This window comes from Castor canadensis, chromosome 1 (assembly GCF_047511655.1).
Source record: "Castor canadensis chromosome 1, mCasCan1.hap1v2, whole genome shotgun sequence".
Classification (NCBI taxonomy): Eukaryota; Metazoa; Chordata; class Mammalia; order Rodentia; family Castoridae; genus Castor; species Castor canadensis.
This window is the reverse complement of record NC_133386.1, coordinates 181,632,338-181,754,233: the sequence shown is the minus strand read 5'-3', so window position 1 is coordinate 181,754,233 and position 121,896 is coordinate 181,632,338. Positions and strand designations below refer to the sequence as shown.

Below are 121,896 nucleotides of genomic sequence, written 5' to 3'. Positions count from 1 at the left end.
GTCAGCTGGGTGGCATACAGAATGCAGTCTGCCCCAAGCCTCCATTCCTGGCTCAAATTCCACAGCCACTGCTTTACTATAAAGAAACAGCCCTGGTCACCCCATCTGCTTTCCCCAAGTCCTGCAGAGATAAGAGCTCCTCCTTGTCCCCCCTAGATCTGTGGGTATCTGTGACCACCTAAGACACATACTCCAAACACCACCCCTCTGAGGTGCCTCCACTTCCTCCTTCCTCTATCCTCTGCCCGGTTTTGCTGTTTTGATGGCCACATTTGTGAGACCAGCTGGCGCTGCAGTTACTTCAGAGGGTCCTGGATCAGGAGTCCCTTTGTCAGTCCTGATCAGGGATATATAGGGCCACCAGAAGCAGTGAGGTCATCAGCTTTCATCCCCACCCTTTGCATTCTTGAACCTCCAGGGCCTGTTTCTTTCTGTGAGCCTGCTGGGTCTTGTCTCACTCCACTGAACTCATCCTCTCTCATTTCTTCCTTCCTTGCCAGGCCCTTGGGGCAAGCCTGCTGGTAAGACCTGACCAGGAAGACACAGGGACAGTCCCTGGCGGGCCTGACCTGTGTGGGGCCTGTCTCTAGCACCTGCAATGTGGCCTGGGCAACTGCCAGCTGGTCCCATCTCAGTGCCCAGTTTCCCTGCATGGCCACCTCTCTGTCCCCTATGCTTCTTGGCTCAGGCCCAACAGGTGGTGAGAAGGGTGCACATGTGTCCAGCCCTGCCCCAGGGTGGTCATGTTTCCAGGTCTCCCATTTCTGTACATGGCAACAGCCTCTCTGTCACTCTGATCCTTTCTTGGGGCTACCCAAGCCTCCTTGTCTCATCACCAGCCCCAGCTCACACTTTAAGTGGTCTTTCCCTTCAGCTCCTTCTCGGGTGTGGTCCTTCTTAACTTACCTAAAGGGCTGAATTTAGGAGACTTTCACCCCAGGGGCAGAAGGCTCCTAGGGGAGTAGGATTGATGGTGGCCCAGAAAAACTGTCTAGGCCCTGTGCCCTCCAGATCTCGTGGCTTCTGTTGAAGGCAGGCAGCTTTGCTCTTTGTAAATGACTGGACCTCACCCCACCCCTCAGCTGGGCACCCTTGGCAGGAAACAAGAGTCCCATTCTCATCTGACTTAACAATCTGTCCTGTCAGCGCCTCTCCTAGGCTAGGGTCACCCCTGCAAAAAGCCAGGATGGGACTCTCAAAAGTAGCTCTCTAGAGGGAGGCCCGCTCACAAATCACACTTGGCAACCCTCTCCCAAGCTCTTCCTGAGGACCCCACCAACCCCCATGGCAGCCTTGGCCCCTGCACCTCTCTCCATGTCCTCGGCTCTCAGCCCAGGTGAGCTGCAGTCAGGCGGCAGGACGGGCAGGTAGAGGTCAGCGGGCTCCAAGCAGAGGAGAGTCAGCCAGACCCCAGTCCTGTCTCTTGTCCATGCCCTTCTGTGATTTCAGTCTTGGTAGAACTTGTATTTGGAGTTTTGTGCTTCAAAGTTTTTGTTTTTGTTTGTTTGGTTTTTGTTTTGAGGGGGTGGGGGGAATACAGAGCAGCTGATCAATTTGTATTTATTTATTTTAACATTTTACTAAATAAAGCCAAATAAAGTCTCTCAGCCTCATGGTGTTGGGATGGGAACAGGGGAAGGTGGGCAAGACACTCTGGTTCAAGCCTCTGCCGTCCCAGATTCCCAGTCTTTGGGAGGGAACCAGCTGAACTATACCGAGGTCATCCTGCAACTCCAGCCAGAGGAGCACCTCTGGTGTCCACTGACATCCTCGGGCCCTAGAAAGCCCTGGATTCCCAAAGCAGGAGGAACACAAAGAGAGCTTTAAAAAAAATTTATGAAAAAGGGATGGATAGTTGAGGATGGGGAACCAGCCCCAAGCCAGCTGGGGCAAACGGAGGCTAGACCCCAGCTGTGGAACAGCAGTGGGGGCAGGGGAGTGGGGAAGGACCCAGGGTCCTCTAGTGCACCATCCAGCCCTTTCCAGAGACTTTAAATAATTTAAATAGCAATGTGGGAGGGTAGTGGGCTGCAAGGGTGCTCCAGGGTCTGCTGGGAGTGTGTGTGAGAGCCAAGGCCGAAGTCCAGGGAGTCCACGCAGGTCCAACCTGGGAGGCTCAGGCTGGACTCTGGGGCTGCTGCAGGGCAGTGAGGTATTTAAGGGCAGCAGCCCCGTAATGGCGGGACAGGTCCTGGTGGAACTCCTCCTTGAGAGCCTGGAGGCAGTCTCGGTAGGCAGGACTGGCACGGAAACGGGAGAGGTCGAGGCTTGGAGCGTGGGGCAGGTGGATGGTGAAGGCTTCAGGCAGTACCAGCAGCTCATATTCCTGCAAGGGTTAGCAGAGGGCCAGGCTGGGCTGGCTGGGACAGGCCAAAGCTGTGGGGAGGTCTGCTCAGCAACCCTCTAAGAGACTAGGTGACACCAAAGGGCACACTTAGTACTGCCTCACGATGTGGCCCAGTGGCAAATGCAGATCTGACCTGCGGGGATTCGTTCAAAGCTGGTGCACACAGGCACCTTTCTCACCTGCGCATCCAGCTCCACGATGTGTGCCACCTTGTTCCAGCCAAAGCCCACAAAGCGAGGGTCGTAGCGGGGACAGTCACGAGGCACCACCACGTAGGGCTCATAGTCAGCTGCCCATTGCACGCGGTATGGCACCCGAGCCTCCCGCCAGCGGGCGTAGTCGGTGGGTACATGACCCCGGGGCCACTCGTGGTGCCTGTGCAGCAGGAGCAGGCGGGAGCTGGGCTGAGACTGGTAACTCATGGGGCTGGGGGCTGATGCGGGAACAATGGGCAGAGCAGTGGCCTCTCCTACCTGAAGGTGTAGAGCAAGCCGGCGTCCAGCAGGGCCAGCAGCTCGGCCTTGGAGCTGGGAAAGCTGAAGCGGTAGTGCAGGGTCTCGAACGCGGGCACCACCAGAGCCGCCTTCTGCCGGCTGCCCGGCTCCAGCTGCTCGATGGAGGCCCTGAGAAGGAGCACTGTGAACCACAGGGAAGAGTGCACTCTGCCTATAGGGCTGGGCCCAGGGGTCTCCTGGCTCGGTCACAGGCCTGCTTTTCAAAGGACAGCTAACCCTGGGGCCCCAAGTGAATGCCAGACACACATGCAGCTGCTGTTTGAAGCAGGTCTCCTGCCTCAATGGCAGCCCGGAGAAACAGCCCATTTTGCAGAGGACACAGAGTTCCCGAAAGGAGCAGGGACATGGCAGCCTAAGGTCCTCTAGGTGCACCAATCCTGACAGCATCCACCCCGAGCATTGCTCCTCTCACACCTTCTGGGCCCACCTGAGGTAGTCGTAGAGGGAGTAGGCAGGCAGGAAGTCAATGTCACTGAGAAAGACATAGGGCGTGAGGGCCTGGGCCAAGGCTACATTGCGGAGCTGGTTGACAGGGTAGAGGGGACCCTCACGGTACACCACGTGGTAGGCCACGTCCTGCCGGGCAGAAAGCACCGGCGAGGCCTCGACGAAATGCAGGAACTGCTGGGCCTCTGCGTCTGTCAGGTACAAGGCCAGGCTCATGGGACCTGGCCAGTGCCTGCACAGGACCTCCAGCATCTGCAGCCTGGGGTGAGGGGGGTGGTCAGCCCAGCTCAGGGCCCCTCTTGCACAGGAGCCCAAAGAGGGTTGGAAAACCTTCCCAAAGTTAGCCATGATGGCAAACTCCAACCCGCTCCCCCCACTGTCCACCTCCCACCAAGTGACTGAACTCTTTCTAAGCACTTTTGAGTCAGTCTCAATGTTCACAACCAGCCATCAGGCAGGAGCTTCCTCTTCTGACAGATGGGGGGGACACTGGGGCCTGAGGTATTAGGACCTGTCCCCAGTTCCACGGCTACTTGGGCAGTTCTAGGCAGCTGGATAACTGCAAAGCCCACACTTCTTTCCACAATATCCAGAGTCTCCAACTTCCGGAACTCTCCAGGACAGGCAGCTCACTGCCCCAGCATCAGACTATCACATGAAACACTCAGCGCCAAAATCCCCAGTCTCAGCCCACGCCATGCTCCCTGGGACTGCCCTTGGCTCCCTCACCGGTCCATGGAGAGCTGGGCCACCAGGGTGACATCGTGAGGCCGGGGAGGTGGCGGCTCATGGGGCAGGAAAGTAATGTGCACTCGGTGCACAGTGAGTTGCTGCTGCCGGAACTCAAAGCAGGGGTCTTCCTCATCAAGGTGTGCCAGGGCCCCTTGCAGCTGAGTGGGATCCAGGAGAGAAATACCAGGGCTGGCACAGGACATGTTCCCCAACCAAGGCTGGCTCCCACCAGAGCAGAGAGAAGCAGGGCCACCCAGACACAAGAGAAGGTGGCCTTCCTCACCTGCTCAGCCCCAGGTGGCAGCTGGCTGGGGCACCCAAAGAGCTCTCTGCGTAGCAGCTTCCCATCGTACCCCAGGAAGGTCAAGTACAAGTTGCGGAAGAATTCGGCATGCTTATTCTTCACCCGCAGCTTCTTTGGTGAGTTCCAGTGGATCACCTGGGACGCAGAAGGCTGTCAATAGAAGGGTGGGAACAAGGAGCAAGAGTCCCCATCCTTGCCCTTCCCCCCCACCACTTTGTCCCCTCTCAGCCCCTGCCCCACTTACCTTAAAGTCAGCAGTCTCAGAGTAGCAGCGCTCAGCCAGCGTGTGGTCCGAAAGCTGCACGTTCCAGACACAGGGCAGGGGCTGCACCAGCCCTGGGTGCTCCTTGATGACGGCATTGAAGATATCCTGGGCAGAGACAGCCATCACGCTCAGTACCCAGCCTGCCACCCCCATCCCCACAAAGGTTCCCCCAGACCTGGTCAGCCAGGGAGGTGGCAGGCAGGGTGAGGAGCACCCGTCTTGCTATTGGCTTCCACATCTGCTCCCAGCCAGCCTGTCGGAGCCGGTCCAGTCGCAGCAGGATCACACCTGCCCAATGGGGAGAGGATGCCGAGCTCACCAGGGACAATGCTCCTGGAGCTAGGGGCGGTCATGAACCGATCGTCTGAATGATGATTTGCTTTTTTTCAGTACTAGGGTTTGAACTCAGGGCTTCACACTTGCTAGGCAGTGTGAGCCATGCCTCCTAAAAGTTTCTTGAGACAGAGACAGGGTCTCACTAAGTTGCCCAGGCTGGCCTTGAACATGTGATCCTCCTGCCTCAGCCTCCGGAGTAGCTGGGATAATAGGCGTGCACCACCATGCCAGGCTGAATGTTTAGTTCTTGATCGTGTTCCACATGGTGATATTTTTGATCAGTGATAGATGACTGCATATACAATAGAGGTCTCAAAGTCCTGTCACCTAGTGTTTTTACTGCACCTTTCCCGTGTCTGGATACATAAACACTACAGTTGTGTTACAATTGCCTACAGTGTTCTGTGCAGAACACAGGCTGTACCACGTAGCCCAGATGTGTAACAGGTATGTATAAATACACTCTGTGTTCTCTGTGCAACAAAACTTTCTAATGATGTATTTCTGCCTAATGGTGCACTTCTGAGAATCTGTCCCCATTGTTAACACAAGATTGCATTTTCTGATAGTTCAGATGTAACCAAGGTCTACTTCTGTCATCCCTCAAGGCTCCTGGGTAGAGGGGAGGAGCTGCACACTGTGCAGCTTACAGAGTCCTCCACAGCCCCCTGCTTGGACCATGTTAGCTCTCCCCATTTAATGGATGAGAAAACGGGCTCAGAAGGACAAAGCCCAGTTATCCGGCACGTACAGCCAAAGTTGACCTGCTTTCAGGCTCTTCATCCAGTGTTCTGTCACGGCACCATTCTTCCTGGGAGCTTCCTAGCATCCTGTGCCTTACCCAGCCCTGGGGCCCAGCGGCCCACCCTCCTGCCTCCCCCACCACTGTCCCCACCTGTGTTAAATCCCCGGCCCAAGGCAGGCCAGGGCCTGTGGTTCTTCCAAAGGTTGCCCAGGTACCAGTCGCTCTGGTTCTCCACGAGACCGATCACCTGCTTGTCTGGGAGGGGAGGGTATGAGGGAGGTGCCGAGGCTGCCCTGGGATCTGAGCGTGAGGCTACAGCATAGGGGGTCCTGAGTGAGCAGGGAAGGAGGGGATGATTAGGGCAGGGTCCCAGACCTCTCACCAGAGAAGTGAGCAAAGAGTGCCCAGAGCTCTGCGATGTCTGAGGCGAAGGTGACGTCTGTGTCCAGGACAATGACTTGGGTCAGGCTGGAAGGCAGGATGCCGGGTAGCACTAACTTCATCAGCCCATAGAGGCCAGAGTAGTGCTTGTTGGGGATCCAGGAGATTTGGGGCTGTGGGCGGGAAAGGCAGGTGTGAGCTGGTGGAGTAGGGACTCGGAGTGCAGGAACACAGAGTGACAAAGTGAGAAGCGGGGTTGAACCCCAAAAGAGTGTTTCAGTTAAGTATGAGACTCTCCTCCCTCCCTCCCTAACTACGGGGGTAAGGAAAGGGGTGGGTGCAGCTGGGCAGGAGTGCAGAGGTGGAGGCTCCTGCCTTGAGCTCCTCAGCATCATAGAAGCTGACCACCACAGCAGGCACCATCCACGTGCGGAAGAGTGTCCCCAGAATGTTTCTGGCCATGGCATCAGTCACCAGGTGGAGGTGCAGTGGATTTTTCCTTTTGGGTGGACAAAAAGGAATGAGAGACCCCAGCAGGAACAAGGTGAGGCAACCCCCACCCCTAGGGACTCGGAGGTGGATGCTCTCCATCTTCTGCCACCTTTCAAGGGAGGAGGAGACACTGAAGCTCTGAGGTGATTTGCTGGAGGCTTTGTTTCCCTCCTGGCACCTGACCCTCCCTCCACCGCCACCTGGCTGTACCTGTAGAAGAGCATGGACTTCACCAGGGTAACGACCTCTCGGCTGGAATTATATCCTGCACACACGATGGCCACGTGCAACAGCTGGGGAGGGGACATCCAGGTTGGCATCAGATCCCTCCCTCCATTAGACAGCTGGCCTAGAGCAGACCTGGCCTAGACCAGTGTAGCCCCATCTGGTATTAGAACTAGGGAAGACTGTACAGAGATGCAGCCTCTGCATTTCACAAGTGGGGAAACTGAGGCCGAGAGCAAAGGAAGCCTGCACTCCAGGCGTCCCCAGCTGGCCGATCAGCGCCCGGCCAGATGCTAGGTGCTGTGATTCCCACAGCTGTCCAGGTGGCCGGGGATGGTAGTCGTTAGGGGTTGTGCGCACCTACCTCGCACTTGGGCGGCAGCGGCGGCTGTGGGGCGCAGGCGGAACGGTTGTGGCCCCCGTGGCCCGCCGGCGGGTCTCCATCGTAGGCAGCGGCCTCCCGCAGCTGCCCGTCTAAGGGGACACGTGGCGTGAGCGGGCAGCGGGCGCACCCCGGGACCCCCGCTCGCCCGCCCGGCTCGCGGCGCTCACACTCCGGGTACCCCCCGAGCAGGAAGAACCCGGTCAGAAGCAGCAGCAGCAGCAGCAGCAGCCCGGCGGCCCCCAGTGCCCGGGGACGCCCTCGGGGCAGCATGGCCGTCTGCGGGGCGCTCAGGGCGGGGCGCGACCCGGGGCCGAGGGCTCCATCGCGGACCCTGCGGACCAAGGAGGAGAACTGGAGGGTCAGCCCTGGGCGGCGGGACCCGACGGCCGCCCGGTCACTTCTCCCGCGCGGAGTCGCCGCCCTCACCTGCTCCAGCGGCTCCCGGCCCAGCCCTGCAGATCCAGCCGCCCCGGCCCAGGCGGGGACACGGGGAGGGGGGGCGGTCGGGGAGCGGCGCGGGCCAGCCCCGCCCCCAACCTGGGCTCAGGTTTCACCTCCGCTTGGCTGAGCTCGAAGGGGCGGGAGACCCCCGGGCCTGGCCCCGCCCCTGCCCCGCATCCGACGGCCCTGCAGCGGGCGAGGAACCCGGAGCCCCCTTTCTGGGTAGAGTTTTCCACCAAGACGCGGGGAGAGCTGGCGGGAGCGGAGGGAGCCACCTAGGAAGGACCTGTCCCCGCTACCTGCGCCTGAGCCCATCCCCCTCCTCCCGGCTTTGGGATCCCCCATCTCCTTCCCCTAAGGGGAGGGGCCGGTGACCCCGGGCTCGGGATCTGAAGAAGAGCCGACGTAGGAAAAGAGGAAAGGGGACCGGAATGTCTGGCCGCAGGGGTCGGGGACACCAGCTCTGAGGACAGGAGGTGGGGCCTGCTGAGACCTGCCCGAGTCGCAGAGCACCTGGAGCCTCCTTCCTTCCCCCACCCTCAATCCTGGTTGCCTGGCCGCCTTTCGGAGGCCTGGTTCAGCCTACACAAAGCGTCCTTTTGAAGGCCACCTCTCGTCCATGCGCTAGCGAGGGGCCTCACTGCTGCCTGCGCAGGACCGGGCCTCTCCCACTCCTGTTTAGAGTGTGGTGGTTGTGCCTGGCACCACAACCTGAATCTTCCTCTCTCCCTTTCTCTCCTCCATCCCACAGCAGGCCCCAGCCAGGCCTCTGGCCTAGTGGGGTGCTGGGCTTTCTGGAGTGGGAACTAGAACAGCCACGGTTGGTTGGGCACACACTGTGGGGCCAGGGCCTGTGCTCAGGGTTTGACAAGCGTCATCTCCCTTAATCCTCACATCAATCCGGGGACACAGGCATGATTCTCCGTGGACAGTTTAAGAAGCTTGTTAGACAAGAACACCCTGTGGCCCCTTCCCGTGTCAGACAGCCCCTTCCCCAGGCTCGCCGGTGCAGAAGCAGCTTTCTCACTTTTCTGCTCCAGGACTTGCCCCTCACCTTCCTTTTCTCTATGCAGGGCCTCACTCCACATCCCTTTATTTTCTTCCTAGTACTACTGGGAGGTTGAAGTGTTCGCTTCTTTATTTTGCCTATCTCTCTCCTAGTGTGTAGGCTGCTCAAGGGCCCTGTGGAACATGGGTGGGCACACAGTGCCTCACCAAGACCTGGGAAGGTGCTCAGGCTGGGTCTTAAAAGACACAGCTGCCTTATGTCCAGCAGCTGTGCAGAAAAAGTAGCCTGAGGCTGACTCCTTCTAGGCCTTTCAGGGGAATAGGGGAGGGGGCTAAGCCTTTGGGCTTTTGGAGGCCAGGGGTAATGGGGGCTGTGGAGACTGATGATGGCTTCTTGTACATCTGGAAATTGAGAGATGTAGGGGGTGCAGGGGCCACCCTGGTGTCCAGAACTTTTGAGTTCTAGCCCTTCCTTTCCTCAACTCTAGGCTGCAGTGAGGCCATTTGTGGGTTACATGTGAGAGAGTCTGTTGGGCACACAGCCAGGACTTGGCCCAAGGTAAATCTTTCATGCAGGGGCAGCAGTTAGTGGGGACACTGAATCTGCAGATGTGACTGCAGTGTGGGTATATGGAAGAGTGCTGGTCCTCTGGCCTAACTCTACCCAGGACTTTGCTGAGTGACCTTGGACCAGTTAGGCCTCTTCTCTGGGCCTCCAGTGTTTTCATCTGTACCTGTTAAACTGGTCTTTCTCTCTTCTGTGACTTGGGACAGACTGAAGGAGTGAGGATCCAGCCCAACTTGCCCAGAGGCCTTTCCAGCCCAGTCCAGTCCAGCAGGGAGGGGGTGCCCTGCATGTCTCCTGCACATACTGGCCACTCTTTGTTTCTGGGGCCTAATCAGGCTCAGATCTAGAGAGGAAACTCAGGCAGCCATGCCCCTACCAACCTGGCTGGGCCCATGCCCACCTTCCTAATGGCAAGGAGGGAAACAGGTTGCAACTCCAGGATCCTTCACAGTCTGTCCCAGGGAAGGTACTCCTCTGTCCTCCAGACCTCTCCCTCCTCCCCAGAGCAAGGACCACCCTATCTGTGAGTGCTGATGAAATGAGCATGTGCACTCCCCACACCCACTCCTCCTGTCCCTCTCTCCATAGCTGCAGGAGTGGCCAAAGTTCATTGAGACCTTGAGATGGAAGAAGACAAACCCACACACTGCCCAGTGCCCAGGTCCTAATCCCAGTTGCTAACTTGCCTCATGACCAAGGAACCTCAACATGTCTGTGTTCTTGCTGGGCTCTGCAGTAAGCTAGAAGGCACTGCCATGGATCATTTTGGTTCATGCCACCTGGGACAAGTCCTTGCCTCCATGGGCCTCTAATTTCCCATGTGTGAGCAGAACTTCCTACCAATCTGGCAAAGTTGCAAGGAAGATGAGTGAGTGTGGCATCCAGGTAAGGAGAAATTATTTCCTGGATGCTCAAACTGTCGACTCTTCTGAGGTCATAGGACACCTCTCCCTGAGTCTTCACTCACTGGCATGAATAGGGTGGGAGGCTCCAATTCCCCACCGAATATAGAGGAAAACTAGGGAGGAGGAGGAGTGGAAATACTGTGGCTTCCAGGTGAATGTGATGCTTTAAGATGCTAGGCTAGACCAGAATTCGAATCAAGACAGGTCATGCTTTTTAAAAACACAAGCATTTCAAAAATTAGATTATATAATGGTTTCATTATGACATTTGCAGACATGTATATGTCATTTGCAGACATGTATGTAACAACCGACTAGGCATACCTTTTTTTTTTTCCTTTTGGTGGGTTTGAACTCAGGGCCTCACGCCTACTAAACCGATGTGCTACCAATTGTGCCGCTCAGCCAGCCCTGTTTTTGTGTTGGTTTTTTCCTGAGATTAGGCCTTGGGAATCAGCTAACCACCTGAAGGAGCTGGCTTCGAACCGCAATCCTCCTGATCTCTGTCTCCTGGTAGCTAGGATTACAGGCGTGAACCACCAGCGCCCGGGTCTGAGCATTCTTTAGCAGACTCCTTCTTTTTCACTTGCAGATAATATGTGATGGGAGGGGATTAGGTAAAGTAATGTATTACTAGTCCCAGGGTACCGTAAATTCGCGGGCCTGGTCCCCAATGGCATAGACATGCCACGCCCCTTTCCCCACAGCCAATCAGCTGCCTTTTCGGAGAGCCCTTCTCTGCCTGCGCGCGCGCTGAGGCTCTCCGCCGCCACTTCGGGCTGCGAGGGTTGGGAAGGGGTTCCCAGAAGTTGCCCTGTCCCTTGGGGAGCACCTGAAGGTGCACCCGAAGGTCAGAAAACGAGTTCAAAGACCAAGTCTGTCCTCAAACCACATTGCAGACGGGCAATCCGGGGCTCAGAGAAGGGAAGCTCCCGCCCAAGGTCACCCCTAGCCGAGATCAGAACCCTGGGGCAGGGTTTTTCTCGGCAGGGATGGACGTCCCGGTGTGCGTTCAGGGGGAACGCAGTCGTTGAGGAAGCCGGGGCACTAAATCTGTTGGCTTAGGGGAACGAGACGGCGCTGGGAGTCTTGCTTCCTTCGCTGTCTCAGTTTCAGCAGCACCACCTTTTATGGGGGACTGAAGACCGACAACTGGCCAAACGTGCACCTGCTGAGACACACCCCGTCTTTAGACTCTGCGTGCCGATCGCAGCTCCTTTCCGCGAGCTACCTCCCCAACACTTTAAAATCCGGGATTCCCGTTCGAGCCTCTCGGCGCTCTACTGGAAAGACTCAGGATTCGCACTCCCTTCTATGGAATGAACTACTGGGGCTGCGGAATTGCAGCTGCGCCTTTCGCAGCTCGAACTGCGCATGCGCAGGGACAGCCAACCAAGAAGGCGGAAGAGCAGGTCCCTGAGACTTGGGGCGAGTCGAAGGCGGAGAGTATTTTAACCAATGACTTGAAGGGGTACGGTGGGCGGGTGCAACCCGCAGTTGCTCAACGCTGCCCGAGCGGGAGGAGATTTAAGAGATGGGATGGAGGATGGTTCAAAGGTTCTTTACGTCACCATTCTTCTGACCCACGGAAGTTAACCAATCGTGAGGCGGGCCTAGGACCGGAAGCAGGAAGGAGGGCGCAGGAAACAGGGCGCCGTAGCCAGTCGTATTGTGGAGGTGTGGGTTTGTCGGTGCCGAGGGAGGCATGGAGAAGCTGCGGCTCCTGGGCCTCCGCTACCAGGAGTATGTGACTCGTCACCCGGCCGCCACGGCCCAACTGGAGACGGCAGTGCGGGGCCTCAGTTACCTGCTCGCAGGTGCCACTCTGACCTTTGACCCATCCCTTCGGGGTCCTGACCTATGACCCCAATGGCCCCTTACCCGCGGACTCCGGATAGTGATCGCTATGCTTGAGAAGTTCCGTCTAGGTTCCAGCAGGGCGTTGGGAGGGGACGTCCGGGGACCCCGAGCTGCAGCTCCCCGACACCTCCTGTCCCTTCTCCCCAGGTCGCTTCTCCGATTCGCACGAGCTGTCAGAGCTGGGTGAGCCGGGCACTGGGCTGGGGTGGGGCGGCCTGGGCCTGGGAGGGCTTCCAGAGGGCGTGAGGATCTGGGTTGCCCATTCTGTCACTGTGTTGTCCACGCCCCGGGGCCCTTCTGGCCCCGTACTTGGGAGACACGTCTCATCACCTTGATGGGGTTCACTGTGCCTTGCTCTTCCCAGTCAGTCCTCTCCACAATAAGGTGGGCACGGTTGTCTTCACTGTTCAGTTGAGGGAACAGAGTTCAGTGAGGCTAGGGACAGTCACTGAGGACTCCAAAACCAAGATCCAAATCCAGATGGCCCAGATTCCGGGATCCTGCACTGTAAGTTTCTTAGCAGTAGTAGTTTGGCTGGTGAGTGCCAGAGGTGACAGTTCTGAAAGAATGAGTTGGGTTTGGAAAGCTAAACATGGTTTTGGGGACAGGTGTAGAGAAGGGAAAGTTGAGGATGTGGGACCATATACCTGTGACTGTTTGGAGCACAAGGGGCAGTTCTGAGCAGCGGGGTGACCAGGGGCAGGGACTGGTTTGCCACTGAGATGGACGCACCCCTTACTGGCCCAACTGCCCACACAAGGTCATACTGAGGAGTGTGGGGCTCTGAGGAAGTGGGCAGAGGAGCAGGTTGGTTGCCACATATCCTGTGGGTGGCTGAGCACTACACTTGACAGGTGATGCCTGCTCCTGGGAGAAGAAAGGAGGGGTGGAGGCCCCAGAGCCAGCCTCTCAAGGCCACACTCTACTCCTCAGTGTACTCTGCCTCTAACCTGCTCGTGCTGCTCAATGATGGGATCCTACGGAAGGAGCTTCGGAAAAAGTTGCCTGTGGTGAGAACTCTGCCAGAGCTGAGGGTGGGGAGCACAGGGACTCAGGAATGAAATACCCCTGGCCAGCATGTGTGCGACATGTCATCACTGAGTATAAGACGCGTCTACATCCACCTGAGCCTCAAACCAGTGTTAGTATTCCCGTCCTAGATGGAGTTTCAGAGAGGTGGAAGAGCCCGCCCCAGGCCACCAGCCTGTTAGTGGTGGAGTTCATGTTCCAACTTGCAAAGGGAAAAGTGAAAATCCACATCTCGTCAGAAGTGCCCTCTCCCTATGGGGGTTAGCGCTTGAGACTGGGGACGCTCCCTGACCTCTTGGTCTGGGCTTCTTGCAGTCACTGTCCCAGCAGAAGCTGCTGACATGGCTGAGCGTGCTGGAGTGCGTGGAGGTCTTCGTGGAGATGGGGGCCACCAAGGTGTGGGGCGAAATGGGCCGTTGGCTTGTCATTGCCCTCATTCAATTGGCCAAGTAGGTTGGGCTGTGGAGGGCAGGACTTGGGTGGGGTGGCCCAGGCCAGCTGTAAGGATGGTGCTCAGCAGAGCAGCCCTGCTACCTGCTTACTAGCCACGTTCCCCTGTCCTACCATACTCCCCAATCCAGGGCTGTCCTGCGGATGTTCCTGCTGATCTGGTTCAAGGCTGGCCTCCAGACCTCACCCCCCATTGTTCCGCTGGACAGGGAGACCCAGGCACAACTCCCAGGTAAGCTGCTTCCCCAAGAGCACATCTTTCCATCAGCTCAGTGTGGTCTCAACATATATTCTGTAGGAAAGAAAAAGAAACTCGGAACCTCATTTTTTTTGTGGTGTTGGTATTTTTTGTGGCAAGCGATCTGCTACTTAGCTACACCCCGGGCTTGAACTTGGACTTGTGATATAAGAGTCCTCTTCCTCTTGTGGCTGCGGAAGAGGATCAGAGCATGAGCAGGAGGGGACCTGTGGGCCTGTCAACCTGGTCTCTGGGCCTGCTTCTGTGACAAGCCACTGCCTCAAAAGACAGGGCACCTGGCATCTCTGTCCTTTTAGGGCTTTGGGCCCATCACCAATCAGTCTCTGGCCTCCCCTTGAGTCTGGGCAGTGCTTTGCCCAGAGGTGGCCTCTGTGTGCTGTGGTTCCCATGCATGTGACTGTGCTAGGTCCTCCCTGCCTTGCTGTAGTCCCTGGGAAGCCTGGGTCCTTGGCTGGCTATGGCCACAGGTGCTGCTGACTTTTCCCCAGGACAGGGAGGGATCTAGAATGCTTTCCCCCGTGACAGGTCCCATGTTGGACCCCTCAACTTAGCTGCAGCTTTAGTACAAGCTCACACATTCTCCCCGTAACTCCTGACCTTTCATCATACACATGTCCTTTGCAGGCTCTACTGGACACGTGTCCTCCTAACAGTGTGCCCTTCTGTCTGTCCCTGCTAGACGGGGACCACAGCCCAGGCAGCCAAGTGCAGTCCTATGTGGGGAAGCGGTCAAACCGAGTGCTGCGAACCCTCCAGAACAGTAAGTGGAAGATGCATTGGACCGGGCACCTCGGTGCTGAGGTTAGTGTGGGCCTGAAGGACTGGCTTCATTGGCACCCACCTTCCCCAGCCTGTCTCACTCATCCGTGTTCTAGCTCCGTCCCTACACTCAAGGCACTGGGGAGCCCCCCAGCAGCAGCAGGAGGAGGAGGAACTGAACACCCCTGCAACACCCCTGGGCCTACAGGAGACCATTGCGGAGTCTTTGTATATCACCCGGCCCCTGCTGCACCGTATCCTTCCTTAGCCCAGGCTGGGGCTGGCTCTGTGGGCTGGGGGTCGGGGCAGATTGGAGAGTGCTGAGCCCAGCCCTGTGCTAGAGACATCCTTGACACCTTGGCCGGCAGTGCTTAGTCTGGGCCTCTGGGGTCAGCGGTCATGGACACCCTGGCTGCTGTCAGGTGTTGTAGATGTGACTAGGTGAGCCTGGGCCTGCCTGGGGACTCCACATCCTTCATAGGGCTCCATATTGGCGTCACCTGGATGGGCAGTGGCCCCTGCTGGTCCTGTGGCTGCCCCCGTGGACTCCTGGTCTGCGGGTCTTCTCTCATGGGCACAGATCGTGCCTGCCCCTGATGGTGCTCCTCCCCCCAGCCTGAGCCTCCTGAGCGACAGGAAGGGCCTGACCCGGAGGGAGCGGCTGGAACTGCGCCGCCGGACCATCCTGCTGCTGTACTACCTGCTGCGCTCCCCGTTCTACGACCGCTTCTCTGAGTAAGGGCTGCCACCGGGTGGGTGGGGCTGGCCACCGCAGGAAGAGACCAGAGGCAGCCACATGGTCAGCAGTGGCAGCCACCCTGTCTTTAGAGCCCTTGCTCGTCACCTTGGGCCTGCATGAGCTTGCGCACGTTGGCAGGAGAACAACAAGGGTGAAGGCACTGCAGGGAGGCCAGGCAGTCAGTGGCAGGTGCCAGCTCTCTGCCCTCCGTCTCATTTCCGCCTCTTCTGGCCAAGTAGTGTGCGTTATACCACTTCTCACAGCAAGGAGGTGGGCAGCAAAGAGGCTGAGCAACGGAAACAGAGATGGCCAGCTAGCCAGTGGCAGCGTGAGTCCCAAGTCCATGTTTTCTCCAGAAGCAGAGGGGGCTCCAGGACTGCATGCCCTGCGCTTTGGCTCACTCTCCTGCTAACCTGGCCAGCCTTGTGGCCCAAATTGAGAATGGTCTAGAAATCTGGTACAGACATTCCTCATTTCCCCAAAGGACAGGGAGCCAGGTCTGGAGGGCTCTGTGGCACAGTCTTCAAGGAGCAGGCTCCTCTCCCCACCCTCTTCCCCCACAGTAGTCTCCAGCCTTCCTGCCTTCCTGTTCCCTGGCCTTGGGCCAACTACATGAGCTCTCTGTGCCCCATCCCCTGCCTCATCTGTGACATGGGGGTGGTGATGGTGTCTATCTCGGGGTTGTTGTAGGGCTAAATGACTGAATTTATATGGTTGTGCCCAGTATATAGTAAGCACTTCATAAATATTAGGTCTTTTTGGGTATTTTTGGCCTTGCTGGGGGAATCAGACCCAGCACCTCACACACGCTAGGCAAACATTATACCACTGAGCTAAATCCTCAACCCTTAACTGTTGTGTCTTTTAGTTTTTCTTTTAAAGTCATCATCATTTGACCACCCCAAGCTTCCCTACGGGAAACACCCGTCTCTTAAAAATTAGGCCCTCGCCCCTTCCTCTGAGGCAGTGTGACTTCAGCACTGTGTCCTCTCCTGGACCCTTGCGGCTCTCAGCATTGGCATGTGAGATTTCTGTGTGGTTCAGCTCTTCTGCAGATGGGGCTTCTTGGGGGCAGGGCAGGCTTTTCCTCCCCTCAGAACCTTCTGGCACTCTGCCCTGGCACTGAGTCCATGGCACAGTAGTGAAAGGGAGGAAAAGGAAGAGAGGAAAGAGGGAAAGGAGAATGGGAGGAGGGTGTCTTCAGGGCACACAAACTGCCAACAGGACATGGAGCCTTGAGCACTCAGGATGTGACTGGGGGAAGGCAGAGACCAGAGCCAATCCAGAGGTCTCATCCTTTTGTATTGGGGTCTGCTCTGGTCTGGGTGCACTCCTTAAAATCTGGTGATCAGTGAAGGCTTTTAGCTCCTCATTTGCAGAGAACCACATCCACATCCCTGCTCAGCCTGCTCCCTAATTCTCACCTTCATCCAGGGCCAAAATCCTCCTTTTGCTCCAGCTGCTGGCAGATCATATCCCCGGTGTGGGTCTAGTGGCGAGTAAGTATGGGCGGGGGCATGTGGTTATGGAGTGTCACCAGTGGCAGATGGCATGTGGCCCCACCTCACTGTTTGCTCTCTGTATCACAGTCAGGAGGGAGCCAACCCTCAGTGTTGGGCAGGTGATGGCTTTGAGTCCTGAGCCAGGGTGGCCTGTGGAGCTGGGGTTGTGGGGGAAAGAGAGTGTCCTGTGGTGGGGAGTTGTTAGGCCATGTCAGCCTGGAAGCCTTTGTCCTGCCTCAGTGTCCTGAGGTAATAGAAGACCATCTCATCTGGTGGAGGCTCCTAGAACAGGGAAGGAACTTGCCAATCTGTTTGGATGTCCTACCCCAGCAGAGGGTGACTAGTTGGACAAGTCTTGGCTTCTCTGAGCCTGAGGATCCTTGTCTTCTAGTTAGGGAAGAGGGTGAGGAGACCCAGTGGCCACCTGCAGTGCACAAGTATGAGCAGCTAGACTGGGCCATAGGGGCTGTGGTGGGGACAGAGCAGGACTGGCCTTGGCCCTGACTTGTTCCTCGCTCTCATTGCAGGGCCACTCATGGATTACTTGCCCACCTGGCAGAAAATTTATTTCTACAGTTGGGGCTGACAGACATCCTGGGAGTGGGGTGCTGGGAGGGGCAGGGTGGCATGCTATGCTGCTGTGGGCAGCCCTGTAGTCCTCAGGGCCCCTCATCCTTAATAAAAGTGACTCTGGCAGTGTCCACGTATACAGTCTCTCCATGCCCTCCACCCAGCACCTCTCCTGCCCTAGCCAGGCCCTGCACATGTGCTGGTCACCACCAGTGTTCTTCCTAATACCCTTTTCACTTTAGCTACACCATCCTGCAGCCTGCTCCTTGTCACTGGGCCAGGAAGCCTCCACCAGGCCAGGATCCATGGTCATCTTGCTGCGGAAGGCTGTGACTTGGCCATGTCAAGTGTGAGCAGCTGTTTGCTTTGGCAGCTGTGGTAGCAAATGCTTCTCTAATGGCCCTGGTGAAGACAAGTTGAACCAGAGAATGGATGACCAACCACCCAGTGTGCCTTTTGACCAGGGCCTCTGCCCTTCTCCTGCAGGGCCAGGCCTCAAGCCTCCTGTGACAGAGCTGGCAAGTAGCCAGCCCACCTGTGCGTGGACTCGGGAGTAAAGCCGTTCTGTGGGAGAGGACAGCAGGCACCAGTAGCACTGGAGCTGGGACAGAAAGGAGGAACCCAAGGCTCTGAGGGAAAGCCAGGAAAATGTGGGGAAAGCTTGGGTGGCAAGCCTGGTTGCGGGCTGCTGCGGAGGGGAGAGGGCCTGGGCTGTGTGGGCCTAAACTTTCCTGTCTTTGATGTTGTCCCTGTCCCTTTGTCCTGTCGAAGGCCCAGCCTCTCCTGCTGGAGTTTCTGGGTAGCCATGGCCCCTTAGGTTCTGGAGGGGTGTCTGCACCTGTGTCCTCTAAGCCCTGCCTTCTCCAAGGTGAACAGCTAGAGAGCTGCTCTGAGATAGACCAGCTTCGTCTGAATATGCTTTCCCAAGTGCCTCTGAGAAGTGCCACCTGGGCACTGAGGCTGAGGCAGGAGAACTGAGATTCAAGGTCAGCCTGGGCTGCAGTAATGAGACCGTCTCAAAAAAAAAAAAAAAAAAAAATGCCAGCTGGTGCTGCACTGTGGAGCGACTTTATAGTCTCAAGGAAGGGGAAAAGGCGGTCAGTAGTCTGACCTTTGACCCAGTTTAACAAGTGTCTTGGTACTTGCTCTGTATTAGGCTCTGGCCTGTGGTTAGAAACGCAGGGCCTGGCTCCCTGCCTTCCGGCTCCCACACTAGTGAGATGCCTACATGTACACACTGCATTGAGGTCCTGGTGACAGATGGATGCATAGTCCAGCTGGGATCACATGGCAGAAGCAAGAGCCACCCACAGGGGATGATGGAGACAGCGAAGTGTTCCAGCAGGCTGTGAAACTCAGTACTGTGAGTCGTTTTGTTGTTTCAGTACTGGGGATCAAACCCGGGGCCTCATGTATGCCATGCATAGGTTCTACCACAGAGCCCTGTGTTCACAAGGTTTTTCGTAGCAGAGGCGGCTGAGTGCAGTGGAAGAGTAGAGCACTGTTGTTGGGGCTGGAGCAGATATCATAAGGCTGAGGGAGGTCAGGGCCAGGTCTGATGAGGCATCCCATTTCCAGGCAAGGAACTAGGCCCTGGTCTGTGGCAGGCAGCAGGGAAGGGGCTGTTTTTAAACATTAATCACTCCAGCAGCTCGTGGAGAATGGGCTGGTGGGCAGAGATCAAAGGGTGGAAGCTGTGAAACTGGGACAAAGACCTACCTGTTCCATGGGACAGGCTGAGTCAAGCCAGTGGCAGTGTGGAAGGGGAGATCAAGGGTAACCCAAGCAGGCCTCCCCCCTTGATAAGGAAGGCAAGATGACATCCAGGAGGCAAGGAGCATAAAAAGTGGGGGCTTTGGAGTTAGAGCGTACAAATTCCAGTTCCTGAGACTCAGGGCACTCTGACAGAGTCATAGGATGTTTGTTAGCATCCCAAATATTCTGTGGGAGAGGAGGCACCTCCAGGAGGGAAAGGGAAATGGTCCTAGAGAAGTTAGCGGGTGGCCCGGAGCACAGGGAAGGGGGAGGGGCATTTCCAGCACTTGTCCTCCTCATGGGGAAACGTGGAACCAGAAGCCAGGGTTGGAAAACAGGGCATCTCTCTTGAGCCCTGAAGACCACAACAACAGGTAATGCACAGGGTTGGAGCAACTGCCAGATTACTGTCGCAGAAGCAACTAAGCTACCAAGGATAAATCCAAAGCTTAGTTCTCAGATCTTGATGAGACTGATGGAGAGCGGGACTTGGGTTTTGTTTCAGTTTCCATGGCCAGAAGTGAGCCAGGTTAGCATGGCATTAGTAAATGGGCCAGGCTGGGCTGTGGCATCACAGTGCTGGAACCCAACAGAGAAGAGCCTTCACAGTGGCAGCATAGCTTTGCCTCAGGCCCACAGAGGGACCACGCCCAACGTCTTCTCACACTGCACTCATTCCACACCTGAGCTTTCAGGTGTTAGGATCCTGCAGTGCCAAAATGCACTGACCTCCTGCACTCACCATAAGGAGCAGCTCCAAAGCTGTGCTCCTCTTGGAATCCCTTTATCCAGCCCTAGGGGCTATGGCAGAGCCTGTGGAGCCCTTGGATCCACTGTTCCTAGCTATAGGGAGCCACGTGGGAAAGGCCCCCAGACAGAGACACAAGGAGCCCAGTGGACTCTGGGTGATCCAGGCTAAGAGACGTACTCTGGCTTCTGTAGCTTCAGAACCTTCCAGGGTGAGATGCTAGCAGGTGGGGGCCGTGTGGCAATGTCGGGGCTCTGAGTGGTGAGGAGTCTAATCTCTGTTGAGGGCCTACGTGTGCCAGACCTCGGGTACTTCATGTATGTTACCTCACAGATAAGGAAACTGACGTAGAGATTAAACAGGGTAGCAAGCAGCAAGGGCAGGGTCTGAACAGATCTGACCCCAACATCTGTGCCCTCAGCCCTGGGGCAGTGACAATGGAACAAGATTTGGTTTGACACCTGCTGGCCACAGTGTCAGTAAAATAAGACAAAACACAAACCTCAGAGTGGAGGTTTCTGGCCTCACCCTAAAGTAGGTGGTTGCTGAGCCTTGGAACTAAAGTGCTTTGTGAGGTGGCCTGGGAGCTGGCAGCAGGTTCTGTCCTGCTGGGGGGAGGGGCAGGCAGAAGTCAGAGCAGGGACCGTGTAGGAGATGGTTCTTGCCATGCTGGGGGCTCTGTACCCCAGGGCCGGGCTCAGTGTCTTCCTCTTTTACCTCATCCTAGCAGTCACACTCCTTCGCCCCCAGCCCCTAAGGTAAGGGTGGGGCTTAAGGGCCTGGAAGGCAGTGGTGCAGCCCTGCCCTCCCTGGAGGAAGCTGGCCACTACTCTGGGGTCAAGGGCTTGCCAGGTCCCTCACCCTGGGCCATCCCGTTTACAGGGAGGTGGCAGTGGCCTCTGGGGCCATAGCTGAATACTCCATCTCCTGCAGGTCCCAGCGGTCTATTCCTGAGGAATTTTCAGCCCCTCTGGAACTCTCGCAGCCACTTTCTGGCCTGGTGGATGGTAGTATTTTTCCTCTCCCCATTGACCCCAGCCCACACAGCGGCAGTGCCCCAGAGGGTCCCTAGGACCAGCCCTGTCTCTCACCCCAGGCACCCTCTTTAAGGCTGACCAGTCTTGTCCCAAACCAGCAGCTCCTCCTTCCACCTTACCTTCTTCTCTTTTTAGACTATGGGGTCCTACCGAAGCACCCATGGCCGAGAGGACCTCGACCCCTCCTCTCCCAGGCCCAACAGCGCAAGCGGGACGGGCCAGACATGGCTGAGTATTACTATGATGCACACCTGTGACGGGCACCCCACATAAAGCTGTTCTGTGCGGCAGAGCCTTGGCTTTCCTGGGTGTAACAAGACGCCATGGGAGGGGTCCGCGTAGATATGCCCATTGTGGTCCAGACAGGAAACGGCACTTTAATAGTTGAGGCCAGGTGACAAGACCATGGTAGGGCTGGCTGGAGCCAGTCTGGAGGCCTCCTCTCCCTGCTGGGCAGGGCCTGCTGCAGCCTTCTCCTACAGAGGAGTGCTGGGGCCAGTGTGCCGGTGCAGCTGGAGGTGGGAGTCATCTAGAGGCCCCATGGATGGCAGCTGAGGACAGGGACTTTCACCGCCACCTGTTGCCATTTCCTTGCTGGAAAGTCCTTGGGAGGTGGCTGGGCTCAGAGCTCTTGGTGGGAGCCAGGGATGGGGGTAAGGTGGGCACTTGCAGGTGGCATGGGCATTGTCAAGGCAGGAGCCAAGAGCCAGGGCCCTTGGCAGGGGAAATAAGGCCCAGAACTGGATAAAGCCTCTGTTCCCAGAACGGCTTCCTTCACGGCCAGAGGCCTGGCACCCTGCCCCCTCCCAATCCCTGGGCAGCCCACTCTGTCCTCCATAGATGAGTCTAATCCTGTACATTACAATAAACTGTATCTGCCTCTCCCCATAACCCATCCCCCCACCCTGGGCCAATAGCCCCCCTTTCCTGTCCTCTGGTGGTGACAGTGTCACATCCCATCAGTAGCAGCTGTTCGGGCACTAGCCTGGGGGATGCAGAGGGCGGCAGCACTGCTACTCCAGGTAGATGTCTTCAGTGGGGCAGGTGTACTCCACAAACTGCTTGTAGAACTGCTGAAACGCCCGCCTGGAAGGCAGGGGGTACACGGGTGAAGGGGACGGTATCTCAACCTGTCCTGGGGTTTTCAAGTGGGAGCCTCAGGACCCCAAAGGGCTCTGGTTCCTAAGTTGCCCTTGCTCAGCTCTGCTCTTCTGCCACCTTGAGGGGAAGGTGGCAGCTAAAGGAAGGGCCAGCAGCTAGGCCAGGGCCTGGGCTCCTTAGGCCCTCCCGGCTCCCTTCAGGCACTGCACTGGGGGAGATGGGCTTCCAGCTGGGGGAGGACTGAGGGGTTATACTGAGCGTGAGAAAGCAGCTTAGGGGCCTGAGACTGGGGTAAGCTCCCCAGGCACACATACGTACCCCACAGACTCTGCCAGGGCTTTGGTGGAGTCTTCAGACACAAAGACATGGCAGGCAAACCGGTGGTCAGCAGGGTGCTTGGTGATAAACCCAAAGTACCTGTCGGAAGGCAGATGTCTGTGGGACAGGGGTTCGGACCTTCAGCCCATCCATGATGGCTGACCACCACCTAATGTCCCCCCAACCTCTGTCTCTCCCACTTACTTGTTGTTCTTTGGATGGTATCCACAGAAAGAGATGTTTTTTAGCTGGAAAAAGTGGCTACACTTATTCCCCTACAGGAAGGAGAAGCAGAGGGTCATGCGGTGTGCGGGGTGGGGCAGGAAATCCTCGCATATCATTGCAAATGCATGGCATGGCAGGGAAGGGGCCAGTCAGCGGGAAGTCACCTTGGCCTCCTGGGCATCATCAGCCTTGACACCTATCTTCACGCCCCGCACGCTGATCTCAAGGATGCAACTGGAGGGCGGGTTAAAGTGCACGGTAAGCCGGCGGGTCGTGGCAATCTGGGTGAGGGACAGGGCCACGTCAGGCTCCATCTGCTCCTCTACTCAACCCGCCTATCCCCGGGCTGGGCATAAGGCTTTTACCGCCTCTAGACCCTTGTGTCCATTTCCCCAATAAACAATGTCGGTAATGGGCCCAGGTACCTTTTGCATAGCGGCACAGAGGACATCATTGCCCTTGTGATAGGGAACCTGGACAGAACCCAGGAACTTCACCCGGAACTGGTCCACCCAGTCACTGTTCTTGGCCAGGGCTGGAAAGAAGTGTGAAGCGAAGTGTGGCAGAGCCAGCAGGAGTGGGTCAGAGCCAACCCAAGGAGGGAGGGTGAGGCATGTGGAGTGACTCAGCCAGCAGAGGGTGCCATGATCCTCAGATGTCTCTGCGTGGCTGGGCCTCACTTTTCTCAACTATGAAATGAACCTGAAATCACCTCTACTTGCCACCTGCTACCCCCACACCAACTGGTGGAGATCTGGGGCATATGCTCACCTGGCAGCTAGTTGGGTTTTGACAGCAGGAGGGAGAAGGACATTACCTGCCATGTGCTCGGGCTCCTTGGTGACCTCGATGGCATAGTAGGCGGGAAAGACACCTCGGGCGCCAGTGCGCATGTTGTAGGCCTCGTACCAATAGTCTTCAGCCTGCAGCTCCACCAGCAGAGGGTCGTCCACTTCTAGCTCAAGTTCATCTTCATGCCGAGGCACGAACCTGTCCCCAACAAGGGCACGTGAGGAATTCTTCACCAGGGCCTGTCCAGCTAGGCCCTCCTGGGGCTGGGTAGCCACAGTGGCACCATTAATTCAATAAACATTTGCAAAGCACTGTGTGTGCCTAGCACCACGCCGGCTCCTAGGTCAGATTCTTGTCACTCAGACACAGTACATCTTCCACCCAGGAACCAAGAGCCCTGGGAGGAAGTGAGGCCATGGGAAGCAAGCACCCCACCTGGAGGAGAGGTGGGGTGCGAGTTGGATGTGTAGGCAGGGCCCCAGAGCACCTGGCTTCCTCATGGCATCTAAGTACTTCATCACCGTGCTCTGACACTTGCCCCTGCTCATGGCAGGGGTTCAGTTTGGTCACCCACGGCGATGGCAGAGGCAGGGAGGGGTGGCCTCACCTGAATACGGCTCGATGGGTTTGCTCCTGCTCCTCGCCGTTGATGACACAGGAGAACAGCCCGAAGGACTCTGCACCTGCAGGTGAGGGCAGGCTGGAGGAGTGGCCTCAGCTTGGACTGAGGTGTGGGGCGGGCAGAGTGCCGCCCTGACTCCCAGGCAGAGCAGAAGGGGCCTGAGGCCGCCTCCCAGGAACCCCTCATGGGCTCTCTCTGTGCTTTTTGCCCCCCTCCCCTTGCTGACTCACTGGAGGAGCGAGAACGGCCACTCATGAAAACGTTCAGGAACTTCTTGGAGAAGTGGACGTCAGGCTCATCGGGTGTGGAGTCCTCCGACAGGCAGGTGGAGGGCCGGGGCCTGGGGGCCTCCTCGTACTCCTCTCCAATGGCCGACTCGTAGGGTGAGGAGGCAGAGGCACAGTTGTCGTAGACAGTGGCTGAGTCGCTCTCATCACTGTAGTCTCCGAAGCATGGCCGCAGGCTCACCAGCTCCAGCTGCGCATGCTCGTCCACCACCAGCGTGTACTTGACTGAGTCGTAGGACAGGGCACTGGTGTCTGAGCTCAGGGAGGCTCGAGGAGGTGGCGGTGGCTCTCCCAGACTGCCCCGCCATCCCCCACCTGGTGGGTCAGCACGTTCTGGGGACGACAAGCAGTCGAAGCCCTCGTCTTCCTCACTGATGGAGGGGTGCGGCCGCCCTGTAGTTGAGGGGTAGGCGGCAGGGTCAGGGTCAGAACTGACTGACATCCGGCTCTCAGCTGGTGGCAAGAAGGCGGGGGTGGGCTCTGCAGGATCTGGGGGCCTCTGCACTGGGGTCAGGTAAATCTCTTCAGTGGCCTCCAGCCTCACGTCTGCCTGGTAGTGGATTCGGTCTCGGTGTGCATGGCCCCGGCCACCAGGTGCAGCAGCAGGGGGGCCACCTGGAGGTGCCATCTGGGTGGCAGTGCTGCGGCGACAAGGGCTGTCAGTCGAGGTGCCTCGATCCTTGGTGGGGGCAGGGCTGCTCTGGGGTGGCAACTCATCACTCAGGCAGATATGCTCGCGTGGAGGCGTCTGCTCCCCTACAGGACAGGCAGATCGGGGCTAAGGGCAGAGGCCCCATTCAAAACCCCTGGCTCCCCATCCCTCCACTCCCAGCTGTCCACACAGAAGCCAGAACAGTTTCCCTTGGTGGGCTCTGGGGCCAGTCAACTGGCTCTCATCACAGCTAACCTCAGCCCCAGCTACAGGGTGCAGTGGGCCAAGTAGAGACTGCTAGATCTGCTCTTGGCAATGAGGTCGGTCGGGTCAGGAAAAGGATCTTGACTCACCTGTCTTCAGGGGTGAGGATGATCGAGACACCCGATCCTGCCAACTGTGCTTTTTGCCTAGAGAATTATTATTCAGTGTGTCCTGTGCAGGGAACAAAAGACCCTTGTGAAGAAGCGGTCAGCAGTGCCCGGCACAGGGAGGCCCTGGCCCTGCCCCCATCAGGCCATCCCTAGGCTGTGTGCTGTACCCACTCCATCTCCCTTTGCCAAGGGCCTCACTCAACCCTCCTCAGGCAGTAAGACGGATGGCAAGTCACAGCCCTCTCCCAGGCTTGCTCGCTCAAGGCAGTTGGGCCAGTGCTCAGGGAGCTACTCTTATCAGCCTGCGCCCAGGTTGCCATGGCCAGCCTGAGGGGAGGAGGCAGAGGGCAGAAGTGGGAACTCTTTAGAGCACTCAGACCTGCAGCCACATACACTCAAGGTATATATGACAGATGCTCAAATCGAGCCTGAGTGGAAAACAGGTTGCCTCCCTGCCATGGAGCTCGGGAAGCTACAGCCTAGCCTGAAAAAAAGCACCAGAAGGGTCTCCCCAGCTGCTGGCCTGGGGGCCTGGGATGAATCACCCACAGGATGACTCCATAACCCTCACCGCCCCTCCCCACCCCAGTTGCACGTGACTGAGGAATGACAGATGTAGTTGTCAGCAGCCCTTCCTGGATTTCTGGAACTGCCCAGCCCACATTCTCAGCCCCCTGGGGCTCATGCACAGGGCTCTCCCTACTGCTTGGGCTTCCTCCCCTGGAAACACCCTTAAAAGCCCTCACATTCATGAGTTGAGCCGCCAGGGGATCCTGGGAAAAGGGAACAACCCCTTCCCTGCAGCCCCTGCACGATCCACCAGCGGCACCACCTCCCTGAGCTATTGCCTGTACCTCTCCAGACTGGGCCTGGAAGACAAAGGGCCACTCCATTCAATTCTCCTTGGCATCCAGCCACCCAACAGGGGCCCTAGGCCCCCAACTCGGCCAAGCAGCTCCATCCCCTATCACTCCCCCTACCTTCTGGAATTCCCAGCTGCTGGGATTTCAAAGGCTGCTGCCCCCCACCCCCATCTCTCCCTCACAAGTTCCCATTTCGGATGCCCTTTTCTCCAGGCCACCTTTACCAGGAGTCCCATAACTACAGAGGAACCCTACCACAGCCCCAGGCGCCCACCTCCTTCCAATTCCCCCAAAGCCCTGTTCTCCCAATCCCCTGCCTCTCCAATCCTTCTATGGTCCCTGACAACCCCTTCACTCCTTCCACCCTTCTCAAGGCTCCACACCCAGATAGGTGGACTCGGCCCCTCTCAGAACAGATCTACCAGCCCCCGGAGCCCCCCGCCCCAGGAGCGAACCTCTCTTCCTGCCCTCCCGGGCGCAAGACCTGTCGTCCCTGGCGCGGAGGCCTGCAAGTCCCTCCCCGCGCAGCAGCCCACCGTGCGCCGGCCCAGGCCCGCGAGGCGCTGCGTACTCCCTCCACCTTCCCGGCCCCCTCAGCTCCGACCCCGCCGCTCGAGCCTCACCTGAGACCGGGGCACCTGCGGGAAAAGGTTGAGCGTGGTGGGCCGCTTGGGCCGGTACGTGTCCCCGCTGCCAGTGCCCTGGCCCTGGCCGCGAGGCGCCGGCTCCTGACCAGACTCGGCCTGGGGCGGCCCCGCTCCCAGCCGCCGCGCCGCACGCTCCTCATCGTCCTCCTCCTCGTCGTCCTCGGCTCCAGGAGTGTCCCCCGCTGCGTCGATCAGGTCCATCTGCAGCATTTCCGCCTGCAGCCGGCTCCCGGCGCCGCCACCACCGCCCGCAGACAGCAGCCCGGCTCGCGGGGGCTGCGCGGCGCGGACGGAGGGGCGTCAGGGGGCGGGGTCGCGCCGGGAGGGGCGGGGCCAAGGCCGCCGCGCACCGCCCCACGTTGGGCGAGTCTATTCCGCCGCGGTGGCGAGGGGGGATAAGAGGGAGCCGGGCAGGGGCTGGGGACAGAGGGCTCTTTCCCCGCGCCCCCTGCCACGCCATGCGAGGCCGCCTCCCTCCACTCCCGTCGGCGTCTTTGACGGTCCACAACTCTCCTCTCCCACGGTTCCCCACCCTCCCGCCTCCTTGCACCTTCCCGTTCCCTTGGCAACGGCCGGTGACCTCACCCGGGTTGTAAGCGGAGCCCAGAGTGAAATCACCGCTGTTACCATGGGGACACAGGGGTAGCCAAGGAGTTCGGGCCCCACAGGGAATGGAGGGACAATTAGTATTTGAAGAGGCCACTGAGGAAAACTGAGTCTCAGACACGTGAGGGAGCTAGCCGGAGGGCCGCAGTGCAGACAGGGGGTTCTGACGGCGGCCAGAAGAGGGATGCTGAAGGGGAGGGGCAAGCGGGCGGCACCGGGGGCCTAGGGCTGGCATCGCCCGCCCTCCCTGCCTGTTCTTCTCAGCTCACTGTCCCAAGCCCCTCCATCTGGGATCTTACCTCAGCTAACCTGCCTGACAGTCCCGAGCTCCTTGCTAGTTCCTGCTCTGCCACTAACTCCCTGGCGCCTTGGACAGATCTCCCGACCCATCTCTCACTGGTTGATTGGGCCAATACTGCCTCCCAGCTGCCCAGGGAGTTAAGGTCACTGCCAAGTGTGTGTGGTAGCCCCCCGGAGCTTGACTACAGCCCCCTGTGTACACCCCTAGCTGGTACTGCATCAGGGCCCTGGCTAGTTGCAGGAGACCTTCCTGCAGACTTTGGTTGGGGGAGGGAGTAGTGTCAGAGTCCAAAATAAGTGGCTTCTGCTTCCATCTCTTCCTGGCCTAGCCAGAGAGTTGGGGTGTGGGAACTGGAGCGTTATCCTCTCCCCTCGGCTTCCTTCTGCCTGGCTGAGCTTTCAGAAGCTTGGAGTAGCAAGAGGTCAACCTAGAGACAAGCACCCCCTCTCCATCTCACACTGTGGTTTCCCTAACACCAAATCTAGCTACCTACCCCCTGAGGCTGAGAGAAGCTTTGGGCTCTAAAACCTGACCCTGTGCACTGTTGTCCATGCCCCAGCCAGGTGGCCCTTTCTTCCTGTTCTGAAGGCAGAGTGGAGCTGCCCAGCCAGTCCAGGTGCCCAGCTGCTGAGAATCTCCTGACAGCATTCAGTTCTTTAGGGACAGGAGAGCACCATCTTCCTACGGCAAAGACGGGGCCCAAAGCAACAGCGATGCTGGGCCAAACCCTCAGTATAAGGCAGAGAGGGACTGGGAGGCCCATGTGGTGCGGCTGGTGTGGTGCAGTGGCAATCGGCAGCCATGGGAGCTATTCCAAAAGTGCCCTGGCTCCTATTTCCTTCCCCAAAGAACTGCAGATTCCACCAGATTTGTGCTGCCTCAGGCCCTCTGCCAGACTGCTCCTGAAAAGGCCTTAACTCTGGCCCTCACTGCCACTGTCCTACATCTCACGACCTCCTGCCCTCTCTCCTTGTGGGAACTTCAAAGAACTGCTTCCTGCCTCTGCCCTGACAAAATGATACATTAGGCAAAATAAAGTAATAATGCTGATTGAGCACCTAAGCATTGTACCGGATGTTTCCTGCATGTTACTTCACTTCCTGAGGGTGGGGATGCCCTCACTTCTGTTCCTACCCATCCTGCCACCCTACTCAGGGGCTCCCCCAAGCCAGCCCTTACCCGGAGGGACAGGCTGTCTTTGCATTGCAGGCTGATGCCACATTCATCGGTGATCTCAGAAAGGTCTTCATCCTCAAACTCTTCCAGGCTGATGTCATGGGTGAGCCTGGTGGGGACAGGAAAGCTGAAGTTATAACCCAGTGGGGCTGCTAAGGGATCTCTTCCAAGGGACAGCCTCTGGAAGACAGGTGACAGCCCCAGAGGGCAAGACTGGGCTCATCTGCACCAATGGAGGGGGTGGCCAACAGGAAGTGAAAGAATTTGGAGCTTGTGCCAAAAGGCAGTCCTCCTAGGGTGGCAGAGGAGGTGGAGGCCCTGGGTTCCTCCAGCCCCTCCTGGCTAGGAGTCTTATCCTGTTGCCAATCAAAAGGCCAGAGAAATGCCTTCCAGGGCCAAAGCAGATGCTAGGGCCAGTTTGCCCACAGAGAATCAGAGGTGAGAAAAGACTCCAAGGTGCGCCAGGAGGAGAGGGGCCTGTTCAGTCCGCAGTAACAAGGCCCAAGGTGCTGGCAGAGGAGCCCAGCAGCCTCAGAGGGGTGCCCCATGCCCCCACCCAGAAAGATGTACCCATTGGGTCCTGGGAACAAACAAGGGGAAAATCTAGGCTGGGCCCATTCCAAAACTATGCCCTCATGCTATGTTCTAGGTCTCATCCCTCCAGCCACACAATCTTTTGTTTAGTGTAAAGACCCTGAACAGATGTAAGGCCCAGGCTGGGGCTGGAGGCCCCAGGAGACTGACTACACAGAGCACTGGAACACTAACAAACTAACTGGCACCTCTGGAGCCCCAGTATTGTACCTCATCTCAGAGTGCAGGTCTGGCCCAGTCACTGCAGTGCCTGCCTGTCCCCTGCACCTGTCCCCCGCCTCCCCCCATCACTCCACTTGGTTTGGTGTGGATGGGACAAATAGAAAGTCAGGGAGAATGCCTGGGCCTTTCTCCAAAAAACTGACCTGAAGATTAGGCACAGAGCAAGGGACCCTGCTCATCCAAGGTCACTCAGGAGGTGGGGGGACCAAGCTCCCAGGGGAACCTAGGAGGCCCACATCTTTGCCTTTCACCTCAAGTGGAACAAGGACCCTTGAGTTCATTGGAGTGCCATCACTCACTGCCCCTCCCCCACCAGTGCCCGGTCCCCAATCAGCCCCCAGGTCCCCTACCAGCGCTCCCACTGATCCTCCAACCAGCTGTCATTGTCTGGGCTGGAATCCATCTTCAGTACCAGCTGCATGGAGAGCCCTGCCCAGCCAGGGGGCTGCAGGGCCCCAGGGCTGCCCTCTCATGCCCAGAAGGGTGGGGGGGCCAGGGCTCAAAGCAGAGCTGGGGCCTCCAGCCTCCACAGCCTGGGCCTGTCTTTCTGCGTCCTGCCCGCTGCAGAAGCCCGGGGAGCTCATTAAAAATAGATGGGCCAAAGAGGAGGCAGCAGCTGCCGACCTGAACCCCAGCCCCAGCTCCAGCCCCAGCCCCAGCCCCAGCCCCAGCTCTTCCCGGCCCAGCCCTCAGCTGCAGACAGCTTCCTCCTGCAGCCTGGTTGCGCTGTGAAGATGCCGCCTCCCCCGTGGGATCAGGTTACTGCAATCAATGCCACCCGCTCCACCTGCCCTTCCAATGCCCCTAACTGGGGGCTGGGTGATTCCCTTCCCTGGCCCAGGCTTGTGAGCAGATGGCAGAATCTGAGATGTTCCCCCCCAAAGCCAGCCCCTGATCTGCTTTAAAGGGCCAGTGCCACACTCAAGATGCCAGGTGGAAGATGAAGGGTCTCCCAAAGCTTCCCAAGAATGGACACCTCATCCACACAGCTGCAGACTCAGACCCTACACATCACTGGGGAGTCTTCTATGGGCCCAGGACTGGGCTGCTCCCTCCCCAGAATCAAGAGCCTGTGGGTCAGAAGGAGCCCCAGGTAAGGCCAGGTCAGTGTTTGGGCCCCTTGGCACAGGGCTGAAATGGAGCTGGGTGGTAACAGACTGACTTTCACAGAGCCTGAGGCCCCTAAAGAGAAAAGAGTCCAGTGGATTCTGGTAAGGGAAAAGTGCTCCTTCAGCCTTTTCTGACTTACAGCCCAAAGGTGATAGGTCCCCAGGGCCATGGGAGGGTGTGACCACCAGCTGGTGTGCAAGGACACCCATGGCCAGTGGGGGGAGGCCAGTCTAGAAGCCAGAAGTGGGTGGCATCTCAGCCCTAGGACAGGAACCCTGAGGCCAGCACAAACTAAGTGCTCCCTGGAAGGTCACCAAGGCCCATGGTGCAAAAGGAGTCCTTGGGATTCAGCCGGCCTCAGGGAGCCTGGAGACCATTGGGCATCTTTTGACAAACATCTGACAGGTGTCCTCTGATGTTCCTGCTCTACTGGTGAGCCTGGGCATATCTGTGCCTCCTCACTGCCCAACCCTGCTGGACCACTGCCCACCTGCCTCAGTCTCCTCACGTCCGCACTATCAGCACTATGAAGATTCCTATGTGTGGCATTCAAGGCCCCAGCTCCACGTGTAACCATGTGTTACTGCTTCGTGTCCTCGAGGGAAGGCACAGGCTACAGTACATGGTAAGCCCTCAAAATGCCAGAGAAATACTCCATGGAGCCCATTCCTCCAGAAAGCCCTCCTGGCCCTCCCTTTCATGTGGTTGGAGTCACCTTCTGCCTGGATGTGAGTCAGTAATGGTGAAGCCAACAAGACCAAGTCTCCATCAGACACCTTACCCCGTTCAATATGTGTCCTCTTCCTACAAGCTCCTGGCTAGACCAGATAGTTCCCTGGAGGGCAGAGCTGGTGAGGGTATCCTGCAAACACTGGATGCTCAATACATGCTGACCAGGTGTTTGTTAAAGGATGTCTTCAGCCTCCAGAGGGGTGGGAGGAAGGCCCACAGGGTCTAGTGTGGCCTGGAGCAGGAGGTGTACATCTGCAGTGCAGGACATGCCAGTCTCTTGAACAACAGGACTGGCTGGAGCAGGGCCAGGGGAATTGTCCTTTGTAGACAAGGGAATTGGGCTCACTGGACAGTGATGGGAAGAGCTCTAGGCTGGGGGCCAGGTAGACTGCGCTTGATTCCTGGCTCCTCTGGGGTGAGGAAGGTGCTCTCCCTTGCCCCTTTCCCAAGGGACAGCAGCCACCTGGGGTGAAAACCTGTTGAATCTGTTAATCACCTTGCTGCCAGTGCCCTTATCTTAGTTTGGGGTGCCTTCCTAAGCAGGGCTAGACAGCAGGAAGACCCCACGTCAAGCCTGGAAGCAGGTGGCCTGAGAGCAAATCCTGGCTCTTACTTCCACACTGCTGCTGGGCATCTCCTCTCAACCTTGGGAGAGGGTTCTGGGCCTCCCATTTCACACTTGGAGGCACGAAGGCTCAGGTGCTTGGGCCTGCATTGCCCAAAATGAAGCCATGCGCTGTCTTCCACCTTGACACTGTGCGGATGAACAGAATGCAGTAAACTCTGAGATGCGGAGTGCTGGCAGGTCACTACCAAGGACTAGGGGGAAGGACCAGCCAAGGAGTCCCCTTCACAAGTCACCCTCACCCAGAACCCTGCCCTCTCCCCCCTCTTCTCTTGGCACCACATGGTCTGGATCTCCAGCCAGACCCTGCAAGACCCTTCATGGAGCAAAGACCCTTGGCCCCTCTGGGCTCACAGGCCAACAGTAGGGACTGAAAGATGGAGGCAGGAAAAGATAGAGGGAAGGGAGGAAAAAGAAGGGAAGGAGCTTCCCTCCTGACCTTGCTTAATACACTCTCTTCTCAGAAACGAGTCCTGAGCACAGAGGGCCACCTGGCTCAATCACAGAGCTCTGGGAGGCTGCAGCCCTCGCCCTGGGCCTAGGGACTTCTGCAGCCCCCCTTGGAGCACTGCTGTCAATCAGTCAGACATTCTGGTGGACAACTGCCGTATTAACACTTGGTGACTCTGAGTTTGGTCTCTATCTTCACATCCACAGCCTCTCCTCCTGCATTGACCTTCCCCCCTCTCTCTGTCCCCAGCAGGGGGCAAGCTATACCTCAACCCCTGCACCCCACCCTAGGCCTGGGCCTCTTGCATATTCTCATGTGGTTTTCATGCCTCATGCTGTCACATTTCCCTGTCGTCTTTGCTTCCCTGACAACAGTCCCAGTCCTTCCTAATTACTATTTCAAGCCAAGAATAGGCCGAGTTTAAAGTACATGTGGCTGCGCTTTCGCTGAGCAAGGCCAGCAGGAGGCAGGAGTGTGGCACCCAGAGCCTTTGAGTCCTGGCTGTGCTTTACGTGGTAAGGACGCCAGCTGAGAGACCATAGGTCCCAGCCATGATGCAGACGGCCCCTATGGTCCAGCGATCCAGGGCGCTCTGCAGCCCTGAGTTCTGAACGGAGCTGCCTTCCAACTGGCAGCCTATGACTAATTTTTCCTTTGGGTCATGTGACCAGTGGTAGGCTGGTGGTGGTCTCCCGGGGAAGCAGTTGGACTGCACGAGTGGGATTGTGTCTTTCTCCATCAATGAGTGCAGTGTCTAATAAGTACCTAGTAAATGTTGAGTGAATGAACCATGAGTGTTCTGCACCTTTCTAGATTTTTGCCTCACAAATCTCTAAGTCGGTCTCCACGGGACTCAATTTCCTGTGTCTTCACCCATACCTGAGAGTCTGGGATCGGTTGGTTGGGCCTCTGGAAAGCTGGCTGAAATGGTGGGGTGAAGTGAGCCAGGCCTGGCCTCACCTTCAGGACCCTCTTTTCCCCACTGCCAGTCAGGCTGGATTTATTCCTGACACCATCTTTAGTGAAAACTGAATGCAGACCAAGAAACGAGTCCCAAGGGACACCCTCGCTTGATGCTAAGATGTGTTTGGTTTGTCCAAACATCTTGGTGCACTAGGTGGCAAGATGGGTCAGCAGCCATTGGACTTTGGAAAACCACTCTGAGGGCACGGTCCTCTACACACAGGCTGTGTGACCCCCCTGAGTGGGGATGGCAGTGGTGACCCACATGGGCCAGAACAGGGCTACGGCCCATTCCCAGTGGATGGAATGCCATGCATCTTCTGGAAGGAAAATTACAGAATCTGTGTCTTAATGTGGAAATGGCAATGAACAGAACGAGCAGAACGGCAGAACACGTGGCCTATGTCTTCCCACAGGAAGACACATAAACGTGGACACGTGGTTGTGTGATGTGATGGAATCTGGGAGGACCTTTCTCCTTTGCTGTCCTGGGCAGACTTCTGGTATTGGCCCCCACCAACCCAGCACCAGGCTCTCAGTCCCTAGCTGGGGCCTCCTGCCCTCTCCTGGGGCTGCCTGTTTCCTGAGGGCAGGGCCAGACCTTGGAGCTGACTCTCTACGTTCACTCCAAAACAGGCACTAAGCCAGCATGTCACAGATACTTGGTAAGAGCAGCAGTCATGCACTCCTTACTTGTGTCTCCAGTGACAGGACAGGACCAGCACCCAGTAGACACGCCCGCAGACTTCTGAATAAATACAAGCCGGCCAGGGAACAGAGGTGGTATTCTAGAATGGGTAAGGCCCCTTGAGTAGGAATGGTGCGGACCCCTAATTTGTGGGAACCTTTGGGGCTCAGGTCAAAATTCGGTTGTGGCCCATCCCAAGAATCCAGAGACGTCAGAGAACTGGGGTTGAAATCCTGCCCCGACTACATGTGAGGCAAATCAGCCTCCTCTGCCAGGAGCCAGGCCAGGAGCAGCCCTGGCTATTTTGCCTCCCACCTCCATCAAAGCATGGGGGGCTGGTGGTCTCAGCTTGGCTACAGGCCTCCCTTCTCCCTCTGCTCCCTCTCCTAGGAGGGGAGGTTCTCTCTGAAGTGACAGCAGCCATCTCTATGTGCCAATACTCCCAGGGATTAGACTGGCTGCAGCCCAGTCTTGCCTGCCTCCCAGAGTGCCAGACCTCAAATAACTGCCTGCTTGACTCCTCCAACTCGGTCCCAAAGACCCCTGGTCAAAATCCAGCAAGTGTCCATGTGATCTGACCACTCTGCCTGTCCACCCTCTATCTCCTACCCCCAGGGAGTCCCAGCACCTACGTGATCACTGCTGCCTCTCCTCCACCCTGCAGACCAGACCCAATCCCCTAGACCATTCTTAGTTCCTGTCCACAGCCCTCATTGTCGCCCGAAGGATGGCCAGCTGATCACCCTGTCTCCTTGTCCACACTCTGCCCACCAACCACAGTGATCTTACAGAATATCCTCGCAATGCACTTGTTTCCTGCCTGACCCCACTGCTTGTCAGTGAAGAGGCCAGCGTCCTAACACGTCCTACAAGTTTCTGTGTGACTTTGCTCTCCACACACTGTTGATCAGGGTGTCATCAGCCCGCCCTCCTGCTCCCCAGCCCTTCCGGCATGCTGTGGCCTCCTCTGGTGATTCCTCCTGTCCACCAGGCCACAAGGCCTGTCCCTTCCTCTGGTGAGTCTTTCCTGGTCCTCTTTGGTAGCCCTGGACCTGCATTACCTTCATACTCAGTCTATCTGGTAGGCTCTGTTCTGCCTGTCTCCCCTCTATACTGTCATCTACGTAAAGATCGCACTACCCTAGGACCTCTGCATACCCCCCTGGTGAGCCTGGCAAAGTATAAATATTTGTGAGTGAAGGAAGGAGCAACCACGTGTGTCCAGTGCCGCAAAGAGATAAACACAGAAACCGTCCAGGGAGTCTGGGCGTGAGCGCTGTCCTAGCTTTGCCACTAACTTACTGTGTGCTCTTGGGAAAATTACTGGCTCTCTCTTGTTTCTGAGTAAAAGGTGGTTAGTTGGATGAATTGAGTTCTTCTTTTCATTTTTTGCAGTGCTGGGGATGGAATCCAGAGCCTCACACATGCTAGACAAAGGCTCTATCACTGAGCTGCACCCCTAGCTCCTATGAGCTGGTTTCTAAGTTCTCTGGAATCCATGACTCCCACACACCCAAGTCAGGGAGCTCATTTTACTTCCCATGAACACTCCTTTGTCCTGCTGGTATTCCCACATGGGATGACTGTCCCCTGTCCCTGCCACCCACCTGTGCCAGTGTATCTATCATTGTATAAATCCTCTTTGATAGTTTTCTTTGTCATGAACATGTATCACTTTGATTTCAAATTTCCTTTTATTATTTTGTAAGTTACACAAGTAACCTATATACATGCTCACCATAAATTTACAAAGTCAAATATTACAGAGTATGTAAAAATAAAAGTGAAAATCTCTCATCCCACCCCATACCCAGCTGTGACCACTAGTAACCACATGGAACCTTTCTATCATCAGAAAAAAGAAATCACATATTTACATAACCCCACAACCAACAAACAGACGCTCTGTCCTGTCCATGCCATGCTAGCCCCTCCACAAAGCTCCTCCAATATTCCAGGGTTCTGTCTTTTGGAGGTAGCTCTGACATCAGACTGCCTGGTTCAAATCCCAGCTCCGCCACTTAACCTAAGCTCTGAAAGACTCAGTTTCTTCCCCTGAAAAGCATGAGTGATAACATTCTGTTCACATGCTGGGTGGGGAGGGGGAAGCTCTTGCACACAGAAAGCTCTTAACTGGGTACCTGCAGATCGAGCACCTCCCACAGGTCAGTGACAGCTACCATTCCTCTGTGTTCTCTAGCAGGTCAGCACCCAATTTATCCTTAATTAAATAATAAACAAGTAAGGCATAATTGAGCACCTAGTCTAGGCTGAGCAGCGCAGATACCAAGGTTCTAGCATGGACCCCATACCTTCTTGGAGCTGACAGTGGTAGTCAGGGCCTGGGTGCGTGCATCTGCACACACACACACACACACACACACACAACCCTAGAAACACTCAACATGTGATGTCTCGTTTGAGTCTTCATCAGGGGCTAACGCTGGCACACTGAAGAAGAAATGAAGATTCAGAAAGGTTAAGTGCCCAGGCTGGGGCACAGAGCTAAACATGGCGGGTTTCCAGGCCAGTTGTGTCCACAACCCTACCAAAGAGCCCCAAGAGAGCACAATTGCTCAGGGTTAAATGGAGCTGGGCCAGGGGCTGCAGGAGGCAGAACAAGAGAAAAGGCAGTGGGGGCTGCTGCGGGAGGCAGGGCAGGCCATGCAGGGCTGTAGACACTGTCCCTTATTATTGCCACAGTGTCCTGGAGTTGGCCTACGCCTCAGCCTTCTAGACTATTGCCTTTTAGCCTATTGCAGCCCTCGTCCTGCCTGAGCCAGACTGGCCCATACATTCCTTGGTTGGTGTGCCTATCTCGGCTCAGTTCCTCTCAGTAACCCTGTATGATAATGGCCTGCTAGAGGGCAGGGGGGAAGGAGGTGTGCCCAGGGCCAGAGGCTGGGCCTAGAGGGACAGTGGACTGAGCAGGCACAGGCCTAGGTCCATTCCAGACCCAGCCTTGGTCTTTCTCAGGGTCCTCAGGCAAGTCCCCTGCCTTCCCCAACCTTCTTTGCCTCACCTCTACAGAGGGGAGATCCATATGCACCTTCAGGGTGGCTGTGAGGGTTAAGTGAGGCAGCATGGAAATGCTGTGACAGCCCTGAGCTGTACAGACACGCGCCAGCACAGAGGGCTGAACAGTTACTTAGGCACTGTCTCCTTTCCAGACAGGAATCAATATTAATAAGCCCATTTAACAAATGAGACCAGAGAGGACAAAAAGCTGCCTGGATCACTCAGTGAGGAAGTGGTAGTGCTAGAATTTGAACCCAGGTCCCTCACCTTGATGCTCTTTCCCTGCAGAGGCCGCTGGGCAAGAAGACACACACAGCGTGTGCCCTGCTGGGGGCATCTAAAGCACTATTGGGAGGCTGAGACTGTCCAGTCTTCAGGCTTGAAGCCTACCTCTGACCCTCTTCTCTGGGCCTAGGGCTGGCCTGGGGGAGGTTTCCTGGGCCTGATGGTGCCATTAGAGATTCCCAGGGGTCCCGGCCCACCTGAGGGCCTGCGAGTAAGCCACTGGACTCCTTGATCAGAGGAGGGGCTGGCGCCAGAGCCCAGCTGGGGCCTGGCTGGGGAAGGGGCCCCAGGAGAGGGAAAGGCGCCAGCTCCTGAGATGGGGGAACAATGGGGTATGTCTCAGCTTCCTTCTAGGCTCTGGAACAGTGACACCTCCACTCTTCTCCTCACCAATTGGGGGGGGGGTGGATTATGGAAGAGGACAGTCATTCCTCCCCTATCCAGGCTCTGAAATCCACCTAGCCAAACACCACATTGAGGGTGGGGTGGAAGGGGCACTAAAGTCAGGGTCTTGAGTACTTACCCCAGCAGGGGACCCCACCCCCATATGTCACTGGCCACTCCTCGGTAGACGCCCCCTCTCACAGCTCGGCTTCGGATCCCTTGCTTGAGGCTAACCCTTCTGCATCTACCCTGAGAGACACCCGACCAGGTGTGCTCTGCCCAAATCCAGAGAATCCTGGCCATGCCGGCCTAGCAACTGGTCCCATCTGGCCAGGCACGGCTGGGGGAGGGGCCCACGACTCGACTCCCTCCTTCCAGCACCAAGGTTGTCGGTTACCTCACGAAACTGGGACCCGAGAGCCACCCCAGCTCCCATCTCTAGCCAGAAACCTTGTGAGGGGGCAGGGCAAAGCCCGGGCGAGCTTGCCTGCTCGCCTGCCTCCCCCGGGGACCTCTACCAGACCCCAGACCTGGCCGGAGAAGGGGAGAAGGCAGCCTTGCACCCCCTCCTCCAGTTCCAGCTCAGAGCCTCGCACCCGGGACGTGGAATGGCGGAGGGAGCTGCATCAGGACCATGCGGCGGCAGTGTGGACGGGAGGCTGCGCGCGGCGGGGAGGACTCTGTCCTGGGAAGAGACCCCACCCCACGCCCCCGGCTCGGGCCCGGGATCCCGAGGCTCTGGGGGCGGAGGGCAGCACGGGCAGCTGTCCGGGCCGAAGGGTGGGGCGCTCGCGGCCAGGGATTCTCACCTGAAATTGGGAGGCGACGCGATGTGCAGCCCCAGGAACGGGGAGGCGGCGGGCGGGGACGCGGCCCCCCCGCCCAGGCCGCCGCTCTCTCGCTCCGCCATTCCCGGGCACAGCCCTGGCCATCCGGGCGGAGCGCGGCGCGGCGGCGGCGAGGGAGGCGGAGGCGCGGCGAGGAGGCCGCCGCCGCCGCCGCGGGGCTTGGGCTGGGGCGGGCGCGGCTCCGGTCCGCGCACCGCTCGCGAGCCCGCCGAGAGCGCCCCGCGCGCGCCCCCGGGCCCGGCCGGGGTCTCGTGGCCCCGCCCCTGGCCCCGCCCCCGCAGTGGTGCTCTCCAAGGTGCTGAAGCCTCGGCCCCCGCGACCCTGGGTTTGCCCCGCCCCGCCCTAAACCTCACAAGGACTCTGCCCTACCCCGCAAAGCCCCCAGTTGCAAGCGTGGGCTTCTCTCCTAGAGGTGGACCTAGCACCAGAGTATCAGGTTAACTAATGGCCAGACCCTGTTCTCCAAGTCCATATTTGGTCCCCCACAGCCGAGACAAAGGCGGCGTGGTGGGAAAGGAGGGTTGGGAAGGAAAAGGAGAAAGGAGAGAGGGTGTGAGTGGATTCCAAGAGCAGACAGGTTTGGAGGGCAGGTGGTGTGAAGTCACAGCCTGGCTCTACAAGTGGATAGGCAGTGGGTCTTGTGTTAGTGACTTGACAGCTCTGAGGTTCGATTTTACCACCTGTGAAACGGGGACAGTAATGTAATGATGCCTCCCATGGTTGTGACGAGGATGAAATGTAATAGCAATATGTTGTCACCAGTAGCTGGGAACATCCCGCTTCCCACACTGGGATTCCTGTCCCTTTTGGGAGCCCCCATCCCCACCCAGGACCCTCTCTAGAGGGTGATCCAAGCTTCCCTTCAGTTCTGAACAGCTACAGTTCCTAGTTAACTGGGTCCTGCCCTTGGCTTCTAGGTCCCCTAGTGTCTCCTTCATTCCAGGACTTTTCCAGTACTCCCCTCACTCAACACCTCAGTTGCATTTTCAGCAGAGCACCCCTTTTTTGCATCCAGACACTCCCAAGTTAGCCTCTCACATTCTAAGACTTGGGACCTTCCCGTGGTTGACACCTTCAGATTCCTTTGGTTGCTTTTGTTCCCTCCACCCCTGCAAAGTTTGGCTCTGGTTTCCTTGTGGTATTCTCTCCCCATCAGAGGGTTAAGCCTGGATCTTCCATGGCATGTTTTTCATATTAGGTTCTCTCACAGCATGGTCTGCCAAGGCCAGGGCCTCAGCCTTGCTGGGTCATAGAGCCTCTGCCCAAATGTCACTGCTTCTCTGGCCACTTGAGAATTGCAGGACAGGGCAAAAAGGCCAAGCGAACTTTTAGTTTGTAGTCCTACCTGCAAATCTCCACTGCCAATTGGTCACACTGACCCCTTTTGCTTCCACGTAGTAACCAGCAAGGAGCTGCAAGCACCTGCTTTAGAATAAGCAATTCCCCTGTTCCAGTCCCAAGAACATCCCAGAACTTAGCGCCAAAGTCTTTAGCTACCTCTCTCCTCCCTGCCATTGGAGCTCAGAGGGTCATTTTACGTTTCTGTCACTTTGGCTCAGGCCTCTCACACTAAGCTTTTCCAAAAATCACCTGCTGCGATGGCACCAGCCTTCTCTTCCCAGGAAAAGTCTTATCTAATCATGGCTAATGAAAATGGCTGCTTGTTTCAGCTAGGAAGCATCCTCAGGTCAGGAGTGTGTGTACACGAACAGCTCCTGCTTCTAGAACCTTTTGATCAAGAACAAAGGTATTCTAGCTCCTAGGGGGCAAAGTCATATGAAAAGCAAAGAGAAGGGAGGAGAAAGAACAGCAGGAATTTCATGGCAGAGCCAAGAAGGAGCTGAGTCAAGCTCCTCCCCTTTCTCCCTCTGTGCAGGGCAGACTGATTTTCTTTGGCTTTGCCTGGGCTCCTTCCCCAGCAGGAAAACCCATGCAACATGGCCCTCTGGCCAAATGGCATGGGACAGAGCCAGCACCCAGGCCTCACTCAGGCTTGGCTGCGGCAGATCTCAACCATGTTGTTCAGAGGATCCACACGCCCCTCACCACAGCTGCGCTTCAGTGGCTGCATTGAGGTAAATAAAGGAATAAAGGATGGCTGAGGGCCTGGCTATGAACTGGCCCGAGACGGGGCTGTGAGGCTGGGTCACTGTGGATAGCACTCAGGAACTCATCCTGGGTCCAGGGTGCTCTGCACTGTTCTGGCTGACTGACTCCAACTCTGGTCTTCTCCATGGGGAGCTCACACACAACCTCCTGTCTTCAAGGAGGAATAAGAGGCTCTTGACCCCCGCAGAACTAAGGTGTTCTGGCATGAAGCCTCACTCAGGTTCAGCTTTACCAATCCCTGGTCCCCGCACCTCCCACAAGATTGACAACACAGTTTTACTCAGACAGGATCAGACATTTATAAAACAAGTGAATATTCACAAACTGTGGGAGAAACATACCTTCGCAGCAATAGAAAATCTCTATAAAGTGCATTTTACCTGCAACCATCTCTTCTCCATGCTGCCCTTGGAGCAGGATTTGGGGCCCTGCTGTGGCAGCTCCAGAGCCACCTGGGCTAGAAGGGAGGCACAAAGCCATCATAGAGCTCCAGGCCATTGCACCCACCCCCCATAACTCTGGGAGTGGCCTGCTCTGTTCTACTGGAAGGCTGTCCTGGGAATGGGTCAGCATGCTAGGAATGGTGGTAGTAGGGGAGGTGGTTTTGTCAATTTGTGCCTTAGGGAAGAGAGTCATCATCAAATAGGCAGGAATCATCCTGGTAGTTGAAGGTGCTACTAAATAAATACTGAATCCACCTCTCAGCCGTTGCCTTTCAGGCTCACTCCACTCCCCATGGCAAGTAACCCCAATCCCTCTCCCTTTGGCTGGGGCTGAGGGAAGAGGGACGCCTACTCCAATGCTCTGGATCCACACCATCACCTGTGCCCTGTTTCCCCACAGGACTATGGGACATATTAGTGAGGGTGACAAACATACAACAGTTGGACTCTAAAGGTAGCTCTCTGCTGAGAAAACCTGAGGACATCTCAGGAAGAAGCCTGTCAATGTGCTGGACAGCTGTAGGAGACAGGAGCCTGACCCCCAGGTTCTAGTCCGAGGACAGTGAGGGCCAGGGCCAAGAGAGTGAAGAGCTCTGAGGCTAGGAAAGGTCACAGGGGAGGTAGAAAGGAAAAGGCCCAGAGGCCAGCTTAATGTTACATGTGAGAACAATCCAAACAGGAATTACCCTCTCAGCTGTGTACATACATACACATACACACACACATACACACACACACACACACACACACACACACACACACACACACACACACACACACACACACAAAACCTGTGGCTCACACACACAACCTGTGGCTCAAGTGCAGGCCACGGGGTGAAGGAAGACTTGCTCTAGTTACAACAATCCTTTTCATGACTTCTTTTCAACATGGGCCTCTGACAGTGGGAGGGAAGTGGGAGGACAGGCCCTCTGGATTGCAAGGCTCAGCTTTTCTGGGCCAAACCTCCCACTGCTGCTTGGGGAAGGGGTGGTGTGCTGGGTGTGATCTCTCCTTGGACTTCTGACAACTGCCCTCTGGCAGTGCCCCCTCCCCAAGTCCCTCTGCCTGAGTCCTTACAGCCCAGCTACTAGATAGCTGACATGCAGCTTAGATGCTGACGAGTTCAGGGCAGGTCTTGGAAGCCCACAGAACAAAGACTGGCCAGCTTTCCTGGCAGGGTGTCAGCTGTCCTCACTGGAGCACTAAGGTGCCTTGGAGTGTGGCCAGAGGAGCCAGGGGGCCTTAAGCCATCAGGCTTAGACTGGTAGAGGGACCAACTCTGACCTTGGCCCCTCCACAGGTCTTGGGTAGGCGGAGAGTGGCTCTCAGCTTCTGGGAAAGGAACAGTGAGAGCTCGAAGCCTGACAAGGCAGATGTGCTGTCTTAGGCTGCTATCTACAGATCTGGTACACACCACACCATTTAGGTATCTGGGTGTACTTCTATACAATGGCAGAAACTTTGCAGCTTTCCACAGACTTATGCTGGGTTCCAGATGCCCAAGGAAGTGGCAGGAAATTTTAGAATAAGACAGGCCAGGAGGCTAAGTCTAGACAGCATCCATACACTACTACCTGCCCAGCCTCTAGCATCAGAAAGGGGGAACCTGGTAGGATTCTGGATTCCTTTAGAATCCCATACTTTGGACAAGAGCCAAAGATGTGATCCTCTTGCTCTTCAGTGAGGAGGGAAGAAGGACTAGGGAGGCTGGTGCCAGAACTCCAACTAGGGTCCTAACCACTATGTTCTATTCAGTCAAGAAGGGGCTCCCAGAGAAAGGTCCTGGCTGAAGGTTATCGCCTTGACTTCTGGCCTCATATATGGAGGCCGAGAAGTAGCACTTGTGGTGAGGTGTGCTTCAGGTACTCCTCCAGCCCAGGCAGCATTCAGGACCAAGAGAGCGTAAACAGATGCATGCACACGCACACAGCACACCACTCCTTCCTCTGCACACACGCACACACACGCTCGGGCTATCTCAGTCAGTGATCGGCTTCTCGGTAGGTTGTACTCTGTGGCCATGGTGGCTGCTTGGGCACCCAGGCTTTGATCACGGAGCAATGGCTCTGCAGCTGGAAGACAAAAACAAGTGCAAAGGAGCATTCAGGAGGCTGCTCAGTTGCCCAGAGACACGAAGTCCTCCAGTTACTTCTCTGGGGACACGCACACTGGGAGCTGGGGAGAGCTGGAAGAGTGTACTGCATGGGCCACAGTCCCTGGGGATGGGTTGTTGCTGGGAAACTGTGGGAGTGACTGAATACTGTACCTCTGAAGCATGAGCACAGCACAAACTCTCCCTACAGACCTTCCACTAGGGCTGAGGGCAGCAAAGGAGTAGTACAGGGCTATGTGACAATCACTTGAAGCCTTGGGTGACTCTTGCTCACATATGCCAAGAACACAGCAGCAGTTCCAAAGATAGAGAATAAGAAAAAAGTGACTAGAAGAGAAGTCAGTTGGGACCAGTACTTTAGAAGAGTAAGGCAATGACTAAGTTTAGAATCAGCAGGTGAGCAAATGTCTACATATAGATACAAGAACCCTGGAACAGGGCCAGAAGATTTGGGGAGAGGGCAGAAAGGGGAGGAGAGACACAAGGATGAGTCATTTTAAAGATTCCTAACATCCTGAATCTGGGGCAGAGGGAAGAAACAGACTATTCTCTGATAACGGAGGACAGGGTAAGCCTGCTGTAATGCTGGGTTGCCTGTTTAAATAGGCTTAGTATGCCTGAGAGTCTACAGACATGCAGTATTCCACTGAAAGTCTGTACAGCCTAAACACTGGTGAGGCAGATAAACACTAAGCAGATTTACTAAGCCTTCTGTGGGTCAGGCATTACACACTTGTGCTGTGACTGATCTATACCCCCTCCCCCAATCATACATTGAAGTCCTAACTCCAGTACTCCAGAATGTGACTGTATGGACCTCGATCCTCTTTAAAGACAAAGGTGATTAAGTGAAAATAAGGAGTGCAGAAAAATCTAGTATGGAAGAGGAAATTTAGGGCCAGACAGTACAGAGGAAAGAGCATGTGAAGATACAGGGAGAAGAGAGCTGTCGACAGGCCAAAGAGAGACACGATCTTGAACTCTGGCCTCCAGACCGTGACAGTAAGTTTCTTTTGTTGAAGACACCTGGTCTGGGGTAGTTTGTTATGGCAACCCTCACAGACTAATACAACTTGTGATCCTATTAACCCTGAAGATACAGCCTCCATTTTATAGATATCCTAATAAAAATTTGTAGTAAAGAAAAGACTTTTAGAGGAAGTAAAAAGAAAATCAACATGGCAGCATAAAGACTTTTAATATTTAAGCAACACAAGTTGAAGTTAAAATGTTATTTAGAAAAGGGAAAATGCTCTTAAAAGTCAAGGACATGGGAGGCCTAGATCCAAAATCAGCCCTCTAGCACATGTGATCCTTTTAAGTCCATATGTTAGATCTGCAGCAGACAGTATCTAGATGATGATAATTTACCTAGAAGGGCAAAATGAACAGCCAAAGCAGGGTAGGCATCTGTATGGTTCAGTTCTAAGTGCCTCATTGTTTAAACTCAGTTATTATTTTCAACAATTTTTCCCTTAAGTATTTACTGTAATATCCTAGCCATACTTTGTCATTACAAATAAATGTATTTGTTAGTGAGGCATATTGAAACACACTGACTATGAGAATACACTCCATATACAGAGAGCTGGCCCTGTTAAACCAAAGAGACAAGTATTCTTTTGAAATGGAACCATTCCAGGACTGGAGGCATACGACAATAGATCCTCCAGTTTTTGTTTTCTGCAGCTTCAGAGCTAGGGGAATGCAAAGAATGCTTGCAGATTATTCAGGCCTTGTTCTCAGGGGTCCCTTGGACCCTTCTGGATCCTTCGAGCCTAAGGGGCAGTCCATGAAGACTCTTGGAGTTAGGGGCATGTTAAAATTTTTTAAAATTCGTTTTAACTGATGTATAAAAACATAAAAATTGTATATAATTGTATATTATGGGGTACCATGTGACGTTATGACCCATGTATACATCGAATATTGCTTAGATCAATTTAAACATGTATGTATCACCTCAAACATTTATCATTTCTTTTTGGTGAAAACATTAAACTCCATTCTTCTAGCTTTTTGAAATATGCAGCACATACTGTTATTTACAGGCACTCTGTTAACAGTCCACCAGAACCTCTTACCCTAACTATAATCTAGTACTTCTTCCCAGTCCACCCTCCTCCCCAACTCTCCCAGCTGCCAGTAACCACCATTTTGCTTTTAGCTTCCAATAGGTCAACTTTTTCTTAACATCCCTGATGTTGCAAATAACAGGATTTCATTCTTTTTTTATGGCCTAATAGTGCTTTATTGTGCATATGTGTCATTATCTGATGAGTGTGAATGTGTGCAGTATTCTAGGAGGAGGCTCCATCTTCCATCAGTCTCTCCAAAGGTGGGGAAGCCACAAAGGGTTTAGGAACCAAAGTCTCAACTGAGAAGGGGTTGAGGTGCAGCTAGGTAAATATAATTATCACTCAGACCTGTGTTGTTTCAGGCATGATTTCTTTTGGGACAGGCTCAAGACAGGAGGTGATAAGCCCCGGTCACCTAAGCTCCTCTACAATTGGTTCAAAGCCATCAAGGTTAAGAAGAACCAGTTTGTCCTTGCCTACAATGCAAGTTAAAGACTCATTCAACTAGTTGCTCTAGCTGCTTGAATATTCTCCTCCTCTCAAGTCTGTAGAAAAAGGGGGCTGGGGAAATCAAATGAGCCTTGCAGGAAAATGATGACAGCAGCACAAAAAGAAAGGGAAGGTCAGCAAGTGGAAAGGGAAATCAACTCACAAAACAGGCCCTGAAAAATCAGCCTCTTGGTTGTCTATCTCTTTCAACCTGTCACAAATACAAGGACCGCAGAGGGAGCTAGAACAGCAAGGAAGCTAATGACTGCTTCCTTCTGTCCCCATTGTTGGTTAGGATGGTCTCACAGCCTTTCCTATACATTAGATGCTACCAAGAAATCTGTCACTGCCCTTCCCTTCCCTACGACCCTAGCTTGAGGGGCAAGTGCACAGCATGCATACATGAGCTGTACTCACAGAGAGGGCTGTAGGAGACTTTCTTGAGCTATCTCTGAGACTCAATGCTCTCCTCTTCTCACCACGTGGGGAAGGCACGGGGCTCCCAAGTTAGGACCTGGGAAGTCCAGAGATGAGCTGGGCCTGGCTGGGGCACAATTTGCTGATGCGCTCAGTCTCATTCCCCTTCCAATCACATCCTTTCTCTTCCTACGCCACACAAAGCAGGGAAGGGCCATCAGCCAGTCAACAACTACTTAAATGCCAGGGAAAGTGCTAGGGGACACCAAGCTCTTTCTTTTCATTTGCAGGTCAGAAACTGGGAATCAGAGATTCCCAGTGAGACAATTTATATGAAGTCTGGTAGCCAGTGAGCCAGCAAGACTGGGATGCAGACACAGGTCTATGTGTAGAGCTGGGGCACTTCTGTAGGCCAGGCTGCCTTGACCTCCATATTTTGAAGATTGTCAGTGTGTGACACATACCAGGAGGGAGTATACAACTAAGCAAGTGTCAAAGTGACAATGAGGAGATTTCAGAGGTCAGGCTTTACTCAATGAAGTAACAATGCACAGGCCAGGGAGGGAAAAAGCTGCTCCTTGGCCATGAACCTTTGGTATGCAATGGGACTTAGTGCTGTGGATCACTATGTACCAGCAGAGGGGCAAATAGAACATGTGAGCTGTTCCCCACATAGTAAGATAATTGGACCAATGAGGGAAATCTGTGCACAATTTGAGGCTAATGGAATCCCAAGCAGTCAGCAGCTCTGGGGATTATGGGGAAGCAGCTGACATAATAGCTATTTGGAGGCTAGCTTGTTTTTCAGTTTAGTGAACATTGTAGAATAAAACTAAATGCAGAGCATTCAGTAGGTGTGGATTTGAGGTAAGCATGGAACCTACTGATACCAGACATGTTCTCCTACAATATCAAACTGTAAATGACTGTCCATCCTGTGCACTGTCGCAAACTGGAGGCCTTAGAAATACCAGAGTCACAAATCTAGAGAGCTCAGAACTAAGAGACCTCAAAAGGCCCAGGATGGAGTCCTCAGGTTGGAAAAGAATGATAATTCACACCTTATCCTTACAGCATCTCAGAAGAGTTACGTATCCAGCCCAAAGTCACATAACTAAAAAGGACACAGTGGAGGGGAGGAAGGGACAAGCCTCTCCCCCCAATATATAATACTTGTCAACCTTGGGCCCCATAGCCTCAGCTGTGTGGTCCATTCAGTGCAGGCTCTGACTGAACACAACACAGTTAAAGTTACTCTGAGAAGCACATGAAGGTGATACTGATTTCACGTGCATGGTGCACCTTACTTGTGCAAAGACTTTTCACGTCAAGTTTTTCATTTTTACCCCAATGTGAGTATACCACGGGGAGGGCAGGTGACAAGGAAAGAGCACACTGTGAAGTGATTCACAGAGGATGATGCTGGGCATCTTTAGGAATCGATGTCCCAGCCAGCGCTCGGATTCCAAAGAGCATGGGTGTTCTTCTATGTTGGAGGAAAGTCTGCTCCAGCCCACAAACTCTGACCTCTTGGCTCCACTCCTACCTTCAAGAGCCTCACCTGGCCCAACAATATCTAACACAAAAAGAACTATAGTTTAGTGAGTAAATGTAAAAGAAATAAGAAAAAAAAAAAAAAGAAGAAGAAGAAAGAAAGAAAGAAAGAAAATATATCCCAGAATATTTTCTGGAGTATTGTGAATAATTAGAAATAAAGTTGTCAAAACAAATATTAAAAAAAAAAGAACTGCAGCTTACTGAGGACTTAGGAGCTTGGCACGGGAGTGGGGCCCTACATATTAAGTAGACACTGTAGTTATATACCAGGGTTCACCCTTCCTAGATAACAGAATCTAGATTTTGGTCAGGGGACCCTGGGCCTGGTCCAGAGAAAATTCAAGTCTTTTTGAGCATCATGTTGGTGTTCAAAAAGTGTTGGATATCAGAGCATTTCAAATTTTGGAGTTTTGGTTTAGGGATGCTCAGCCTGTACTAGAGGTCCCTCATACTCCTGACAGATACAAATTTAATCATTTAATCTTTGCAGCAATGACTATTTTATAGGTGAGGAAACCAACTCTCATAGAGATTAAGTAATTTGTACAAGATCATATAAACTTTAAACTGTTTGTCTTATCCAAAACATCCTCCTCACTGCCTGAAGTCAATTCATCCTTCTGGTCCACATGTGCGTTCCTGGATCTCTACAGCCCACCAACAGCTCTGTTCTGGTTAAGTTTAGAGTCTGTATCATTTGTCTAGGAATTACAGATTATCTGTCTTCCTTTTCTGAGCAGACTGTTACATATCTGTAACATACTTTGTCTTACACTTCCCCTTCCTCACACCTCTTCTGGCAACAATTTTGAGCTGAACTAGATGCTATCTGCTTACTGAGAAATCTTGACCCAGACATTTAACCTTTCTGTTCTTTGATCTTGCCTGAAAATCAGAACACTGGCCTGGCAAGTTCCAATTAGAATACAGAACCAATTCTGCTTAGTGTCACAAAGCTAGGAGATAACTGAGAGAGTAGTAGCTACGGTTGTAGTGCTGTCTACAGTACCAGCTCCTGGGGACAAGGTAGCATGATCTGTCCATCAGCAATGTCGATATTAAAGAGCCCTGTAAAGGAGGAAGATGCAAGCAACAAATGCTCACTGTCTCACTGAGAGAGCAAACCCAGACACTCAAACTGGATGGCCCCAGTGTGGCCCTGAAGTGAGAGGGATCTAAAAAAAAAAAAATCAAACAGCTCCATTGAGGAAAGCACCCTCCTATCTTCTGACACAGACGTGGCATGAAAGGAACAGCCTGACACGATGACTCAGGGAAGACAGCAATCTAAATTTCCCCAAGAAAAGCATAAAAGGCCTTTCCTGCTTTGGGGAGAAGGAAGAGACAGTTGTTGTTTATGACATTTGGGCTTCCAGAAAAGGAGCACTGACAAGGAAGTGCAAAGCTGCAGCCTCAGTGGAGGAAAAGGTGAGAATAGAGACGGGTGCAAGTGGCTTGCACCTATAATCCGAGCTAATTGGGAGGATCACGGTTTGAGGCCAGCCTAGGCAAATAAATAGTTCATGAGACCCCACCTCCAAAAAAAAAAAAAAAAAAAACTAGAACAAAAATGAACTGGAGGCATGAGCTCAAGAGAGAGAGAGCACCTGCTTTGCAGGTGCAAAGCCTTGAGTTCAAACCCCAGTCCCACCCTTCCCTCCCCACTAAAAAAATACAAGAAAGGTGAGAATGGAGGGGTGGCTGTAAAAGGCATACACATAGGAGGCTAGGCCACTGGTCTTTTGTGGGGTTGGGCTGAGCCAGCTATGCACAGCTACTGCCCAACTTCTGAAGCTCAGTGCCGCCCTCCACTGGCCTGCCTATAGAACAGTCTGTTGGGAAATGCAGGGCTGGAGCAGCCTCTCATTCTGTCACAGGGTCACTTCTCCACAGCTTCTTAACTAGGCCTATGATTTCTCTGTGTTGGATTTGATTCATTTTAACAGGTAGAAAGCATCAATACAAACAAACAAACAACAAAAACTTTTAACTTCTCGTTAGCTGGCAAACAAAGCAAAGGGCTTTGACTTTGAAATTTCTTTTAAAGTTTTAGAAAAAGTAGGGCTGGGCATGTGACTCAAGGGGTAGAGTGCCTGTCTAGCAAATGTGAGGCCCTGAGTTCAAACCCCAGTACCACAAAAAAAAAAAAAAAAAACCAAGTTTAGGAAAAGTCACAATGGTGGATTTTTTTGGTGGTACCCAGGGCTTCATACTCTACCACTAAGCTACACCTCAGTCCTTTTTACTTGTTTTTATTTTGAGACAGGGTCTCCTTAAGTTGCCTTGGTTGGCTTTGAACTTATGATCCTCCTGCCTCAGCCTCCTTAGCAATTGGGATTAGAGGTGTACACCACCATGCCCAGCAGGATGACGGGATTTTTAGCTGAAATCCTAAATCATGCTGTCCCCTACCAGATTTTAATCTAGTTTATTGATTTAGCCCTCAGCTAGCAAGCAGTTTTCCAAACCAAGCCCCAGCACTCTCCCACCATTCTTCTTCAGGTCTCTAAGCTGCCATCACTCACTCAGGAGTCCTTGCTTGGCAGCTCTGGAGCAGGCAACTCTGCCACCCTGGCCCGTTTGTTGAGCTCTTCACCAGGTGGCTCCTCAGCTGCTTCCAGCTTGCGTTTGGGGGATGCTGGGCCACTGGGTAGTGGTCTGGGGCCTGCAGAGAAGCATGTTAAAGGGTCATAGAGGCTATGTAAGCCAAGAAGATTCCATACTATGCAGATGCTTCCTGTCCTGAGGCTGCTCCTCAACCTGCCCTGGACTTCCTTTCAGTACTGAGCTTGCCTGGTGGTGTTCAGGGAGAGCATGGTCAGGCCTGCTGGCAGGAGGGACAGCTTCTGTCCCCTAGACTCCACAGGCTCCAAGAAAGACATGATTTTGCCTATCTGCTGTCCTCACTTTGAAGGTAAGGCATTCGCTCTGCAACCCTGGAGCAGCCCAGGGAGAGGCAATGACAGGGCCCAGCAACGGAGCCAGCCTGGCTGGGCAGACTGAAAAGACCTTGGAGCCGACTTAGGCCAGGCCTGACCCCTTGCAGCTACCTTCTTCCTCGCCTCCCGATCCTCACACCTGTCCCACACCCTCCGCTGTTCATGCAGTAGGCAGGGGCTTTTAAAACGTGCCTGCTAGAGAAACTAAAGCAGATACCTTAAAAGCAACTGAGGCCAATAGGAGAAGGGGACCAGGAACTAGAGAAAAGGTTAGATCAAAAAGAATTAACCTAGAAGGTAACACACATGCACAGGAAATCAATGCGAATCAACTCCCTGTATAGCTATCCTTATCTCAACCAGCAAAAACCCTTGTTCCTTCCTATTATTGCTTATACTCTCTCTTCAACAAAATTAGAAATAAGGGCAAAATAGTTTCTGCTGGGTACTGAGGGGGTGGGGGGGAGAGGGAGGGGGCGGAGTGGGTGGTAAGGGAGGGAGTGGGGGCAGGGGGGAGAAATGAGCATTGTATGCACATATGAATAAAAAAAAAAAAAAACTGCCTGCTGTAAGTGGGGCTATACACTGCCCTGTCACCCTCTACAAGGCATGGAAGCAGACTGTTGTGGAGCCGCCAGCGCTGCTTCACTTGTGCCTTGTCCCCGCTCATTCTTTCTCCTCTCACATGACACAGAACACTGGCTTCCTTCTGTCTCATAAGTGCACTCTGCTTGATTGTGTTTCAGGCCTTACTATTCTCTTTTCCTAGAATGTTCCTTTCCCACTTCTTGGAATGGTGGTTCCTGCTCATTATGTAAGTAATCAGCCACTGCTTAGAGAGGTGTTCCATGACTGCTCCCACCTAAAGTGACCCAAAGGAACCCCTCCCTCCAGCCTCTCTCCATCAAGCCACTCAATTTTATTTCCCCTGAGGCACTTGTTATCTGAAGTAATCTTCCTTGGTTCCCTTACTATCTGCTTGCTTCAGATGAAACATAAACCTCATCAGTCCTGAATGACTCAAGTGGTAGCACAGGCCACAGAAGGCCACAGGAGATGGGAGGCCACAGGCCAGTGGCTGCTACTCACCCATGCTGCTGATGCTCCCAGCCTGGTTCGATCCAGGCTCTGCCACAGGGTGGCTGAGGTCTTCCACACAGGAAGGGACAGATGCCAGTAGACCTGGGGACAGAGGTGTGTGTGGGGAAACAATCAGAATGTAGCCCCACAGCATTACAGAGGACTGCAGAGTATGAGAAACAAAGGGGTGGAGAGGGCAGGGCCAGGACACACAGGTTCTCTCCTTCCATTACCCCATGACTATTCAGGTAGGCTTAATCCAGCCCAAACTGCAATGTCCTATGCCCCAGGAAGTCTTCCTCTGCAAACATCTGGAAAGCCCCACCTATCCCTCTGCCTGCATGTGCTGGCCTCCCTGGGTGAGCTAGGAGATGGTGACGCTGCTTACAGAGTCCCCGGTAGCGTGAGAGCTGCTGGTAGATTTGCTTCATCCGCTCGATGTTGAGTCTGCTGGTCTCTGCATGGTTGACAATGGGCCGTGGGTAGTCCACGCCTATGATGCACTTGGCTGCCTTCTGAATCGACTCTGGGGCATTCCAGGGCTCATAGATGTATCGAGAGGGGAAACCTTTCAATTTGGGCAGGTATCGCCTGAAACACACCAGACAACCCATTCAGACTACTGGTCAGCACGTTTTGACCCTTCTTCAAAGGGCCCAGGAGAATGCCACAGTGGCCAGGAGTCAGAAAGCCTGGCCTGAGTCCTTACCTGATGTAGTCCCCACTGGGGTCTGTGCGGCGGCCAAAACCCACAGGGCAATAGCAGTGGAAGAACTGTTGGAAGAAAGCACTGCAGGACAGCCACATCCAGCTGCCTGCATTCACACTGAAATCTGCATCCAGGAGCAGCTCATCAAATACCTAGACAGGTGGGATGAACAACCAGTTTCCTTGGGGACCTGCTGCTATGGCTCTTTTCAAGTCACCACAGCACCCCAAGGAGCCACATCCCTTCTGCCAAGGGCAGGCCACAGAGGATGTGGAGGAGATCTCCTGGACCCAGGGATCCCACCCCATCCCCCAGCCGGAAGGGGGTTGCCCTTTACTTCTGCTGAGAGAGCACTCACCCGGACCCCGCTCTCCCAGCTGACCCAGAGGTCCCCGCGGGTGAGGAAGCAGGCCACTGCATGTCGGGCCAGATGGTGGATCCAGCCCTCCTGCCTCAGTTGGGTCATGATGGCATCAATCCAAGGGAAGCCTGTCTTGCCCTCGGCCCACTTGGCCAGGGCCTCGGGGTTGCGGTCCCAGGGGATCTGGATGCAGATGGGGTTCCCCTCCATGCGGTCAAACCTGGGGTTGTTGGTGGCTGCTGTGTAGAAGAACTCTCGCCACAGGAGCTGCCCAAACAGGGATAGTGGGGGGGTGCTGTTCCGCTTCACCTGAGGAGTAGGGGTAGCACAAGGAAATAAATACCTGCCCAGCTCTTAGCATTGTGTCAGTTAGTTCTCTCCCAAAAAGGAATCTGGAGCCCCGCCCCCAAGTGTGGTAGTGCCAAACCCAAGACATGCAGAGTAACTACCCCTAAAAGTGACAGGGTGTGCTTATAGACTCAACACCATATCCTGCCTGTGCTGAGCCACTGCTATGAGCAACAAGAATGGCTTTAGACAGGCACAAGGGAAAAGGATACTGCTGTATGACTCTGTCATAGGAATCAAACTCCCTAAGACTGGTCATGATCCTTGTCCTCAGGATTCCCTGTTCAGCACCACTTTTTAGAAAGTCTAAGGGAGTTTATGCATCAGTACACATTAAAAAGATAATCAATTCTAGATTTTGGCTAAATAAACTACATAAAGCAGTCTGCATCAGCGCTCATGAAGGAATCAGGAAATCAGACCTTCATGCAAATAATGATTTTTTCACAATCACAAGAGCACATCCACCAAACTGGCAAAGCTACCCCATGCCACAAAATCCTGATATTGGCAAGGTGGGGAAATAACATTAAAAAATGTAGACAAAGGATGATCTGAGGAACTGCATGCTTTCCTCTCTTCTTCAAGGAATGCCTTAACACAGGGTTATTTGCCTTGTCTACATGGCACAGCCCTGCATGCAGCCCCTCCAGGCCATTCCTCCATCCCCTCATGATGGCACAACTGTGCCCATGACCTCTTTAAACATTCCCCACACAGCCCCAGAGACAGCAGCTGTGCAATTTTGCTTAGGACTGGCCACTTTCCGGACTCTCCACCCCAATGACCTTGGCCCCAACCACCTGCTACCAGCAGATCTGCCACCCCCAGGGTTACACCCTGAGGCCTGCTTTTCTGCCTGTCCTTTTGTGCTACAGGAAAATCTGGGTTTATTTAGATCAGAGATTCAGTATGTGCTTGGCTCTGCCACCTCTTGGAAATCAATTCTTCTTTAACTCCTTTGGACCAAGCATATCCAGGACCCATAGGCCAGGTGCTTACCCAGGGCCAGAGGGAAGGACCCTTTTGGGGGTGACTGGCAGTTATTGCAGGTCCTGGTGCCTGTGACTGCATCTAAGTGAGGGTGGCTGTGTCAAACTCACTGCATCTCACCTTTTTATACAGGTCCCACAGGCGGTAGTAGAAGAGGCGGCAGGAAAGGCAGCCGAAGCGCAGGTAAGGACTGAGGCCTGTGGGGCTGGCCAGCAGGGAGTTGGCATTCATCCGTGGTCTCTCATAGTTGGCAACCCAGGCCTGAAGTGGAGAGGAAAGGTGACAAAAGTAAAGGCCTAGCTGTTGCAGAGGAAAAACTGAGAACCTGAGGACGTAAGGGTTTTCCTAAGGTTAAAACCCAGAAAGCCACAAAGCCAGGTCTACAGCACTGTGCTCACCCAGTGCTCTTTATGCCAGCAGATTCTGAGATGGAGCCACCACGAAGCCAAACAAGGAGGCCCATGTTCTTGCCCTGAGCTTGGGATGGCAAGGTCATTTATCTTAGTTACTTATCTATTAAATAAGTACAAACTTCCCATCTCCAGGGATTAAATGAGATATGAAAGAATCTGAAAGCATTAACAAACTCTTTCTCTCTCTACTCTATAGAAAAAAATATATTCCTAGCTCAGTCTCTGCTGTCATCACCAGGGGCCTGAGACTGCTGGTGTGTCACAAATACCCAGTGACTTTTCCCCACTGTTCCAAAAGCGACCAGGGAAGGCGGGAACTTCCAATCCATTTCTGGGAACCAACAGAGCCATTCACTTCTGGGGCCACTTGTCATATAATACTATTGGTCTTATTTTTTATTTTTATGAATAGCAACTGGCATAACACTTTACTTTCCTAACTCGCAGTTCCACATGCTCTTCCATTCAATCTTAACAGTTCTCTGGACAGCACTTATCGTTATCTCCTTCTGGAAATGAGGAAACCAAGCTCAAAAGGCTTCTGTGACTCTCTTGGGGTTATGGAGATGGTAAGAGACATGGTGTGGGGAATTTGGGCTTCTGACACATTACAGTCTCTTCCAACTACAGCTAATAACTGCTTTCTCTTCCTCCACTCCTGACCCCTCTTTCTCTGCACGAGACCTTTCGCAAACTTCACACCGTCCTGAGGCCTCCTGCTCCACACTTCCCTGACACCCTTCAAATGACCTTTCTTCCTTATTATGGTAAGGAAACAGAAGGCACAAAACACCTCAACTTTCAGCCACCCAACCTATACGCTCTCCTGCATCCTCTTCCCCCCCCCCTTCCCTCTGGACACCCTACCCAAGGTTAAGGCCTCCACTTGGCTCTGAAGCCCTCCCCCTTCCTTCTCTTACAATAATCACCCTCTCATTCTCAACAGTCTGCTCCAAGAACATTAGAAAAATGATCTTATTTCTCCTCTTTGTAAACCAACCAAACCAACCAACCAACCAAAAAACAAAACAAAGGACTTGTGGTACCCTGTGGGCCTCTTTCCTCCTTCACAGCTAACCTATCTCCATTGCCCAATCAAGTCCCCTCCTTTCCAACCCACCTGGCTGGCTTCCATCTTCACCACCCTAGCTTAATGGTGCCCACTGGCCTCCTGTGACTGCCATGCCACTGCATCCTGAAGGCATTTTCTGTCCTTATATTTTTGGACTTCAGCAGCACTGAACCCTGCTGCCCACTCCCCCATCTCATCCCTCCATTCTTTCGGCCTCAGTGATCCATGCACTCCAGGTTACCTCCTATCTGGCTAGCCACTCTCTTGGTCTTTCACAGGCTCCACTCTCTCTACCTCTCCCTTAAACGTTAGCACCTCTGGACTCAGGTCCTTTAGGCCTATGGCTCCAATGTCATTTCTTAATAATCACCATGTTTGTAGCTCTAGCTCAGATGGCTCCATCTAGCTGCCTTCTGTATAACATGCTCTTCTTCAAACCCACCCTTCCAATGGCCTCCCCTTCTCAGAAATGCACCGCCATCCACCTAGTTGCCTAAGACACAAGCTTGGCCATCACCTTTGACTGCCCCCTCTCCAAGCCCTGTCAATTCTGCTGCCCAAATATTGCTCAACTCTGTCCTTTTCTTTCCACTCTCTACTGTGACCAACCTGGTTCAGACTAAGATCTTATCTAGATGACTGAACAACACAGACAGCCCCTGACTGGCCCTTCTGCATTACTCTGAGCCCCCTCTAGTCCACTCTCCATACTGGCAACACAGTGCTCGTGCTATTTTTAGGACTGAGTCCTGAATCTTAAACAGGGTTTATATGGCTTACAAGCACCCCACACTTCTCCAGCTTCACCTCTTGTAACTATCCTTCAAGGACAATGTCCTCACTAGCCTTTGCATATGCAGCCCCTCCCCCTCTTCACTTCTTTTGCTGACTGCCCTTCAAGTCTCAACCTAAGCACTTTTAACAGACACTGGGTACTTCTGCCTGTTTCCCCCACCCCCGCCCCAGCCTGTACCAGCTCAATCTTTTTATTTTAAATGAAGCACAGAAACCCACACAAGAGCTGAGGGCATGCATGGCTCAAGTGGCAGAGCACCTGCCTAGCAAGCGTGAGGTCCTGAGTTCCCAGTACTGCCCCCGACTGCAAAGAAATCCACACAAATGTGTGGCTTAATCATAATTCTAAGGCAAACATCCAGGCAACCACCACCAAAGTTCAAAAAATAGGATTCTGCCAGCACTGGCAGCTCATGCCTATAATCCTAGTTACTCAGGAGGCCTCGATCAGGAGGATTGCAGTTTAAAGCCAGCCTGAGCAAATAGTTAAAAAGACCCTATTTTGAAAATACCCAACACACAAAAAAAGAGGGATGGTGGAGTGGTTCAAGTGTCAGAGCGCCTGTCTAGCAAGCGTGAGGCCCTGAGTTCAAACCCCAGTACCACCTCCTACCTTGCAACAACAACAAAAAAAAGACTTCGCTAGCTACCCTGGAGTGGCCTACGTACTCATTTCAGAACAGTCCCCTCCTTTCCTCCTTCCCCCCAGAAAGTGACCCCTGGACCCCTGCTCCAACTTTCATAATAATCACTTCCTGCATTTTTTAGATGTTTACATTTTTCTACTTTTGCAAAACATGTTTGGAAGTAACAACTTTATTTTGTTATTCCTTTTTTTTTTTTTACCCAAATGTACATCCTGAGATGCTACAGTTTAGTCTTTGCCATTTAAAAAATTTCATGTCATTTAAGTTTCTTCTAATTTATACACTTCCTGCCATTTCTTTCTTTTCCTTTCCATTTTTCTGTGGCAGAACTCAGGCTACTGGACTGATTCTCAAGCAGGACTTTGTTGACTACATACTCATGGTGCTCAAGAGAAGCCTGCCTGAAAATGAACTAACACAGAGGAAAGTAGAGCTGAGAGATGGAGAATGTCTTCCTCCTAGCATTCTTTGGACACCCAGATCCAGCTATGCCTTAAAGCTAAGACTTAGACTCCTGGTTATGTAAGTTAAAGTTTCCTTTTTCAAAAGGCAGTTGCAAACAAGAATTGATCCATATAATCCTCGTGCTCTTTGCTCCCGTAACCTCTGAACTCATTTTCCTAATCCTTAGGACACCTATAATTCCTCTTTAATGTGCATCATCTCCAGCAGACCATGCTTCTGGAGATGCTTCCATGTCTGTCTTGCTCAGCAGTCTTTTTATCTAGAGTACATTAGCATGAGTAGCTGTTCATTTAAGATTTAGAGAAATGAAAGAATTAAAATAAACCTGGACAGGCTCAATTCCCCTTCAGCTCTCTCAGGTACATAGCACACAGTATTAATCCTCTGGTCACCACTGATTCTTAATGGGTCCACTATGGAAGGGGCTGCCCAGGGGTGTATGGAAAAGGGGTTCCTAACTTGGTGGCCTGAGGGGCAGTCCTCTATAAAATGCTTTTAAGGTGATAAACATTATAATCCATGGGGCCATAGGTCAGCTCTTTATATTAAGCCCTCTTCTGTTCTTGTCATCCCACTTGTCATCTCCATCCTCTGCAGCATTGGCCCAACTTTTGTCTCCAAACTGAGCCCAAGAATCTTTGGGTACAATTTCATTTATTTGTTTGTCTGTGTTGCTGGGGATCAAATTCAGGGCCTTGAGCTGTACTCTTAGCCCTGGATAAAGCTCTATCTAGACAGAGAAAGCTGGTCCCCTGGTAGTCCTTGGATGTTACATGGACCTCACCTTTCAAGTCTGGGAGGCTTGCTTTTGGCCCCAGCTGATAGGAACACCTAGATGGGAACACCAAGGCTGCGGGCTCAGGAAGACTGAGGCCATCAGCGTCACTTCCAGTGCTGGCTAGGCTCCTCTAAGACTAGGAAAACATTCTTCCCAAGTACGCCTGCCTTGGCTTCCTTGTTCCATTGTTATCATCTGGATGCTGGGCAAAATGCTTTGCTATTTGAACAGGAATAGAAAGTATTGTGTCTTTAAGGGCCCAGTCTCCAAACAGGCTGAAGGGGCAGGGAACTAGGGGCTGACAGTTCTCAGCCAGGAGAACCTTCTTTGCTGCTCTAGTCACAGGGTGGTGAGGGCTGTATGACGCTGTTGGGTATCTCTGTGCCCTCAGTCTTTTTCTTTCCTCTCGCCAGAGTCTTTTGCTTTGGGTCCAAGCAAAAGGAAATCAAAGCCTTGGAGGAGATCCAGCATGAGGCCCTTTGCTTTGGGTCCCTGCCCACAGCCAAAATGGGGGGCATATCAACACAAAATGATTAATTATATGGACTTTGCTGACCAGATACTCTTTTAGTAAGGGGACCCTGCCCAGAACTGCAAGCTTTAAAATAATATAGAACTATGTTTCGGTCCACTACTTACCAAAGTGTGTGACCTCAAGCAATTTACTAAGCCTCAATTTTGTAATCTATAAAACAGAGGTCTAATTCTTGCTTTGTAGGGCTGCTGGAGAGATGAAAAGAGACAATGCAAGCAGGCCCTTAACCCAGAAACAGACTAGTGACCAGCACGAGGTAAGAACTCTCTAAATAGCAGCTGCTGTGGTTATTTTTGCAATCAGGAGTATTTTTCATTTTTCATCAGTTGGAGCTAAGAGGCACCAAGAGACATGAACCTGACCTGCATCCCCTGCTGCATGGGTGCCAGCATCCACAGTTCTGCACTCAGAAACAGGGCCATACCTTCCGTTCCAAGTGTTTATCCAGGCGGGCCAGAGCTTCTGTCTCTCCTCCTTGCCAGACAGCTGGGCCAAGTCCTTCAGTTGGGAAACCTGCAAAAGGAGCAGCAGGTCATAGGACTGGAGGTCAGGCTATCTCAAGATAGCTCGGCAAGTTCTGATACATTGGTCTGCTTTTTTACATTCTATAAGAACTAAACCACAGTTCTTATTCTTGGAACTGAAAAAAATCCTTCAAGTTTTAGTGTTTTCTAGGTCATCATGATTCTCTCCCCACTGCTGCTATTTATTTTCTCTTTTTTCCCTTGCCTTCCCCCAGCCCCTCCCCTCATCATTCAAGGCGGGTGAGAACAATCCTGGACTTCTCCTTCCACATTAGCTGGGAATGATTGTGGTTTTCAAGCAGGAAAAGCTAACTCTGCTTAGGTCAAAAGATGGGGTAGGAAGTGAGATGTGGAGGAAGGGTGGAGTTGGTACCTAGAGAAAATACTAGTATATCTGGTATTGAGAAGCCTACTGGTAATAGCACCAGATAGCACCTCTATTGTCTGAGAGAGGATGTACACAAATAGAGGTATGAACTAGACACAGATTGCAAGAATATGAGCAGCAAAAAGACTGGAAGGACATATTCCAAAATTAATAGTGGTTATCTGGGAGGGTGGGTTAATAGCAATGGTTATTTCCACCTTTGCTGTTCTGTATTTTCTAAGCTTTCTATAATCATACACAGGACTGTGATAAAGAAGAAAACACCCAGCAAATTACTTTCCACCACAAAAAGCAGCGGCATAAGAGACTTGGGGCAGGACACACGCACCCAGCTCCTCCAGGGAGGGCACACCATAGGTGTCATCATGGTTCTCCTGGATGTCAGCCCTGCAGCTCTCCATCTGCTGGCTGGTCACTGAGCCCACTGGCTTCTTGGGCAGTTCCATACGACTGATGATGGCCTGAAACCGCTTATAGGTAAGGGGTGGCTTCTGTCCATTCAGTTCAATGATCCTGGGAAGCCCAAAGCACACTGGTGTCACTCATGAAGCCCTTTGTTTTGGTTCCCTGCACACCCAAAACAGAGCTCAGACTCTGAAGCTTTGAGGGTAGCTTTCCTCATCCACTCACAGGTCCCACCCCTGAGTGGAAAGGAGGGGGCACGGAAGGCTGCATCTCCATTTTACCAAGAGGGAAAATGAAGCCCACAGAGCTGGAGCAGGTGCCTCAGGTAATGGAGCAAGGGAGGGCCAAAGCTGGGACTCAATTCCAGGTTCCCTGGTGTCCACGTAGAGCTGCCTAAAGACAGAGACTGACCATATCTCTGTAATCACAGAGAAATCCCCACTGGCCTTCTTGGTACCGGGCCCATTTGACCACACCACAGGCCAATCTCTACATCAAGCACGAGCCTTGGAGGAAGTTCTTTAACAGCTCCAAACATATTCCTTTTTTGGAAGATCATCCTACTGCTAGCCCCACTTAGAACAGAGAGATTGGGCTAGAGTAAACAGCAACAACTAATACTTAAAGGGTTATGTAGTATACAAAGTATTTCTCATGAGCAGGGAATTAAAAGTGCACTTGTGCAAGAAGGAAAGTATATACAAGGGGTGAAGAAAAGAATGGAGCTGTTTATGTACGGATAAACTGTAATGGTTTGCAGCCAGATTCCTGGGGCTCTTTTTGGCCAAGAAGTAGCTTATGCAAGGCCCGCTGCTGGACAAGTTCAATTCCCAGTTTGTTCTCTTTGCTCTCCCTCCATTAGAAGAGACTGGCTGCTGCCTCTGCAGTCCCTCCCCTCCTCTGGCACGTGGCAGGAGGAAAAGCTATAGACCCAGCCTCTCCTCCTGAGGGCCCAGCTCACATGCATAGCTGTGTGACCCAGTCTCCTGGCAGTCAGCCCTCAGTAGGGAGAGGGGGGCAGGGAGCAGTGGTGGCTGCTGGCTTGGCAGCAGGAAGGTGACACTTCCAACAGGAAAGAGGAGGAGAAGATTCCCCCTGGGCTCTCTGAAAGCACAGAGGTTGTCACCAGTGAAAGAGGCTCTATTGTGGTTACCAGCTCCCCACAAGAGTCTCTAGAGCCTCCGAGCAGCATCAGAGTACATGGCCTGGAAACCATCCTAGGTATGGGAACTGAGGCCATGAGGGCAGAGACCTGCTGGGAGGGGTAACAGATGGGGTACATCAAGGTAAGAGAGCAGCCACTGAGGAACATGACAGAAGTGGGGAGCACAACAGAACAGCAGCAGATCTACAAAGATCCTGAGTGGAAATTCTGTTTCCAAGCCTTGGGTCTAACTAGCTTCTTTGCCACTTAAATCAGGCAAAACTCTTTGTGACCTGTTCTTCAGGCCCCAACTCTGGCCTATTCTCCTTCAACTTCTAGAAAACGCCACTCCTCATGAACCAGGTAACCCTATCACTGAACCTGCCTGGTTCTGCTCAGCAGGTGTCCAAATCACCAGCCTCATGATAGGCAGCCTGACCCTGGGCCCTGTCTCTTACCTGTCCAGGTCATAGAGGGTATGAGAGTTCTCAGTCACCACCTCTACACCAGCTTCCTTGGCCATCTTCATAATGGCTGCATCCCGTTCTTTCCCAAAGGGTTCAGAATCATATTCAAAGGTCAAGCGGGTCACCCCCCATTCCTGTGGGAAGAGAATCTGTTACTGTCAGCCCTGTTTGGAGAGGGGAGCTGGGCACTCAGAGCCAGTCTCCTTCCCTATCAGAATGGCTGTAGAACAAACTAAGGACAATGATTTGAACTGGAAAGCAAGTAACCTGAGGCTTAGAAAGCGTGAGGAGGGCAGCCATTAGGGTGAGGTCAAACTCGTGGCGGTGAGGAGGGCAGCCATTAGGGTGAGGTCAAACTCGTGGCCGTGGCCAGGAGGGACTGTGTGTACGCACTGTGTACCTGAAGTAGGAGAATGCAGCGCAAAGCTATAAATACAACTCTACCAGGGGAGCTCCAGGCCCAAAAAGAGGCACTGACTCACAGTAGAGATAGCAGAGAACAGGACTGCCACCTCCTGCCTGCTGTGCAAGCCTTTCCCAGGGTTCCTCACAGCCTGCAAACCTGTGGCCTAGTTTTTTTTTTTGGCAGACTTGTGCTATGTAAAGTGTCTTAATGGTTTCCATAGCAACAATCCCGGGGCCAGAGGCAAACAGAGCTAATAGGCTCCAGCTCTCTGAGTCGGGGAAGGAGGAGTGATTCTTAGTCCAGAGGTCAGGAAAAAAAAAAAGAGCAGAGGGACTGCAGCAGGTTGAAAAGAGAATTCTTTTCTAAGTCTTAAGTTACTTATGGAAGGAATTTCTCAGTCACCTAGCAACACCGAGACAAAGCTGGCCCAGAGAAAGGCTGTATAGAAACCCACAGAAAGCTCTATAGCATGTAACTAGCAAGAATAAAAACACATTCTCACCAAAGTCTGTGGTCACAGTCCCTCAAGCTGTGAACCCAGGAGGGGGCAAATATCCTGGCCATGCACAGGCTGGTCTGATTCTAACTCAGCCCTGCTGGGGGGACAAGGGATACCTCCCTTGTCCAAGGGTAAACATTTGTTGAGCACTTACTGTAAGCCAGGCACAGTGTTTAGTGGTTCATACAGTCAACATCATTAAATGCTCACACAATCCCATGAATAATGATATTATTATTAGATGATTCTCCTATGGTTCTCTTAAGCCTTGTCCTATTCCCAGCACAACATTTATCATATGGCATTGAAGTTATTTCCCTACTGGAGTGTGAGCTCTCAGAGCAGAACCATGCTATCTCGTTCATCGTTTCTACCCTACAGCCTGATATGAGGTCCAGTACATAGTAGAAGTTCATGAAGTATAAAATGAGTGATTGAATGAATGATCAATCTGTATTTTTGTGTTATAACTGGGTTGGCCTCTAAGTTGCTAGAGGAGACAGGAGGAATGTGTAGGGATAAGAAAGGCAATTTTGTCGTTGTTGTTTTGGTGGTGCTGGGGATAAAACTCAAGGACTTATGCATGCTAGGGAAGCGCTTTACTGCCAAGTTACATCCCTGGCCTGCCAAATGTACTTACGTGGTATGACGGGTAAGCTGCAGAAGCCCAAGACCACCACTTACTGGCTTCCTGACCACAGGCACCTGTTTCCTCACCTGTAAACTGGGATAGCAGTGCCTGCCTCTTAGGGCTGCTGTGAGGGTGAGTTAATGCATATTAACACTTGGAACAGTGCTTGACTCACGGTCAGCCCCCAGTCAACGCTAGCAAACCACAGGATTGAATGATTTGTATGTATGTGTATAATTATGTGGGGGTGGGGAAGTGAAGTGAATAATGACGTACTTATGAAGCTGGTTGCCTTGACATCAGACTTCTCTTCGTGTCATGGAGGTGGGGTGGAGGGGACACAAAAACCACTGTGCGCTGTTGAGGATAGAACCCTTTGTGCATGAATACTTTTGCCTCTCCTTGGGCCTTAAAACATGCATTTTAAAGGGATTGGGGGCAAGTGAGCTGGCTCCCAAACTGCACCCAAGAGATTTCTATCAATAGCTCATCCCAGGGAAACACGATGCTCCCTCAGAAAGGCTGACTTTTTTTCCCCAATAAGCAGAGCAAAGCAAGGTAGGAAACACCCCTTGCTAGACAGGAAACTCCACCCTCCAGGTCCTGGCTAGAAGGAGCTCTAATAAATCTTAATGGTTTGAGCCAAGAAATATCTAAGGAAGCCAGTGGCAGCCAGGATGGAATGACTTACCACATCGCATGTCTGGACTGAGTTGGGAACTTTCCAACAAGGCACTGGTTTCACAGAATTTTTTTTCCTTAACATGATTTCCATTCTATTGGCAAGCTGACCAGCTGCCTTTGCTTCCGACTTCCCTAGCAGCCATTTAGTGGCCAGACCAGAGCCGACATTTCCATTTCCTTGGTCAGAATAGCATCTCACTAAGTCTGGGGGCAGCCCTAGGGAGCAGAATCTCCCTACGAACTCACCTTGAACAGCCTTGGGAACACATCAGTTGGCTGTCCCCGGACTACAAACAGGCGTGAGTTGAGTTTCCTTAAACTTGTATCCAGATCTTCCAGAGACTGCAATAGGAATCTGCAGAGTCCACACAGGCCTCGTTAGTGGTAACATAACAAAGAGGAACTCTTTCCTAGCACAGCAGGGAGAAACCAGACCACTGTTGATAGCAAACTAGTGGCACGGTGACCCCAGGAGGCTCCAGCTCAGGAGCGAAAGGTAGAGTGGGTCAGCACTATCTGGATGCAAATCCTGCCTTGCCCCTCCTAGCTGCCTTTCAGCTGTGACTTCACCTCTTTCATCTGTTTTCTCTTCTGTAATGTGGACTTAATGTTAGTGCCTACAGAATTGCTAAGATGTTAGTACTTAAGTGTGAAAAAAGGAAATCTGAAGTAAAAGAACACTTGGCACAGAGCCTGGCACATACAAATGGTGGGCTGAACGTGAGCTGCTTCTGCCGCTATGTTTCTCTGTGATCAGAGACAAGTCCCTCATTCCCTGGAGTCTCCAGATAGTATATAACAATCTGCCCAGTGGGAGGTGGTTGTGAGAATCACCAGGGACAAAGGATGAGAAAGCCAACTCTGTACAGATAGTCATAGCCCTGGCAAATGCTACCTATCCTGATGTAATGCTTTTCTGCATTCATGCTTTGGGCTACTTTGGGATACAAATATATCTAATGTGAAAGCCACCCCTGCCCTTAGCCTGGGGTGAGTTCCCTGTCCCTGGGGCTTTGTTTGGCAGGTGGCTCACTCTTCAGGCCTCTCCATGGCTCTGGCCACCTAGTTCTCATCTAAAGAGGGTCTGGATAGATATACCCAGGGTGTGTGGGGAGAGACAAATACTTGAGACCCCCTGCAAGAAGCTGGGTCTCGAGGGGAAAGGAAATTAACCTTTCCTGAGTGCCTTTGGTGTTAACATTTTAACCAGATAGTTATTTGTGTGTCTCAAAATCCCAGTGATAAAAGGGTACAGAGTAAAATGTCCTCTCCTGCTTCCCTCTCCAGAGGCAAGCAGATTCATAATCAATTTGATTATGAATCTGTCATGCTTTTAAAGTGCATTTCCTCAAACCCTGTAGCATCCCCATTTTATTTTATTTTATTTTATTTTTAGCATCCCCATTTTATAGACAAGGAAACTGAGGCAGAAAGAAGTCAATTTCCCTAAGATCATAGCTATGAAGTGACACAGCTGGCAGAGGAACCCAGGTGGATCAGACTCTGAAACCCTTGTTTTCTTCTCAGTGCCCCATTTCTAAAGACTTTAGGGGTACACCAGCAGTGCTCCAGGTTGAGACTGCAGAACTCCTGGTAGACATGGCCTCATATAGGTAATTCACTGGCATTCTCATCTTCTTCCTCAGGACCCCTCCAAGGAAGCCTGCTGTTGACCCCGTGGCCTCTCTCACTTGTCCCCAGCATCTTTTCTCTCTATCCACAACAGAAGTCACCAGTTTTATTTTGGGAACAGTGAAGCCCTCTGTCTCCCCTGCAGCACATTGCATCTCCAAATACTGGAAGTTTACAAAGCAGATACTGTTCACATGCACCAATTAGCACCAGCCCCCACTACTGCCTCTGACGCACACAACATGACACAATGCCACTGGTCCACATTCCAGCAGAAGCCAAGCCCTGAGCCCAGCCCAGCGCATCACAGCATTACACTGTTAGCTAAAGAGCATGCAGGGGGCTTGTGAGGGTTGGGATGGGGGACTCTGACAGACGGAAAGCTGCTGTATGCAAAGCAAAAGTTCTGCCTCTGTGAATTTGTTTTGGAAAAACTGACACCCTCTGAGTGCTAAGTGATCTGCAAGTGACGGTGACATAATTGCACTGGCCTTCCCTATGTGCCTCACTCCTCCCAGGAGGAAAATGAGAGACTTACAAGAATATTCTCAGTCATCTGAAACCAGGACCCTGCTGGGTAGAGTGCCTAGAGATAAGTATAATTTAAGTTCCACAACCCCAGGACAGAGGATCCTCCATCAGAGGCTCCCAGGAATGGTCCCTGCACTTTGGTGGTCTTCCCCGTCACAGTCCATCAGGCTGCATAAGGACTTTGATCTGAAGCTATAAAAAAGGCGGAAACACACATGAAATCTAGGTTCCAGAACATGTTGCAATTTGCCTTCTATAGAATTTTATTTTTAGGCCTCATTTACTAAAAGAAGAGCTTCCTGCAGCATCTCAAAAGTACAGACATGAGAACCCTTTTTTTCTTTGACAAGAAACATCTAAATCCGAGGCAGGAAGAAGGCCCAACTGTGAACCTAGCAACAAAATAATGGTAATGATAATAGAGGGCATCAGCTAACATTCAATGAGCATTTATAGAGAAGCAGGCACTATTCTACTTGTTACATTCATTACTTCACCTAATCTTCAAATAGCCCTAGGAAGTAGGCGCTGTTATCATCCCTGTTTTGTAGATGAGGAAACTGAGCCTTAGAGATTAAGTAACTTCCCCAATATCACATACATAGTAAGTGGCCAGGATTTAAAAGCAGGCATCTGCCAGGCTCACTGTGTTCATTCTTAGCTGCCAGGATCCACTGCCTCTGAGCAGAAAGCAATGAGGTTGAGCTGCCCAGGGCTCAGCCATGAGGGAGCACCACAGCCCAGTGCAAAGGCCAACACCTCTGCTGCCAGATCTTCGCTTCTGAGTGTGGTCTGAGGCACAGCAGCATTTGCTGTGTATTGCCTAGAAGTTCACAAGAATGCACAATCTCAGTGCGTCCGTGCCAGTCCATGTCAGACCTCCACAATCGGTTCTGCATTTTATTAAGATCATCTGGCAATTCATCTGTACATTAAAGTTTCAGAAGCATGCCTGGGTTCAAACCCCAATACCTGCACAAAAGTTGCAAAAAAGTTTCAGAAGCACTAGTGACTCTGGAAAACAAACTTTACTTTTCACTTTTGTTTCCAAGTTGCCTTTTTTTTTTTGGGGGGGGGGGGCGGTGCTTCAAATTTGTTTCTTCTGAGCTCTCTCCTTCTCCCCTCCTGTCTTGGAGATCTTGGTTTCTGCCTCTTCTTTGGCCCCTGAGAAATGCTCAGTTCCTTCCAATTTCTCTCCTGAGTCAAGTCCTGCAGGGCTCCTCTGGTCAGAGAGGGCTCAGGACAGCCTCAGAGAAGGCAATAGACAGGAGACGTGAGGAGACCCCTGGGTAGCACCTGCCAGAGAAAGGGAGGCCACCACCATGACATCACCTATCAGGCCTGCCAAGTAACAGCTTTGCATAACACCAAAGGAACTAAAGCACCTCTGCTATTGGCAAATGCTTACTGGGTAGGTACAGGCATTCTGTCACCAAAGAGAACCCTGGGCCTTCCTTCTGTGCTCTCTGAGGGTCTCCTCTGCATTAGCCAGCTTCTCTTTACTCCATTGCAGGGTGGGGGACTCCAGAGGAAAATGGCCTGGGCATTGGAGGTAATGGTGCTAGAAGCTGGCACCTCACCCTTGGCAGCTCCAAGTTGAGTCACATGGGCAAAATTCAATGGTCCTGGGTAGCAGTTAAAGCTCACCCTTTGGATTAGACAACATGTGTGTTACATTATGTAAGTCCCCTGGAGCCAGAGGCAGACAGAAATGGAGAAAAACAAACTGGGATTTCCAACAATTTGGAGACTCTGCAAGTCAGAGATTCCACCAGGCTAGCCCCTTAGAATAAAACAGGCAGATCCTTTGGTTGCCTGTGATCATTAAGGAACACCTTCTCTAGGGACTACAGATTCTGTGTAGAGAAATATTTTGTTTATTTTGTTGCTAATACAAAGAGGGAGGATAGCGAATTCTTCTTCTGGGTCCAGACTGTCCTTGACCAAGTTCCTCTGCTTCAAGCCAAGGTTATCTAACCATAATGATGATACCATTGGCTGGTACAGACTGGCAACATAGGCTATTAATAGAAATCAACTTCTTTTAAGTAATTAAAGAGACCTTAAGCTCTGTGGAAAAGTATAACTTACACCCATAATGTATGGCAGGGATTGCTTTCTATAGCTCATTCAGATAAAATATATTTATTCTTTTCTAATTTCAAAGAGAAAGATGAAGGTTTTCATCCCTTTTGGGCAATGGAAACATGTTGGCTGCAGACCAGTAAAATGCTTTGCTTGAGGGGCTGGAAATATAGCTCAGTGGTAGACTGCTTGCCTGGCATGCACGAGGCCCTGACTTCAACTCCCAGCACCACCAAAAAAAAAAAAAAAGAGAGAGAAAAAAAAAAATGCTTTGCTTGAGTACCAGTGTGAATAGCTCAGAGAAATGCAAATTTCCCTACCAGCAGACAATAGTCCTCTACCTGCTTCTAGCTGACCAAGTTCCAGGGAAGAACCACCCACTTCACAGTCTAGCAGTATTGAGCTCCCAGCATTTGGGAAGAGACACTCATTCTCACCAGGCATCTGAGGGGATCCCAGTTTACCTCATTTACTAATTCTGAGAGCAATGGCTGAGAAAAAACATGTTTCATTCCTACCAATTCCCTCTGTCCCGGAAGCTCCTGAAAGAGGTATAGCACAGAGCCAGGAACAAAATAATTTCAATAAAGCACAAAGAGAATCACTGCCAACATTTATCTAAGTTGCAACTGGGAGAGAAAGGTAATTAAAAAACTGTCAGGACCTATTGTGAGAACCCATTGTAAAATCTAGAAGCTGCTCACATCTTTTTGTGTTGGTTCTTGCTGTGGTACCTCCTTCTAGATGCCGCAAATTTGGGAAAAGAGAAGGTAGGGAAAATGGCACAGGCTTAGCCAATTGGTGCATGTAAAATAAATCTTGGGGTTCATGTAGCTGCAATTAGCCCACAGACTTCCCACTATCCCCAAGGGAAGGAGTACGCTAGCCTCCGCCTATGCCAATAAATACACATATTTCTTGGCTGCCTTCCTCCTTTCTCTTTTACTATTAGGGAGTGCCATTCATGGTATTTGTGATTCCATCTTCAGGAAAATGCTATTTATGCAGGATCCAGTCTAGGATGTTCAGGAGGGTAACAGAGGTGACAGATTTTGATTCCCCCCACTTCTGGTAGATGGACTCTCACCATTCCTAGAGAGGCTTTTTAGAATAGAAACTCAAGAGAGTTGAGAGCCGGGACGTTACCATGCCACCCAATTCTCCCAGACCACTTCTAGGGTCCAGAACAGCCACTGGAAGGCTGCATATACTGCAGTTATGTAGCGGAGCAGCTGGTCGCTGCCCCCACTCCCCCCACCTCCAACCCTGTGCACAAACAGCATGAAGCTCTGCCCTCCATCCATCCATCCAGTAGGAGTAGTAGGGAGAATGGCAGCTGGCAGGCATGTTTGTTGCCAGGCTCAGAAGCAGTTACCGTATTCGATCTGTTTTGCGCTGTTTCACCACTTTCTCCTGAATGCCAAAGCTAATTAGACTTCCTGCCAATGTGCTATAGCAACACACTTCCCAGGTTGTTCGGCTCAGCTCTGTGGTTCTCCAGTGCTTCCCGAGCTTGGCTGCAAGGAGCACTTTGAAAACCTTAATGCCCAGGCCAGAACGATTCAATCCCAAGTGGGGGAGGGGACCTAGGCAGCTTTTAAAGATCCTTAGGCGATTCCAATGTGCAGCCAAGCTTGAGAAACACTGCTCTAGTTTGACCTCCATCTTGTTTTCTCACGTCATAAACATACTAACTTATGGTTGTTTACATTCCTTTCTTCACTAAAATGTAGGCTCCAGGAGATTGGGGAGCACAGACACACATCTGCTTGATCAGTGCTGTACCCAGCAGCTTCTATAGCAGTGCCTGGCAGTGTTAGGCATTTGCTAAATAATCACCCATGTAATATCTGCCTTTCTACATGGCCTCTGACTTGGGGATTTAACCCAGTCATCTGCACTGCCACCATTCCTTTTTCCCCTCACTCTATTGAAAGCACAATCACGAAAGGGTGACCCACAAAAAATCCATAAACACCTAGTTTTACAAACTGGAGTGTCATCAGCAACAGAGTTTTTCTGTTGATATTTCATCTCACTACCACAAAGGACTGGACAATCACATATATCGATCCCCAAAACCCTGTGAAAAAAGAAGCACTTTCACGACAATGCAATAAGCAGGTGGCCAGATCGTATTTACTCTGCTCAGACTGGCACACTGCCACGAGGACAGGGACAAAGTCTGAGGCTTCGCTTAATGTCCACACTGGGGATGGTCATTTGAGGATGTTTGTCAAACCCAACCTCCTATCTATAGAAACTAGAGCAAGAAAGAGCAACAGAGCTGCCAGAAAACTGTGCAAGCAAGCTCTCCACAGGACTATCTTTAGTTGTTCCCTCTATAGAAACAGGGCAGGAGGAGGCACTTAATAGACCCGCTGCTAGGAGCACTCACTCTCCTGGCAGGGCACACACCTCGGAGAGGAAAGAATGGTGTGCTGAGAGCCACTGTACCCTGGGAATAACCATGCCCATCTGTGCAACAAGGCCACATGCAAACATCTCTCACAACATGCAAACAAACCAAGCAACTGCTGCTGGGTGTTTTAAAGAGTGATGGGTACATGGTGTATCAAAACTTCTTGCTGTGAATGCTGATTACAGAGACACACTAACCACCTAGCTGTTGATTCCTTCCCACGTCTACCTCCTGGGAGTCATGAGAGTGGAGCCTCTGAGAGCATGGCTTTCCTGCTCCTTACCACATCAGTTCATAAGCACGTCATTTATTTTGGCCCACCTGTCCTCTAAAATCATCTCCTGAGAAGGGGAGAAGAGGGTGATGCTTTGGTTCCCTTTCAACACTTTTTCTAGCAAGATCACAACTGCTGACGGGATTCTATACAATGGATTGGGGACTGCTCTGGCGCTCAGGACCCAAAGAAGATGTCCTTGGGGGTCCCTATACTACAGGGAGAAGGCTTACCTAACACTAAGCCAGGGCCTCTAGACATCTCCAGAAGCAGGACTGGCTGGGTGGGGAGGAAGCCAAGATGAGCAAAAGCGCGAATTCAAACAAACCAGAGGCTAAGGGATGACCTTCAGGGGTTCACGTGAAGAGTAGGAGCAGAAGCCGGTTCCTGCCCTCACACCCCATCTCCACTCGCCCCTCCCTCTGCACACCTTGAAGAGCCCAAGATCGGGAATCCCCGCTCTGCCACTCACTGGCTGCAAATCCTTGGGCAGATCAACTTTGCGTTTCTGGGGCTTAAGAGGCTCGCCTGTACAAGGGGGATCATGATTTCTGTCCTACAGACATGTTATGGGACTCAGAGGGGATTCAGCAATGCGAGACGGCGCCCTGACCCACCAAGGGCGCGAGTACGACGACTATTTCCTGGTCCCGGCTTATCCCGCTCTCCCCATCCCCTCCCCAGGAGAGCCAGCTCCATCTCCCCGCCCCGCCTCCCTGAGGCCGAGAGGGACAGGCGGCGTCCCCCTCGGCCCCGCGATCCCGCGGACCCCCTCACCTCCATCGGTTGATTCCCACTGAGGAGGAGGCCGCGAACCAGGGGTCCAGGATGTAAACGCAGCGCACGCAGCGCGCCCCGCGCACGGCAGCCAGCAGCGCCGGGTTGTCGTGCAGCCGCAACCCTTTGCGGAACCAGTGCACAGAGGAGGCGCCATCCGCTCCGGTCGCCGGCGCGGGGACCGTCGCTGCCACCGTACCCACAGCCGCCGCCATTACCGCTCCGACTGCTGCGGCCGCCGACTCCCCGCACTCCACGGCGCCGAGGGCCCCGCCCACAGCCCGCCTAGCAACCTATGACACCGCCGCTCCTCTCTGTGGCCACGCCTTCAGAGCCCGGGAGAACCCCTATCATTGGCTGAGAACCTTCCGGCGGCCGATTGGCCCAGCAGCGCCGGTCCGGCCCCGCCCACTCACGTTCCCACCATGTGTCGTACAGCCCTAGAACGGCGGGCTAGCCCCGCGAGTGACGCAGGCTGGCACTCCTCGCCGAGGTCCGGGCGTGGGCCGAGTCTCGAGGGACCGCGGATCTCTTACACGCGACGTGTTCAGAGTTTGCCTCTGGAATTAGCTGCTTAGGCTGGCGAGGGTTGCCATGACTCCAGCCAGTGACTTACAGAACTGACAACCGGCCTTCCTATATTACAGTCACACACCATTCTCCTTCATTCACCTGCCACTTCCTGAACGCATTTTAGATGCCCGGGGACATAATAATCTCCTCACACAAACTGTCTTATTTTCTATTCCCAACTCATCCCTCTACATTCATCTAACAAACGTCAGTGAAAAAGCTCTTATTAGTCCCATCCCACAGATGATGGAAACCGAGGTTGAGTGACTTGCTCCATATCATAAGGCTAATAAGAGTTTTCCCATCCAGAGTCTTCTGATTTCAAAGCGCCCGCTTTTAACCCACGAAGCTGTACGTCCTTCTGTGCTGGGATCCTTGGCGCTTGCAAGTGGCAGAGTCTAAGGACAAGGAGGCGCGCCCGTGTTTATTTTGCATCAGTACAGGGCTTAGAGTAGGGCCAGAAAGTGGAGCATGTGCGCTGACACGGTAATTATGCTATCAGGTGAATTTCTTTTCTTTTAGTCTGTGTTTAGTGGCCCCAATGGCACTGTTATGTACAAAGCCCGGAACTGGATTCCGTGTGATTTCGGAGATGTGGCGGGCACTGCTCCAACTGCACCTGGGAGAGGCCCTCTGATTCTTCTGGAGTTTAGCACAGGGCTTGCTAACTGACTGAGTACCAGGGGAAACTATAAATACCAGCAGTTAAAGGTGGGCCAGGATAGCCCAGTCAGGCTGGAGTGCTGGAGTTAGCAGGTAGAGAGCTGCCTCTTTCAATTTGAACCTATGTCCATCCTGGAATAGGATGGAACCCACCCTGAACCTGGGAATGAGCAGTGAAAGAATTTAGCAATTTAGTCAGCAATTAAGTAGCATCAACTGGCACCACTTTCTAAACCAGAGCGTCATTGAAATCCTAGGCTCTTTGTCATTTCCAGGCTGTGTACAAGCTGTTCCCTCAGCACAGATCACATGCCCCACCCCAAATCCTTTTGAATTCCAGTTTACCCTGTGTCATCTCTAGTATAGATGTCACTTTCTTGCTGTCTGGGCCGAACCTGCATAGTGCCCCCATCTCCGATCTTAGCACATTGTTCTGGAATTTCTTGCTTCATTGTCTGTCTGCCCCCAAAGACCATAAACTCCTAGAGTTCAAGGGCCACAGCTCCTCTGTATTTCTAGTGCCTAGGTCAGTGCTTGACACCTAACACTGAAAGATGATTTGAGTAAAGTGACTAGAGTGCTGGATTTTCAGGGACCTTACGTCTCTATCCAGGGCCCTCTCCTGACCCTGACCCTATTTTTCAATCTCTTCTCCAAATGTTTGCTGAGTGAATCAGTGCCACCTCTCATTATTTTCTTTTGAAGCATTTTGTCCCCTCTCCTTCTTTCTCCTGTTATCTCTGCAAGGCTGATACCAGGTAGGAAGAGAACAGAGAGTGTAAGGATGGGGTTCTTTTCTAAACAGCCTCAAAGGCAGGGAACCTTCCTTTTCCCTTCTCTGAACACCATAACACTGTATCTACAGACTGTGAGCTCCAGAAAGGCAGAGCCTGTGCTATCTTGTTTATTACTGTAATCCAGCACCTACTGTGGTATTTGACATGTCATCAGAGCCCTATAAATACTTGCTAGATGATTTAAATGTCACATCTCTTCCTATCTCAATAGGCTATCACGAGAGACAGTGAAGTGCAATGGTTAAGACTGAATTCTTGCACATAGAAGTGGCTGAGTTCAAATTCTGGTTCTTTTAGTCTGTGTGACCTTGGACAAGTGAGTTAATCTCTCTGTTCCTCACTTTCTTAATAGGCACAGCAGGAATGATAACAGTGCCTTGAACACAGTAAGCACTCATACTATGTCAGTAACTGTTACTCTGAACAACAGGATTTGTATCTAATTTTGCCCTCACTGTAAAATCCAGTCCTAAATCTTACATGTAGTATGTGTACCATAAGTGATTGAATGAATAAAAGGTTTGACTCATTTTTACAGTCCACAAAATTATAATGATAAAAACCAAGCAATCAATGCCTCAAACCTAACAAATCAATTGTTTTTTATCTACATGTTGGCTTGTGGACTTTGTCCACCCAGAGCATCTAACAGCTTTAATCAAAGCAGAGGTCCGGTGTTGACTCACCTTTTCCACACTGACACCGGTAAGCATGTCTATATTGCTGCGTCATTGTCATTGTTCTGTGTGGTTTGTGTTGCTATCATTAAGTTGATAAAGATGAATTATTTTACTGAATGGATTGGCTGTTGCCTGGGTATATTCACATGGCAATATTCAATAACCAGGAAGGAAGTCTAGCACCAGATAGAATCCTAGAGTGCAAAGTCCACTTTTGGTTTTTTAACACTTGATTATTTTTTTGAGACAGAGAGTCTCACTAGGTAGCCCAGGCTGGTCTCAATAGCTGCAGTGCTGGGATTACAGATGTGAGCCACCACACCTGGTTAGAACGGATACTGTTTCTCTCTGAGGTAAATGAGAACTGATGATGGCACAGCTATACAGCTCGATATTGACAAGCACCTCCAGAAGAGTGGGTGCCATGATGATACCAAACTGCTGCTTTGTTTTCACTACAGATAACTCACTTGAACTAGGAAGGGTCAGAGGCTTAAGGAGGGGCTCAAAGATGAGCCAAATTAGCCAATTATCTTCCCTGAAGATCTTTAAGAAGACAGCTCAGTCCTGTTTTGCCTCTTTTTTGGCAAAGTCCTAAGCGGAGACTGAATTGGACAACTTTCTGCATTGGCTCTGACCTGGGCTTTGTGTAAATATTTTATGATTGGCGGCGACTTTAAGCTACCTACCCGCGCCCCCTAGTGGTGGAATGGGGAAGCTGCTGTTCCATTTCAGGACCCTGTCCTCAGTGACGTGAGGCAGGCAGTGTGCAGTGGCTGGGGCCCTGTTTCCAAGACAACACCCAAAGCCCGCTTCGAGGTAGTGACAGAAATGTTTGTTCTTTGAACTCTTCAGTTTGAGAAGCTGTAAAGCTTTTTGAAAGCGTGGACTGTAAAGCCCAGCTCCCGCAGTTTGGGTTCCAGCTCTGCCATTACCCAGCGAGTTGCAAACTCACCTGGACAAGATGCTTCGCTTCCTTGTACCTCAGTTTCTTCATTTGTCAATATGGGGATTGGTATGACGATGATACTGGTGCAATATGGAACCGGAGTAAGATAAATGACTCACAACTGAGAAGCCAGAAACAGACAAACCTACAGGAATCTGGACATTTTATTCATGACAAAAAGTCTTTGTAAAGAAGTAGAGGAAAGATGGCTTTTCTTATAACAGTAATGGATCAATCAGATATCCAAAGGAAAAAAATGAAACTTGATTCTGCCTCAGGGCGTACACAAGTCAATTCCAGGTAGACGACAAACTTAATGTGAAAGGTAAATATGGGAGCATTTCTTTGCAATCTTGAGGTGCAGAAAGATTCCCGGTTTTGTTTTGTTTTGTTTTGTTTTTTGGTGGTACTGGGCCTTAAACTCAGGGCCTTCACTTCAAGCCACTCCACCAGCCCTTTTTTGTGATGGGCACTTTCAAGATAGGGTCTTGAGAACTATTTGCCTGGGCTGGCTTTGATCTTCGAGCCTTCTGGTCTCTGCCTCCCGAGTAGCTAGGATTACAGGCATGAGTCACTGGCGCCCAGCACACTAATAATTTTTAAAGAGCTCAGATCCAAAGCCAGGTGCTGTAATTCCAGCACTCAGGAGAACTGGGCAGGAGGATTAGTCAAGTCTGGTTCAAGACCAGCCCGGGTTACACAGTGAGCTCCAGGCCAGCTTGGGCTACATGCTAAGACCTTCTCTTGAAAATCCAAAAACCAGCTGGATCTGGTGGTTCACACTTGTAATCCTAGCTACTTGGGAGGGTGAGATACAAGGATCCAGGTCCAGGCTGGCCTGGGCAAAAAGCATGACCTTATCTCAAAAATAACCAGAGCAAAAAGGGCTGGCGGCATGGCTCACAGAGTAGAGAGGTTGTAGACAACCTCCTTGCTAGAGCAAGCATGAGGCCCTGAATTCAAACTCCATTACACCCACACTCACCCCCACAAAATAAACCTAAAAGCCAAAACAAACAAGCAAAAAGAATAAAAGCCCCAATCTAGAACATTTAAAGAGCTCGTATAAATAAAAGAGACTACAGGCAACCCAATATGAAACTAGGCCAGACTTGAATAAATACTTCTTCCCACACACCACCATCCCAAAGGATGGCTATTCAAGCAGTCAATGAACACAGAAAAATCCATGCCTCCCCCCACCACAGTTCATTGATTAGGGAGATACAAGCGAGAACCACAGTGAGACCCTTCCCCATGCCCACCAGAGTGGGCAAAGTTAAAGGACCAGTAAAATGTGAACAACAGAAAACTCCTATGGCGCTGTTGGAAGTGTAAACTGACAGAACCACTTTAGAAAACTGGCGTTACATACAAAACTTGCAAAACCAAATGACCTATGAACTGTGAGCAATACATCCTATGACTCAACAATTTCACTCCTCTAAAACATACTTAACAGAACTCTGTGCATGTGCACCAAAAGACATGTCCGTAGTGGTATCTTTAAGCAATAACAGTACACATTCAAATGTCCATAAGTAGAATGCATAAACAAATTGTGATATATCCAAATAAAGAAATACTATACAGCAGTAGAAAATAATAGCCTATAGCTACAGGTGGCAACATAGATGAATCTCACAAACAAAAGAAGCCAGGCACAAAAGAAAACATTTATGTTTGTATACCTACATCATATGAAATTCACAATGAAGCAAAACTGGTGTTAATAGCCAAGGAAGAAGAAATAACTCAAATGTCCATCATCCAATGAATGGATAAATAAAATGTGGTATAGCTATACAATGGAATATAACTTAGCAATAAAAAAGAAGTCTGCCACATGTCACAGCATGGATGAATCTTGAAAACATTACACTAAGTGAAAGAAGCCAGTCCTAAAGGACCACATATTGCAGCATTCCATTTACGTGGACTGTCCAAAGTAGGACAATCCACAGAGACAGAAAGAGGTTTTCTAGGGCTGGGTGGTCTGGGGAGGAAATGAACTGATTGGGGTCCTAAAATTGATTGCAATAAAGTTCCTTGCCTCTGCAAATATGCTTAAAACCACTGGCATGTACACTATAAGTGGTGGAATTGTATGGGATATGATGTGTCACAATAAATCTGTTATTAGAAAAATCACAAAGCACTGTAAGTGAGAAGTAAAATAAGCCTTTGTAACTGAATAAGATTTTCACAAGTCCAGTATTCCACTCAGAAATTCTAAAGTCTTAAAAACATTGCTTCCATCAAATTTGCATTATTTGCAAATTTAATTTTTCACTGATGTTTCCAGGCTTCTTTATCTGAATTATGTGCATTGGTTTAGTGTGTGTAAAGTCTTAAAGGAGTCCATTAGTGCCTTTATTAAAAAGTTTGTAAGTTAGCAGAGTGTGTTGGTGGCTCGCGCCTATAATCCTAGCTACTCAGGAGGCAGTGAGCAGAGGATCTCGGTTCAAAACCAGCCCAGACCCTAGCTTGAAAAAAACCAACAAAAAAAGGGCTGTCGGAGTGGCTCAAATGTAGAGCGTCTGCCTAGCAAGCGTGAGGCCCTGAGTTCAGACCCCAGTCCCACCAGAAAATAAAATAAAAAATTAATAAACAAAAATAAAGTTTTAAAAAGTTTGTGAGTTAAAAACCGGCAGCAAAACTTACCTGTGGTGTTAGGCATCAGGATGGTGTCCACTGACTCAGAAGGACTGGATTGTGGGGCTGCTTAGGGGGAGTTTCTGGGGGTGCTGCTGATGTTCTCTCTCTCTCTCTCTTTTTTGCTGCACTACAGTTTGAACTCAGGGCCTCATGCTTGCTAGGCAGGTGCTCTTAACACTTTGCATGGGGTTGGCTTCAAACCAGCCTCCTGATTTCTGCTAGGAAATTGCAGGCGTGAGCCACTGCTGCCCAGCTGATGTTCTGTTTCTTGACCTGGGTGAGGCTTGTCCAGTGAGATGCACACTTTTAGAATTCGTTCCCTTGTTTGTAAGTATGTCGCTTAAGAACAAAAGGTGGTGGCGGCACTTGGGGCTGGTATGGTGAGCTCGGAATCTCACTCATTTGTCCCCATCCTCTCTGACCAAGAGTGGGTTTCTAAGGGTGTCAGAGATGCATCCCTGGCAGTCTAGCTCCTGGAGAACAAGGTTATTCAGGAACCACCCTACGAGGGTCACAATGCTTCTAAGAGTTGAAGAAGCTTGATGAGGGGGACCTGAGCTCTTAAAGACACAGATTTTCACTTGAGGCGTGGCAGGAAGTAGCCAGGAGAATCTTTTCGTCAAGTCCTCCTGGGACTTGTGTCATTTGTCAAACACCATGGAGGAGACAGTGAGCAAGGTTGGACCTGGCTTCTTGTGGGGCGACCTCACACATTGCTGACCTTGAACACAAGTCAAGGAAATGGTCAAGTGTGTGGTTTTCTGATCTTTGGTACAGCACACCAAACATGCAGGATGTGTCTTTCCAGCCAGGGCGAGGAGGACAGAGGAAAAGGATGGGTGAGGGGCTTGGGCAGCAGAATTGACAGGATACCCCAGAGGGCAGAAAAGAGTGGATCCTGAGATGAAGTGGGCAGGAAAGCCCCAGAGATGGTAGGGTGACTGATAGACCTGGGGTTTGTTTTCTTTGGTTTTATTTATTTATTTATTTATTTATTTATTTATTTATTTACGGGGGGACTGGGAACTCAGGGCTACACATTTGCAAAGCAGTGCTGTACCACTTGAGCCATGCCTCCCATCCATTTCCCTCAGGTCATTTTGGAGATGGGGTCACTCAAGCTATTTTCCCAGGCTGGCCTTGAGCCTCAGGCCTCCTGATCTCAGCCTCCCAAGCAGCTGAGATTACAGGTGTGAGCCCCTGGTGCCCGGATTTAGCATGTGTTTTTTTTTTTTTTTCCAGTGCTAGAGTTTGAACTTAGGGCCCACACCTTGAGCCACCCCACCAGCCCTTTTTTGTAATGGGTTTTTTCAAGACAGGAGCTCATGAACTATTTGCCTGGCCTGGCTTAAGTGGCTAGGATTACAGGTGTGAACCACCTGCGCCCAGCCCTTTGGCATGTTTTTAAGGCTCATCTGTATTGTAACGTGTCAGTGCTTCATCCCTTTGGCTGAATAACACAGTGGAGTGCCGCATAATAGCGTTTTGCTCAACAGCAGACCTCACATCCTACAATGGTAGTCCCAGAAGATTACAATAACGTTAAAAAGTTCCTGTCGCATCCTGTGATGTTACAGCCCCCAAAACTTGGTATCAGGACACACGTGATGAGGCTGGCATGGACCAGAGCACCTCATGGAAAACCACAGCACACAAAATTATGCTCAGTACACAGCATGATAACAGACAGGAACTAAAGTCGCTGGTGAGTCTAATCAGAAGATTTGGTTCTAGTGCTCCTGCAAGGAAGAATCCAAGCAGAACAGGTGGGTGTAGCAAGGGAAATAACACAGTTTTATTATAGGAAAGGGGGGAGGAGATTACAGGCAGGATCTCTGCCAGGTGGAATGGAGGTGCTGTGTGCAGTAAAAAGAAAAAAAAAGAAAGGCAGGATCTTATTTTAGGTTGTTTTTATGTCATCCTTAACTTGGAGGTGGTGAGAAAACCAGTGTCATTGCCTTGTCTCCAATGGCCTTCGGGCCAGGGGGAGGATCTGAGTGGACTCATGCATACACCTGTGCTAATTCTCAGGTGACCTAAGTCCACGTGGGAGGAAATTTCTACTCTAGTTTAACAAAGGGTTTGCAATTGAAACGGAGCTCTCTGGGGAGAGAGGGGACAGGTCAGGGACAGGGGGACCAATAGTGTTCTAAATCAGGCTGCACGGTTTTTAAAGTCCCAAACTATCCCTAATGTCTAGTCTGCCTCATGTGTATATACCACATTTTGTTAATCCATTCATCTGCTAACAGACACTTGGGTTGTTTCAACCTTTGGCTCTTGTGAATAATACTGGTGTGTGCTTCCTTGTAGACAGCTTTATTGAGACGTAACTTATACACCAAAAAAGGCACGCATTGAAGTGTTTAAATCCACGCTTTGTTATTAGCACCCCAGAGCTGTGCCACCTCCTCCATGGTCTAATTTTAGAGCACCTTCTCAAACCTCCCACCCCAGCCCGAGGCAGATACTCGTTTACTTTCTGCTTAGAGACTTGCCAATTCCGGACATTCCATAAGCAGAAGTTACACTCTTTTGTGCTGGCCATCTCCATTTGGCATGTCTTCAAGGTTCATCTCTTACCACCTGTCTTGTAAATAAAGTTTTATTAGAACACAGCTCTGCCCGTTGGTTTCCATGACCGGTAGGTGCTTTTTGAGCTACAAAGAAAATTGCAACTGACAAAGCCTACAGCAGTCATCCTTGACCCCTGGACAGAAAGAGTTTGTCAACTCCTGATTCAGAAGCTTTGAGTTAGATTTTTCTGGAATCTTAAATAGATAGCCATCAAAAACCAAAGAACAGAAGGAGGAGAAATGGCTGGCCAGAACCTCAGGTCACTAAAGCCAGCACATTGGGCCCAAACTAGTCTCCCAGCCAGTTTGGCACAGATCCAGGACAGAGGCAGAGCCCTAAGCACCTGGGAGAGGAAGCAGATCTACCTGTCCAACAGGTGAGGCACATCTCCCAGGCCCTGACCATGTGGGCACCTTGCTAGGGAAAGGGGGGCCCCACAATGGGCCCAATGTGGGGCGAGCTTGGTTTGGTCGTGATCGGTCATATTATGTTCCTAAATCAAAACCACATGGTATATCCTAAACATAAAACTCCCAGGAGTTCCCCATGGCACTCCACAAACTTGTGCAGGCCAAAAGGCCCCTCCCTCTCACCTTCCACCCATGCTATCAGCGGCAATCACTCAAAAGTATGTATTTATCAAGAGATTTCTATTCAATAGCCACTTAACCAGTACCAGAGAGCCAGTCATAAGCAGGAGAGACTCCTGCTGGCAAGGGGCTTCCGGGCACTGAGGGACACTGCTCCAAGTGGGAAATGACAGGGGGTCCTCCCACCCCCCCACTCCCTCCCTTTCCCCCTCCCTTCCTTCCTTCTTTCCTTCCTTCCTTCCTTTTGCAGTTTTACTGAAACATAACTAGCAAATAAAACTTTTATATTTAAAACATACAATGGGGTTTTCATTTATGATATGCTGTAAAATGTTATCACAGCCTTCATATGGTTACCTTTTTGTGGTAGGACTATTTAAGATCTACTCTCTTAGCAAGTCACAAGTATGCAGAACAGTGTTACTAACTATAGTCACCATGCAATAGTCTTTCTAATTAATGTTCCCTGTCTGTGTTCAGATTTGTTTTTACTTGGTGACGTTTGATCTAGAGCTGAAGGGGCGGGAGGTCCAGCTGTTAAGAAGGAAGGAATCGATAGTATTGAAGGCAGAAGGCACAGCATGTACAAAGGTCCTGGGGTGGGTGGAACCTTAAGCATTGAAAAACTAAAAGAAGACTAGGATGCTAAGAGCCCCAGGTCAAGCACCCAGCTTCCTTCTTTCTGATCATCTGTCCTCAGGTATTGGCTACACCTCTATGGCAGTAAAATGGCTACAAGCAAACCCTTCTGCTGCTTGTTAGGAGAGGAAAATTTTCATGGACACACTCCATGCTACCTCCCCCCAGTGCTCACTGGCCAGACTGCATGCAGGTATTGTCCAGGCCAATACATAGGGATTACTGATAGGATTTAAGCCAATCACCATTCAGCCAGGGGGTGGGGTATGTGTGCATACGATCAAAGTACATTGTGCGTGGAAATGTCATTCATGATGAAACTCCTTACTCTGCACAACTTAATATGCGCCAATTGAAAAACAAAACACAATTCGCCCGGGGTTGAGGCAGGACCTGGCTTCCAGAAGGCAATAGGTCACCTGACTCCTGAACAAGATGGGTGCTCTCGGTCCTGGAAGAGGGAATTATGGGTAAGTGGCAGCAGTGCCCTTTGCATCTGTTATTAGCATGGTTCTGAGCCCCTGGGAATTGGGGGAGGAAATCAATGGGATAGAATTCACTCTTTCTCTCAAAATAAACTGTGAAAATAGCCTTCTGCAAATACTCTACAGATCAGAAGGCCAAGCAGGGTGTAGTGATACACACCCGAATCCCAGCACTGGAGAGGCTGAGGCACAAGGATCTCCAGTGCAGGAGCAGCCTGGACTGCATAGTGAGTTCGAGGCCAGCCCGGGCTTCACAGTAAGACCCTGTCTCAAAAAAACCCAACAAAACAAAACAAAACCCCAGAAGGCTGTGTTACAATTAATGTTCTTACCCCTGTGGCAAAAGCAGTCACAGAACCCGTTCTCTCAGGCTCCCCTGCCTAGTAGTAAGACCACGGTCAGGAGGAGCAAAAGAACCCTCCATGCATCCAAAGAGGCTCGGACTGTTCCCTGTACTGACTGCTGTGGAAGCAGCCAGGGGATCCTTCGAGAACCCTGACTTCTGTGGAGGTGGAGCAAGAAGGGTGAGTTAACTGGGATAGGCAGAAGTGGCAGTCCCATTAGCTCTGCATCACAGATATGCTGCCACCTTTGCCCTTTGGGGACTCAACCTATGTCCTATCCAACCTCTCACAGATGTGACAAAACTATCAAAGATTTTAAATCCTAAGAACGAAGCTATATGCTGGGTGCAGGTAGTTCACAACTGTAATCCTAGCTACTTGGGAGGCTGAGATCCCAGTTTGAGGCTAGCCCAGGGAAACAGTTTGTGAGACCCCCTCTCCAAAGTAACCAGAGTAAAATGGACTGGAGGGTGGTTTAAGTGATAGAGAGCCTGCTTTGCAAGTATGAAGCAGTCCCACAGAAAGAGAGAGAGAGAGAGAGAGAAGGGAGGGAGGAAAGAAGGAAGGAAAGAGAGACAAAGAAGGGAGGGAAGGCTGGAGGGAGGAAAGGAAGGAAGGAAGGAAGAAACAAGCTTGTGAAGTGGTGGCCCAGGGGCTGAAGCTGGCCCAAATTGGTGCCACATAGACCAATGATATTTTACAAATTTGAGCCTTGTTTAAAAATCAGGAAAGTGCTCATAAAGGTTCAGATTTCCAGCTTTTTTGTAAACTTAGAAGTTCTAGCAATCAGGCCTGCTGTGGTTTGGATACGGTTCACCCCCCAAAGGTTTATGTGCTGGATGCTTGGTCCCCAATGTTGAAAGTAGTGGGATCTCTAAGAGGTGGAACCCACAGCTGGGCATGGTGGTACACACCTGTAATCCCAGCACTCAGGAAGGCGCAGCAGGAGGATTGCAAGTTTGAGGCCAGCCTGGACTACATAGTAAGACCCTGCCTCAAAACAACAACAACAATAACAAAACAAAATCAAAACTAACAAAAAAAAAAGAGTTGGGACCTAGTGGGAGGTGACCAGGTCATGACTGCCTCATAAAAGGATTAATGCTGGTCTTGTGGAGTGGGTTAGCTCCCACAAGAGTGGCTTGCTGTGAAACAGATTCTGACCCCTCCCTGGTCTTTGCTTCCTCTCTTGCTGGTGACTCCCTCACCTCAGGATGCCATCTGACACACCTCGGGGCCTTTGCCAGATCCATGCTCTTTGATCTCTCCAGCCACCAGAATCATGAGCCAAATGAACCTTTTTTTTTTTTTTTAATATACATTACCCAGCATTGGGTATGTAGTTATAGCAACACAAAATGAACTAAGACAAGGCCTACATGCCCAAATGATAAAAATAAATAAATACATAAATAAAAATAAAGGATGGGAGTTTAGAACTGTCCAGTTTACCACAACCCCCATCCAGCTCACCGTCTCCATTTCTATAACTGATTGTCCCAAGTGGTGCCTCCGTCAGGAATTCGCTCCTGAGATAGGGAAGTTTCATCTTCCCTGAGATTACAGCAGTGCAGATGTGTTTAGTAGGCGAGGGTCACAGGAAGGGCCTGGTATCTCTAGCTCCTGCCAGCACAGCTCTTGCCCACCCAGCTCTTGCCCACCCAGCAGGCAGCAGCTGCGGCAGCAGGCCTGTGCGGCAGAGGGACAAAGTCACACCACTCTGCTCCAGACAGCCAAGCATACTTGTGCCCTCTGGAGGAGGAGCTGTTACCGTTCTCACGCTACAGATTAGGCCCCAAGGTTCAGAGAGGTCAAATCATTTGCCCAAATACACACAGCTAGGGAGTGACAGCAAAATTGAGGCTGCAGTGGTGTTGTTTTGCTTATACAGCCAAGAGAAGTCAGACCTGGGATTCTGCTATAGTTTCTTTCTTTTCATTTCTTTTTTTTTTTTTTGGTGGCACTGGGGTTTAAACTCAGGGTCACATGCTTGCTAGGCAGATGCTCTTACCACTTGAAACACTCCACCAGCCCTTTTTTGTGAAGGGTTTTTTAAAGACAGGGTCTTGCTCAGGGCTGGCTTTGAACTGCAGTTCTCCTGATCTCTGCCTCCTGAGTAGCTAGGATTACAGGCCTGAGCCACTGGTGCCTGGCTATTGTTTGGATCTTATATGTTCCCCAAAAGCTCATATATGGGAGGCCTTGCTCTAGGGAGGTGTTACTGGGAGATGGCAGAGCCTTTAAGAGGTGAGATCTACCGGGAGGTCTTTAGATCATTGGGGGGTATACTCTTGAAGGGGATTATGAGACCCTAGTCCCTTCCTCTTTTCTTTGCTCCATCTCCTGCTCCAGCCATGATGTACTGCCTGGCCACAGGCTCAAAAGCAATGGGGCCCGCTAATTATGGATGGAAAAACTGTGAGCCAAAATAACCCTCTTCTTCTTTCTGGTAAATTGATCATCTCAGGTATTTGCTATAGTGACAGAAAGCTGACCACCACAGATTCTAACTCAGGATAAGCTGATTCCCAAATCTAGAAGTTAAAATGGCTGCCAGAGGGGCAAATTGGCTTAGCCAGCAGTATTTTTGAAGATTTGGGATTTTGGCCTTAACAGGACTTCCTGGCCCCAAATAAGAACATGCAGAGGCGTGCACTCAGAGTTTCCTATAGTGAAGGAGTTGGCCACTGTCACACACACAGTAGCTGGCAGAGAAGTCAAAGGCAGGTGGTAGAGACAGCTTTGTAGAGAGGAAAAGGAAGTGCCGCCCTTGTAGGGCTGACATGGGCGAGCTGGAGGCAGGCTAACCAGAGGTTTGCAGCAGGAGGGATTACTTCTGGGGTGGAAGTGTGAAGGTGGAGGTGGCATAGGAAAGTGGCAGTCACTGACCCAATCCTGACTGTCAGGGGCTGATGCTGCCTGATTGCTGCAAAGCTTTTGGTCAGAGTTCTATAGTCTTATCTGTCTGTCTAGTCAGTCTGTCCATGTGTAGAGAGGGGCTCTCCCCTGGGATTTGGGGGCCCTTGTTCACTTCTCTGTGCTGTAATTTTCTCATCTGTGAAGTGGGGACATTACAGATCTGTCTCCGTTGTGAAGGCACATCAAGTGCTCAGAAGAACACACAGCCACCATTGGTGACTGTTTTGAAAGTATTATTTCTCCCAAGCCAGTAGGAAGTCACCGGCCTGGGAGAGGGTTCTGGACCTCATTCTGCCCCATCACAGGGGGACCTTGGCTTCTCTGAACCTTAGTGTGTGTCCAAGAGAATCTGAGGCTGGACCCCAATTTCTAAAACTCGTCCCTAGCTTTACTGCTATCAGTTCCCCACTGGGTGTCAGTGAGAGCCTGACATTGCCCCCACCTGAGTCCTTGTGTCCCCTCCCTCCTCCCTCTGCCTCCTTTCCACTAAAGCACACCTGGGCCACTGCTCCTACACAGCAGGCTCTGCTGTCCCCGTTTTGACTGGTTTCAGGTCCTAAATTAGCCTTTCACAGAAGTGAGAGGTGTGGCAGCATGAGGGCTGCATCTGGGGAGGGCGGCATCCTTATTTGCATTGTGCTGTCACAACAGAGCGCTGAGGGTAACTCAGAGGCTGAGAAATCCAAGGGCAAGAGGCCTTCATGGTGCCTTATGCCATAGGGAAGGTCAGAAGGGCAAGAGAGGGCATGAGGGAGAGAGAGAGAGAGAGAGAGAGAGAGAGAGATGACGAGGGAGGAGACACACACACATGCACACATAGGGAGGGGAGGAAGAAGAAGGGGGAGAAAGGCCAAGAGGGGGCTGCACTCACTTTTAAGAAACCCGCTGCTGCTGGGTGTGGTGTTTCATGCTATAATCCCAGCACTCAGGAGGCTGAAGCAGGAGGATGGAGTTCAAGACCAGCCTGGTTACATAATGAGACCCTGTCTCAACAAAACAAAACAAATCAAATCAAAACCAAAGAAAAGAAATCCAATTCCAAAATAACACACTAATTCTTGCAATAATGACGCTAACCGTTAGTGAGGGCTGAGCTCCCGTGACCTACCTCAACAGTAGGCATTGGACCTGCCTCCCACATGGCTGCACTGGGGACGAAGGTTCCAACACAACTCAAACATGACAGGCAGCTTCTCCATCCACGTGGTCCCGTGGGAAGCAAATTGGGAGGGCCTGGAGAGCTGAATACCGCACTCCGTCATTAACACGCTGCAAAAGCCATTTGACCCTTTGGGGCCTCAGTTTCCTCACAGTCAAGTAAGTTTCACATCTGTTGACTCCTGAAGTCATCATGCTATCGATAACTTAAGGTAGAACACCTTCCTTGCTTTCAGATGAGGAGGATCAGAGAGGTTAAGTGATTTGCCTAAGCCCACACAGCCAGATCGAGCCCACTCAAACCAGAGCCACGATTTGAATCTGGCTCATTTGACCCTTTTCACCTTTAGATACCCTCGCCTTTGCTTACAGTATGGGATGATGATGATGATAATGAATAATCAATTTTTACCCTTGAGAAGCAACATGGCTTATGGTTGAAAGCCAGACTGCCTGGGTTTGACTCCTAGTTCTGCTGCTAATTAGCTGTGCAACCTCAGACAAATTACTCGGTCTCTCTGTGCCTTTGTTTTTCCTCATCTGTGAAATAGAGAATTGTACCCACATAGTGTTGTTATGAGGAGCTAATGAATTATTATTTGTAAACACTCTTTCAACAGTGTCTAACAGCTAGTAAAGTCTATGTGCTTGCTTAATTTACAAAACAACTCACAGCCAGTCAGCTGCCGGCCTTGGACCAGCCAAAACACCTTGAGTGAGAATCAGGAGATATGCTCTTCCTTGGGCTTAGCCTCTAATTGGGTCTGTGACTTCAGAAACTTCCTTTAGCCTTTCTTGCCTCAGTTTCCTCAACTAAAAGGTAGGAAATTGGACAAGTTCAACAATGAACCAAAGTTTTTGAACCATGAAAGATCAAATCAGAAAAAAAAATCAAAATGCTTTGGACCCCATTTTTTTCTTTTGTGGTACTGGGATTTGAACTCAGGGCGTCATGCTTGCTATGCAGGCACTCTACCACTTGAGCCACTCAGCCAGCCTTTTTTTTATGTTGGATATTTTCAAGATAGGATTTCATGAACCATTTGCCCGGGCTGGCTTTGAACAGTGATCCTCCTGGTCTCTGCCTTCTGAGTAGCTAGCATTACAGGCATGAGCCACCAGTGCCTGGCTTGGGCCCCATTTTTTCATCCTTAGGCTCCACTGCAGGAATGACCTTGTGCTCCGGACCTGACTGGCTTGCGTCCCAGCATCCTTTGAGGCTACCTGAAGGCACATAGCAATTGTCTGGATATTGCTTGCCTGGAGGTAGGACATCTTACCCAGTCACACCCTTCTCCCAAGAACTGGGGGGACATACCTGAAAAGTGGGATTCTCTCGCTGGAAGCTTGCAAACTCCCACTATAGGTGGCCACTGAATTCTGTTTCCAGTCTTCCTTGAGATATGGCTTCTCTGATTTTAAAGAAACCCATTTCCTTCAACTAACGCATTTATTCAGTCTAATGTGTTATCTATTGCTACATATCACTCCCAAAATTAGAGGCCTGAAGCAGATTTACAATTTCTCTAGAGGCTGCCCCAGTAGACCAAGGGGCACAGGGTAGCAGCATCCACCCGGTATGCTGGTGGCCGTGGGGGAGCTGTTGGAAAGGTCTGAGTCTCCTCCACGTGGCCTCTCCCTGATACTGTCAGGACAACTCAGGGAGAAGCAGAACCTCCCAGTCAAGCTCAAAGCCCCCACACAGCATGTATTTTTCTGTCTTCTATTGGTTGGAGCAAGTCACAAGGTCAGTCCTGACACAGGGATTCCACAGACTGGGGCTTCCCTTGAATATAACCTGTGACAGCATCAGGCACATAGTTGGTGCCAGAGGAAAGGATTCTGTATGTAGCTAAGGGAACCGTGGAAGGCTGAGACTTCCTTTGAATCCTGTTGCTGCCACCTCCCTGAGCTCAGTGACCTCCTGTGTCAAATGGGGGGAAGGGGTCAGCACAGCCCCCACCTCACATGGTGTGAGAGGCTGTGATGATGAATGACAGATGGACAACACTCAAAGCACTCTGGCTGGCCCTTCACGAGCACCTGGTCAGTAGCAGCTAGTGCTGATATGAAACTTGGATTGATCCCTGGTCCTAAAGGATCTGAGGCTCCGAAGGGTGCCTGCTAGCAGCTGGGCCTGATGAGGGTGTCGTAAACTTCCACCAGGACCCTGTAACCCCTCCCTCCCTCACACCACACACAGGGGATGTCTTGCTCTGGCTTTTTATTAAATTGCACATAGCTCAGGGCCTTAGGCTACACCAACTTCATTAGAAACCATTTGGGGCTGTGGGGAGCAGGAGGGGGAGGATGGAGAGAGGGCTGCCCTCCCCAGCTCTTCACGGTAATAGGGACAAAAATGTCAGAAACCACCCCAAGGAGATTGGGGTACAAATGCCCAACAGAAGGAACAGGGGAGTGAAAGCCACCGAGGCTAGGAGGGAGTGATGAGGGAGCCATGGTTGAATGCTTTCGTTTCACCCCTGCCCCTCCCATCCCCCCAACCCCCCCACCCCTGCCACCAAATTCATGTTGGAGTCCTCACCCTCAAGGAGGTGGAGCCTTTGGGGCTGATTAGGTCGGAGCAGACTCTCATGACTGGGATTAGCACTACTTAACAGAGGCCTGAGGGAGCCTGTGCACTTGTGCTGTGTGAGGACACAGACAAGGTGCTACCTAGGAACCAGGAAACAGAAGCAGGTGGCGCCTGGACCTTGGACTTGCAGCCTCCAGAGCTGTGAGAAATTAACTTCCAGGGTTTCTCACCACCCGGTCTATGGGATTCTGTTTCAGACCCCAGTGGATGAAGGCTCAGGGGAAAGATTAATGTACTTATCACCATCCCAAGGGAAGAGGCAAGGGACCAGGGATCTGGGGACAAGCACCCAGTGAAGTGGAGGCTCTGAATGAGGCCCCTTCCACCCACTTGGAGATGAGGCTCTGGGGGAGATAGTGGGGGAAGAAGCTCCCTGACTCAGTGTCCACAAGTCTGTTACCTGACCCAGGTGCCAAGTGTGGGGAGAGGACAAGGTGTGGCCCCTCAGGGGTAGAGGAGCCAGGCAGGTAAATGTGGGCAGGGACTGGGGAGGTGCTCAAAACCCTACCTACCATATAAAATGTGTGTGGCTCCCCGGGCTCCAAAGCTGCAGCCATGGGGTGTAGCAGGTGAGCACATTCTCATGACACACTCCATTCCCAGCTGCCCCTGGAGGTTGCTAGGGACACAGGGACAGTCACAGGTTTGGCTGACCCTTCATGTCCTTCCCCTGGCTTGTGGGTCTCAACACAATGCTTTTCTTCCTCCCTTGGCCCAACCCACACAGCTCTCCCAAGGCAGGCTGGTTTACTGGGCTAAGCTACACTGTCTGCCCAAGACCCCAAAGTCCTGGGGTTTCCCAACCCCCTTCAGCGGGCTGTGGTGGGGTGTCTCCCATCTCTCTTGAGTATCAGGGAAGACTTCACTTAACCAAGACTTTCTCCTGAGGCTGCAGCCTGTCCCAACCCCAGAGGTGATGTGGAGGTAGACAGGTCTGGGAGGGAGCAGGTGATGTGCTACTGCCTGTAGGGTTTCCCAGAAATAGGATAGGGGAGAGACAGGTTTGGCAGTGTTCTGACATGACTTCTGATCAGCTCTGTAAACGACAGCACTCCAGGCCACACCACCCTGAGTCCACAGAGGGACAGCCTGTAAGTGCTGTACTGGCCCCACCTGAGTTCATCCCTGGGGATGGGCCACCCTAGTGTCCCAAAGGAGCTCACACCCCCACAGTGCTCTTCTCGTCCTCTTTGTGGCTGGGGTCCTCCTGAGTCTTCTTCATCTCCCAGCCCCTGACCCAGGTGTAGGCAGAAGAACCACCCAGCACCATCAGGTTACTCGTCCACCACAGGAAACTCTTGGTCTCTTCAAAGTACAACACAGCCAGCACCGTCTGGGCGCAGGCCTTGGCCGTGCCAGACACATTGTGGGTCAGGGGACTGGTGAATTTGATCTGCAGTCCTGTCACATAGCCAATGGCAAAGCCAAACAAGCCACCCAGTGTCATCATGCCCCAAAAGTAGGCACTGCCCAGCTGGGCAAAGTCACGGAGGGCCTGGAGCTCCCCCAGCAGCAGCAGCAGGGGCAGGAAAAGCACGCAGGCGTTGACATTGTTGTAGAAGGTCAGGCGCCAGATGCTACCGTCCACAGACGGGAGCACCTTCTTGGTGTAGATGGCGTTGAGCGAGACGCAGAGGCTGGCCAGCACCCCAAAGATGGTGCCCATCAGAGACAGGGTGCCCTCAGCTCCCTCCTGGTCCACACCCAGCCAGAAGCCACCTGCCTCAGGGAAGGAGCAGAAGTATGAGGGTGGGAGGGAAAGGGACAGAATTTTGACACCAAAATTCACAAAGGCACTGTGGCCCTCATCATCCCATCCTCCCACAAAAACATCCAAGGTTCTAGCCAGGCGCTGGAGGCTCACGCCTGTAATCATTGCTACTCAGGAGACAGAGATGAGGAGGATCATGGTTCAAAGCCAGCCTGAGCAAATAGTTCGTGAGAACTCATCTTGAAAAAACCCACCACAAAACAGGGTTGGTGGAGTGGTTGAAGGTGTAGGCCCTGAGTTCAAACTCCAGTGCCACACACACACACACACACACAAATCTAAGGAGTCTACTGTCTTCCCTTCCAAGATTCAAGGGCTGGGGAAGTGGTCAGAGCAGCACCCCTTCCTCCCAGCCTCTATTCTAGCAGAGGGGAGGCATTAGGGCAGATCACACCCCGTTACTTCCTTAATTGCATGTATAATCACTGTAACGAGGGCCATAAAACAGCACAGGGCGCCGGGACTGTCAGTTCTTTAGAACGAGTGCTTGGTGGTTAAAATGACCTCGGACAAGTGACAGGGTCTCTAAGTCTTGCCTTCCTCTCCCTTAGACATCTTCCTGAAAGCCTTAAATTAGAATGGCTCCTGACCTGAAGTAGCTTTGAACAGTTACTCTAAGACTGACTCTTGGGTCACCTCGTGCTCAAAGAGCGACTGTCCTTCTTCACAGCCTAGCAAGCTGGGTCCCTGTGCCCATGTCAGTCCTCTGTCCTGAGATCACCCTAAGCCATCCTCTCATCTCCTGCTTCTCACAAAGGGGCTCAGTGTCTGCACCAGAAACCCCTCCCCCTTTCTGCTCATTCTTCAAGGTCAAAATTAGCTTCTGGGGGCAGGGGATCCTGCCCTGTTCCTCCAGCCCTCAGACCTATTCCTGGATTCTTTTACTGCCTGTGCCTCCCACTGAGCTCCCCCCGCCCTCTCGCCTGCCTTGAGCTGCTGGGCACCTGCCCATGGCAACAGTCTGGTAACTTTAGCTAGACCCCAATATGACCAGAAAATAGGGGCTGAATTTTACACATTACATCTTCTGCCACAGCATTTAGCAACATGGGGAAGTGGGAAGAGCCTGGGTGTCAAGAGATTTCCTCTGCAATTTAGACACTGAGTGGCCTGGGAGAAGTTGCTTAACCTCTCTGAGCTTGGTTTTCTTCATCTGTAAAGATCTGGGCCACTTTCTTGAGCCCTACTCTAACCAATATACTTCCCACCATGTAATTTGAATGCTCTTCCACCAGCACAGATCAAAGCCTCTGGCTCCTTTATGCCCTCAGCCTCTGGCGTGCTCTTAAGGCTGGCACCATGTATAGTCCACTGCGCCCTGACTGGGCAGCCTCAGGTCAGGCAAGGACTTCCTCCAGGAAGCCTGCTTAGCTTGCCCCTCCTTCCAGAGTCTCCACAGCCTTCTGTGTCCCCGAACAGCCCTTACCACTCCGGTGTAACTGTCATTACCTCCACAAGCCATCACCATGCCCTCCAGGAGTGTAGGAACAGACCCCACCTTTTCCAAACTTGTAACCCCAAAGAGCTTAGTCACCTATCTGCTGAATGAATGAACAGCAGTTGTTATGGTGGTTATTGCAAGAATTAAAGGAGATAAGAAGCCAAGTGCAGCCAGTGCTGGTGTCTTATGCCTGTAATCCTAGCTATTCAGGAGGCAGAGATCAGGAGGATTGCTGTTTGAAACCAGCCCAGGAAAATAGTTCACCAGAACTTATCTTGAAAAACCCATCACAAAAAAGGGCTTGTGGAATGGCTCAAGTGGTAGACTGCCTGCCTAGCAGGCATGAGGCCCTGGGTACAAACCCTAGTACTGCCAAAAAAAAAAAAAAAAAGAAGCCAGGTGCAGTGCAGTTCCAGTTGCATGGGAGGTTGAGTCAGAGCGACTGCTTGATCCCAGGAGTGCAGGGCCAGCCTGGACAATATAACAAGACTCTATATGAAAAACAAGAGTCTAGGCCAGGTGCAGTGGATCATGTCTATAATCCTAGCTACTTGGAAGGTGGAGATCATAAGGTTCACGATTCAATGCCAGGTCAGGTCATCTCAACAAATAAGCCAGGTGTTGTGGTTCCTATCTATAATTCCAGTTACATGAGATATAGGTAGGAGGATGACCATTGAGGGCAACCTGGGTAAAAGCATGAGACCCTATCTGAAAAGCAAAGGGGATAGGGGGTGTGTTGTCCCCCTCCCCCTCACCACCAGAGCACCTCAACTGGGACTCTGAGACACCAGGGAAGAATAAGTAGGCCAAATAAGACAAGCCTGAGCAGATACAAATAAAGATCCCATGTCTAGATGGCAGAGCCCAGGAGGACTCCCAGGAATGCAGGGGGAGCTAAGGGTTCTCAACCCCATGGTGCTGGCCAATCTGATTTGCAATGATAGAAACATTCCCTTACCTGTGGCTGCCCAACACAGGAGCCCCTAGCCACATGTGGCTACTGAGTGCCCAAGTGTGGTCACACAATCAGGTTATAACACCTATGATGGAGGAACTGGTCACTTAAAACTGCACTGCATTTTAACCAATTTAAATACACGTGTGGCCAGTGGCTACAAGAATGGGGTAGAGTGGTTAGAAGCACACACGCCTGGGAGCCTGGCCAATCTGGGTTTGTATCCTAGCCTACCTACTTCCTAGCTGTGTGGCTCTGGGTGAGTAATATAACCTCTCTGAGCCTCAGTTTCCTCATTTGTACAGAGATGATCACAGGAATGCCACCACCTGTAGGACTTCTGGGTAAAAACAAGGACATGCTATATGTGGAATAATTAGCATACTGTCCCCACCAATAATTATTTTCTGAGGGTCTTGCTGGTGTTTTCCTCAGCAAGGTCAGGGGTGATGGTATACTGATTAAAAGATGTCTTTGTCCTCTATAAAGACAACTGGATAGACAATTGGGACACTTGAGGTCTTGAGAAGCAACATGGTATAGCAGTCAAGAGTGTGACCAATGGATCCAGATTGCTTGTATTCAGATCCCAGCTCCACCAGTAACTGCCTGTGTGATCCTGGACAAGTTACATGACCTCTCTGTGCCCTGTTTTTCCCTGTGTTAATTGTGGATTGTAACCTCACCTTGTCAGATTACTTGACAGATAATATGGGTGCGGTGCTTAGCCCTGTGTGCCTGACACAACTGAAGTACTCAATTAGCACTCAAAAGTGTTGCTTTTACTGTAGCTGTTGCTATTATTATTTTTGCCCTTGCAGGATCTTTAACTTGCTGGGTGACCATAAGCAAGTTTTTGGCTCTCTCTGGGCCCCAGGCTCTTCCTCTTATGATCGTTGAACCCAGAGAGCTGGGACAGATGAAATCCAAAGATACCTGGCAGGGTTGTTCTTTAGGGGTTCAACCCCCATGCCCATCCTGCTCCTTACCTATGATGACGCCGCAGGTGAGCAGGGCGTAGAAGGACGTGACCTGTTTGAGCAGCAGGTAGGACAGCAGCACATTGAAGACGGTGGTAAGTGAGCGGCCCACGTTGTAGAAGGCCACCCCGACATACTTGAGGCACAGGTTATTGAAGGTGATCATGCCAATAAAGACCACCGACAGTGGCAGGACACTGCGGGCCACCCTGAGGTCCAGGCGCAGGGTGGGGAAGTCCACCGCACCAGGGCAGCAGGTGGCTAGCACGCTGAGCCCCTTACACAGCAATGTGGTCACCAGGCACTGGTAGAAGGTGACAAAGATGGGGGTGTCCAGGTGCAGTGAGGGGCTGTCCAGCAGGTACTTGTTGAGGAACACCATGGAGATGGAAGTGACCCAGTAGAGAGAGACCACCAGAGTGATCTGCAGTGCCCGCACCAGGAAAGGCTTCTCCCCATGGCCCCCCTCTGCTTCTTCTGAGGGATCGGAGGCACCGGTCAGTGCCATATGCAGGATCCTCGACCGCTTCAGAGGGGCCCTGTTCATGACAGCAGAGGAGCTGGTCACCCCTGGGCCACAGCGGATTCCCAGGGGTGCAGGGCAGTGAGCTGCTTCTTTCTACGGGCTCTACCCTCAACTGTCACATGGGAGTAGCCTAAGGGCCTTCTTCCTGTTGGAGGCTGTACTTTGGGGTGAGCCCAGCTGTGCTGCTCCACTGGGGCCCCCTCCCCAAGGGGGCTCATGGGTCAAGCCGCAGGGAAGGGACCAGGGCCAGGCTAAGGTGGTGAGGCCAGGGCAGACGACCTGGGAGGGGACAAGGGGGTGAGGCCTAGAAGGGAGAAGTCCCAGGGAGAGGGGGAGGGGGAGCACAGAAGGACAGGGGAAGGAATGCAGGGCTGCTGAGGCAGAGGGGGTCGCAGGGAGCAGATGGAAGGCGGGCTTCGGGGAGGCCCCGCTCCGGGAGGGGTCCGGGACGCGGGTGAACCCCAGGCCAGAGGTGCTCTGGCGCGGGATCGGGATCGGGATCGGGATCGGGATCGGGTTCGGCCCTGGCCTTGGAGCCTCCGGACGTCCAAGGCCGCCTCCCGGGCGGGGCGGGGCCAGGGCTCATTTCCTGACGCGACCCCGCCCCCTCCTTAAAGGGCCTGCGCGCCCCGCGTCGCCCTTAAAGCCACAGCCTAGAGACCTCGCGGTTCGCCATTCCGGCCCGCGTCATCGCGTCTGCCCCTGTCCCCATCGTCCTGCACTCTAGCCCGCTGATGGTGGAAGGGAGGGGCCCTCACCAGCCAGGGAAGGTTTTTCTGGGTGTACTCTCGCCCCCTTCCTAGAAGGTCTCCATCACCCTCCCCCAGCCCACCCTCACTACCTGCTTCAGAAGTCTCTTCCCTCCACGCTGCTATCCTGGATCTTTTTCCCCCTCCCAGAATCCGGGGTGCGCCCCCCAGAGCCTTGGCACCAGTTCTCCTCTGCCAGAGACTCCATACCAGTTCCCCGTCGCGCCACAAGCCCATGCACTCGTCCAGACCTTGTTATGGCTTCCTCTCTGTCTCCTCATTTTCACCGCCTCCCGGCCCTCTCCCAAGCCTAAGACCCCCGGCAGCGTCCCCAGAGGCCGGAGGCCACTGCACCCTTTCCAGATTACAGTCCGTCCGCCCAGACCCCGTGTTCCAGACCCTCCTGGGCTGCCTGAACCCGCGCTCTCTGAGCCTCAATGCAGCACCCCTATCATTCCTGGGGTCCCTTTTCCATCCAGAAATACCGTCCCTCCGCTGGGCACAGCTCTGGTCACTCGGTCTGCGCTGCTTGGCGCTCACCTCTCCATGCACCGGATACCCGCCTGCGCTGCCCTCAGCTGCACCTGCAGAGCCGCGCCCTGCAGCCGCACCCCGGGGACAACTTCCTGCTCCCGGCCGGGGCGGCGGGGCGGTTTTCCTGCGGGTGGTGGGAGAGCCCCCCCCCGACACACTGTTTCCGGGGCCATTCCCGCCCCCGGCACCCCGCCCTAGCCCGCCTAGCACTCCTCGATTCAGTTACCGCCGCTGGCACGTCCCCTGACCCGGCTGCATCCCTAGCCGGGTGCGCTCCCGCCTGTGCCTGGAGCAGTGCGTGGGGGAACCGCTGGTCGGGTACAGCCGGTAACGCGGGAGGGCTCCCCCGCCCCCGCCCCCGCCCGGAGGGATACCAGTGGATCTTGGCCTCCTGGCTCAAAACTCTAGCGAGTGTGGTCGGATGTAGGGACTGTCATGTCCGTAGTATTTCAAATACCAATTAGTACCACTGTCAGAAGACAAAAGGACAGCACATTTAGCTATAGAGCTAGTGACTTTTGTCCACGATTGGTGGATTAGGGCTGCCGCCACTCTACAAAATAGGATGGAATTCCCACTGGCAAAACCGGAACAGTAGGTTTTGTCCATTAGGAATAAGGAAAGCGAACAACAAAAAAAAAGGTTAGCGTCAGATTACTTCAGGTTACTGTTTTGTGAGGGTTCAGTGGAGGGGACACACTATTTTTAGGTGGAAGTGGGGTTTAGGACTCAGGGCCTGCACTCTTGGTAGGCAGGCGCTCTACCACTTGAGCCCTTTTTTTTTTTTTTTTTTTTTTTGTGAAGGGTTTTTCGAGGTAGGGTCTCTCCAACTATTTGCCACTGCTGGCTTCAATCCATGATCCTCCTGATCTCTGCCTCCTGAGTAACTAGGATTGATTACAGGCGCCACCAGCACCTAGGGCTGGGACTTATTATTCTCATTGTGACTCAGGTGGACTGGAATCTCCTGTTCTCAAGAAAAACGGGTCCGATTGGGGGATCTGTCAGCTTCCTTAAAGTTTTAGTTTGATAATTCGGTATTTAGCCGGAGTGACTTTGTAACTCAACACATGGGTTCAGCCCTTGGGTAACATCCAAGCCAATGAGCACAACGAGATAATGAAAGAGCAAAGAAAGGTGTTTTATTTGCAGTAGGTAAGGAGAGCATTGGGATGACTCCCAAAGCAGGCCTCTCAGAGCAAAGGGGATTTTATCGAGAGTGCATGTGGGAACATTCCTGCACATAGGGGCTCTGGGTCATGCTCTTCATACATGCACATCCACAGATGGTGGAGAGGACCACTTCCCCGGGGGAGAATTTAACTTCATAAGGAGTTGATGATGAGCAAAGTTTTCTCTAGGTCACCCGGAAGAAGAGGGACTCTGCAGTTTGGGCTGGTCTGATCCAGTTTCTACAGTCATCTCAGGAGAGACTAATCGGAAACCAAAGAACAATTTGAGCTGCACTCAACATCAGTTGAAGAGCTGGCAGCTTCATCACCCCCTCACCCCCATCAGGCCTTGCCTTTGAAAGTTCCTGCCTCCCAGGTGACTCCATTTTGAGTTGGTCTGGTTTGTTGAAGCCTACTGCAGGAGTCCTGTCCCAAAACAATGGCCTCCTATAATTTTTGTTTGACTTTTTTTTTTTATGGTACTGGGGTTTGAACTCGGAGCCACTCCACCAGTCCTTTTTTTTGTGATGGGTTTTTCAAGATAGGGTTTTGTGAGCTATTTGCCTGGGGCTGGCTTCAAACCAGGATCCTCCTGATCTCTGCCTCCTGAGTAGCTAGGATTACAGAGTGAGCCACCGGCACCTGGCTTGTTTGATACATTTAATTTATAAATGAGATGATATCAAGTCTGGGATTTGTTTTAAAATACTCAGAGTACTTACCTAAAATATATATATGTATATATATGTATATATACATATATATATATTTAAATGAAAGTATAACTGATGGGCTGGCAGAGTGGCTCAAGTGGTACCGCTCCCACCTAGCAAGTGTGAGGCCCTGAGTTCAAACCCCAGTACCACCAAAAAAAAAGTATAACTGATACTTAGAAACTGCCTTTGCTGAAAAGCATGGACTCCTCACTGCTTTTCACTAAGTATCTAGAAGCAGGATAAAAGCCTGGCATCTCTGCCTTATTTTGCAGTTGTCTCCTGTACTTTGGGTTAGATTCCTGCTTAACTCTGCATGTATACATAATCGCTCAGGAGTGACTGTTTAAACATTAGTGATACCCATCCTATCTCACTCCCTTCAAGGTCGAAGGCACACAGATAAGAAGCATCTCACTGTGGGCTTTTACAATGTTCTGTTCCAGACCCCAGAAAAGACATCTGAGTCTCCAATCATTGTCCTAAACCTGCAATCACCTTGGATTCCAGGAATAACAGGGCCCCACAAACAAATCACCCCATAATGAGCTAATTTCCGCCCCCCCAAACTGAGAGAGCATCAACCAGCCCACACTTTGACCAAGACCCTCTGCCTCCCTCACCGCCCCAATTCTTCCTCTCTCAGTTCTCTGAAGATGGGCTGACATGCTTGATTTCCATCTTTCCCAAATGGTCAGTTTGATTAAAATCCTGTCTTTTCATTACTTTTGCTTGTTTTCTTTCTTTTTTTTTTTTGAGGCGGGGAAGAGGCAATTGGACCAACCTGACATATTGGATATGGAACCCCCAGAGTCTACCTACAACTCCAGTTACGAAAGGTCATAAGATTAAAAAGAAATAAATAAAAAAAAGATAAGCAACATGTTGGTAATTGTTGAACTTGGGCATTTAGAACATGGGGGGGGTCATTACAAGAGTTTCCTTTTGCGTATATTTGAAATTTTCTGTCATAAAAACAGTAGAAGTTATGCAGAGCCTCGGTGCTCTCACAGGCTCCCTGCATCTGCTTTCACAGTCCTTGCCAGGCTCCAGGGACATGGAGGGCTCTGTCCAGCAGCCCTAGCACACACATCCAGAGTCCCTGGAGTCAGCTCTGTCCAGGCCTAGTTGTCTCTCCATCAGCCCCCTGACCCTTGCTTTGGGATATTAGCATTCCCCTCTTCCTCCTCCAGGCGTGGATTTACTGCTTCTTTGTTTTGGAGTGGTCTCCACCTGGTTACTTTACCACCTTTGGGACCAAAATATCCCAATGGGAAAGGCAAGACTGACAGGGACAGAGCTGGTCTCCTGAACCCTACCTGAAGAGTCTCCTACCTGTGGAAGGTTGTGGTCTTGTGCTTGTTAGACAAGTGCTCAGCCAGGTGCTGGTGCTCACGCCTGTAATCCTAGCTGCTCAGGAGGCAGAGATCAGGAGGATCAAGGTTCAAAGCCAGCCCTGCACACATAGTTCAGGAGACCCAATCGCAAAAAACCCCTCACAAAAAAGAGCTGGTGGAGTGGTTCAAGCAGTAAGAGTACCTGCTAGCAAGTGTAAGGCCCTGAGTTCAAACCCCAGTGCCTCCAAGACAAGTGCCTACCATAACAAATAATTTAATAACCAACGTGAAACCTTGTCTTTGAGAGGCCCTGCTTACCCAAAAGGCTCTTCTCTTTTATGAGTGTGCTACTCCCTTGACCCCTGAGGGAAGAGAGAGGAACTGTACATGGACCAGATGCCCTTCGTGGAGAAGCCTGGGCACGGTCAGCACTGGGTATGTGGAGGACAGTGTGGGTTCTCTGCTGGCTAGGACGCCAAGGGTTACACCATCTCCATCCTCTCCCCTTATGCTGACCCTGAAATTCTGCCTTTAGCACCATTCCCCTGGATTAAAGTTGTAACAAGCCAGGATGACAAATTCCCCAGGCATAATCTTTCTTATTCCTTAGGAGGAAAAGTGAGGTGAGGACACTGCTTAGGGGTCCCAGGCCTTGGGAGCTTTGTACAGACTGTTTACTTCTGAATTTTCTTTAAGGAATGTTAATTGCTTAGACCATTCGTGAAGGTGAAGTTTCAGATCTTGCCAAGAGGAAATAGCTGGTGTGTGGATTTGGTGTGAGACAGAACAAAAGACCATTGATGTGGCAGAAGGGCTGTCTTATAAGAAGCCAGGAAGTAGGTGCCATCGTGGGTGGGTGGGTATTCAATCAGAAAATGGAGCTTGTGCAACAGGACTAACTTCACCTTGGGAGTAAACTGGCCAGGGTTAAAATCCAGCTTCTTGCTGGGTGGCTTTGAGCCAGTGAGTGACTTGCTATGTCGGGGTCTCATCTCAATTTCCCTCTCAGTAAAATAGGAATTATAGTGCCAGACTCCACCTCACAGGGTTGTTGTGAGGGTTGACGTGTATAAAACGCTTGGCATGAAACCAACCTCCCATAAATGCTAGCTGTTAGCATCTTTAGCATCCCTTTTCGAAAGATTGACAGCTGCTAATCTGGGAGATATCCTTCCTGCTTGGGGATTAAAAGGGTGCATATTTTAGGAGATTTGGGTGTAACACTTTTAACTACTGTAGATCTCAAAATATCCAAGAAGGCTAGCACTGTCCAAAGCTAAGTGCTTGACAGAAGCCAGGCCAGGACTAGAGAGACTAAAGAGGAAGGAGCAAGGTCATTGCTAACCTTCTGCCCCTTTCCCAATCTTGCTAGAGAATCTCCTCCTTCATGCTGGGACTTCTTTTTTGTTTTGGCATTACTGGGGTGTCCCTCAGGTGAGTTCAGCTGAACACCTCCTGCAGGCGCTCTACTGCTTGAGCCACACCCCCAACCTAGGACTTATTTTCTGTAAACAGGTCCTCCTCCCTGGCCACACATCCTGGCCTTTGGGATTTGTCCATCTTAACTATTAGGGTGAACAGTAAGGGCAGCCATATTAGGACCAGACTTCCTCCCCTAGCAGGTGGCTTACTGGTAATTCCCCACCTGACCCCAAAGACTGACAAAGGGACAGTCGTTAATTTTTATCTCTTTCTTCCCCAAATAAAGCCTGTGCTGATGTTGGGCTGCCTCCCACCGGTCCTTCCATGCTTCTCTTCAGTCTAACACTAACCATGGCTCTCCCACTTCTGAACCTCGCCTGGAAAGCGGGTGCTGCCTCGGTTAGTCTCCACCCCACCTTTGGCTTCCACGCCCTCATTGCTGAATGCTCTACATTGCGGCTTCACACCCAACCACCACCCAATCCCAAGGCTTCTGGAAGCTTCCACATGAGTTCTTAGCAACACTGAATTGTCCGGGACAGAACTGATTCAATAACTATGTTCGGCTGCAGTGAAAATAAAACAGAACAAAAACTAGAATACCATCCTGTAGTGGCTTTAACTGGTGGGGGATTATTCATCTTCTAGAATAAACAGTAGGCACCCTGGAGCCAGGATGGCTGCTTAGCCAAACTTGGAGGGCACAGGATCTCTCCATTGTTCTGCTTTGCTGTCTTTAGCTTTTCTCATAATATCTTCTTTTTTTTTTTTGCACCATTGGGGTTTGAACTCAGGGCCTCATTCTTGCTACGCAGGTGCTTTATTACTTGAACCATTCCAGCAGTTCTCAGAATATCTTTTGTCTCATGGTCACAAGATGGCTGCTGCCCTAGCAGACCTCAGCTCTGCATTATAGGCAGAAAAATGACAAGAGAAAGCGACAACTGCAAAAATTCCTAGGGATTCTCGGCTCATGCTACTCATGTGTGACACATGGTCACCTCTGGCTGCATTAGTCTGGGAAGTAAGAAGCTAAGGTGGACATATTGACCTACTAAATATGGGGAAAATTAGTAAGGAAGAAGAATAAATTCATATAGAGTAAACCAGAGATCAGCAAACCACAGCTGCCTAACAGCTTGGATAGACTCCAAGCCTCTGCTCTTTGAGCTGTGGTGCAGGAGTCCTTTGGCACTTAATACAATGCCTTGCATACAGCAGGTGCTCAAGAAATGTGTGTGGCAATGGAATTCTATGGAGCCATGAAGAAGAACGAAATGTTACCATTCGCTGGTAAATGGATGGAATTGGAGAACATCATTCTGAGTGAGGTTAGCCTGGCTCAAAAAACCAAAAATCGTATGTTCTCCCTCATATGTGGACATTAGATCAAGGGCAAACACAACAAGGGGATTGGACTATGAGCACATGATAAAAGCGAGAGCACACAAGGGAGGGGTGAGGATAGGTAAGACACCTAAAAAACTAGCTAGCATTTGTTGCCCTTAACACAGAGAAACTAAAGCAGATACCTTAAAGCAACTGAGGCCAATAGGAAAAGGGGAACAGGTACTAGAGAAAAGGTTAGATCAAAAAGAATTAACCTAGAAGGTAACACCCACGCACAGGAAATCAACGTGAGTCAATGCCCTGTATAGCTATCCTTATCTCAACCAGCAAAAACCCTTGTTCCTTCCTATTATTGCTTATACTCTCTCTACAACAAAATTAGAAATAAGGGCAAAATAGTTTCTGCTGGGTATTGGGGGGGGGAGAGGGAGGGGGCGGAGTGGGTGGTAAGGGAGGGGGTGGGGGCAGGGGGGAGAAATGAACCAAGCCTTGTATGCACATATGAATAATAAAAGAAAAATGAAAAAAAAATGTGTGTTGGACGAATGCGAGCCTGGTGCTTGAGTTAATTAGCACTAGATGCATCATCTTAGCCCAGTGCCTCTTTGGTGTCTCAGGGCGTGTAGCATGATGGTCTACACATAGTAGGTGTACCAGGCTGAATGGTACCAACCCCCAAATTTACACCTGGGACCTCAGATTGCGAGTCAAAATAAGGTTTCTGTAGCTGTAATTGGTGGAGTTAAAATGAGTTCATACTGGATTAAGGCGAGCCTTAAATCTTATGACTGGTGTCTTTGTAAGGATAGGGAGATTTGGAGATAGAGACAGAGGTGACAATACACATGGCCAGAGGCTATGGGAAGATGGGAGAGGACAGAAATTGGAGTGGTACAGCTAGAAGCCAAGAAACTCCAGCCCTCTGGGGTGGCACACACTGGAAGTCATCCAACTAAAGATGATGAAGCTGGGTACCTGTGGCTCACCCCTGTAATCCTAGCTACTTGAGAGGCTGAGATCAGGAGGATCAAGTTGGAGGCCAGTCTCAACAAATAGTTCACAAGACCCCATCTGCAAAATAACCAGAGCAAAATGGACTAGAGGTGTGGCTCAAGTGGTAGAGTACCTACTTTGCAAGCACAAAGCCCTGAGTTCGAACTCCAGTCCCACCATAAATAAATAAATAAATAAATAAGAGGAGGAGGACCTTGAGTTTGAGACCAGCCCGAGCTAAATAGTGAGACCGTGGCAACAAACATACAAGAACAAGACAAAAAAAATCTCCAAAGATTGTCAGCAAACCCCAGAAGCCAGAGAGAGGCTTGGAATGAGATTCTCCTCAGAGCCTCTGAACTGGCCATGGTTTGTGGAATAGTGACTAAACAATTTTTTGTTGCTTTAAGCTGCTAAGTTTGTAATAATTTGTCGTGGAAGCTGTAGGAAGCTAATAGAGTAGATTGGTGAAAAGCAGACACAAAAGCTGAGGGTTGGAGGTGTAGCTCAGTGGTAGAGCACTCTCCTGGAACATCAAGTGTGAGATCCTGGGTCCCATTCCCTGCACTGCACAAAACAAAATAACAGAACCAATAACAACAAAGCCCCAAACCTGTTGCTTGGCCGCCCAATCCCAGGGAGACCATGAGATCAACAGTTTTTCTCAATGTAGGTCAGAGGTGAGGAAAAAGGGAGGATTCCAACTGCGGATTTCACACCTGACTCCCTCAGCCAATGGCCCCATCCTCCTGGAGAGACATGAAGATGGTGAAAATTTCCTAGGCTTCCAGTTCTTTGTCTGATGGCTACAATCTTGAGATCTGTCAATCTCTCTGGAAGTCAGCTTTCTCATCAGGAAAATGGAGGAGAGCCAGGCTGAAGGCCCCTAGGGCGAAAGGCTCTGATTCTCATCTCAGATGGCAGGTGGGGTGACAGGGGAGGGCTGCTGAAGCAGAATGGAACTGATTGGCTCACGTCTCTGGAAAGTCCAGGGAGAGGTAGAACTTCAGGTGGAGCTTGATCCAGCAGCTCAAACAATGTCCTCAGACCCTGGGCTGGGATCTTTTCCAAATACTGGCTTTGTTCTCAGGCTCCACCTGGAGACACACTGGCTTCAACCATTTCAGACCTTACACGATTCTGGTTTAAGTCTGGTGGGGGAAAAAAAAAATCACAGTTCCTCAGAAGTCTTGACGTTCTTACAGTTAGATAGCAAGAAATGATTATCATTATCATAGATAATGAGCATTTCATGTACATTTCAAAAAGCTAGAAGAAAGGATTTTGAATGTTTTACCACAAAGAAATTATTCATGTTTGAGGAGGTAGAAAGGTTTACCCTGATTTAGAAGGTATACATGCATCAGTATCACGTGTGCCACATTTATATGTACAGTTCTCATGTTTTTATGAACGAACTAAAAAATAAATTTAGCTGAGTTCAGTCCCCAGTAGTGCAGGAGAGAAAAAGAAACTCAAAAAAAAAAAAAAAAAAAAAAAAGTGAAAGAATCGAGGTTTACGCTGATTGGTCTGGCTCAGGTCATGTGACTGCCTTTGACCAATCACTGTGTGACCCAGGCTCAGGGTCTGCACCGGGAGTGCTGTCCTGGGCTTGATGGGGTGGAGTGAGTGTGGGCGGGGTGGTCCCCAAGTGCAATTTAAGCTTTGCTATGGGGAGAAGGATGAATGGCAGATGGCAAATTGCCAGTGTCACCGCGCGGGGCCTGCGCTGGCTGGGGACAGCGTGATGGGGAAGGTTGAAGGCAACTCTTCCCTCTCCCTGGGTTCCTGCGGCTCCCCGTTTTGTTCAGTGCTCTGTACGCTCACCCCTGAACCTGGCCACCTTCCTAGAGAGGCAGGCTAGGACACAGGAAAATGCCATGGAACTTGTTCTCGGCACATTTCATGCTGAACTCCAATAATGTCCTTTGCTGTGTAAATTGTGAGACAAAAAGCTTGGGAGACCCTGGAATAGATTAGGTCTCCCGTGGGCCCTGTAGCGCCTGTTGAGGCGATGGAAGAGAGGGTGCACAGAGAGGAGGAGAGGAGGCACCGAGTAAGCCATACCTCCTTTCCTTTTTAGAGTGCCCCACCTCCCCTGCTATGGTCTTCCTGGGGTCAATCCAGAGTCCTGCTCGCTTCCAGGGAGGAAGTGCAGCCTCACACCCACCTCCTCCCCAGGTTGAAAGCTTCCAAGGAAGCGTCCACAGGTTGTGTAAATACTGGTGTTTGCAGAAGGGCTGCCAGCAGGCAGATCCAGGTTGGTTTTTTTCTCTGGGCCTTAGCTGGGAACCTGGAAGGTGGGATGTGGTGTTGGTGAGGTGGGCTAGTGTGGCTACCCGGGAATTTGAAATCGGTTGAACTTAACCCACATCTAATGCTCTTTCCATCTGCCTCCCTCCCTCCTGCCCAATCTTCCTGCCACTGGGTTCACTCTTCTGGTGATTGACAGCCCCTTTGCCCATTAAAGGGTTTGGAATGGTCTGAAAAAAACAAAACATAAGCCTCCAGGTTAATTTAGAGAGTTTTAGTGCCGGGCCCAAACTCCAGTGTTCACTGTGTCAGGTCCAACTGAGGCACGGTAATAGAGGAGGAGCTAGGGAAATTATATTGTTTTTAATAAATATTAAAAGCTCCAGACTCAGACATCAGAACCAGGAAGTAAAAACTGAAAAACCAGAGCAGTTAGCTCCCTCCCCCCATCTCCTTTTAGATGTTAAAGTACAAGAGAAGGAGGACATAGAAGGACTCCCTGGACCTGCCCCTTTGGGATATTAAGCTGCAGATGAACGACTAGGACAACAAAGAATGGCCTGTCTGGGAAGTCCTAAACTCACCTCCTGTTCCTGTGTTTGGGGTAGGCCTAGGTCACAGCTCCGTGTTTCAGAATTATAACACCCATTTTTATTGTTAGCCACCAAGAGCCATTGTCTAATGATTAGGGGCTGCTAGACGGCATGACAAGTGACCAGTGTGTTCTCCCAGCTCAAAAAGTATAATGGCCATAAACTATAAAACATAAAAATAAGAACCACCAATTTCAAGTTCCCACTTCCTGCCCTCTCCTATGTGGCATAACATAGCAATGTAAACAGACAGGCCTTGGTTCAGGTCCTGGGCCCACCACTTCACAGGCTGTGTGGCCATGGTAAGTTACTTAACCTCTCTGGAGGCATAAATGCTTTATCTGAAGAAAGAGAATGTGGCTAACACGTTCCTCAGCGTAGTAGCGTCTGACGCATAGTTACTTATTGTTAGCTTTTCTTGTGTGTATGTGGTTTTGTTCTATTCTTGTTTTCCATCATTTTCTATGTATCCCCTGGCTCTGGATATTCTTTGTTATTGTACTGACCCTGTGTCAGTTAACGATTGTGTAACAAATTTCTTCACATTTTAGCTCATTAGTCAGTGGGTCAATTAGGCGGTTCTACTGACCTTGGCTGGGCTTTCTCACATGTTTGGTGGTCAGCCGGCTGTAGGCTGGTTTAGGATGACCTCATCTGGGATAACTGGACTCTCTCCATCTGGAGTCTTTCGTCTTGCAAAAGGCTAGCATGGAATTTTCCTATTTATGGTGTTCAGACATCTTAGAGACAGCAAAAGTCCCAATGACTTGTGAGGCCTACATTCAGAATTGGCACAATATCACTTGTTGCTTATTTGTTCTACCAGCTACAGCAACTCCCCAGGCGAGTCAGAGTGGGAGAAGACTACAGAGTCACAGGGCAAAAGGTGTGGATACAAGCCACTGACAGAGTCACACTACAGTGGAACTTGCTGGTTACTTCTCATTCTCTATCCAGACCCTGTCTTATTGACTCTGGATCCCTGGTGCCCGACACAGAGTATGGCACATAGTAGGTGTTTTAAAGGTTTGGTGACTTAATGAAGAGTTGGGCTGTGGTGCTATCCCTGGCATGCTGGGAAGGTAACCCTTGCTGACTCCCTATAAAAGACACCCCAGTTTAGATAAGAACCATCCTAACCATGCTAATGTAGTATGCACTCAAGTTTGCTTTCAGCTTTCCAGCTCAGCCAAATTCTTCTATTTGACCTGGTGTATTACTCAGCTTTGGCAACTAACTTTATAAGAAAAGGTTTGTTTAGCTCATGGTTTTGGAGGTTTGAGGACATGATGCCTGATCTTACTCAGTGTGATGAGGGCCTCATGGCAGATGGCAATGGTGGGCACATGTGTTGGAGTGGTCACAGGAACTGGAGAAGGGAGGGGGATGGGCAAGGCTAGGCTTGTTCCTTTGAAATAATCCTCTTGCAAGAACTCAGAAGGTCCCACGCAAACTACTTCACACCCCCAGTGATTTAAGGACATTTTACTAGGCTCCACCTCTCGAAGGTTCCACCACCTCCCAACACTGCTGTCCTTGGTGTCTGCATTTTAACCACAACGGACCCTAGGTGGGGGTGGGAGATGCAAATCACACCATGACATTTGGGCTTCAACCTTTGGAAGATTAAATAGTTGTACGTCAGGCTGGTGGCATGGTTCAAGTGGTAGAGAGCCTTTCCAGCAAGCATGAAGCCCTGAGTTCAACTCCTGTACCAACCAGGCCCTGGTGGCTCATGCCTGTAATCCTAGTGACTCAGGAGGCAGAGATCTGGAAGATCATGATTCAAGGACAGCCTGGACAAATATTTCATGAGACCCTATCTCAAAAATACTCAACACCAAAAAGGGCTGGTGGAGTGGCTCAACAGGTAGAGCAAACTCCTGAGTTCAAACCCCAGCACTGCACAAAAAAACAACAAAACAAAAACAAACCAAAAAACCAATACCATCCCCTCCCCCCAAAAATAGTGAAAGTCTATTGTGATGTCATTTCTGACATATCTGAAATTGTGAATAACCAATAATCATGTGCTCAGGAGAGGGACATCCTAGTTAATCTGTTTAATTGCACTATGAATACAAACAAGCAGGTCAATTTGATTAACTTCTAACTGAACATTCATTTTCAGACATAGATGAATGTTTTAGAGGTCATGTGAGCTGAAAACTCTCCTGTGCTTTCTCTGCTGAAATTACTTCAACAGTTCATTATTTCAGGGTAAAATGGCACTAATTAGCAATAACTGAAAGCTGTTAATTTTATGTGCCAAAAGGAATTGTTGAGGTTCAAAAATTTAAATCAATAGGAAAATAGGCTGATAGTTCATATTAATAAAAAGAGAGAGTATGTTAGTGAAGGACTGAAGGACAGACTGCGGGAAGTCCCAAAAGGGCGATAAGTGGTCAAGAGACACTTCTCCTCCCTAAGAAATGCCTGTTTGCATTTGAAAGGCATCTCCACCCTCAGGCAATGCAAATAGGCTATAAAACCCCACTCCCCACCCAGGCCCACGGGATCACCGGTTTCGGGTCCCCCTGCATTCTCCAATATGCAGTCTTTCTCTTTTCTTTTCTCCAGCTAAATTCTCTACAAATAAAATTTTTCCAACCTCTGCTGTTGGAGTCTGCCTGTGCTTTCATTCTCAGAGCAGGCTCAAGAACCCTGAGCATCTGAAATTCCTGCGCGTGTCATCCGTGTATCATTAGCTAGATAACTTTAGGGAGAACATCTTATTCTTTTAGAACCAACAAATGTTTATATGAATTTAAATAAGAATACTCCACAGGATAATTCAATTATCTTTTATAATTCCAATCTTTATAGAATTGTTTGGCAGAATAGTGTTTTTAATATTAAACACAATAATTTAATTCCACTTAGACTATTAATCTCTCAAGAAAGTGTCTGTTTGGGAATCGTTCATATCTTGTGGTGTCAATTAAAAAAGTCTGTTTGCCACTCCAAAATTTTACAACGAAGAAAAATTCTAATACCAAAGTACAGTTAATTCATGACAAATTAGCTTTCTTTCAGACATGATGAAGAATATAAAAAGTGAAGGGGGAAAAAGGTGGTTAAACTTACAGATACAAACACCTTGTGCTTCCATTAATACCAGCTGAAGAGGAGCAGGGCAAAAGCAAGCAAACATGTAGTCTGGAGTTCTGGGAGCAATGCAGAGATTGTAGCAGTCCTGCACCTCCTGTCAAATCTATTTAAAGCTTGGCTGGATGCCGTGGCACACACCTGCAATCCTAGCTACTCAGGAGGCAGAGATCAGGAGGATCGCAGTTCGAAGCCAGTCCTGGCAAATAGTTCTGCAAGACCCTAGCTCAAAACAAATCATCATAAAAAAGGGCTGGTAGAGTGGCTCAAGGTGAAAGCCCTGAGTTCAAGCCCCAGTACTGAAAAAAAAAATCATCCATTTAAAGTTAGGTTTGTTGAGGTACACATTACATACAGAAAAAGTTGTTCTTAGAGTTTGGAAAAACACCACTACGATCAAGATGGAGAACATTCCATCACCCCCAAAATTTCCCTCTGGCTGTCAGTGAACCGTCCCTATAGTTGTGACTTTTCTAGACTATCATACAGACAGAGCTGTATGGTGTATGCTTTTTGTGTTGACATAATGCCTTTACAATTTGTCCATGTTGGAGCTCCAGTGGCGCAATCGGTTGCGCGGTACTTATACAATTTGTCCATGTTGACGCACATGTCATTTGTTCCTTTTCTCATGTACCACCATTTCTTTACTGAGTCACCTGTTAATGAATTGCTATAATAATGTCACAGACTGGGTGGCTGAAATGACATGCCTTTATTTCTCAGAGTTCTGGAGGCTTCCTGATCAAGATGACAGCAAGACAGGCTTCATTTGGCCAAGTGCAGTGGCTCGTGCCTATAATCTTAGCTACTTGGGAGTTGACGCCCAGGAGGATGGAGATTTGAGGCTAGCCAGGTAAAAATTCTTGTGACTCCAACTCAACCAATAAAAGCTGGGCATGGTGTCACACACCTGTCATCGCAGCTACATGGGAAGTGTAGGAGGATTGAGGTCTAGGCCAACCCAGGGATAAATTAGAGACCCTATCTCAAAAAAAACAAAGAAGAAAGGGCTTGGAGCATGGCTCAAGTAGTACAACATCTGTCTATTAAGTGTGAGGCTGTGAGTCCAAAACCCAGTGCAGCAACAAAAAGAAAAAAAGATAGGCTTCATTCTAAGTCCTCTTAGCTTTCGCGGGCAGCTGTCATATTGGTATGTGCTCACATGACTTCTTTTTTTTGTACGTAAGGGTTAGAGGAGAATAAGAGGGAAAGAGAGAGATAGGGCAAGCAAGAGAGTAAGTTCTATTTTCTCTTCTTATAAGGACCCTAATACCATTGGATTGGGGCCTCACCCTTATAAATTCATTTAACCTTAATTACTTCCCTGGAGGTTCCATCTCCAAATAAAGCCACATTGGGTGTCAGGGCCTCAACATATGAACCTGGAATGATACAAACATTCAGTCTATAACATCAGTCCTACAATAATAGTTGGAGGCTTCAGTAACTTCAGTATCTCACTTTTAAGAGCAGCTAGACAGAGATCAATAAGAAAGTAGAGAACTTGAACAGTACACACCAGCTAGACATACCTTACTTGAATGAATTCTTCAGCAAACAACTACAAAGTACACATAGTTCTTAAGTGCTCTTGGGACACCCTTCAGGACAGAGTGCATGTTAGAACAACTAACATGTTTCCAAGTAAAATAGAGTGAGTCTAGGAACTGATAACAGAAAGAAAGCTGGAAATTCACAAATGTGTGGAAACTAAGCAGACACTCTTTTTTTTCTCGGTGGTGTTGGGGATTGCACTCAGGGCTGTGCACTGCCTAGCATGCTTTCTAGCACTTGAGCCATGGCCCATCCATTTTGCTGTTCAGACAGGGGTTGGCCTGGGACCACGATACTCCTCCCTACGCCTCCTGAATTGCTGGGCTTACAGGTATGTGCCACCATACCTGGCTTGGTTTTGGATTTGTTTTTTTTTTTGGGTTGAACTATCAGTTTGTTTTTGAGAGAGGATCTCACTTTTTGCCCTCTTATTTCTGCCTCTCTGGTAGCTAGGATTATAGGCTTGTCCACCACACCTGATCTAAGCAATGTGATCTGCAGTAACAAGTGGGCAAAGAAGAATTACAGTGAAATTAGAAAAGACTTTGAGATGAATGAAAATCAAATGACAACATAGCAAAACTTATGCAATGTGGCAAAAGCAGGACTCAGTGAGAAACTCAAAGCTGAACATGGGAAAATAAATGGTACAGCTATTTTGGAATATAGCCTGGCAATTCTTCAAATTGTTAAACACAGACTTACACATGCCCCAACCATTTCACTCCTAGAGATACACCCCAAAGAAATGGAAACATGAACGGGGTGCCAGTGGTTCACACCTGTAAGCTACCTATTTGGGAGGCTGAGATTAGTAGAATCCTGGTTTGAGGCCAGCCTGGGCAAATAGTTCATGAGACTCCATCTTCAAAATAACCAGACCAAGATGGACTGGAGGTGTGTCTGAATCGGTAGAGCTCCTCTTTTGCAAGCATGAGGCCCTGAGTTCAAACCCCATAGTCCCACCAAAAAAAAAAAAAAAAAAAAAAAAGAAAGCAAGCATGTGTGCACAAAAACGTTCACATAAATGTTTATAGAAGTATTATTCATAATAGACAAAAGCTGTAAACAACTCAAATATCCATCAACTGCTGAACAGGTCAACACAGCATAGTATACTTGTGCAATGAAATGTTAGTCAGCCATCAAAAAGAATGAAATTCTGATACAGCAGTGTTGACAATACTGTTAAATGAAGTTAGCCACAGACGACCATATTTTGTATGAATCTATCTATATGAACTGTCTGGTGTATTCATCTGTTTATATTACTCTGTGAAGTGTCTGAAGCTGGGTAAATTCTAGAGAGAAGAGGTTTATATGTGAGCAGGGCACTAGCTTGCTCTGGTGAGGGAATCACAGTGGATGTATCTCCATGGCAGGAAAAGCTCAAGCCAAGACAGGAAGCCAGGGATAGGAAAGGAAGCCAGTCTTGCTCCATTAAAAAAAAAATTTTTTTTTGGTGGCACTAGAGTTTGAACTCAGGGCCTCATACTTGCTAGGCAGGCCCTCTACCACTTGAGCCACTTTGCCAGCTCTTTTTTGTGATGGCTTTTTTTGAGATAGGTTCTTGAGAGTTATTTACTCAGGCTGGCTTCAAACTTCGATTCTCCTGATCTCAGTCTCCTGAGTAGCTAGGATTACAGGTGTGAGTCTCCGGTGCCTGGCTGGTCTTCCTCTTTTTATATAACAACCCAGTCTTAAGGAAATTAGCTGAGGTCCCATGAGGACTTCCTTAATCTCTTCCAGGGGCAATGCCCCCAGTGGCCTAAGCACCTTACCCTAGGCCCACCTCTTAAGGCTTACACCATCACCCTGAGGAGCAAGTCTCTAGCACCTGAGCCATTGCGAGACAATACAAACCGTGTTCACATCATAGCATCCAGGACAGGACAATCTATGGAGACTGAGCCCAACTGGTGTTGCTGGGACCCAGGGCTGGAGAAATGAGAAGTGACTTAAGGGAGATGAGGGTTTTTATTGGAAGATAAAACTATTCCAAAATGACTGTGGTGATGTCTTCAGAACTCTGTGAATATACTAAAAATCATTGAACTGTGCACTTTAAATGGGTAAATGGTATGGCATGTAATTCATATCTTAGTAAAACTGTTTTGAAAAGCTATTAGAGCTTATAAGTGAGTTAGGAAAGGTCGCAGAATATAGGATGAATGTAAAAATCAATTGTATTTCTCTATATAGAAGTAAACAAGTAGAAAGTGAGATTTTTAAGAAAAGTACCATTTACAAGAACAAAGAAAACCTGAAATTCTAAGGGATACATCAGCAAAATTAGGCAAGATTTGTGTTCTAAAAACTACAATGCACTGATGTAGGGTTTGATAGGATAACAATCCAAATAAATGGGCAGATGTTTGATGTTCATGGATCAGAAGATCTTAAATAATGAAGATGCTTCTCCAGGCAGGCAGGTTAGGCACCACCTACGACCGCTCCCCTTCTTGTCTCAAGGGCTCCTCCCCTCCCTGACAGGTGAGAGGAGCCAGGTGATGACATATTGTCTCCCCATCTCCAAGTTCAAGGTGATATAAAAATGACCTACTAAGAGACCCTGGCCCTTCTTCTTCCCTACCCTCACCTGGCAGAACTGGTAACTCCCCTCATCCACGTGTTCTGCTTAGATTCTTCCATTTGGAGCACAAGGACCAAGATCTTCTGAGAACAATGATTGCTGATAACATCCCCAAATTGTGTTGTAGTACACTAATACACTTCAGCAATTGATTACTTCTCCTTACAATCCTATCTTTTTTTTTTTTTTTTTTTTTTTTTGTATTGAGGATTGTACCCATTGAGCTACGTTCTCAGTCCTTTTCTTTTTGAAATAGGGTTTCACTAACTCTGCCCAGCCTGGCCTTGAACTTGTAATCCTTGAATGTACCTTCACCTCCCAAGCAGCTGGGATTATAGTGTGCCCCACCATGTCCAGCCTGTTTTGGTGCATATATTTTGAGGCTCTGTTGTTAGGTGCATATATGTTTATAATTGTATCTTTACTTGCACAAAGACCTTACATGGGAGTATCTACTACCATTTTCTGCATGGCGGGAGCAGGAAATGTTTCTCCCTTTCTTTCCACTTTTATTCTGTTATCCTAAATTCCTTTCCTAATGAACTTTACCATTATTATTTTTTAAGACCTTATCCCCCCATACAATCACATGGGACTGAGGTTAGGACTTCAATATGTGAATTTGTTGGGGGCACAATTCATTCCATAATTCCGAATACTATTCCATTATATGGATATACTACACCTTAGTTGTCCATTCGCTTTTGAAGGATGGCTTGGTTTGGCAACCCAGCCATTTTTTTGGCCACTGTGAATAAAGGTATTCAAATATTTCTGTGCAGGTTCTTTTGTGGATGTGTTTTCAGCTGATTTAAGTAAATGCTTAGGAGTGTAATGGGAAGATTATGTTGAACTGTGTGAGAATCTGCAAACTTTCTTCTAAAGTGGCTGAGCCATGCAGCACTCCCACTGTGTGAGTGAGCCGTCCTGGTGCTCCACAGCCGGCAGACTCAGTTTTTAGATTGCCCCATTCTCATGGGTGCAGCGGTGTCTCCTTGCTCGCTGTGAGGTTCCTTAATGACATATAGTGTCAAGCATCTTTCAATGTGCTTATTTGTCATCTGTAACTTCTTTGGTGGAGGGTCTGTTTGGATCTTTTACCCGTTTTTAAATTGGGTTGTTTGCTTCTTATTGAGTTCTAAGAGTTCCTTGGAGTTTGGAGATCTTTTTTTTTTTTTTTTTTCATGTTAGCATTTACTTTTTTATTTTTTAATTTTATTATTTTTTTCTTTTATTATTCATATGTGCATACAAGGCTTGGGTCATTTCTCCCCCCTGCCCCCACCCCCTCCCTTACCACCCACTCCGCCCCCTCCCTCTCCCCCCCAACCCCCTCAATACCCAGCAGAAACTATTTTGCCCTTATTTCTAATTTTGTTGTAGAGAGAGTATAAGCAATAATAGGAAGGAACAAGGGTTTTTGCTGGTTGAGATAAGGATAGCTATACAGGGAGTTGACTCACATTGATTTCCTGTGCGTGGGTGTTACCTTCTAGGTTAATTCTTTTTGATCTAACCTTTTCTCTAGTTCCTGGTCCCCTTTTCCTATGGCCTCAGTTGCTTTTAAGGTATCTGCTTTAGTTTCTCTGCGTTAAGGGCAACAAATGCTAGCTAGTTTTTTAGGTGTCTTACCTATCCTCACCCCTCCCTTGTGTCCTCTCACTTTTATCATGTGCTCAAAGTCCAGTCCCCTTGTTGTGTTTGCCCTTGATCTAATGTCCACATATGAGGGAGAACATACGATTTTTGGTCTTTGGGGCCAGGTTAACCTCACTCAGAATGATGGAGAACTATCTTTTATCAGATGTATTTTGCAAATATTTTCTCCTGGTCTGTGATTTGCCTTTTAATTTTTCTAACAGTATGTTGGCTGGGTGCCAGTGGCTCATGCCTGTAATCCTAGCTACTTGGGAGGCTGAGATCAGGAGGATCACAGTTCAAGGCCAGACTGGGTGAATAGGTGGCAAGACCCCCATCTCCAAAATAACCATAACAAAATGGACTGGAGGAGTGGCTCAAGTAGTATAGTACCTATTTTGCAAGTGTGAAGCCCTGAGTTCAAACCCTAGTCCAATGGAAAAGCAAAACAAAACAAAAACCCAAACAAACCAAAAAACCAGAATCTTTTGCAGAAGTTTTGTTTGTTTGTTTGTTTGCTTTTAATTTTAATGAAGTCTAAATTATCAAATATTCTTTCATGGAGCATGCAAAATGTGACAATTTGGTATTGAGAGCCAGGGTTAATGTTCATATTTGATTGTTGGAAACCAGGTTGGAAGTAGCCTGGTTTTTCAACCAGGAAAGTGCTGTGCAGGAGCCCAGTCCCACCCATCTCCCCCGGCCTTCTTCCCACACAGGTGTGTACAGGGTGGAACGCGACTGTGCGTGCTTGTTTGCACACACGCATTTGTGGGTGTGCCTGCAGATACACAGTGTACTCACATGTGATATTGAGAAGCAAGCAGACTGCTGGAGAAAAGACCATTTGGCTGAACAGTGATACACAGCTGTTACCTTTTAGAATAAAAAGTGTAATGCTCGCACTAGGGAGCCACTGGAGTTCTCATACACGGCTGTGTGATGTGACAACAAAATGCTACAGTTGCCTTGGAAAACAGTTTGTGTGTTTCTTCCATAGTCACACATTTCTCATATGACCCCGCACTCTTATTGTCAGGTATTTATTAAGAAAAATGAAAAATTACGTTCATGCTAAACCTATGCAAAAATCTTCATTGTAGCTTTATTCTTAATAGTAAAAAATTCAAATGTCTGTCAAGAGGTGAATGGAGCTGGCCGAGTGGCTCAAGTGGTAGAGCGCCTGCCTAGCAAGTGTGAGGCCCTGAGTCCTGTGAAAAAAAAATAAAAATTAAGAGGTGAGGTGAATGGATCAACACACCCGGGTCCCTACAGTGGGACACTACTTGACAGCCCATGTAGAAGTTACTCAATAAACTGAGGAAACTGCTTCTTTAAGTCGATGAATCCCAAAAACATTTTACCGAAGGAAAGAAAGCAGACACAAGACAGAATGTGTTTGGGTTCATTTATATGAAATTTTAGGAGGGAGGAACCTAACCTTGGTCATTGCTTGAGTGGAGGTGGGGTGGATTGACTTCCAAAAGGTACGAGGGAATGTTCTGGAATGATGAAAATGTTTGATGTCTCATCATTGTTCATGTCAATCAATATCTTGGTTGTTTCCTGGGTGTATACATTTCTCAGAACTTCAATTCTAAGCTTATAAATCTGTGCATTTCACTGTATGTAATTATACTTCAATAAAGCTGATACCAGAAGAAGGCAGTTGGAACAGTATACATATATATATATATATATATATATATGTATACTTTTTATTTTGGCATTACTGGGATTTGAACTCAGGGCCCCACACTTGCTAGGCAGGCGCTCTACCACTTCAGCCACTCCACTGGCACTTTCTGTGTTGAGTATTTTTGAGATAGGATCTCAGGAACTATTTGCCTGGGCTGGCTTCAAACCTTGTTCCTCCTGATCTCTGTTTCCTGAGTAGCAAGGATGACAGGCGTGAGCCTCTGGTGCCTGGCAAAACGGTATTTTTGGCCTCTGTGGTTTGATTGTTATTAACATTTTGTACCATCGAGGTAACTTCTAAAGTGCGGTTTAGCTTTTTATCAATATCTTTCTGCCTTCCAGCTTCATCTTTGGACATTGGAGCTTTTCATTTCTAAGTGGGTTTCCAGCAACTATGCATTTATGTGAGAATGTTATTAGAATTTTTAAAAGTTTTGCTACATTCCAAGTGTATCCGTGGAAAAGAATTTGGTTGGAAGTGTGTTTATAGCCGTTCATTCATGTTTTGATAAGGTGGCTGCCTCCTGCTGGGATGTTGCAATTTTCGTGTGCATTTGGAAAACAATTTTGTCTGCTTTCTTAGGTAGTTTCATTTTAAAAATTCATCTTCAGCCATCCATGCCCACTCTACCTATTTAGCTGTTTTTACAAATTCCATGGATATTTCTACTCTCTTAGAGAGGAAAACAAAGTTGGCAGTTCCCATTGCTAAACAAACAAAGTATAATGGGCTGAAAATAGATTAGGACATTCAATTAAAACAAAACAAAAATCCTAAAGTCTGAAAGAAGACTGTAAAAATGCAAAAATATTGCAGCACAAATGCATACAGAGTGATTTCACGAAGGGCCCAAATTCCATCACCAGCTCACTACGTGACCTTGGGCAAGTTTAACCTAAGTCTCATTGCCAGGCCTGAAAAGTGGGGGCTGAAAACAGAACCCACATCACAGATTAGAATGAGGTTACAATGAGGTTGTGCACACGAGAGCCTGGAGCCCCATAGTAGGCATACAGTAGGTGCTTAATAAACATTTGCTGCTTTTTTTTATTATTACCGCCATGGTGTTTAATAATTGGTAATTTCATCAAAAGGAAAACCAGTGGCTGGACATATTTTCAGCTTTGTTTTTTAAAAAAATCTTTTTATTGAGGCCTTGCCAAGGGTGGGGCTGGCTGGCGGGTGACAGGAGAATTTGTTATGGAGCTGTGTAAGGAAAAGAAAGGGTGCCAGCTGAGGAGGCTCAGATGCTTAACTCTGAGGGAGTTTGGAATTTTTTTTTTTTTTTTTTTTTGAGGCAAGGTTTTGCTGTGGAGTCCATGCTGGCCTTAAAACTCAAGATTTTCCTGCCTCAGTCTCCCAAATTCTGGGATTACAGGTGTGTACCACAGTGCTCAGCTCAGATTTATGTCCTTAAGTTCTGAACTCAGAACTGATCACAGCCCAGGATAGGAAGGTGCTTGGGGCCCTGACAGGAGGAGGATAGTCACTTTTACCTGGGAAGCGATGGTATTTAGTGTGGCACTGACACATACAGATCATAGGAACAGTGTGGGGGCAAGGGCTGTCCAGGCAATGAGGCACTGTGCAGAACAAGGGGAAAACACCTAATGCTGTTTCAGGTCCCATGAATTTCCCCTCCCAGCCCAGATGGGCTTTCTGGAGGAGGAAGAGTTTCCCTGTTCAGTGAAACTGAGCTTGAGCGTTACTGGGGAAGCACACATTTCTCCTCCCCTGGCCTCTCCCCACACAGGCTTTCTGGAATCTGGTGCTTCTGAGGCAGGTAAATTAGCAAAATACACTAATCTTAGACCAACCGTGCTGTGGCTCAGGAACCGCCCTCACCTGGCTGGGGACCGCTCCTTCCCTGCCCCACTCATTAATTACTGGATGGGCAGCTCCTGTTTTCCCCTTCCCATAGGTTAGCATAGGTTTTAAAAGCATCTGAAGAGCAGAAGCACCTTCTCTAGGCTTCCACCTGGGCCTTACCATGCTTCCCTTCACATTTCCCCTCCCTTAAACAAAAAAGGGAGGAATGTTGGCAATAATGGCGCTGATAGGTTTCAGTTCTTACTGCACCTTTAAGCTTCCGTTTCCCAGGGTCACGGTCCTGCCTCAAGTCTAGCTTGAAGCCTCCTGCCCCAACCTCCAATCAGCATGAACCATAAGATCCTAACCAATCAGATCATGCTGAGTCCCACTGAGGGGTATTTAAGCCCCTGCCCCTCCTGCTTCTCTCCCTCTCCCTCTCCCATCCAGCAATAAAGAATCTCTTGGCCAGATCACTCCTCTCCACGTGGTCACTTTTGGGGCCTACATTTCCAACAGTCATAAACTCCTTTTACACCCACCTGTCCTGGCATGGATTCTTTCCCAGGGGACAAGAATTTGGAAGTCTTCTGATCACAGACTGAACCAGCGCCATGTACACTTTCCTATGATTTCAACAATAAAAGACTTTAGAAACAGAACTCAGCAAGGGAAGGACACACATTTGTAGCATAATCCTGTATGAACACCATGCAGTACAGGAATGTCTTCCAGGAGAGAGTTCCACAGGAGTTTTGGATAGTCCACAGAAGCTAGGCCACTGTGAGGGGCTCACCTCTCCTTCCCTCTGTCCTCATGACCAAAGCCCCTGCTCCCTCCGTCCCTACCCCCATCCCAAAGCTGAGTCAGAAGAGCCAGAAATGAGTGCCTCACCTCTCCAGTGGGAAGCTGGGCACAGCCAAAGGGGTCCTGGGGACAATGAGACGAGAGATAAGAGATTAAAGTGCTCCAGGAGCAGAGGCAGAGCCCAGGACTTTGTCACAAGGCTTGGCCTGGAGTGACACTTGTTATCTTCTTGGCACCTGCTCCCATCCTTTACCTGTGCAGTCAGGAAATAGGTTCCAGCACCTGGGGAGAGGTGACACTGCTCTGTGGGAGGCAGAATGAGAAGAGAGCATCAGAACCTGGCAGAAGGGTGTGTGTGTGTGGGGGGGTAGGGGCGGGAATGGCTGGGAGCACCCTGGATCGCTTAGCCTGGGGCTAGGGTGGCCAAGCTACAACAGCCCATTCTCTCCTGTTCTGTGAGGTTCCCCCTTTGGTGCAGAAGCCCCTGTGTCCCCAGGGCAGAGCACCCCCAGCAGCAGAGGAGGAGAGAGAAGGGCTGTCGGGAGCTGAAGTGGGGTTGGAGCTGAAGTCCTCTTACCAGTCTGAGTCCATCTGTGCTGGGCAGCGGGAGAAGTCCAGGCTGCCCAATTTTCAGAGGGGAAAGTTGAGGCCCAGAGAGAACAAGGGCTGGTCCACAAAGTCCACAAAGTCCACAAAGTATAATTTGGGTGTCCAGGAGGAAAAGCTTGGAAGAACAGGGGTCCAGAAAAGAAGTCAGACCTCTCTCCTCACAAGCAGCAAGCTCTGGCTCCAGCCCTTGCCTTTGGGCCTGGTAACCCTCCACACAAGCGTGGCTTTGAGTCCTTGTCCCCCACCCCACATACTCATCAGGCAAATTAGGTTGGCCTGTAGGGAGGCCAGTTTGGGCACCTGGAGTGAAGAGGTCCTTAGGGTCCTGTCTACCCCTGCAGTCAAGAGCGGGGGGTCAGAGGCAGAAAGTGGCTGGGCAGTCACTTGAATGCCTACCGTCCTCAGTTGGGCAGTGCCCTTTGCACTCCACCGGGCTGAGTCCCTGCTGGTGAATTAGAGAATTAGTGGGAGAGGCTTTTGCCTGGGGCGGCCCTGAGTCCTCACACCAGGTCTCGGGAAACATTTGCCCCAATCAGTGGGTTTCTAATTGCAACACAGCTACGTGGCTTTTATCTGTCCTTACTAGGCCTTGTCGTGCTCAAGATAATGGCTGGAAGAAGGTGCATTCTACAGAGTGAAAAGAGGCTCAGAAACGTGAAGAGTCTCGCATAGAGTCTTGCTCCAGGTCAGCAGCACGTGCAATCGCACAGGAGTCTCAGCTGGTTCAAAGCCCCCTGACTGCCCCTCCTCCCCTCCTCCCTAGGGTGGGGGTGGTTCCTATTGTTCTGGGCCAGGCTCAGGCCAGGCAGAGGGTTCAGGAAGCAATCCTGGGTGGAGGAAGGACAAAGGGATGATCCGCAGGACTCTGCAGGGTGCAACGTGGACAGTCAGGTGCTCTTACACATGCTTCATTCTCAGGTCCCTCCTCCCCTCCCCCGTGTGGATCCAAAGCCACTTCAGGCTCCACACTGGGTGTGATGGGGGGTGGGGGGAAGAGGGGAGACCTCTATCCATATGCAAGAGAAGCTGTCTTTGAGGAGGAGCTGGGCCAGCAAGGGAGGTGGCTTTTCCAGCTGGTGTCCAAAAGGTCCGTGCATCCTATGAGACGGGAGGCTGGGATTTGCAAAATCCAAGCAATTGCTGGGTGTAGTTGGATATTTGCGCCGGTCTGAGGTTAAGCACAAAGCAAGGTGACCATGGAGGGCGAGGTCACCTCCATGAGAATCTGAGCATGAAAGAACTAAAGCATGTAAGACAAAAACAAATCGGCCCAGGATCTGCGCAAGAGTTGGAAGTGAGTTAACTCGGAGCGTAAACCTGCCACCTGCACGATGACCCCGGTCACTTAGCACAAACACCTGCCTTCTTTCCTCCACGCCCGTTTGTAAGTTTTGCAGAGGATTCCGGCCATCTGGCCATCTGTGTGCCACCGTGTCACCATTTACAGTGATCGTAACCGGAAATCTCTTATGGGTGTTCTGTAACAATGTCATCTAAGTGTTCTTTAAGCGGTGGTGCCGAAGCGTGCCCCCGAAAATCAGTAACATTGGGAGGGAAGTGAGATGTGGTAAAACGTTACGAAGAACGTGGCCAGGAAACGCTGCGCTGTTAATTCACCAGAGAGCGGCGGTGCAAGGTTAGAGGTGATGCCCGGGAAAATGAAACGGGCATTAAAGCAAAAAGGTGCCACCGTGGGGTGGATTTATGCGCCAGGTCCTTTCTACTTTGCATTCCTTTCTGCGGCAAAATGAGCC

The 121,896-nt window shown here is 50.7% G+C and overlaps 6 protein-coding genes across 19 annotated transcripts; 2 read left to right on the top strand and 4 right to left on the bottom strand.

Moving 5' to 3' along the window:
* Positions 1–1,281: 1,281 nt before the first annotated feature.
* On the bottom strand, positions 1,282–7,671 carry Large2 (LARGE xylosyl- and glucuronyltransferase 2). 6 transcript variants are annotated; one of them, XM_020172329.2, is made up of 14 exons: positions 7,601–7,671; positions 7,154–7,505; positions 6,775–6,857; positions 6,448–6,571; positions 6,074–6,245; positions 5,842–5,946; positions 4,786–4,898; positions 4,590–4,715; positions 4,325–4,480; positions 4,039–4,199; positions 3,290–3,568; positions 2,821–2,970; positions 2,527–2,722; positions 1,282–2,326 (listed from the first exon to the last, which is right to left on the bottom strand). In XM_020172329.2, the coding sequence occupies exons 2-14, from the start codon at positions 7,442–7,444 to the stop codon at positions 2,117–2,119; spliced, it is 2,166 nt and encodes a 721-aa protein (XP_020027918.1). In that variant the 5' UTR covers positions 7,445–7,505; positions 7,601–7,671; the 3' UTR covers positions 1,282–2,116. The 6 variants fall into 6 exon arrangements, 5 of the variants coding, with proteins under 5 accessions (XP_020027918.1, XP_073900776.1, XP_073900778.1 ...); XM_074044675.1 differs by lacking the exon at positions 7,601–7,671 and having other exon boundaries at positions 7,154–7,263; positions 7,342–7,594; XM_074044677.1 differs by lacking the exon at positions 7,601–7,671 and having other exon boundaries at positions 3,290–3,334; positions 7,154–7,594.
* A 3,202-nt stretch (positions 7,672–10,873) lies between these two features.
* Positions 10,874–17,621, top strand: Pex16 (peroxisomal biogenesis factor 16). 5 transcript variants are annotated; one of them, XM_074044702.1, is made up of 11 exons: positions 10,874–11,913; positions 12,104–12,139; positions 12,890–12,966; positions 13,301–13,434; positions 13,567–13,667; positions 14,374–14,454; positions 14,570–14,707; positions 14,822–14,894; positions 15,069–15,188; positions 16,572–16,691; positions 17,222–17,621. In XM_074044702.1, exons 1-11 carry the CDS (start codon positions 11,802–11,804, stop codon positions 17,487–17,489), a joined length of 1,260 nt encoding a protein of 419 aa, XP_073900803.1. In that variant the 5' UTR covers positions 10,874–11,801; the 3' UTR covers positions 17,490–17,621. The 5 variants fall into 5 exon arrangements, with proteins under 5 accessions (XP_073900803.1, XP_020027963.2, XP_073900806.1 ...); XM_020172374.2 differs by having other exon boundaries at positions 10,882–11,913; positions 16,627–16,691; positions 17,222–17,397; XM_074044703.1 differs by having other exon boundaries at positions 11,816–11,913; positions 12,811–12,966.
* A 2,731-nt stretch (positions 17,622–20,352) lies between these two features.
* Frey1 (Frey regulator of sperm-oocyte fusion 1) lies at positions 20,353–21,081 on the top strand. The gene is made up of 3 exons (XM_020172377.2): positions 20,353–20,525; positions 20,701–20,774; positions 20,940–21,081. The coding sequence occupies exons 1-3, from the start codon at positions 20,422–20,424 to the stop codon at positions 21,059–21,061; spliced, it is 300 nt and encodes a 99-aa protein (XP_020027966.1). The 5' UTR covers positions 20,353–20,421; the 3' UTR covers positions 21,062–21,081.
* Positions 21,082–21,161: 80 nt separating this feature from the next.
* Mapk8ip1 (mitogen-activated protein kinase 8 interacting protein 1) lies at positions 21,162–38,800 on the bottom strand. Of its 2 annotated transcripts, none has more exons than XM_020172375.2 (12): positions 38,650–38,800; positions 28,772–28,877; positions 26,662–26,961; positions 25,155–25,236; positions 24,093–24,905; positions 23,848–23,923; positions 23,266–23,438; positions 22,874–22,983; positions 22,613–22,729; positions 22,428–22,498; positions 22,224–22,322; positions 21,162–21,890 (listed from the first exon to the last, which is right to left on the bottom strand). In XM_020172375.2, the coding sequence occupies exons 1-12, from the start codon at positions 38,748–38,750 to the stop codon at positions 21,818–21,820; spliced, it is 2,121 nt and encodes a 706-aa protein (XP_020027964.2). In that variant the 5' UTR covers positions 38,751–38,800; the 3' UTR covers positions 21,162–21,817. The 2 variants fall into 2 exon arrangements, with proteins under 2 accessions (XP_020027964.2, XP_073900780.1); XM_074044679.1 differs by lacking the exon at positions 38,650–38,800 and adding an exon at positions 29,935–30,204.
* Positions 38,801–41,071: 2,271 nt separating this feature from the next.
* Cry2 (cryptochrome circadian regulator 2) lies at positions 41,072–72,155 on the bottom strand. Its single transcript, XM_020172376.2, has 12 exons — positions 71,902–72,155; positions 64,427–64,535; positions 61,952–62,094; positions 60,273–60,457; positions 59,457–59,545; positions 54,448–54,588; positions 52,984–53,295; positions 52,626–52,777; positions 52,305–52,507; positions 51,926–52,018; positions 50,423–50,562; positions 41,072–43,315 (listed from the first exon to the last, which is right to left on the bottom strand). The coding sequence occupies exons 1-11, from the start codon at positions 72,114–72,116 to the stop codon at positions 50,423–50,425; spliced, it is 1,782 nt and encodes a 593-aa protein (XP_020027965.1). The 5' UTR covers positions 72,117–72,155; the 3' UTR covers positions 41,072–43,315.
* A 17,466-nt stretch (positions 72,156–89,621) lies between these two features.
* On the bottom strand, positions 89,622–96,796 carry Slc35c1 (solute carrier family 35 member C1). Of its 4 annotated transcripts, none has more exons than XM_020172381.2 (3): positions 96,715–96,796; positions 94,689–95,218; positions 89,622–91,248 (listed from the first exon to the last, which is right to left on the bottom strand). In XM_020172381.2, the coding sequence occupies exons 1-3, from the start codon at positions 96,744–96,746 to the stop codon at positions 90,689–90,691; spliced, it is 1,122 nt and encodes a 373-aa protein (XP_020027970.2). In that variant the 5' UTR covers positions 96,747–96,796; the 3' UTR covers positions 89,622–90,688. The 4 variants fall into 4 exon arrangements, with proteins under 4 accessions (XP_020027970.2, XP_020027967.1, XP_020027969.1 ...); XM_020172378.2 differs by lacking the exon at positions 96,715–96,796 and adding an exon at positions 96,495–96,641; XM_020172380.2 differs by lacking the exon at positions 96,715–96,796 and adding an exon at positions 96,440–96,561.
* Between the last annotated feature and the right edge of the window lie 25,100 nt (positions 96,797–121,896).

Bases quoted from the DNA above. Each gene is read 5' to 3' on its own strand.
- Frey1 (XM_020172377.2), top strand. From the start codon at position 20,422: ATGGTTCTTGCCATGCTGGGGGCTCTGTACCCCAGGGCCGGGCTCAGT. The intron at 20,526-20,700 runs GTAAGGGTGGGG...CATCTCCTGCAG, and splicing joins CTTCGCCCCCAGCCCCTAAG to GTCCCAGCGGTCTATTCCTG. The intron at 20,775-20,939 runs GTAGTATTTTTC...TTCTCTTTTTAG, and splicing joins ACTTTCTGGCCTGGTGGATG to ACTATGGGGTCCTACCGAAG.
- Slc35c1 (XM_074044674.1), bottom strand. From the start codon at position 96,235: ATGAGGAGACAGAGAGGAAGCCATAACAAGGTCTGGACGAGTGCATGG. The intron at 95,219-96,164 runs GTATGGAGTCTC...TGTCATGAACAG, and splicing joins TGTGGCGCGACGGGGAACTG to GGCCCCTCTGAAGCGGTCGA. The intron at 91,249-94,688 runs GTAAGGAGCAGG...TCCCTGAGGCAG, and splicing joins CACCTGCGGCGTCATCATAG to GTGGCTTCTGGCTGGGTGTG.
- Pex16 (XM_074044702.1), top strand. From the start codon at position 11,802: ATGGAGAAGCTGCGGCTCCTGGGCCTCCGCTACCAGGAGTATGTGACT. The intron at 14,708-14,821 runs GTATCCTTCCTT...CTTGGCCGGCAG, and splicing joins CACCCGGCCCCTGCTGCACC to TGCTTAGTCTGGGCCTCTGG. The intron at 15,189-16,571 runs GTAAGGGCTGCC...CCTCATTTGCAG, and splicing joins TTCTACGACCGCTTCTCTGA to AGAACCACATCCACATCCCT.
- Mapk8ip1 (XM_020172375.2), bottom strand. From the start codon at position 38,750: ATGGCGGAGCGAGAGAGCGGCGGCCTGGGCGGGGGGGCCGCGTCCCCG. The intron at 25,237-26,661 runs GTGAGGCTCGAG...TTCCCTGCACAG, and splicing joins CGCAGGTGCCCCGGTCTCAG to GACACACTGAATAATAATTC. The intron at 21,891-22,223 runs GTACGTATGTGT...CCTGCCTTCCAG, and splicing joins GCCCTGGCAGAGTCTGTGGG to GCGGGCGTTTCAGCAGTTCT.
- Cry2 (XM_020172376.2), bottom strand. From the start codon at position 72,116: ATGGCGGCGGCTGTGGGTACGGTGGCAGCGACGGTCCCCGCGCCGGCG. The intron at 60,458-61,951 runs GTAAGAGACAGG...TGGGCTTCCCAG, and splicing joins ACCCTCTATGACCTGGACAG to GATCATTGAACTGAATGGAC. The intron at 50,563-51,925 runs GTGAGTAGCAGC...GCTTCTCTGCAG, and splicing joins TGGGAGCATCAGCAGCATGG to GCCCCAGACCACTACCCAGT.
- Large2 (XM_020172329.2), bottom strand. From the start codon at position 7,444: ATGCTGCCCCGAGGGCGTCCCCGGGCACTGGGGGCCGCCGGGCTGCTG. The intron at 6,246-6,447 runs GCAGGAGCCTCC...TCCCGCCCACAG, and splicing joins ATGATGCTGAGGAGCTCAAG to CCCCAAATCTCCTGGATCCC. The intron at 3,569-4,038 runs GTGAGGGAGCCA...CCCTCACCCCAG, and splicing joins GCCCAGCTCTCCATGGACCG to GCTGCAGATGCTGGAGGTCC.